Below are 144,179 nucleotides of genomic sequence, written 5' to 3' on the forward strand. Positions count from 1 at the left end.
TTAGGGGCTCAGTTGGTTGAGCATCCAACTCTTTTTTTTTTTTTTTTTTTTAATTTATGATAGTCACACAGAGAGAGAGAGAGAGGCAGAGACACAGGCAGAGGGAGAAGCAGGCTCCATGCACCGGGAGCCCGACATGGGAATCGATCCCGGGTCTCCAGGATCGCGCCCTGGGCCAAAGGCATGCGCCAAACCGCTGCACCACCCAGGGATCCCTCCCCCAAATTTCTTTATGCAAAAAAAGAAGCCACGACGTTCAAGTTGTGGAATGTAAATCTTTTATTAAACAGTTGTCTTTCCACAGTAGTAAAGCTTTGGCACATACAGTATAAAAAATAATCACCAACCATAATTATACCAAATTCCTCTTATCAACTGCATACTAAATGTCTTCAATACAATTTTTTCCATATAAAAATACTGGGAAAAATTGATAAATAACAGATAAGAGAAAGATATTTCTAGATCATTACTAGAATCTTTTGGAAAAGGTGGACACTGTGGATATTTTAAATATCACAGTAACAAGGATATGCCATTCTTACAATATTGCAGGCCAGTTAAGTGGAAGCAGAAGTGTTTGGGTAACTTTCCTACTTTAAATTCTGAGAAAATCACTTCAATACATTTTATACGTTGGTTGGTGCCTGTGCTTCCCTATCAATCCCAAACCAAATCACAAGTGAGAATCATTTCATTTAAAATACTGAGCGGTACTGAATACTTCGGAGCAAAACAGGAATGTACTGCCCTCCTTTATGAGAAAAGTCTCAAAACACTCCCAGGGTGATGCTTGGAGAAGCTGTGAGTTGAGCTGAAGCTGGAGAAGTTACTCCAGAGCAAAGGGCTTAAGAAAGAAACACTCTAAGATGGGGTCTGCTAACATCACTCCAGTTTGGATGGACCTTGGCGGAGATCCATGCTTGTTTCTCTGGGTTGAAAATATTACTCCCGGGAATCTTCTCTGTCAGCCTGTACATCTAAAGGCATGAAGCACTCAATTGGGCAGTTGACATTCTGTTAAAACAGAAAAAGGAAAAAAAAAAAAAAAAACAGCATTGTTAAAATAGAAGCAAAATTTACCAAAAAATCCCGTAAAGTGTACAGAACAAAAGCAGGGAGGTTTTTATGACAACTATTTACAGAGAGGAGAGTATCTCTAGCTTCAAGAACTTAGCAATGAACTAGGCAAGAGGAGATATTCAATCAAGAGTTTCATACATTTGAACCTTCATTATGTCACAGGGTACAGTCTCCTCCTCAAGGCATTTAAAAGACTTTTTTTTTAGAAAAGAATATTGGGTTCATTCAGAAGAGAGCTGCCTACAGAAAGAGACTCCCTACTAGGTATCTAACCGCGTTTAGGGTAGAAACACTCAAGGTGCAGGTGCACATACAGTGTTTGTTCTCTGATGGTATCTTTGCGAGTACTGATTGTAGTGGCCGGTGGAGCCTTCGTGACCGGGTTCGGCCCCTGGTCTGCGGCAGTTGTCACAGCGCCAGCCCTGAGGGAACACAGGCATGAAGTCAGACGGGGTTTACAGTAACCTGAGAACATCACAGTTAGGGCTTGTGTTAACCAAGAGTTTCAGGTCTTACCCAACTGGCAAAGTATGAGCAGTTGACCACTAGGGAAGCTCTGAGGATGATTTTATGCAGTTATAACTTATAGAATACATTTTGGCATATTATTCATATCTTATAATTGCCCCTGTCCACTTATGCTTTTCCTGCAATGTCCTCCTTTCTCTTCCTATTCAAACCCCACCCACCGGCTAAGTCTCGTTCCAGTCCTAATGTCCTAAGAAGCTTTCTGTACTAGAAGTCACAGAGAAGTTTTCTGAGAATCCTAGAGCTTTTTAAATGGGAGTTGAGATCACAGGGCCAAACACCCTCATTTTATAGGAGGAAACTCAGACCCGAAGAGTGACTTGTTCAGAGAGAGTGGGAGAGCCACACTGAACTGCTGGTGGATTTGGGGACTGTCCCACAGCTGAGCAACTCCTGGCCATGCTCCTTCTGTCGTCACTTCCTTCTTAAACTCCCATCGCTAGACATGGGATGAAAGAGGGGACCAGGACCGAGCTGGACCACTAAGACTTCTCTCTGAGATTTTTGTTCAAAGTGCGAGGAAACATGTTCTCTTTCACTGTTGCTCCGAGGCCTATAGGGGATAAACATGGGACTGACAGATTCATCTTTCTATCAGCAGGAGCCTTTGGAAAACAAAGCCAATACAAAGGAAGAAAGCACATGAGAGAGTGAGAGACTCAAGGCCACGACTGGGGCAGCCCTGCAGCGGGCAGATCCTGGACTCTTCAGTCATGTGAGTCTTTTTTTAAAAGTCTAAACCAACCTGAATCCAGCTTTCCTCTTACACCCAAAAGAACCTTAAATAATACAAGATATGAATCTTGCTTTCACATAAAAATGTAACAGTTTCCACTGCTGTCTTAAGTGTCTCATTTGGTACTTTCTTAGAACAGGTGTCACAAATGAAAGGTTCCATGTGCATAAATAATGAGGAGGTGCTAAAGTGAGACCATAGCCTACAAACTCACTTCTCATCACACACTTCTATGCCAGTCGCTTACCAGAAGTGTTCCACCATCACACTCTTTTATAAGTGTTAATGAGAGACAGAGAGCACCTCCATAGCTTCTCTCTATCAGAATAGGGGGCCTCTCCCTCTCCACCTAACCACTAGAGGTGGAACGAGATCAAAGTAGTTTCCTCCGGCTGTCCCAGTCCTCAGGTGGGGGCAGACCCAGACCCTTGAAGACCCTTCCCTGCTGCAAGATTACTTTTCCTAAAAATCATTTTCCATCATACTCCCTCCCTTTCTTCTTGGACACTTACAATTGGCTAATGCCAAAGGCATCAACCAGTGAATCCTACCCTGGGGTAAGGAGCATGGTCTTCATGTATCAGAATGTGAGGAGCTATCGGAGGGGACGTTTTCACTGAAAACAAAAGGCATGTTATGTTCCATTCTTTTGAGTTACAAGAGTCATTTAATTTTGAAATTTCAAATAATATTAGAGGAAAGCACAGCATTTTTTTATTATAGTGAAGGAGGGCACAGATTATAAGTGGTTGAGAACTTCTGGCTTAAACAGTAGGCTTCCAGGCCTTTTCATAAGTGGCCCACACTTCTTCCCATCTGATTTGTTACCACAAGCACTGAGCAGAGGGCTGGCTCACTAGAACCTACATATGCCCGCTCCTTCCCATCCCAGGTGGTATGCATAACTCTGGTCTTAGCCTATTTTAAACATCCTAAACCCCAGCCAGTGTATGTTTCTCTGTTCCATGAAATGTTTCTTGCTAATTCCAGCCTACCTGAAAACTCTTTGTCAGACCCACTAAGAAACTCACTTAATTAAGCCTGACTTCCAATGTATGCTAATTTAATGTCTCCAGTTTTATCATTAACAGCCAGGACCATTTCTCAATCCCTTTGTCTGTCCCATATTCCTCAAGCACAGTGTTAGACCTGTAGCAGGAACCTATTACTGGATTGACAGAAGGTATAAGGAAGTGGTATTTTCTTAGATCCAGGATGCTATTCAAAATATTTAACAACAATGCCACAGGGACACCTTATCTATCATCATGGATCTAGAGGCCCAACGCCACCCAGCATTTAACACTTCAGTTGCTGAAAAATAGAGACAGCCTCAGAATAGTAGATATGAGAGCAGCTGAGACATCCAAGGAGATGGGAAAACTGGGAAGGGGTATACAGTAGCCTCATGTTAGCAGCTACATGCTCACAGGAAATGAAGCATTTCAACTTTCCTAAGGGACACCACCACACCTTTGTGTACAGCATAAACACAGGAAGCTGACCCCTTAATCACCAGTGCAGGAGCCTCCCCTTTTAGTATCTAAATTGTGCAGGGAGGCTGGCCTTACCCGCTGGCCTCCAAAGCATGTGCAGGAGCAAATAGCACCGAGATATTCCTTCTGCCACTGTTCTCCCACATGGTATGTCTTCCCATCGTCGTAACATGTTGCCTCATCTACATGGAGACACAAATCAGAAGCTCATGTAAGGCTGAGAATAATACAGACTTCACCTTTATGTAGGGGTGGGTTCTGTTTCTCTCCAAAATACGTATCACCACAGCCAAAATCCCACATGTTTATGGGATACATTGGTAACAGAGCTACTGCTGGACAGATCTCAGGGCAGCACTTCCAAAAACTAAATCTGATCAGCTGGAAAAGGTTCATATTTTAAAAGTTGAATCTAAAGACCCATAAAGCTTTCTTGCAATATTTCACTGCAGATTATGGTCAAAACACTCAGGTCAGGAAAATGCTACTGTGTCCTGTAATAACATTAAATCACGGGCTCATTTTTGAAGCTTGTCTCCACTTTCCCAAATCAAAAGATTAACAAACCCAGTGTTCACTCCTCAAGGAGACCTAAAGTCTCCAATCATTTCTGTGAATGAGAGTTACAGCTCCGTAATAAAAGGGGGAGTGCTTAATAAGGCACTAAAAATGATCTGTGGCAATGCACGTACGAGGATCACACTTGAATTCTCCTTTTCCATTTCCAAGACATGTGCAGCTCATCATCTGGCCATTCTCCCCCTGACGATCCCACTTCTCGCCAATCTTGTAGTTCACACCGTTATCATGGCACCATTCTGTGGGGTGGGGAAAAGCAGAGGCAAAGAGTGATTGGTGTGTTCTGACTCAACAAGACCGCATGCTGGAACATGTCACGGGATTTTTAAAAGGCAGGTACCTGGAAGGAGTGGCAAGAAAAGTTGAGGGTCACGATCTCCATGACAGACCACTTTTTGGTTTGCTTTAAAAATATTATCTTTACCATTTAACATTCTCTAGGATATTTTAAGATGCAATTCATTCCACCACAATCATGTCACGAGAATTGTCAATTGTCAGTGACCTTCATTTGCATTCTCACTCTTAAGGATTAAGACTATTGAGAAAACCAAAGTAGGATTTAAATAGTCTTTTGGGAATGGATCATAAATGAAAAGTCACTTTTCGGATTTGCAGGGAACCTGGATACAAAGTAGTTCCATTAACCAAGAAACAAAGCTCAGCTGGTTTCTACATGCCACAATCTGTTTCTTGTAAATGGAAAGAGTAAAAGAATTAGCCTGTGTACCCAAAACAAAACAAAACAAAAACAAAATTATAAATCACTGGATATTAGGTAAGATAGGTTCTGAGGAATATCTAAAACTCACACTTACATATTTTTAACTGCTATCTATCCATAAAGGATGACTTTTAATCTCCAAGGTTTTAACTGAACAAAATGCACTTCAGAAGTTTGTAGAAGTCAGCCATCCCTTAAACTTCTTTCATTCCTAAACTTGAAAAATTATTCGACAATTATGAAATCTAAGCAAAGAATATATAAGTTGAGCCCAAGAATCACAGAAATCACTTTCTCTGTTCCCACAATTGTGCCTAAGTACTTACCTAGGTAATAAATACACAAACTTAAAATAGTTCAGTTTCAGAAATGAAAAACCATCCAACTGATGCCAAATGTTAAAACTTCCAACTCCTAAATGGCATAGGACACACCTGCTTGATATTTCCATGTTCAGATGGTTGAGCACAGTAGTCTGCATTGAAAAAATTACTCATCTTCATATTTTAGTCTGAACTAAACCATTTCATACTTTAGTGTGAAATCTTTAAAAAATCTATTATGTTGGATTTCCCCAAATATAATTTCTGGATATGTCTGTGGAGGCTTTTTTATAAGCTATAATGGTTAATGCCTATAAAAATAAAGCAACTGTTAATAATAATCACATCCCCAGGGCAGCCTCGGTGGCCCAGTGGTTCAGTGCCGCCTCCAGCCCAGGGCATGATCCTGGAGACCCGGGATCGGGTCCCACGTCGGGCTCCCTGCATGGAGCCTGCTTCTCTCTCTGCCTGTGTCTCTGCCAATCTCTCTCTGTGCCTCTCACGAATAAATGAATAAATAAAATCTTAAAATAATAATAATAATCACACCCCCTAAAAACAAAGATAAATGAAAGTTTTATAAATTCTAATGTTAAATCTCAAAGCAGAGTAAGTTAGCCCTGGATCATTTTAACTGAAAATATAATTTAAAATATTAAAATCTTTTTATAGTTTGAAAATCAAATATTGATTTGATTCTCAATTATCTACAGGTGATTATCAGTACTCTCTATCTCTTCAAGCTATCTGATGTGCCTATGTGTATGTGTGATATGAGTGTGTATATATGAAAGTATGTGTACAATGATATGTGTATGTTTGGTTTGTTTTGAAAGACAGTGTGAGTATAAATTCTCACCTCTGAGCTCATTCAACATTAAAGATTAAAAGAGATTTGGAATTCCTTTGTCTCTGATACTCTTCATTAGACTTGGCTCCAGAGAGTTTGACTTTATCATCTTAACAGAAAATTTTTAAAAATCCTATTACCATCACAAATTTATTTTTAATTAATAGTTGTACTGACACAGAACCCCTGAAGTGAAGCAATATTCAACAAGTAAAATTTCCCATCATTTTTCATGATGCAAAATGTTACTTTGAGTTAAGCAATCTCCCCTCGTCTGCTTCATGTTTGGAAGAGCCCGCATCTGCCAAACATGCTTCCTCGGCACCTTGTGCAAATGCATGGAACTAGAGGGGACGGACAAAGCAAGCTACTCACTAGATGAGTCACATCTGAAATGACCACTGCCAAAGCCTAAGCACTGGCATGAGAGCTTAAAGCCAGATTCAGACAACCGCTCCCACTCCTCTCCAATGGCATAATGGGAAACCGTGTAGGGGTCGAAGCACGAGTCATCTGTAGGCTGGTTTAGGCCTTGGTCCACTACATGAAGAAAAGGAAGAAAAAGAAAAAAAAAAAAAAAGACATCTTATTGGTGGTTTTGGACCAGAAGAAGAAAACGGAATTGTTATTCTAATGATTTAGTCTAAAACAGAAATCCCAGCAGCATTAAGATTCACCAATGCATTAGTTGCTTAATAAACAATGCTTAAGATGTTGCCCACGGACACTTGCCACAAACACCTCAAAAGGAGCCCATCTTATATTTTTTGCCACCAATATTAAGAAAAAGTCATCATTTCTGGTAAAACTAGTCTATAGCACATGGAACATATCTTAAGGCATTTTAAGCTAGTTAAGAACTCGAGGAGGCAAAGACTGGAATGTCACGTCATAAGTACCTGAGCGACCTTAAGCTAGTTATTTCTCATTTCTCTGCCTTCCTTCCCTCATCTGTAACATGGGATTAATAATAAAAATATATCTAACTGCTTAGGATCTTGTAAAGATTACAGGATATCATGAATTCAAAGCACTGGTCCATTTGGCCAACACACACACAAAAGCATCCTTTGCTTTTAATGCAAAAGTCTTGGCCATTTTTATACACCATGAAAATGCAATATTCACTTTTATTACTGCATTTTTTGCACCATAGTGCAAAGATCCTAGATTTTGTACATCAGTATGATAGTAGTAGGACAGCTTTACTTTGTCAATAAAATCAATTGTTCCAAGTATGAGAAAGCAAGGAATACAAATGACTAAGAATAAATAATGGAGTTTCTTCGTGTTGCCTAAGATACTGGTCTTTATGTTTTGAGAAAGCTTAAAGTAATCTGTGTAAACAAAGCATACTTCCAATGATTCTCTAAAAATTACATAAACTAACTTCTGTGACTTTGAATCCCACTGTGTATGTTTCTTTTTACGGTGCAAAAATCAAAAACTCCAAAGCAATAGACATTTGAGACATGTAATAGTGTAAAAGGTGTCGCCCTGGAAGAAAATAAGAGTGGGAAAAACTAACGTCTGACATGTCTGAAAGCCAGGAGCACCTGGCTAGAATGCAAAATACGGGCTGCTGGGGATATGGGTTTGGAAAGGAAAATGAAAGGAACCTAAAGTGTTACGAGGGGTTTCAGGAACCCTCCTAAAAATAGCCACCAGTTAAAATTCCACCTGACTTAAGTTATGGAGATGGAACCTATAAAAGAAAATGATGTGGAAAAAGCACAAATGTCTTTGAAAATTCCTTTCATGTGGCTTTCTACTAGTAAAATCACGCAAAGCAGAAGGCATGCATGACCATGGATACATAACCCAACAAGCACAAAATGATCCCCCACCAAAATGTCAACTGCTTAAATTCACACGTATTTATGCAGGTGAAATAGCACCATCATCTGCAACCCTGGATTCAGTAACTGGCCCTAGGATTAGAGCCCATCACTTGAGGGAGGCAGAATTTAGCACTCCCTGCTGCTGAGGAATAGAGAACCCTCTGGTGGGAAAAATGAAGACACATGGTTTTGATGATTCCCTATCTCCTGTTTCTTGGTGACTCTTCAGCTGACGCAGGTTGAAAAGCCAGGTGCTACAATGACTGGTTTAAAAGGACTTTGCAGGTGCTACAAAGAGGAGTCAGCGATCATTTAACCTCTATTTCGGCTCTGGGCTTATATAATCAGAAAAAGAAATTGAAATAACATTGGAAGAAGGGTAGCCCTTTGAACAGAAAGGGGCTGCGTTAGTAGCATTTGATAGCAGGAATAAAAACCAGCAGTTACTAGTGTCTGCAGATCGAGAATTTCCTTTACAGGTAATCGGTTTCTGTACTCAGCAATCACTCAAGAGGAGAGCAACCGGTGAGGAGCAGAGGGTCTGGGAAAAGCCGTCGGGAGACTTGTGCCCTGTATCAACTCAAGACACTCGCTAGCAGGGCGTCAGAGTGTTGGCCTGAGCCAGGTTTGAGGTCCCTTCCAGGTCTATCCTCATGTCACTCTGTGAGGCTCTATTTATTGAGATAAATAAAGATTTTACAATGAAACTAGCATACTATGAGGGAAAAGAAAATCACCGAATTTCAAGTTGCTCCTTTACTTCACGGCACCATGTGCCAAAGTTAAATGACAACAGCCACAAAGGAACAGTCGAGAGAAGTGTCCCTGGGGTAGTCCAGAGGGGAGCCCGCGCCTGAGGAACCAGGCATTCACATACCAGAGTTGCCCACGGTAACAACCTCCTCCCGAACCTTGTGCCTCTTCTGGTCTTTCAGTGCCTCGACTATGATGTTGTAGGTGGCCCCTCTGGTAAGGCCTGTCAGGGTGGCACTAGCAGAAGTGCCAGGAACTCGGAACTGCAATCATTGGCACATCCAAAGTGAGGGAGAAAGTGTTATCGTGAGGAATTGACACGACTCACCCTATTCTCTTATCAATAGCCTGTACTGTGTTCATAAAACGAAGGGAGACAAAGAAGGAGGGTGTGAAGGTCCCAAACCAGCCATGGGGAGAAACGGAACTTGGCTGGGGGCCATCTTCTCAATCTGCCAAAAATCTCCCGTCCATCACCTGGAGCCCTCAGTAATCCAACAGAGGGCCGCCTGTTCGTCCTGCCCTGCCTGTAGGTCTGCGCCAGCCCACTGGGGTCCCCCGGCCATGCCCTTGGCACATCACACGGGGACATGGTGCTGTGGGGGAGATACATTCATCATCTGCACGGTGGCATGTGACCCTCACATGGGGGCCCTTACAGCATTTGGGCAAATCCTCAAACTCATGTTTCTGAGCCCATAGATCTTTCACAGTGCAGTCAGTTTTTAAAGTTCTGCCACTTTCCAAAAACAAGAACGCACTAAAAATTGATACCAGCAGGCCAAACCAAAAAGTGCTTTTAGAGAATCAGTCACTTCTAACAGCTGATGTGCACAGCTTCATTTAAGTTCTTTTTCCTCGGACGTATTGTAGATAATGGGATTCTTCAAGGACGAACCATAAGGATGGCATTTTATTTTTTTAATTTATTTTTAAAGATGCCATTTTCAAGCAATCTCTACACCCAGCGTGAAGCTCTGAACTCACGACCCTGAGATCAAGAGTCACGTGCTCTTCCAACTGAGCCAGCCAGGCGCCCCGAGGATGGTGTTGTAGCCCTTCCTGGGCAAACGTAACTTCAGGCCGAATATTTATCTCCCTTTCCTCAGATCATTTCTTTGTCCATATTACTAAGGAGCCTCAAATGTGCGAGAATAACAGAAATGGTTTTATTTTCTCTACTAAACAAAAGCTGATGCTATTCTTTGGTACAGTACATCCCCCAAAGTACAGCCATACTGAGATTAAAAAAAAGAAATATCAGGGCTTAGGCATGCTACCTTTCTAAGAGGCCCTAAAAATGTAGCCACCTTATGTTAGAGCTCTGGTCACTTCAGTTACCTAGCTTACTTATTTCTAGGCTGCCCAGAAGTAGAGAGAAAATCAATTACCTGTAAAGGTTCTTCATCAATGCCAACTGGATGACATGAAATGATATACTCAGAGCTTTCTTGGAATGGAGTCCAAGAGATGGTTGTCTGAGAGAGAGCTTCTTGTCCTGTAGAGGCATTTGGATTGAGTCCCATAACGTGAGGGTAGAGGTGATGGTCTACGTCTCCCCTGGGGACATGACCAACTTGGATCTCCTCATTTACATTCGGCGGATATGGTCTTGGCCTATGCCTTACAGGGGTGGCCGTTGTGGGCGGTGTGGTGCGCCTAAAACCATGCTCCTCAAAGATCATTTGTTGCCCAACACTGGGCTGCTGACCAGAAGTGCCAGGAAGCTGAATACCGTTTCCAGTGTCATACCCAGGGTTGGTGATGAAAGGGGTCTTTTGAACTGTGGAGGGAACATCCAAGATCTCTGGTCCGTGAAGATTGGGGTGTGGAAGGGTTACCAGTTGGGGAAGCTCATCTAGCCAAGAGAGGTTAGAGCCAAAAAAGCAAAGCGTGTTAAGCTCCCAAAAGTAGCAGCAGTAGTCATTACCAATTCAGGCAACAATGACTGTTTATCAATCTGATCAAAGCCCCGAGAACATTAGCAGTTCTTAGATCACAAGACACTTTTTCCAAAAAAGAAATCTTTATGATTTTTCTCAAAGGTTTCTTTATAGTTTAGAATGAAAAAAGCGTTAGTATGAATTTATCATACCCACAAAGCTTTGAACCGCTAAGCCCCATAGAAGCTACTTCTGCTCAAATTAAGCCTAATGGAGCTGAAATGTGCAGACCTTTTTTCTTCTTTTCTTCACTCGAGAATCATATTACAGGGACTAGAATCCACACTAATTATTTGAATTCCAGAGGTTTTACTCAACAGTTTTTCATGAATTGAAATGGTAAAAATAGATAAAACCACATACATGTTTATTTCTAAAACTCTCCTATTGGTATAAATAGGGAATTTTCTTGAAATTAAACTGAAATTAGATGAAAATGTAAGATTATTTAGTTCAAGTTTCAGAAACCAAATAATAAATAAAGGTAATAGGAAGGATTATTTTCCCTATTTTTTTTTTTTTTTTTTTTTTAACATTAACTTCAACAGAAGGTATAGAAGAATAGCAATAATAGCAGCCTGGTTTCTACATTTTACTATCTGGCTTAGATTTTTTTTTTTTTTAAAGGTGAATAAAAGGCTTTATATTAACTGGCTAAGAAAAAGTAAAACCAAATGCTGCAGATTATGTCAGGTTATTTGTGCTATCAAAGAGCACAGCATACAAGCTAAGCTGTCTAAGAAAAAATTTCCGTGAGAAAAGTATCAAAATCTGAAGAAACTTTTCACCGCAAAATTGATGACTTCGAATTAGTTTTTTTTTTTTTTTTTTTGACTTCGAATTAGTTTTATCTTGATTACCTTCCTATTACCCAGAAAGCGCCCTTTACCTGTCTTTTTCCTTCCAATCAGAGGCTCACTCTTCTGGTTGTTCTTGAGGGCAATGACTTGGATGGTGTACTCGGTGCCTGGTTCCAGACCTGATGGAAGGACAGATCATCACATTATGTCCATGGGCTCAGCTAGTCAAGTGGGAGTTGATCTGATCAGGAGATGCTACTGGGAAGCAAGCATCCTCTCTCTAGTTAGCCTTTGGCCTCTTGACAGGTAAAATCGACTTCACGTTTTTTCCACAAAACCCCAGTACTCTGCATATCATGGCCACTTGGTAAATTAATAACTTTCCTCCCAAATCTAACAGCTAAGTGCTTCTATGCTAACTTTTTATGGGTATTCTTTTAACGTGTGTTCTTATTTGCCCTTTTGAATTCAAGAAAATGTCTCAGCATCATACACCACCGGCGGGATATACATTTGGGAGAGATCATTGCAGATTGTATACATGAATCTATTTAGGGCCTAATAACCAGATGGTCCTCAGTGGCGGGATCGATGAAAACTTAGACTATGGCGAAGTACTCTGTAGGAGAGAGTGGCCAATCTTTGTGTGGTCCCTGTAGGAAGTATCCAATGCTACTTCCTTCCATATCTCATTCTATTTTCCTCTCCCCAAAGTTTCTAAAAAAGCAGTGTCTCCTTCTGGTATCTCTGTGTTCTATTGGATTTTTAAGTCCAGATGCTATCCTATACAGAGTTTAAAATTTTAATCTCCTGGCCAAAAATAATACCAGAGGCTTGTGATCTTTCCCATTGAAATAGACCGTGTTATTCCCCATTCCAGGCATGCTGTCCAGTGTGGGTGGTTGGGAATCACTTTGCCTCAAAACCCATTCTGTGAAACTGGGTAATGAAGGTGGTGGCAGGTGGTACTCTGACAAGTCCTATAAGATCATCAGATCTTTAGGGAGCTGGTGGGAGGGCAGGATCACAATTCGCTAGTTTGTTTTGAGAAATGTCTTTTCCTAGGACAGGACTGACAAATATTTGGTAAACGTACAGCCAATAAAAAGATTCTAGTTATGCCATTATGACAGTATTAGAATTATTGTGTTTTCATGAATTCATGCCTTTTGAGATGTATTGAGACCTACAGCTTCTCCATAGAGGGTGCTTTTTGAAGTTAACAGAAATAGGGCTTCTTGTTTTCATGATACAGTGTCAAAGCACAATTGGAATCTGCTAAGCACTTCGTGCGTCCTAGGGAGTCTGCAGGGAAAAAGGCAACATGGAAGCAGCAATACCAGTGATAGTAGCCTCTGTGACGCCAGGGCGGGGACGAGGGACCACTTCTCTGGGAGGGGACCCGGGCTTCTCATACTTGATGATGTAACCAGTAATCCTGGCACGGGGTGGCTGCCATGATACCAGCAAGGAGTTAGGTGTGGTGGCCAGGAAACGCAGGTTGGATGGTGCATCAATGGCTGAAAGAAAACAAAAGTAAGTCTCTAAGAAAATGAATAACCAGGGAACTTATTTCCACACTTTCCCCACCCTTAGAAACTTTAGACTTTAGAGAATCTAAGAGTTCCATAACTATAAAAATGGTTCACTGTCAGCCTCATTTTTGTTTCTTAAGTTCACGTGACTGATCACACATAAGTCAGTGGCATTTCTTCAGAAAAAAGTAGTTACCAGTGGAAGCGTCAATGACCACAGGGGAGCTCCGGGCATTGTCATTCAGGGTGTACAAGTAGATCTTGTAGTCAGTGCCGGGTTGTAAACCTGCGATTTGTGAAGAGATAGATGCCTTTTATCTGATCTTAATTTATTAGGAAAATTTTCACACTCATCTGTAATTTTCACGGTTCCTCTATCATCCCCTATGTATACGGACCACAGAAGTGGTCCACATTTGAGCAATAAATTAGAGCCTGGCATGGGTGCTGTTAATGAAAAACATTATCTCAAAAGAAAATCACCGGTGCCTACAGAGATACTGGCTAAAGTAAATTTTTAAAATTAAAAAATGCTATGTTAGAAGTGGCCGTCATGGAGAGGGGTGCATAGGTGGCCAGTCAGTTGAACGTCTGGTTTTTGGTTTTGGCTCAGGTCATGATTTCAGGGTCATGAGATTGAGCCCCATGTGGGGCTCTGTGCTCAGCATGGAGTCTACCTGAGATTCTCTCTCCCTTTCTCTCTGCCTGTCCCACTTATGCTCTCAATCTCTTGCTCTCTCTCTCTCAAATAAATACATTTTTTTTAAAAGAATCTTCTTTTTTTTTAATTTATCTATTTATGAGAGAGAGAGAGAGAGAGAGAGAGAGAGAGGCAGAGACACAGGCAGAGGGAGAAGCAGGCTCCATGCCGGGAGCCCGATGTGGGACTCGATCCCGGGTCTCCAGGATCGTGCCCTGGGCCAAAGGCAGGTGCCAAACCGCTGAGCCACCCAGGGATCCCTCAAATAAATAAATCTTAAGAAAAAAAAATTAGTGGCTGTCTTAGAGAATGAGGGGCAAGCACCTGCTAAGTGTGTTTTCTCATTGTTGTAATGAGTCACTGATTGGTAACTGGAATCAGAATTTTAAATTTCAGAAAGACCTAAACTGAGCAAGATATTGAACATTCTCTGACTACAACTTGGATCTTTATGAAGTAGTATGGTTTGCTTTTTAAAATTGAATTATGTTTTATAATCAAAGAACTAAAGGCCACTATTAAGTTTTTCTTGGTTTTAAGCATTGTGTTACATTTTTTTTCTAGTAAGAAAGGGTGCATTGATGAAACCTTAAATTTCATAAATGGAACTTATGCCATTTCTCTGACAAACATTAGATAAAATCAAGCATTCACAGAACAGCTATTTCTAATCATAACATGAAAATAAGTTTTTAAAAATTATAGCTGAATTATTTAAAACACTGACAATAAATTTAATCTGTGTAAGTGGTAGAGTAACTGATAAGCTAATGTATGTTGTGAGTGGCAATCAATGAACAGGATGAGTAAGGTGAATTCCCTGACCTGTGATGGTGTAGCTTCTGACATCTGGCCTGATGGTTCTCTGAATCGGATTCTGGCCATTTGCTGGGATGGCATCAACTTGGAAGCCGGTAATTGTCTCGGTCTTGGTTCTCCAGCTAATGGTGATGGTGGTCTCGGTAGCATCTGTCACCCGGGCCCTTCTTGGAGGGCTGACATCTGCACAGATCAAAACTAGAGATTAGTGCCTGGCTAACTCACTTTGATAAGGTTTTGATATTCTAAGCATTTCTTTACTATAGACCAAATATATCCATTTCTACACATAACTAACCATGTATAGATTTTTCTCCTGTTGCATTCAGAGAGAGTGCTTGATGGGAATTAGAAAATACAAAAAGATTCACCTCACGTACCTTTTTTTTAAAACTTTTTTTTTTTTTTTTTTTTTTTTTTTTTAAACTAAAAACCTTTACAGATACTACCAGTGGTTCCCAAGTCCGGCTTTATGGCATCTACAAATACCTCAATAAGTGTGTTAAAGTTATTAATTTGTTATGATATAAAATATGTGTAGCTGGAGTTACAATGATATGGCCGGCCAGCAATAATATATGTATATGTTTTGTTGGTAAAGTGGTCTTTTTTATAGGGCTTCATTTTTTTTCTCTTAATGTATGCAATGGCATCCATATATTATAGATGAGGAAACTTTGATATTTTACGTGATTTCTGAAAGAGCATAGTATAAATTACTGATACGGCACAAAACTAGATTGCAGGCCCAATTTCGTCCAATACTTACTGCACTATTAAGGTACAGCAGAAGCCAGGGTGTCTTTCCCAAACATCATGAAAACAAGTTCCAACATGTAGAGCATAAACTAGGTGTCAGTCCTAGTTCCTAACACTAACATGATAACGTTTTGAAGTGATTCCATTTATGTACCAGTATGCCAGCTTCTGGAGGGGCGTAAAAGGTGACAGTAGTAAAAAGATGGGCAGGCAAAGCGGTTTCCAAACTGGGAATCCTATTAATTTTGTGACCTAGAAAATCATCTACCATTCTTTAGTTTTTGTTTATGGAGAATGTTTGTTGATTACTCACTCTCCAGAGTAGTGACAACTCCCTGAGCCGGTCTGCTTGTCAACGTGTCCTTAAGGGCATAGATGCTCACTTCATATTTGGTGGCCACCTAGAAAGAAGGACACGGTAAGCTTTAGCAACATGATCTTCGGAAGCCCAGGTATTTTCACTACAGCACCAGAAAAACACAATGGTTATAAAAGAAAAAAATAAACTGGCACAGCATTATGAATTCCTAGATGAATTTCATTCCTACACTGCAGATGATCAACAACACATGTAAATTCTAGGAATTTAAAAATGTGCTTAGGGGTTAACACCAAGTAAGCTATAACTTACATAGTTACACTGAGCTGATTTAAAATGGGGAAAATAGGTATTAGCCTGCTTTTCTCCTTTATGATCTGACAAGTGCCAATCATGAATCTGTCTGATCATGGAGAGGCAGAGAGAATATCCTATCTCTGAATACTCTTTCTGTCATTTCTTCTGGGGTTGGCCTTATGTTAAGAAGTACATCAATTTCCTAGATTCCGGGCTAGTTCTCCACATGCGTGTCTAAAAGGATTAAAAACGTTTCACTGGAGGGAGGGTCAGGTAAGTTGGTATAAACTGGAGAATACTCCTTGCCAAGGTAACAAAGCTCAGAAAATGCATAACCAAAGTGGATTTATGCATTCAGCCTATGGACATATGAATTGCCTCCCACCCCCACATACACTCATAAAACCATTTTAAAATATGTAACATGCATATACACTTAAAGAGCTGTGTAAAATCCAACGCGATTTATAAAAGTCCCACCCAGACAGTCATCTGGAAGAGCTTAGGTCAATACAGAGAATTCTACTTGATTATTTGATGGCAGAGGCAAAGAACACAATTAGATTTACTATATTTTGTCTCTGTGACTTTCACACTGTGAAAGAGGCACTACAGTAGATCCTTGCACAATGTGGGAGTAAGGAGTGCTGACCCCCTGCACAGCTGAAAATCTGCTTATCACTTTTGACTCCCCCCAAATTCAACTAGTAAAAGTTGTACTTTTACTAGATGTGGTCAACTAGTACTGCTGACCACAAGCCTTACTGATAAATATAGTTGATTACCACATACTTTGTATATTATTTATATTATATACTGTATTCTAACAATAAAGCAAGTTAGAGAAGAAAAATGTTATTAGTAAAATCTAAAAAAGAAAAAATTCATTTAGAGTCCTGTAGTATGAAAAAAAAAAATCAGTGTATATACGTGGATCCACCCATTCAAAATCTCGTTGTTCAAGGGTCAACTGTACTTGATTCCCATGGAAAAGGGCACTTCTTACCATGAGTCCTGACACAACCACAGAGGAGCTGTCAGGAGCAAGGTTGATTTCTTTCATCGGTCCTGTCTTCTCCTTGGGGGTCACCCGCACTCGATACCCAGTGAGCTGAACATTGGGGGCTGTCCACTGGGCGGTCAGGCTTGTTGGTGTAACCTGAGTGAACTTCAAGTCAGCTGGCGCAGGAATGGCTGTCGGGATGGTCATTGGTTAGAGGTTATCTTATAGGAACTGAGGAAAGGGAAAATAAAAGTGAATTCCAAGAAGTAGAATAAACTGTGCTTGTTTGGTTAGGTGGGTTCCCTGGTCAAGCGAAGATTCAGCATGAGAAAGTACAAGAGGGGATACAAAATAAAGAAAATGTTTGCTGAAAAACTGGGTTTTATATCCACCAATTCTCAGAATCACTGGAAGCACTTGGGTAAATGCCAGAAGTCTAAGTAAGACACTTTAGGGTTTAAAAGTCATTTTTTTGTTTTATTTTTGTTTTTTTTTTTTTCTTTTTTTTGCCTTCCCTTAAAAAATAAAAACAAAAAAAAATCAAAATGACTTATTGGCATTAGGGCTGATCTTCCATTTGTATGGAAAGATGAGCAATAGCCCTTTTCCTAGATAAATGATCTTTGTATGGAAAACCATTTCACAGTGTTCCAACCCCCAAAAGATAGAATTATGTTTTTATCCTCTTTATTTGAACCCCACAGCAGACAGTGCTGCTAAATCTGAAGTATTCTCTGTGGTGCAGCATAAGAAGAAAATTGGCTCACAACAGAAGCAGAAAAGAGAAGCAAAGAGCAATAATACAGATAGTCACCTCCAGGGTTTATGCTGTCACAAGGACACAAATTTAGCATTCCACTCTGCTTCAGAAACAAAGCACAAGCGGATAAAGTATTGTGGAAAGCATTTGCCCTAAACTCTTTCCTATGCGTCCGATTCTCAGTCCTTTAAGCAAACCACACACCCAGCACATGATATCTAACCAGAGAAGGAAGGTCTTACCTACGTGTTCTCAGAATCATGCTGCTAAGAAATGGCCCAGTTTGGATTCCTTTTTTAGAGTAAGCTCTAGGATGCCAAACTTCTTTCCTTTATGCACAGTGGGTGTAACCACAGGGAGTCAGGGTTCAGGAAACAATCCACAATTTTAGGATCATCTTTGAATATCTTGCTTTATGGCCTTAAACCAAACCACTCTAAAACTTCCCTTTATTAGACTGTATCTGAATATCACCTAAACTTTATTGTGCATGACTATTCCTTTCTAAAGAGGGTCTTTCCTAATAGAGGGACTGTTCTTTCTTTCTTTTTTTTTTTTTTTTTAACCCCCTTACAGGGACTCAATAGCCCGATATAATTAACTCATTCAGCAGGGCATAAAGCCACGGCGCCCGTGAATACCCAGCGGTGGCAGTGAACGATATACCTGTGGACTGGGTTCCAATCAGGGGCTGGCTCTCCATATCATCGTGCAAGGCAACCACACTGACTGTGTACTCAGAACCCGGCCTGAGGCCTTGCAGCTCTGCAGTGTCTTCTTCACCATCAGGTGCAGGGAATAGCTCATGGATTCCATCCTCAGGGCTTGAGTAGGTCACCCTGTACCTGGAAACTTGCCCCTGTGGGCTTTCCCAAGCAATTTTGATGGAATCGACATCCACATCAGTGAATGCCAGTCCTTTAGGGCGATCAATGTCTGTTAGGCAAATTAATGGTAAGAGGTTATGTGAAAAGCAAGTTGTGAAATAAGCATTTTTATAACGTGCAAAGCAGTTCTGCAGATATAATTTTCTTTGATGAATTAAATTCCAATTAACCCACTCTCAAATGGAAAATTACTTGACACCTGATTAAGTTTCTTTTGGTTTAGAGAAGATTTAATGTTACATCACTTACTAAAAAGTAGGTGTATGTGAGCCACACAGACACCCTGCAAAATGTCCCCACAATTTATTTGTATCAATTTTACGATATTCTACCAATATTTGTTTTGGCAGTGTGATGTTAGTCTCATAGACCTGGATTTTCTATACCTTGGAAGTGGTAAGGTTGATTTTCAATGTTAGATTCCGATCATTATAATCTTTCTTGAACTCTTCTCTCCCCCCTCTATTATTTACATTAAACGCTGCTCCAGACAGTTTTCCAAATGCTCCAATCATAATAGCTTCATGAAGCATGTTGCAATCAACTTTACCATCCAGTCGTAGAAAAGAAGGTCCAGGCAAAATATTTTGTGGATTTGCTATAGGCAAATAGATTCTGCTGAGGCCATATGAGCAAAAGAAATTTCAAGCACAGCAACCATGATAGCTCAGCTTCTTTCCCTGTATGTTCATTGCTTGGCACCAAGAAGGAAAATGTTTGTAAAGGGCTCAGCTCAAGATGATAAACTAACCAAGCTGGGTTTTCTCTAGGTGTACTTGCAAAAGACATGCAGAGGGCATTCAGATGCCTAAGAACAAAACTGACTTTAAAAATGAGAAATAAGCACTGGTTACGTACTGGTTACTGCAGTTTGGACCAGAGGCTGACTCTCTCCATTTCGATTCTGAGCATAGACACTGACCACATACTCCACTGTGGGCTGCAAACCTTCAATGGTCATTTCTGTTTGATCTGCAAAGGGAGTGAAAAGTAAATGCAGCGTCTGCGTCATCCACTGGAAGGCCTAGCTAAGTGACTTCCCGAGTTCGGTAAGAAATGCCTGGTGGCCTGGAATTTTCATGTGTAGAATTATCATGAAAACATGGAAGAGTCAGATATGGATTTCTCTTGGACAAATATGTTCATTGCTAATACAAACTGCCATACTGGAGTGAAGTCCACCCAAAGGATACACTCTAAAATTTAATATGATGTTTCCAACAACGAATGAGGCCGCTCTTGGGGGAAAAAAAAGAAAATTAGCTGGACTTTAAAGATACTGCCTTAGGATCTTAACTTTACCAGGATTTTTTATAAAAACAAAAACAAGAGCTAAAAGGATCTTAAAAAGGCCATCTCTCTCCTTTGTGTGCATGACTCAACAAAACCACAGAGAGAGAGCTAATAATGCAAGATGTCCATACCATCCAACAGAACTCTGCGTGTAAAATCAGAAAAGGACTTACCCTAAAAATTCTACTGTGGTGGGAGTCTGTAACAATCTCGAGCCCTGAATTTACAATCGTGAAAACTTGGACATATGATATGAAAATGGATAGCGCTCAGACCTAGGTGGCCATTCATTTTAAAAAGCATCCTGCGTGCCCCCCTTCTGTTTATCTTGATGTATGTGAGACACTGGCTATTCTTACCTGGACCTGCAGTCTTAGTTTTTGATAGTCCGGGGCCATTTTTGGGAGTAGTGGTCACTCTATAACCAGTGACGGGAGAACTGGAAGGCAACCACCTGACACTAATACTGTTGTCCTGAACATCAGTCACTTGCATCTGGGATGGCTTGTCAATTTCTACAAAGAAAAACAAGGAGAAACCAGTGAAGCCCCAGGCCAGGAGGCAAGAGTGGACAAAGCTTGTTTCTAGTCCTGGTAGGCACAGGGAGCTCTCTTATTACCATTAATTACCATTAATGACTCCCCGGTGTTTTTGTTTTGTTTTTTGCAGAAGCAGGGAGATTGCCTTGGAGAGGTGGGGCGTGCATTTAGATACCATTACCTATTTCCAGGTGCCTGTTTCTTTCACAAGGAAACTATATTCCAAGTAGGCATTTGTCTTCTTACCTTATCAACTCATTCATTCATTCACTAGCAAATATTATTGAACACCCTTTAGGCCTCTATGCCTATCTCTATTGTAGGCACAGACTATATCCAGTTACAAAACAGATGACATCTCAGCCCTTTGTGGTGCTTCTTTGTATATCTGGCTCAAAACTCTACAAGCTGCCTGTGCTGCTTCATCTTTTTTTAACAAAGGAAAGCGACTCCATCCACCATGAGGAAAATAAATTGGGAGAACACTGCAAGACTATCTGAGTAAATACTCGTCTGTCTACCCAGCGGAGGAGTCGGTACCTGTTCGGTAATCAATGGAAACTGGCTTGCTGCTTGCCGGGCTGTCTCCACGGCCAGTGACAGCATACACGGTGATAGTGTAGTCTGCTCCAGGTTTGAGGCCGCTGATGGTAGCTGTGGACTTGCTCCCAGGCACAGTGAACTCCTGGACAGGGCTATTTCCTCCTGTGTGAAAAGGGGTCATTTCCAAGTGTGAGGGGCTGAGGAATAGTGGGGGATTGCGGAGTGATGACGTTTCCATATTGAGACAGCATTTAGCCACACCTTTGATTATTCCCTTTAAAACAGTACTATTAACAGGAACTTCATGGAAACGTACTGATTTATGCAAGTAGTGAACCTTAGTAAGTGTGTAAAAATTGGGAGAAAATTGCAGTTTAATGCTATTTTAACATTCCAGATTTCAAATGTCACGGAGTCGTGACATTAACATTAGAGGGAGAAAGAAGGTAAGGCCTCGACCCAAGATGGCATATATTGTATTCCTTTTTCAAAATAGTAATGAAATATATTCAGTTTAGATAAAATTTCGAAAATACAGGAAAGTAAAAAAAAATACAAATCGCTTATCATTGCACCACTGATACTATGTTTGTGAATTTGTAACTCTTTCTCAGCTCCATTGTTCCTCCTTAAGTATTATACTAACAACTTTATACCTTGATTTTGCCACCAATTACAGCATACACATTTTTTTCACATATTCTTGAAAGAGACAAGGCTCCACTGAATGGACTTGCCAAAGTCTCTTTAAATATGTATCCGCCCTTGAGCTATCAGGTTACCCACAGCAGAATCTGACTTGATCAGAGTGACAGAGCATTTTACTAACACACCTGTTTCTCCATAGGTGATCCTGTAATATCTCACTGTGACAGCAGGAGCATCCCAGCTAATCAATAGGCTGGTGGGGGTTGCAGCGATGACCTCTAGGTCCCTTGGAACATCAGAAACTAGAAAAAAAAAAAAAGCAAAAGTTTCCACATCTGTAACTTTCAAACGACACCCAGATTCACTCTTTGCTCTTTTTTCCAAATAACTGCCTTTATAATTCCTGCGTATAAAAATGTAAATATTATACAAAATTAGCAGAATGAAAAATCATGAAGAGTTTAAAGGTAAAGCGTTAAGGAGGCAATTCAAATTGTGATAAAATGGTTATTGCAAATTTATTGAAGCACTTTTTTCCTTCTACTTTTTATTTTGAAATTTTTTAAAACAGGGGCACCTGGGTGGCTCAGTCAGTTAAGCATCCAACCCTTGATCTCAGCTCAGGTTTTGATCTCAGGGTTGTGAGTCTGAGCTCCATGCTGAGCATGGAGAACACTTAAAAAAAAATTAAAACAACACAGTAGTTACAAAAAGAATATATCCCCTTTTGGGCACTGGCTAATTGGTAACATTTGCCACATTTGCTTGTTTCTCTTCCTGTGTTTTTCTGTTAATCAATTTGAGACCGAGGTATAGGTATCATGATGCTCCTTCTCCCCTAAAGACTTCAGCATCTGTCTCCCAAAAATACTGACACCATTTCATTAAAATAATGCTTGTTTGTAAGGGAACTTTGAAATAGGGATTGTCTTATTTAATATCTTGAATAATAAAACTTTGGGTATTAGAAATGTATAAATACCTAAATCTGGTGAGACATTTTTGGTGATAAATTATCTGCAATATAGTCTAAGAAGATTTTCTTAGATATTAGATATGAGAAGATTTTCTCCACATATTCTCTCACTTCTCTCTCCATGCCCCCTAACTACAATCTTATTTTTTTAAGAGATGATGACTCAGACAACACAAAGCCATTTCACAGAAGAGCCCACCTGCACAGAAAGTCCTCTGAGTTTCTTGGCAGACCAGAAAACAAGTTACCTGTTGACTGTTGGCCAATCAAGGGAGGACTCTCTTCTCTGCCATTAAGAGCAATGATGCTGACCACATATTCTGTGCCCGGATTGAGGTTGGTGAGGGTGATGGAATTCCGAGAGGGAGGCACTCGATCCTCCCGAGGTCTTCCACTGGTATGCTCTGGATGATGGCGAATCCGATAGCCAGTGATTGTGGCTCGAGGAGCAATCCAATGGACAGTGAAAGAGTTGGCAGTGATATCAGAAAAGTCAATGCCAGAGGGGGAATCAAGACCTGTTTTTCCCACCCGAGGGAAGAAAAAGACATCACCAGGTTAGGAGCTGAGGAAGAATGTAGGGAAGGTAACACACAGGAAGAGTTTCTGTCCTTTCTCATTAGCATGACAAATTGCCGTAAACCTCAGGTCATGATGCACTGATTCTAAACCACACATAAATTTCAAAATCATAAACTGACCCAGTTAAAATGGCCAACTCAAGCTTTCTCTTTTCTTTTGCTAAGTAATACAAGTGATTTATATGTGTTGTTACCCAAGGTTTCTGCATCCCTTTTGAAGACAGGTGTCTTAAGATATTCTGGGAATTACTTTCAAATGCTTCAGTGTTCAAGTATTCTGTTTCTATCCTGTAAATGTTCTCTCAAAATAAGGCAAGATATGCTCACTCTCAAGTTAAGTGTTTGGTTCTCAAAGAAGCCTTTGCATTCAAGAGGGAATTGACAGGTCAACAGGGTAGTAATAATGCCAAACATAAAACTCTCAAAAACTAAAATAAGACATCATCCTAGACAAATCACAATGCAGGTAAGCCCTCATGAGTCGAAAACTTAGCGTACTGCAGAAAAATTAATAAGAACTGAGAGTTTATCTCAAATTCAAATCACTTAATTTCTCTGGGCCATCCAGAAAATTTTTATTGTAGTATCAATAAATTGAAATATCACAACTCCTTTTTGGAACCAAGTGGACAATGACAAATAAATTAATGGATATACCACATAGCATTTTTTTTAAAAAAGGGAAAAATTAATAGAATCCCTCATGTTAAAGAAGAAATGTAATATTACGGGATTTGATTGGACTTCCTTATATAGCAAATGGATATTTCATCAAGCAGAAAAAAAAAAGATAAACTTGTTGGCTTAACAAAAGAGGGACAAGACTTCCATGACAATGAGAGTGTTGGGTCAGGCTTGACCAGAGCCACCTAATAAGAAGGAGTGTTCACCATCTCTAAATGATAAAGATTATATTGTTCTTGGGAGATGTTTTACAAGGATAGACAACAAAGTTTCTGGACTATTTGGGGTCCTCTTTGGAAACAGAGAGTATAATCTTAGTGACTAAAAGTCAGGGTAATACTTGCAGAAGGGTCATTTCATTTTTAAGACCAGTGATCAGAAAGTAATGATAAGGCTATAAGCACACTGCCACCCCAAAAATGGAGATGTATTTTCAGAAGCAGCATTCCGTTTTGCTCTTGAAAATTGGCAGGTGAAGCTGTTTGATCAGCATCCTGCCAACATGACCCACCTGTTTTCTGCCTTCCTCTAAGGGGTGTGCTCTCATGCTGTTCGTACACACTGGAGACACTGACCAAATATTCCGTGCCAGGCAGGAGATCTGAAGAGGCAAAGGGGACTTATTTTTAAATCGTGCTCAAAAGCATGAAAAACCAAAGCACCTTTAGGACTATTTCAACTGATAAAATAAAATACACCAACGTTTGGTTCTGTAACCTACTTATACTGATGTGAATGTTGCTCCCTGGAGGTGGGCTGCAATGAGGTGATATGGAAAGGTCACCTTGCCCTCTGACATCTCTGAGCCCTGCCCTCAGATGCCCCCCTGAGAGGACGATTCAGCTGGTCTGCAATAAGATGGTTGCTGCCACACAGTATTATCTCTGTCATCCACTTAATAGTACATCTGTTGAGGGCACGTGATGATAGTGACCCGGGCTCTGTGGATTATCATTGACCCGTCACCAACAACCATAGGAAGCAGTTTGCTACTATTTCAAGCAGATTTGTGGCCATACAAGAAACTGCAAATATTTAAAGTGTACAGATTTGACAGGTTTTGGCATATGTGTGAATTGTGAAACTATTGCCACATTCACGACAATGTATGTGTCCTCACCTCCAAAAGTCTCGTTTTACATACCAGGGGACAGAGGCACAGAGAAGTTACCTTCTTTGACATACTTGCCTGAGATCATAAAGGATTTGACCCAGGCCAAGATGAGTGGTCTCAATAATTAACCTTGACTGAAAAAGAGTCATAGTCCACGTTTGCTTCTGCCACACTGAAGAAGAGGATCCTTTAAAACATTACCTATGCTTTCCCGAGTATCCTTTTCTCTTGTTTTCAAGTTCCCCAAAAAGTACAGAGTAAGGTTTTTAACCTTTGAATTCTTCCTCCATAGACCCCGCTCCCCTCCATACCATTTCTGTAGAGGTCGCCCCGCAAGGTTTGGATGCTTGGACTCCACTTTCCTTATTCTCCTGCTTGCCTAGGGGTGATTTACTGGAATCACTAGAGACCTTAGTTGCTTCATCTATAAAACTGGGTAATAATGGCTTCTCGGGGTGGTGGGAAATGTCTACTTTGCAATCTAGAGCAGGATCTAGAATAAAATCTTAGAACACATGACGAACATGTGACCAGTCAGCTGAGGTGGACAGTGGTCCTGGAGCAGGGGCTGTGTACTGAGTGATGCTTTGACTACTGACTCCAGAGTGCTCCAGAACAGAAACAACAGCCCCGATGATATGCGGATATAAGGATGTCCTCACCCTAAGTCATGAAATGAGAAGCCAAGACTATAAGACTATGGTCATGTTGAGCTACCTTTTCTGGTCTAAAATGTCTGCGACATAGAGGATGTTTCCAGACCATCCTTTGCTAATGGACCTAACTGTGAGCTCCTTCTTTCCTCATGGAGAAACCTATGCTGCTCTCATGTGTTTATTTTACTGTTTCAGTGAGAAGAACGAGAAGGGACATTGACAGGCAACACAGCACCGTGTCTCAGCCTCCTGTTTTCTTTAATCAACTATGTCTATTTCAAAAAGGTAGGATCTAGAAAGACACAGCTTCCATAAATGGTTGCTGTTTTTCTAGGTCCTCAGCCTTCAGAGAAATCCTGCCAACAGATTCTTTCTGAAGTACCAGTTACGCTTCTGGCTCCTTCTTCAAAAAAGCGTCCTGATCTATCCTGAGTAACAAGCCACTGTTTCCAGGCTTTCAAACGCTAGAGATTACCTGCTTGATGCTTTTTTAAAAAATGGGAATTAAACAGATATGGTGACACTATTTTCAATCCTCATTGTTTCTCTCTCCAAACATTTAGATTTAGTCAGACATTTCTCTCTTGACATTCGTTTATTTTTATGTGCTCATCTGGAAGCAAAATTTGTCTGAAGGCTTCGAAATTCACTGCTGGTGTTTTTCTACTATGATCTTTAAAAAGTTATAGATCTCAAAAATACGTACATGAAAATAGCAATAAACACGACATCTTTCAAAACGTTATAGAGCCTCACAGCAGATTGGGAGTTTAGCTCGCCATCTTGTAGCTGTCTTGATTTTAGCTGCTCCTACCTGAGAACTCGGAATTCTTTCCTCAGGCTCTCACTTAGTATTTATTGAACAGATACAGTTGACTGCTTACTTGTTAAGACCACTACGTTGTCTGAAGGAGAGATTGACAACTCTGCAACATCTTCCTCGTTTTTCACAGGCGAGTAGCGCACCAGGAAGTTGGTCAATTCAATGGATGGAGGTGGGGCCCAGGTGACACGCATAGTGTCTGGACCAATATTGGTGAATCGCAGGTCAGTAGGAGGCGGGACAGCTGGTTTCAAATGAGAAGGAAGACCGGGTTAAAGTAATTTTAAAATTAAAGCTAATAAAAATAGCTGGAAAGGTAAACACAATATTTCATGCATAAAGGAAATGAGTCATTATCATGCAAATAGTCTAATCTAAGTCTAATCTAAATCACAGTGAACTACTGTTAAAAATAAAACACTACTCACAGTACTGTTAGGCCCCTTTAACCTTTCTGCCATCAGTACATATCAAAGAATAATTTTAATCTACGTTCAAATATGTGGATTTTCAGTACATTATTAATACCACCAACAGTTATTTTATCCCAGGCTGAAGAGGCTTAAGTTGCCACACAGCAGAAACACAGCAGTACTTTCCAAAGAAACATGCACACAGACAAAAAGACAAGAGGGTCCTAAATTTCCCCCGACACGAGGTGACTACAGCTACTGGCATCGCTACAATCCCACTCCGTGAATTCTACCTACAAGTGAAAAGTTTCATGCAAATTGGTTCTCAGCATGTTTCTTACCATGCAGGGCAGAGAACCTTGGTGATGTTGCATGCTCGGCCCCAGACTGGTTAAACAGGAGTTTCTTTACCTGGCCGTGGCAAGGCAGTCCACTGTGCTCCAAAGTTTCTGTTTCTCCTATGTCAAACCAACCCCCTTCCAATCCACCCTAAATTTGATTGGGTTTTTAGTCAACTATGAAGCAGGAACACGGGAGGGTTTACCAAAGAGGAGAAGTAAGAGCATAATGGTACAATTTGGAACTACATTTCTTATGAACTGGTGGTGCTCATGACCCAATTTGGTATTCGTGTAAGATATGTTTAGAAAAAGCTCCAGGTCTGCAAATTCATTTAACCTTTGCTATTTTGGATGGAACAGATTCGATCTCTCTAGCTTTCTGCACACTTGTGGTTTAGATGAAAGTGTATCTTGCACATGCCTCTGACCACTCAGTTGAGCAGATACATCCAATTCCTTACCCCCAACCCCAACCCACCCTCCTCTCTTGATCGCTGGCAAATTGCTGGCTTTTCCAGTGAAACATCCATATTTAGCCAGAGTGACTGGTGGCAGCATGCAACACCCCATCCATGTCTCAAACACAGAAGTTTTCAAAATTCACCCGTTTGCTGTGTCAGTGTAGTAGGGGCACTCTCTCCGCCATTAATGAGAGTGATAACGCTGATGTCATAGTCAATGCCCGGTTCCAGCCCTGTAACTGTGTAGTATCCTACCGAGGAGTCCACAAAATCTTCAAAAATAGGGATACCTTCTCCTGCCGCAACTACTGTGATGCGGTACCCAATAATGGTGGAAGAGTTTAGCGGGGTCCACCTCAGGCCGATGCTTGAATCGGTTATATCAACAAAGCTTAGGTCAGTGAGTTGGGGCACCTCTATTGAGTTACAAAGTAAAGGGGGGGGGCAAAAGGAAGATAGAGGCAAAAAAAGGAAAAAATAAAGCAGTGTACATCAGGTTACTAGTGGCAAACTTGACAGAATGTTAAAGCAATGATGGTAATATGCGATCTTTGCCAAATTTTCTGAAAAGACGTTCTAAGCATCATGAATATAGTTTGCTTCCCTGGGAGGATAAAACAGGTTACAGTATTCTTAAGGGATTTTCTTACATTTGAGAAGTGTCTCTAAACAGTAGAGTGTGAACCTCTCAGGTTCTTAAAAATTACAGGCCTGTTTACGATGTCAAAACCATTCTTAGAACCTAGACATGATATCTGTAATAAGCATCTGCGATTTTTTTTTTAAAAAAAGCCAAAACTTTTTTAGTAAGAAAACAGAGCTTGCATGAAGAAGGCTAAAAAAAAAAAAAAAAAAAAATCGGCCGGTGAGTGACTTGTCTTTGTTTTCCCATAGAAAAAACTCATGACAACGTTATGGCCATACCGCTAACGCATTATGAATGCATCGTGTGAAATGTGCCGTTCAAAAGCACATTCAGGAGCAAGACAGATAGACCTGAGTCCAAGACCACTGCCAATATTTTGCTGTACTCATAATCAAAGTTATTTCATCAGCATTAGTAAAAGCATTCTAGCAAACAGTGCAGAGGAGAACACAATCTGTCCAATGCTTTCACTCTGTCTCAATCCAATTTTGGACAAATAACAAACCTATCCCTATAGGTCTTTTCAGGGTTGCCTTTCAGTCCACAAGAAAGAACAGCTGAAGGCGTAGCCTTTCTTGGTCTTTTTCAATTTTATAAAGAGAAAGGATTTGAAACTGCAAGACGAAGAACTGGACGTGTCAACCAACTGCTATTTTTCAATGCTCACATATGGAGACAGGTACGATTTTACAGACAGCTGTTGAAAATTGATATAGACTGTAAAATCAGGGACAAATGTACCGATGGGATGCATTTACCATGTTACTTTTAGCCTGTCAGTACCGAGGACGACACATGACATCATTTTAGTAATATTTCCACGTGAGCGGACAGTACAGAGTTAATGCCATGGTTGCCACTCCATTACATACCCATCGCAACAAACAGCATCCTGGTGAGGCACAGACAGTAAAGCAGTGTTAACAGCAAGCATTTGTCCAAACAGTTGCTTTGACTTCATGGTTTTGGAGAGTGTGGTTGGGAGGTCAGAACTAAATCCCAAATGTACTTGACACACTCAACCACCTGGGAATTAAGACATTAATCCCCACTCTCATCGAAACTGCCACTCGTAGGATAACAGTTTATTTTTCCATTACCTGGGATGATGGTATCAGAGATAGGGACACTTTCCTTGTCATCTTTAACAGTGTAAACACTGACATTGTACTCCAGGCCAGGACTCAGGTTTTCAAAAGTGCAAGAGCTCTGATCTGCATGGACCACTTCTTCCAAAGAATATCCCTGTTGGCCATTTGTAGGGGTGGTGGTAATTCTATAACCAGTAATGTCTAGAGAAAACAGAAAGGAGGAAGTTACTGCACCAAGCATTTGTGACTCAGGGCATATTAAGCTGGACTCCAATGATGGACCCACAAGGGGGAAAGAAGGAAGACTCAGCATTTATTGAGGGTTCTCCTGTTGTTCAGTGCTATGACAGCCTCCCCCCTTTTTTTAAAGATTTATTTGTTTATTCATGAGAGACACAGAGAAAGAGAGGCAGAGACATAGGCAGAGGGAGAAGCAGGCTCTCTGCAGGGAGCCTGATGTGGGACTGGATCCCAGGACTCCGGGATCACGACCTGAGCCAAAGGCAAACGCTCAACCACTGAGCCACCCAGGTGTCCTACAACAGCCCTTTGAGGCAAATAGTAATATCCTCAGTTTAAAGAAAATCTTGGGACAGGGGAGTGATTACCCAGGGCTTGCCCTCTGATACATCCCAGGCTTACCTGGAGTAGTGCTCCTCTCCCAGGAGACAGTGAGCACTCCAGTGTCAGGGTTTGCCTCCAGGTGCAAGTTTGTTGGTGGAGACAGTGCTATGCAGAAAAAAAAAAATTAAAAGTTAAAGCTAACACCAAGCACTTGACCTATGGAAAGGTTTTTTTTTTTTCTTTCTTCTTTTCCTTCCTTCCTTCCTTCCTTTCTCTCTCTCTTTCTTCCTTTCTTCCTCCCATCTTCCCCCCTCCTTCCCTTTTCTTTCTTTCTCTTCTTCCTTCCCCCCTCCCTCCCTTTCTTCAAGAATCAGTAAAAATAGAGAAGCTATACTATGAAACCAGAGTGAACAGCAATTCTCCAAGAGCATTTCCTTTTACAGTTAATGATTTTGCAATACTATCGAAATTCTTTCGTCTTGCCAGTTCATAAATATTCCTGACGTGGAAAGAACACTTCTGGTGGCAACGAGTATACAACATGAGTTGAACTTGCCACTTCAAATTTAGAAATAGCCAATAAGTTAAGTAGGGATGGGATCTTTCCCTCATGCCATTATCAGAAGCAAAAAGTGTTATTAATATCTAGCTATGTTAAAAATCAGAACAGTTTTAGAAACTAAAAGAGACAACTCCTCTTACGTGTCACCACTTTCTTTACAATTGGAGTATCTCTCTCTTGTCCGTCCCTCAGGACTGAGATGGTGTAAACGTATTCCACACCGGGAGTCAGGCCAGACACAACAATGCTTCCCGAGTCTGAAGTCACTTCTCGTGGTGCTTCCCCTCCCTGGCTTGGTCGTACACCCAGCTAGAAGAAGGAAAGCAAAATAAACACCAAGGACGAGTATTTCCATAGCTGGATTACTGCTGAGAGGTTGTGGTTATGCTTTGTATAATGTGAACTCCTGTGCACACTGCGACTTTAGTAGGGGATGAGTTGGAGCCTGCCTTTAGCTCTTTTAGAGATTTTAGCTGGAAATTCCTCGGACTGGGGGGCAAGGTGGAAGAGGTGTCTTCCAAAACCGCATTTCATTGGCTTGTCATGGAAGGTTCCAGAAAAATGTCATTACATGCTGTTTTGCTTGATAAATAATCTCCCAATATAAACCAGAAGTACATAGGGGCGTTGGGCCACAGGGCAGTTCATTTCTATTTTCTTTGCTGCTGGAAGAAATCCTCCAGCACTCTCTTTAATGAGTTATGAACATTCAATTTAAAGGTAGCAGCCCCTTTAACATTTTGTACTTCAGAAACATGCCTTTTGAAGAAGTATGTTCACAGCTTACACTGTAGGACAATATATTACAAAAGAAGAATTAAAATGAATGTGCCCATAATTTTCAATTTTTTGGTATTTTATTTCAAAACCTAGGTAATATTGTCTCATCAAACAGTATTCAACTCTAGAGATGTCCTTTGTAGGTTATTAGGCTTCTCTGAAAGTCAGAATGACACGATTAAGGGAAATTTAAAACGGCAATCTTCAAAAAGGCTCTCTCTATATTTAAGTAGCATAATCATCAATATGGCTATTTGCATATTTCAAAAAAGAAGTGACCTTTGGTGTATTTTTTTAAACATGCAATCATGGGGATTTGGTCTTGATTTCCAATTATAATAAATATTTCTCTCCCCATACTCTAAATGCCAAAGAAAGGAATTCTTTTAAGCATATTCATTTGTATTCATCACTTCCCTAATATCATGACTTTAAAGAACATGAATCCAGATATCTACAGGGAAGACCTTAATCTTAACTTCTATTAAGAGATTCACCCAAGGGGCTTTAAACAAGTGGAGATGAAACCGATTGGACTAAAATGTGATTTTTAAGTGACTCTGAGTTTAATTGGTCTCCCTAAATTGGTTTTCGTGAACTTGTTGACATCCATTTAGAACAACACCACAAATGGCATTTCCCTATATATTTTAAAATGCAGTCCCCTGGGGGAAAGGCTGGAGAAAATCACTTCACAGCAACCGTTCCATAATAATGTTCTATCCTTTGCAAAGCACTTCCACAGCCTCAGTCCAGCCCTCCAGCCACTGAAGCAACGGGCACGTTATATACCTGGACGGTGCGGGCCGAGAGGTGCAGACGGAGGCAGCTAACAAAATCCAGGTCTGCTGACTCCCAAACGTCCTATTTCCACCACATCCAGAAACACGAGGGTACTTTGGGGCTGTATCACAGGAGATGAGGAACATCCGCAACTTACCTTAAAACCAATCCTTGGAGCAGGGGTCCATGTGATCACAATGGTGGTCTCGGTGACCTCCGTGTTGTAAGGTGGAATGGAGCTGAGAGGTTGCACTGTGAACCAGAATCGATACACATGGTCAAACCTTGGAATCACAGATGATGCTACCGAACGTTCAGAGCAAGTATTTTCATGGAGAGCCTCTGTTTACCCAGCTAGGGGCTCCTGAATGTAATAGCCCTCACTGGGTAGGAATCTGGAGTAGGTCCGTGCTTCCCAGTCTTTGATGCGCCACACAAAGTATCTGACACCTGGCTAACACGCAGGTCCTGATTCTGTAGGACCGACGTGGGGCTAGAAGTTTGCATTTCTGTGATGCTGATGCCAGTGATGCCAGTCCATGAATAACTTGAGTAACAAGGTCTCAGTAGGACCTCAGAGGACACTTTCAAGTCCTTGGATTCTTTGATTTGTGTCTTTTCATCAAGTTTGGGATTTAAATTTAATGATGATAAATTTCCCTATGCAGTCAGTATAAAATCCCATTTGAAATGTAAAACTGGTCACCACAAATGGACTATCATTCTGCTTTTTCAATCATTAATTTATAAACAATTGTTAAATTATAGATGTGATCTGAAAAGAACTCTATGCTGTATTATTCCATAACAATAGTCAATTATTTTTGGCTGCAATGAGAAATACCATACAAAAGTTAAACAAAACCTGCCATGTGGACATACTTCTAATTTCAAAAGATTCCTTAAACATGTGATTATCCTAGACCACACTGCAAAAATTTAGTACTCTGCCACTGAAATTAAGAATTATAACAAGTTAATTTTGCATCTCCTAGCATCCTGACCTCGCTGTTATTTCAGTGAAAGTATCACTTTAAAAAAAAAACAAGAAAAGAAGAAAAATGAGTATGTGTACACAAAGTGAAGACAGACATTTGCAGCAGTTCTACAAACCTTATTACAGATTTAGAGTCTCTAAAATGTAATCGGCTGAACAGCTCTATCTTGTAATAAGGGGAATAAGCATTCCAATAACTGGCTGCTATGGGAAAAATGAGGTCTCAGAAGCCAAGACATTTGAACAGAGTGAGTCAAATTCAAGGGTTTCGAGTTGTGTTACCAGCCCAGGTCACATGTTTGGTGCCTTCATAATTCCTCCCTTTTTATGCCCCAACCAAATTCTGTGCCTACTGGGGCTGGGGGGTGGAAACTATTAAATGCACTCATGCTAAATTATGAATGGCCGGGGAGATAGTTATCTTCCAGAGGTACCCCATGGAGATGAAAAGTCTTGAGACCCCGCTCACGCCTCAGCTGCAGTCACTTGTTTTCCCTTTGACCATGTGGGGATTTGGGCACCACTGCAATTCTCCTATTTGTCTCCCGGCTAGACTTTACTGTGTGCTTTTAAAAGATTGATTTGAAAATACTGTGTGGAGAAAAATCAAGTATGTGTGTGGGCTGCTCTGTAATAACTGCTCTAACGACTGACCTAGAGTTCTACTGGTTTAGTGAGCTGTTTCCTAACTACGTTATTATTTCAATGGTGTCTTCAGGGTGAACCAGGATGGGTGACCCATGGTGCCTTGCCAGAGTTTCTGAAATCACACACCACTTGGCTGCTGCTGACTTTGCCGTAATGCCGTGGCTTTGCCTTATGGGACCATGTCAATGGCCACAAGAAACAATTCGGAGAACGAGCAGCTTCTTGCATGGAACGTCTGTAAAAGCCACAACCTTTTCACCAATTACATTCTCTCCAACTCTCTTGGACTTTAAGACTGGGTGTTTTCTATTGCTCGAGCCAGCCAGCTAGAATCTTCCCAAGTTTCTGATGATGCTCTCTGCCTGGGAAGACCATTACAGGAAAATCTCCAAACCACAAACCCACAAACTGATGTCAAACAAAGGATGTGACTGTAAGTATGAGTTATGAGTTCTGGAAGGTCTTGGTAGGTGAAGAACAGCCTGGCTGTTAAAGAAATAAAATTTGCCCTATTTATAAAAGAGTAAGCTGTATTTTCCCCAGAAACAGCAGCCCCCACCACCATTCCACCCTCACTTTTGCTTTTAAGAATTTAGCACAAGTTATAAAATCCAGAAAAGTTATTACCAGAATTAAGCATGGTAAGACAGTACAAAGCTACAGAAACTTAACAGCAATTGCAAAAATACGCAAGCTCTTCTGATGTTTACAGCCTCAGAGAGTACTTCAAGTTTAAATGAAGTTGTGGAACTGCCTACTTAAGTAGGTTTATTTAAATTGAAGCTTGGTTGAACTGCCTTCATTCTCATTCTTTCCTCAATCGCCTAGTCAGTGAATATTTTTGGAAGGTATGCTGTGTGCAAGGCACTAGGTTAACCTTTAGCCAATAAAATTAGTTTTGACAATCAGTGCCTTAACTCATATTTAATCATATTTTATATAAATACACTGTGCAGAGCATAAGGATAACATGTCCAATATATCAGTTTCCGAAAGTAATTGAAATAGTCGAAATTGAGCCACCATACTTAATTATTATTTCCTTAACAATACTTAATTATTATATCATTAAAATGCTTTTAATTTTCAAAAATTAAATTAGATTATTGTTAGTATCTCTAAAAATGCTTTTTTTTTAAAAAAAAAAAGATTTATTTATTTATTTATGATAGACCTAGAGAGAGAGAGAGAGAGGCAGAGACACAGGAGGAGGGAGAAGTAGGCTCCATGCAGGGAGCCTGACGCGGGACTCGATCCCGGGGCTCCAGGATCGTGCCCCGGGCCAAAGGCAGGCGCCAAACCGCTGAGCCACCCAGGGATCCCCAAAATGCTTTTATTCAACAACAGAAACTACATAAAACAGATCTCATGTTAATGAGTGAAAAAGTAAAAATGCTCATTCGTAGAATTATATGTGATCAGTAGAAGGATAAATCTACCGATTTAAATCCAACCCATGAAGCGCATCTCTAAGAAATAGGTATTTATAAGAAATACAAAGATACTGATTTAATATTAATAGATTTTAGAGTAACATAACATAACATAGCAAAATTCAAAGGTTAACTTACAAATGAAAAGCAGATTTTCCTTGCTGATAGTTAGCAACTACTTAAGAAAAAGACTTCCTTAGCCAAAAATCATACACCAAATTTAAGTAGAAATACATTTCTGGTAAATTATGAATTCTTACCAGGACAAGTTTGTAAAGAATTTTCTTTGGGAGGTAAATCCCATGGTTATTTACAGCAAAATTTATATTCACTTTTTGAAGGCTTCTTAACCTCTATATTTTTAAAGGCTTTTGGAAAAATGCAAACTAGTTCATAGTTGTAATATATGTTGAAAAGTATTGGGCACTTCTACAATTCAAAATGTCAAGTTAAAAATAATAACTGATGCTCAGCTAGAAATTAGGGGTCTCATAATTCATTGTAATGTAAATGAGAATATTTTTAATAGAAATCAGTTTATGAATATAGGCCTTTATTGTGATGTAGATGTGTAGGAGATTTAAGGCCACTTCCCATAAAGTGTCGTGACCAAAAACTGTCAGCATTCTTCCCTCTGTGGAACTTCAAGAGTAATTTAAGAAAGATGAAAAGAAAAGAAAAAACCTATTCTGTTCTGCAGAAATACTTTAATCTGCTGCTGTCTCATAAAGAAATCATTTCCTTAGCTTCTTGTTCTATTGGTTTCCATTCAGTTGGTCAATGTTTTCATTCTACACTTACTGCTACCACTCAAAACCCATAGTAGCAGGATGTAGACATAGGTGCTGATTTTTTTTCCTCACCTCAACTGGTATTTGGTATATTCATTTAATACAATAGCATTCGACTTTCAAATAACTGGGTGCTTTAAACCGTGTTACTCAAAGTGGTCCTGGAGGAGATAAGAAGCTTGGCAACATTTGAAATTTAACACACTGCTACCTTCATCAAGAAAACCTTGCTTCAAAAAATGACCAACTGAACTGAATATTGTGTTTCATGATTTATATGCTGCCACAAGCTCCTTACTGTCCAATAATAAATGGATCAAGGGGCTGGTCCGTGCACCACATTTTTGAGCAGCACTTAAATCTTCCTTTTTATTTTAACCTTGTATTAAGGTCTTTTAAGTTAACTTTTTTAAAATTTATATTCAATTTTCCAACATATAGTATAACACTCAGTACTCATCCCATCAAGTGCCTTTCTTAGTTAACTTTTTAAAAATTGGATGAAGCAGGGAGAGTGTAAATATAGGTAAGAATCTAGACATCACTAAGAAAAGACATGCAAACTTTGGCTTACGAGTGGTGAAGACTCCAGTGGCTTTGGGGCTCTGCTGGTTGCCTTTGACAGCCACAAGGGAGACAGTGTACTCAGTTGCAGGCTGCAGATTCCTCAAGGGGTACTGCGAGGCAGAGGGTCCCACGTTGTACTGCTTGGGGTGGCCTCCCCGGGTTGGACCCACGGTCAGTCGGTACCCAGCTATCCGGGCCCGAGGTGGAGTCCAGATCACTAAGACAGTTGAGTCAGTTTCGTTGACAAACCGGAGGTTAGTGGGAGCATCCAATTCTAGAAAAAAAGAGGAAACACATCAAGAAATATTTGACCCTCAGTAATGATCATACTGAAACTCAAAAAGCTTGACTGAATTTTCTAAAGTTTTCTTAAGGTTGAAGCTAAGTAAAACTCAAAACCTTGGAAATGTTGAGCCATTATGAAATGGAGTGCTACTTGAAACTTTGCAAAACTGTGTCAATCATGAGAAATTGCAGCCTTTTTTTTTTTTTTGCTTTGACTTTGATCCTGAGAAAGTGGAATGTTCCAGCATGATTTTCCCATCACCCTCTAAAATTATACTAACATTATAGAGATAGTGCTATAAAAACAAAAACAATAACAAAAAAAAAAACCCACTCATGAATGCCACAATGTGCTCTGAATCAAACAGGTTAAGAAAGGAGAGATAAGCCCAATAAAAGGAGGGCAAGATGAAGGGGAATCATCCTTGCCCCTTATGTTCCGCTAGAAGGAATATAAAGAATATTGTCTGCATTTATTGAACGGATAGTCCTTTGCTAGAGAAATAAAAATTTTCCCATGGTTCGTATTAGATAATACAAATTATTAGATAATAATTATAACATCTGTCAGAATCATGGTAGGACACTGGTAAGTGCACACTATCAGAAAAATCACACAAATTGTGAGTTTCCTTGAGTGTGATAACTAGCACTTTCTCTGCAGTAATTTAAAACCTTTATCCGATGAAGGAAATGCTGAAGAGGTAATCGAGTACAGAAGCTGAAAGAACAGGACTTGGAGTCAAAATGGCAGAAATCTATATGGATTCCGCTCAATTGCTTCCTAGCTCTGGGATTTCACAAGTTGCAGATTTTTGTGAGCTTCAACTTCTTCATGAATCCAATGCGGATAAGACCTCTCTCATTAGGTCAAAAGAGTATTAAATGTCAGGACAATACTTGTAAGGAACGGAGCAGAGGCCTGGTTCTTCACATGCAATTACTGTTTTAGCAACTACTATTCGTAAATAATTCTGCTATGAAAGGGTTAAGAGTGTACATTTGCAGTTTCATCTATATACTTTTAGTTACAAAAAAATAGACTCAAATTTAGAATCCACATCTCTGTTAGCAAAGAAAATTAGGTTCTCTTCAACCCTCCTCTCTTGGTGCCATTACAGGGCTACGTATTTGGGAAATGGTCACTGTTTAGCATCCATGGAGCTGGTCTCCGTTTGGTTTCAAAGTGTAATGTGATTTCTGCCTCCCCTTCCCCCTTAGCCACTGGGCATTTTCCTATTTCTAACTGTACACCTAGGAGTTCCTGGATTGCTGCACATTCACCATAGACTGGAAGTGAGGGTGGAGAATTGGGGGTGGAGATGGTCAGGAGCAGGACGTACTGGTCGTTTGTTCCGCTGTCAGAGGCCTGCTCTCCCTCCCTTGGTTCACGGCGAAGACTTTGAAGAGATAGGTGACCCCGGGGGACAGTCCGGTGACTTCCGCGAAGGTGTTCCTGTTGATGGGCAGCCTCTGCCCATGTTCTCCAGGCAGGTTGACGGGGATCACGTCTACGCGGTAACCAGTCACTGTGCTCTCAGGGGGGGTCCACATGATGGTGATCTTCACGTCTGTCACTTCTACAAACTGCAGGTCCCGGGGAGGGGGAACTTTATCTAATGGACAAGAGCCAACTGGTCATTCACAGTTCCTGCTGAAGGTGATTTTTTAAAAGCCAATTTCCCAGAGGCATGTAAGGAAATTCATGGTGCCTCTCATCCCAAAGCAATGCTAAGTTTTGTCTCTTAACCAGAGAATATGCATTTTTGGCTTATATTTCTATGGTTCAGTCATATTGCTTACATATAACATATGAAGCTTTTTATTTTATTTTATTTTACCTAAAATATGTAGGAAAGCAGATGAGTTTCCAATGTATAAAGTGTCCCATCAAGGAATTTAAAATAAACACACACAAAATAAAATTTTTAAAAAATACAAAAACAACCCTAATTGTGACCACTGAAAAAATGTGGTTTGCATTTTACTGAACCATTTTGTAGAACTTGAGAGTCACAGATGAACTGACACGGAAGTTTCTGGGGAAGACTATGAAGACTTTATGGTGACAATTTTTAATCAGGAGGGACAGCAGCCAGCTTCGATAAGTTACTTTATAGTATGGACATCTCAGCCAATTTTCTTAAGTTTAGGGATAAACTAATCTGTAAGATTACTTGCATATGGGAACTGTTGACAGACACAAAACAACCCTCCCATGGGAATAATTATTCTCTCATCTTACACTTCTGGTTCTCCCCAGCAGGCCCTCGAAACGAGGACAGTCCAAGGGCGGTTTTATTCCTCCAACAAAAGTGAGGTCAAACGTGTTACCCCTGTAAGCTCTAAGACATAGATACCATAGGAAGTGACTTTAAGTTACCTGAACGTGGGACGCCAGTGGTTTCTTGCTGGATGAAAACAGGGGTACTTTCTTGGTTTTCTTCCACCGCATAGATAGTGATGTTATACTGAACGCCAGGTTGCAAGTCACTGAGGGTGACGGAGTTGGCAGTTTCAGGAAGGTTGAGTTCTGTGCTGCTCCCTTCTACTGATGGCGAATACACTATTCTGTATCCTGCAGATTCAAGGGGAAAAAGTCAGCCACGCTGTTTCATGAAACAGAGGTTTGATGAGTCATAAATCCCTCTTTCCAGAAAATCCCTTAGCGTCTTGCTTGATTAGTTAAGAACTAGTGATTCTTTCTGACTCTTTAGATGTTGCCACTTCTTATAAGGACTATTCGGTACAAAGACAGAGTAAGAGCAGCCATGCAAACCTTTTTAATAATAAATATCATCCTTGAAGACCTGATATCCTTAATAAATGTCTATTAGAGACACCATGAGGTGAAAATATTCACGTTAAAACGATTTCTTGTCTTTGAGCTCTGGGCAATGAAAGCAATTAATGAATCACCTTGAGTGCAGGTTGTCTAGCGCTGTCTGTGTCTTTTAGAAACTTCAGAGGCAACTGAGTAACTTAATGAGCTAAGAAGGCAACTGAGCCACCTCTTTAAGAAGAAGTCTTAGAGTGAGGTTTTCAGAAAAATTACCCCTCTTCGACCTCAGAAATGCCTGGTTTAAAAAGTCAGTGGGCTGGCTTTAGAGGTTGTGCATGGTGTGTGTGTGTGTGTGTAGGCGGTCAATAAAACGGACATGACTAGAAATGATCTGTAAGAAAGTCCAGCTTGAAAAAAATCACATTCTGAATTACGATCCCTGTCCACAGCTCAGAACTGGCTCCCTCACCACCAGTGCCATCAGGATTAACATGGTAGCCAAGAGAAGGAGGCTAGCCTCACCTGTTATGGGCGCCTGGGGTCTGCTCCAGCGAACAACAATCGAGGTGTCATCAACTCTGTCCACAGCAGGGTCAGGAGGAGCATCAGGTGCTAAAAAAAAAAAAAAAGGAGCAAATGAGAAAAACAGGAAATATTGCTCGAGGCCTGTTCTACAGAAAAAAAGACTCTTTTCACAGCACGTCGTACACACGTACCTGTTGTCTGCGAAGTAGACAGGATCAGACTCTGCTCTCCCTCTTCAGATATCTGATAGACATTTACAATGTATTTTCGGCCAGGAAGCAGGTCAGGGATGTTCACAGAAGTGGCCGTGCTTGGAAGATCTTTAAGATAAAAAGGAAGGGTTACCAGTCAGAGCAAATCAATCCCTCAAATCACTCCAGAGCCCATAAGAGGGGTACTTTTAAAACTATACGTTCATAAGGGAAGGGGGCAAGTCTAGAAGGAAATGTACTAATGGATAATCAATAATTATCAATCCATTACTATCAATCCATTATGGCCTCATTTTTCTTTCGTTTGCCATTTTTCTAAATTTCTTCTCTATAGATACATAATTTTTATAATCCACCCCCATGTTGTAAAAATAGCTCTCTGTAGTTAGAAGTCAGGGTAGTGGTCATGGGCAAGGGATGATGGGATAGGACAGATGTTCTTTTTCTTAATCTGGGTGCTGGTCACATGGGTGTGTTCATTTTATAAAAATTCGTCAAGCTCTGTGCCCATGAATATGTTATGCTACAACGCAGTTTTTTAAGGGGCCCTAACCATGAGAATTAGAGAAGCACGAATGAGGGTACCGTGCACCCGCAAAGGCTAACATTTTCTGCCGTCGTCCTCAAACCCGCAACCCCTTCCCCAAAGAAAACACCAGGAGCTTCTAGGTGGCTTAGTCGGTTGAGCATCTGATGGATTTCAGCTCAGGTCACAATCTCAGGGTCCTGAGATCAAGCCCCACGTAGGGCTCCACGCTCAGTGAAGTCTGCTTGTTCCTCTCCCTCTGCTCCTCCCTTACCCCACCCCCAAATAAATATATAAAACCTTATAAAAAGTCATATAATAAAATACTATGGTTGTACAGACTTGTGCTGAGGCAAATGGGTAATGCAGCTCATACTGGGGACCAGGAAAAATGTGAGCATATGGCTCAGGAAATAGCGCGCTCAGTTCTAGAGAGGTCGGCCCTTTCCCTTCCTCACACCGGAAGCGTGTTCAGTCTGAGGTGTGGACCAGTCCCAAGGCTGTCATGACGGCACACGGAGCTTACCGAGATACTGTGGTTCATCTCCCTCCTCACTCAGCTCGTATTCCACACGGAACCCTGACACGGTGTCCGAAGCCGAGACCCACGAGACCACGAAGCTGCTGGCCGTGATTTCAGTCACAGACTCAGAAGTGGCCACGACGGGAGAAAGGGGCGTCGTCTCTCCCGTCACGGTGTTACCTAGAGAGAGTCACAGAAAGGGGAGAGGGAGCCTTCAGCCACGGAGAACATTCGCCGCTGTCGGAACACCATTTAAAAGTGGGTGCCCGCTGGGACCCCTGGGTGGCGCAGCGGTTTGGCGCCTGCCTTTGGCCCAGGGCGCGATCCTGGAGACCCGGGATCGAATCCCACGTCGGGCTCCCGGTACATGGAGCCTGCTTCTCCCTCTGCCTGTGTCTCTGCCTCTCCTCTCTCTCTCTCTCTCTCTGTGTGACTATCATAACTAAATAAAAATTAAAAAAAAAAAAAAAAGAAGTGGGTGCCTGCTGTGGAAGCACAGGACTTGAGAAGCGAAGCGCTTCTCTGAGGAACACAGGTACAGACATGAGGACCGGGGGTGAGGGGCGGGTAGGGGGGTGGGGGGTAGGGGTAGGGGGTGGGGTACGTACTGGTCACCGCCGGGCTGGTGCTGGTGGTGGTGAAGTCAAAGCGTGTCACCTCTCTGTGGCCGTAGTGCTGGACGCTGATGAGCTGGCCCTCATAGACCACGCCTGGCGTCAGGCCTTTGATGGTGTACGAATTCAGGTGGCCAGGAATGGTGGCTTCCTTCCAACGGCCTGGAGAGTTTTTCTAAAGATTTAAAAGGAAAAAAAAAAATCACCCAAGTATTCACAAGGATGAACATTCATAGATGATACTGAGGAATCGTCAAAGAAACGGAGACCTCTGCAGCTCCATTGTGGAGGAAAATCATGGAAAACTGGAATCAGAACAGGGACCTGCAGCAGTTTAATACCTATTATTATTTTAGCTAATATTTACCGGTAGCTCACTGTGTGCCATGCTCTGTGTTGTTTTACTTAATAGTATAATTGCCCTCATTTTATGGTAAAGAAACATAGTTATGTGACACGCCCAAGGTCACACAGTTGCAGGTGCTGGGCACCTTCCTTTTTTGTCAGAATAATTTATTTCAGATCAGCAAGAAAATATGATGAATCCAAGTTTTGCCTCTCCCATTTTTCAAAATTTCTACAATGAACAAAGAGACATTCTTCTCTGAAGTGGGAAAAGGCCACATATTCTATCTTTTACTTTGTAGGATGGAAATTTCTTGCCCTGCAGAAATAGTCAAAAGTAAAATATTGCTTTGTGACTCAGTTCCTGGGACGATCGCATAGAAGGTTCGACTGGTCTGGCTGTATGACTCATTCTTGGATATGAATTACCCCATCAAAAGCAGTTCCCAACTTTGGGCAAGACTGCAGAAGAATGTGATTTCGGTTTATTTAATCTTTGCTTCCAGTTTACATTTTCACATCCTGTCCAACTTCATTAACATGTCATGGATCACAAAACTCATTGCAATAAAATGTGTGGAAAAGAAACAGCCTTACTTCAAACAAGATGAGATCCTTTTAAGTGTAAATATTCTAAACTAAGTCAAAATACATTTTTAATGCCCAATGAGTTTTTTAAATTATCCAATCAACCAGTTCCTCAATAATTCAAATACTCCAGTGTCCATTTATATTTTTGAAATCAATGAGATGGATCCTAGTATATTTTAAATCTAAAATTTAACCCAAATACCCTGAAAAAAAAATCTGAAATTAGTCATTACAATTAGCTCAGATTTAATGATTAATCTTTCATTCAATGTGAACTTTTCTAGGCAGTTAGCTAATCAGAAGAAAACACTGAAGAACAAACTCTCAGGTAACTAACATCCATTGAGGAAAAACCTGAAAATTCTTAGTTGTTAAAAATCTCAAAGAAATTTATCACTGCGGTTTCAATGAAGATTTTTCCAATTCAATGTACATTTCAGACCTACCTGTAAATGTTCCTTATTACAGAGATCTCACATAACACTTCAGAGTTAGCTTTAAAGTAAATAAAATTGGTGATAAGATGAAAAGGTGAAAGACAAGGAAGTGTTGGAGGGGAAAATATGGTGATCCCATTGACTAACATCTACTAGATACAAAGTTCTGGAAATGGCTGCTCCACATACTGTGGACAAGAGCACTGAGTATACTACAAAAAAATAAATGACTTCACAGCTTGAATTTTCCCTTGAGAGTTTAAATACAGCTGCATGAGTCAAATTATTTATTTGTTTATTTGTTTATTTATTTATTTGAGAGCGAGAGAGAGAGAGAGCAGGAGCAGAAAGGAAGGGACAGGGCAGCCCGGGTGGCTCAGCAGTTTAGCACCACCTTCAGCCCAGGGCATGATCCTGGAGACCCCGGATCGAGTCCCACGTCGGGCTTCCTGCATGGAGCCTGCTTCTCCCTCTGCCTGTGTCTCTGCCTCTCTCTCTCTATGTCTCTCATGAATAAATAAATAAAATCTTAAAAAAAAAAAAAAGGAAGGGACAGAGGAGAAAAGTAGGCTCCTCACTGACCATGGAGCTGACACTGAACAAGAACCTGGGATCAGGACCCCAACCAAAGGCAGACACTCAACCAACTGAGCCACCCAGGTGCCCCTCGATTTGTTGCTAATTGCTAGAATGTAATAGCTGTGACTAAAAGTGGGCATTTTCTACCTGAGAGAAATAGTGTCTCTCAAGTTGTGAGTTACGAATTTCGAGGGAAAGCAGACAGGTTTAAAGGATAAGAAAAACTAAAGCTTACTGGACCTGTATCTTCCTCAGCATGGTTTTTTTCAATTTCCAGATGCTCCTTATTAGAAAATCACAAGGTTTACTTTTTAAACCAACTATCATCCCTCATGTGTTCTTCCCTTGCACCATCTCTTTTTCCCTTCAATCTAAATAACTTCAGAGGATCAAAAGTAATGTTTTAAGAAGTGCTCCCTTAGAAAAGTGAACACAAATCACTAAATGTTAATTTTTCAAATCATGGAAATGATGCCAGTAACTGTTTTCCTCTGATAGAGTTGAAAGACATATGATGCCTTTAGATTCTCTTCCCACATTGGGGAAGAATTGTTTCAGGGATTATCATTTCTAAGTCCTTGTTAAGAAGATCTTTCTAAATCCTTCTAAATATCAAAAAAGCTAAATCTGTATGTCCAGTCACAGACAGTTAATCAGACCTGTTGGCTCAAAAGCTGGAAAAAAAAAAACGTTTAGAATGTGTTAATTTTGGCAGCCTCAGTGTGACCAGTTTCTGAGTGGGATACTCACAGGCTTCCATCTGAGAATGTACTTGGAAATGTGAGATGGTTCTGGGGCATTCCACTGGATGGGGTGAGAATTGGGTTGACTGGGGGTCTCAGTGATGATTACTTGGACGGGGCCAGTTGTGCCTGAAAATGAAAATGTGAGATTTGGTGATCTTGGGTATTCACCTACTTTGGCTTAAACATTTAGTGCACATGGATGGCCATCATTAAAAGACAGTTTTGCTGATCAGTAAATGTGAGTAGAATAATAAAAAAAAAATTCTGGGATCAATTTTCTACATCCCGACCTTGGAAATCAATGCAACAAAATTCTTTCTTGGTCAATAGATCGTTGTCCTTCACATGAGAAATGCAAATAGAACTTGTTTATAGCAAATAAAATTTGAAAAATGCCTCTTAGTTTGCTTTTACTCTCCATTTTCAAAGTAAGAATTTTGAGAAAATTGCGAAACTACCCTAACCCAAATAAAGGGACACAGAATCCAAACTCTATTTATTTAGCATACTAAGCTTCTTTAAAGCAAATTCTCATTTGTGAACGTTCTTCATCATGAACAAACCTACCCAATAAAAGGAAACATTCCAAAGGCCATACGGCATGATGTAAAACGCAATTTCTAAATGGGATGGAGTCCTAGGTGAATAATTATAGGCTCAGTTTTCTTTCTTTCTTTCCTTTTTCAAATTTAACCAACATGGGGCTCTCCACACCCAACAGGGGGCTTGAACTCATGACCTCGGCCAAGATCAAGAGTTGCACACTCTTCTGACTCAGCCAGCCAGACGCCGCAAGACTCAGTTTTATTTATCAGCCTACGTATCCTATTAGAGGAAAAGTTTTAGTTCCAGTTTTACTAAATAACTGTATTCCAAAAACCTACTACAGAGTGCTCAAATTATTAAGAGATCAACTTTTTTCTTTTCAAAAGCAATTACCAAATGAAATGGCATTTTGAAGTATATACTAAATTCAGTATTTCCACAACTCAATACGTATGACTGTTTCCAACAAAATTTGAAGTATGGTTTTGGTTCTTCTTTAAAAAAAAAAAAACAAAAACATATAAGGGAAGCAGAATTAATTTCTTAATAGTGTAGATGCCATTTAAGATAATAATGAAAAAAGAGATAATAATGAAATAGCATTTAAGCTTGCAGAACAGAACAGCATCTTTTTCCTAAATACTGTCTTTTTTACAATGTCAATCAATGGTCTACTTATTAGAGATAAAATAAAGTTCCTTGTCATAACCTTCCCAAGAATTTCTAACTGCTACTCTATCAAAAAAAGCCACATTTTGCAAGTTTCATAAGGCATTTCACCAGACTGTTAACAGATTTAAGTTTTCTGAAAGCTCATAGGGAAAAAAAGGGGGATTTTCAAATGTATTATCTTTGCTGTTAAATTCTCTTTAAAAACAAGGCTTTCTATAGTAGAACAAATACCTAACTTGCATGTCTCTGTAGACTCAGAAGTTTTAAAATAATAAACTCGCTTCCACATTGGGAATAATTCAAAGTGGTTGAAGACTAACAAATATTCTCTGGATCTTAATTCCACTTAATGTACATATTTCAAAGCCACGTGAATACCAAAATCCACAGATAAAATTCTCAGTTTTCCATTCTAAAGCAGTGTATATTTCACAGAACATGGTTGGATGTTTGTTTTAATCAATTGGCATAAGTTAATTGCATGTGACTTTTTAACTTAGTCTTCTTGTTCATGAAGATCCTTACAAAGATAAATAAGTTTTTTAATAAATTTAAATAAATAAGACAAATAATGGAGTAAAATGTTGGAGATGTGACTTCTGTGAGCATCAATAAATTATTTATGATTACTGGCATAAAGTTGTTTAAATATTGATCCTCTAAAGAAGTCCTACTATAATTTCCGTAAGGAAGGAGCCTCGGTGTCCATCGAAAGATGAATGGATAAAGAAGCTGTGGTCTATGTATACAATGGAATATTCCTCAGCCATTTGAAACGACAAATACCCACCATTTGCTTCAACATGAATGGAACTGGAGGGTATTATGCGGAGTGAAGTAAGTCAATCAGAGAAGGACAAATATTATATGGTTTCATTCATTCAGGGAATATAAAAAATAGTGAAAGGGAACAAAGGGGAAAGGAGAGAAGATGAGTGGGATATCAGAGAGGGAGACAGAACATGAGAGACTCCTAACTCTGGGAAAATGAACAAGGGGTGGTGGAAAGGGAAGTGGACTGGGGGTTGGGGTGACTGGGGGATGGGCACTGAGGGAGGCACTTGACTGGATGAGCACTGGGTGATATGACATATTTTGGCAAATTGAAATCCAATTAAAAATTTTTTTTTCCTTAAGGAAAGAGACACCTGGTATGTATTTTACTTAGTTTGGCAATCATAATATTGAGGGAAGGAAAAGTTTACAATGCTACAGAATGTACAACAACGAGAGAGATCCTTAATGTCAAGCACAGACATTGGGTGAAGACGGTGTCGATGCAGGTTTTTCGATGGTGACACATGCACCAGTGTGGTGGGGAATGTGGGTTAACAGGGAGGCTCTGCATGTGTGGGAGCAGGAGCTCTATGGGAAAGCTCTGTACCTTCCTTTCAATTTTGCTGGGAACCCAAACTGCTCTAAAAACAACCCCCCAAAACAAAAAACCAGCGTGTAATTAAGAGCAAAAGGTTATGACGGTAAAATATCTATCAAGTTTCAGGAAGGCAATACAAATGTCCTCTACTGCCCATCTTTAGCCATAATCCTGTTCCCTTGGTCCACGAAGAGGAGGGTGGCAAAAGGAAAAGGCGACTCATTGGTTTTTACCTCCACGATGGAGCAAAACTACAGAAGTTTCTTTTCTTTCTAAAACTTTAAGCACTGGTTCAAAATTGTAGGTTTTGAAAGTCATGCTTGAACCGTAGCCCAGTTCCTTAAGGGAACTGCACAGAACAGTAGTGTGGATTTCATGCATTTAGTATATTTTTGTTCAGAAAGTAAAGCGACTGTGTCCATCATTTGTAAGGTCAACTAAATTCTGATTACCACTCTACCTTCATCTACATATGATCTGAAGACAGGAAATCTGAAAATTCTGACATCACTGACATCAATCGGATGTGATAAAACAAAAATGAACCCAACTGGTCTACGCTAGCAATTACCATTGTAAAAACCGGACTCCCTCTCTTATTCAGTATGGTCAGACTAACCATAAAACAGCTAAGTAGAAACATGACACAATGTGTATACTTTTAAAATCAGTCTAAAATAAGGCTGAAACGAATCATTTCCAGTACCGATGACCCTGGGGAAGTTAAATATTTATGAGTTTGCGACTCAGTCCTTTTTTTCTCTATTTTATTTGCTGAGATCTGTGCTTTCCTAGCTGTTTATTGACAAACCAAATGCCTCTTATCTACTCTCAGTTTGAACAACTCCACCAAATCCTCTGTAGGAGGAGCAAACAGGGCAAGGCTCAGAGGCAGTCTACCGGTAATCTGTGGCGCCTTCATTCTTTCCACACCCATAAAGCCCCATGTGCTAGGCATGAACCATTAAGCAAACCAGGCATGGAGATAAGCACCCAACCGCGTCCTGAGGGCAAACACCGGCCCCCTCTCCAAATCTCCTCCTCTATATTCACTGGGCATTCCGCTTACCCTTTCTAAATAGTAGGAACAAAGTCGACTTGTAAAACCCCAAAGCAGAAGGCTTCCTTTCCATCCAGATTTCACCCCATCATGTCCACCTAAACGCTTCCAGAGAGCCGCTTTGTGAAAAGGCTTGTGTTAAGAGTGAGAAAAAAAATTTCCCTCTAAATCATGGAGGATGATTTTCAACAAGTTGCCACACCAGTAACAATCATTAACATAGAAACTAGGGAGCATTCCTTTAGATGTTTCTATCATTTAGTTGCCTCACTAAAGAAAAATAACAATTATGTAATTTCTGAACTTAACATATTTCTGCAATCAGATTTTTAAAAAATTATTAAACAAAAAAAATTATATTAAGTGATTTCTCCACCCAAATCTGCCATGAAATACAACTTAAGAGCCAGGTGAATTTGTGCTGTGAGCCTGTTAAGGCAAAGTCACCTCTGACAGCCCTAACAGTACCTGAGGGTTGGGGAGAACCAGGTTTCTTCCAAGTTTGTTGAAAGGGTATATCTGGGTGGTTAGTATTTAGGATCAGAGATCGTTAGATTGTTAGTGCTAGAAAGACCTTCAAAGGCAATGGGCTTTCATCTCCTCATTTTACAAATGGGAACACGATGAGTGGAGCTTGACATGGATCTCTTTCACAGCACACGGACAACCCGGACCCACGTCTTGGCAAACTACCTTTGGCCAAATTGTTCCGTATCTGATTCTCTACGATAGTGAATCTCTGACTACACTATGGAGGGGTTTAGTTTACTTAATCTTAATTTGTGTCATAGGCAGATTCTGACATTCTGAAAACTTCTTTTGGTTTCTGAATGTGGGCCCTATTTCAAGCCTAAGGTTAACAGAAATCTAGGAGGCTCCGCACCTCGGTAGCTGCTCAAATAACCGGTACTAAAGATGAGAGCTTCCCAATTCACCATGTCTTATTATAATTAAATTTAAAAACTTGTTTTCTTTTTCTAAAATGAGTTAATCACACCTACAGCTAGGCATTCATTATGTCCTGTGACCTAAAAAAATCCCCAACAATAAACATTTGGGCATATTTGAACTGCGTGGGCAGAAAATTGACTAAATTACTCAACTCTTGACCCAGAATACTTTGTTCTAGACTCCAATTGATCAAACAAATGAAAATTTTGACACAAAGAGGCCCTGGATGAAATGTTGAGCGAACTCACAGCGAACCCACATACCCTATACTGTATTTCATATCATCCCCCTATGCAATCTCTCTGTTGAGAGTCATAACATAAAACCCCAACCCTTCACTCCCAGCGTAGCTCCCAGCATGGTTTCTATTTCCACGTGCAGACAGGAGATCAAATTAGTTGGAGCGTTTTAACTTAACGGAATGCTCTACAGTGTTCAGAAACAAATTGACACACCAGCACATTTTCACCGCCTTATACATATTTTACTTGACTGGGGAGAAAGGAAAATCATTTTAGTCAAATATCGGATTCTTAGATTGTGATAAGAGCAAAAGATGGGAAAGAGAGAGGAAGCCAATACAGGTGTCAGAGTGTTAAAAACACTGATGCTGCCCTGTTTTCACAACTCAGTTGGAAGTTCTCGGTTTGCACCAACTCAGCTACTTACCTGGATAGGTCTGCAAAGGCTGGCAATGCCACTCCCCAATGCCACGGCCATAGCAGTAGCACTGGTACCGGACACCATGCACATACTTCTCCCATGAGTCTCCAATTTGATAAAATGTTCGGGTTTCTGAATCCTGGCATTGGTCTAAAATATACACAAAGTAAAAGAAGCAGCATTGAAGACTCAGAGCTACAAACTGAATTTCAGTGTGCTGGGGCTAGCATATTCTTAGTTTATTGGAAACTTATAACTTATTTGTCCTTACAAATATATGTGGTTACTAAATATTTTGTTCATATCTTTTACCTTACAAGACAATTAGTAAAGAAAAAAAAATACGTTGGCAAATCGAACTCCAATAAAAAAATATACAAAAGAAAAAGAAAAAGCACCCAGTGGAAGAAATGCTTAGTTTTCTACAAAGACAGTTATTTCTAAACAAAAATCGTATGATTTAGATTTCAGTACATACTGACATTCTGAATGGCAGTTTGAGAAAACTAAATTAGATATTATTTTGCCTACATTAATGCAACTCGCCGTTTGAATAGTAAGAACAAAATATCACTTTAAACACCTCTTTAAATTTTGAAGGACTCCAGTTTACATGTAAATGGATGAACTAGATTTTGACTATGAATACTTGCTGAGCAGTTTCTGAAAAGAGCTCTCTGGCTTCTGTATCAGCTTTGATCATCTCAGGTCAAACAAACTCATCTGATGGGTTTGTTTTCTTAGTGAGCAACAGGTCTCCTTTGGTAAAGGAATATTAATGGGTTACCTTAAAGCTGGCCATGCAGCTCTGTCAAGGCTCAACCTTCGCTATTTGCTTAGACCTATTATAAAGGGCAGCCAAGAAAAATAAAGTATTTGGAAGGAGGTATTTACTGGCATGTGCATCTGCACAGTCAGCAAAGGAAAGTTCTCTTTCATAACACGGATTCTCTTTATGATTCAGAACCAAAGAACTAATTCTATTCCATTAAAATAAACCTGCATGGGTTACCAAACTGGGTGACAACATCAAGTTGATATACTGGGTCGTGATTAGGGAAAAGATTTTACCAAGCTCTCTGCAAGCCACTGATCAAAGTCAACTTCAGTGATGTAATATGAAATCGCTCTCCTTATCTGAAACTTGTTAACGAGTCCCAGCAACCAAAACCATCTAGACGCGAGAGTTAATTACCAATGGGATCGCACTTCCATCTGCCCCGGCCCTGACCAAAGCAGGTACAATTCAGCATGTGCCCCTCTTCATGACGCTTGTGGAATGTGTCGTTCACATTGTACGTGATGTCATCAACAATGCACTGATCTGTTTAGGAAACAGTGGGATGGTGGAGAACTTTCTTAAGTTTTGCAATGAAATTTAAAAATGCCATGCTTTTTTTTTTTTTTTTTAAGATTTATTAAGGGGGCCTGAGTGGCTCAGTCCATTAAGCATCTGCCTCTGGCTCAGGTTATGATCTTGGAGACCTGGGATTGAGCCCCACATTGGGCTCCCTGCCTAGCATGGAGTCTGCTCTTCCCTCTCCCTCCGTACCTTCCTCCACCTGGTGTGTGTGCTCTCTTTCTCAAATAAAGATTTATTTATTTATTAGAGAGAGAGGGAGAGAGCTTGTGCAAGCTGGGGGAGGGGCAGAGGGAGAAAGAGTGAATCTCAAGTGGACTCCACACTGAGGGTGGAACTGGGCTCGATCTCAGGACCCTGAGATTATGACCCGATTGGACACTTAACCAACTGAGCCACCCAGGCACCCCCAAAATACCAAGCTTCTCAAAGTGTACAGTTTTTTTCACCAAATTATCAACACCTCCCACTAAAATAACTTTTCTACCAGCATGGAATAAACACTTTTTCCAAAGTTTGGTCACGAATACAATTTTTGGAAAAAATAATCCTTTATCACAAAAGCTCTTTCTTACAAACTTAAATATCAGAGGCCAAAGTATATACAACTACCAGAATGTGGTAAAATATACCTTCCCGTGGAAAGGTAATTTTTTAATAAATGCATGTTTTACTTTTGGAAAAGTTCTTGCTTAGATGATAACGTCATTCAGATCTCTGCTTGCTCTGAGAAATAGGGAGAAAGATCAAATATACTTAGGAAGCACCCAGCACGGTGTCATGGTCTGATCTCCGTAACAGGTGGGATGGGGAGATACGTGGATTTGGGAAATAATATAACATCTATGGCATTTGTGAAATTAAAAAGAAAATTAGGCCAACTCTGCTCCTAACTCTCTGAGAGATCCTGAGAAATTACTTTCCCCATTTGGGTCTCAGTTCCTTCATTTGGAAAGTGAAGAGTTGATCTGTATGTCTTTCTAGGGTTCTTTTCACTTCTGCAATATCATGCGGAATTATGATTACTCCTGGAGTGTGTTACCCACAAAAGGAGAACGAGTTCAGGCCAATGTCAACATACCAGTTACACGAAATATTTATTAGCTCAGAGTTCTACCTAAATCTCGGTTTTCAAATCAAAGAAACAGAAGTACTAAAATGGTTTTAATAAATCGCCATCCCTCTATCATATGCCAGGATCCAAAGGAAAACATTTGAGTTGCGCAAAAGAAATAGGTCTCTCTGTCACCTTCAGTTTGGATCTGCAAGGATCTGATTTTAGAACAGCAAAGTGTCAGGGCACCTGGGTGGCTCAATGGGTTAAATGTCTGCCTTCAGCTCAGATCATGATCTCAGGGTCCTGGGATCCAGCTCAGCGGGGAGCCTGTTTCTTCCTCTCCCTCTGCCCTTCCCCCTACTAGTCTTCTCTCACTTTCTCAAATAAAATCTTTTAAAAAAGCCAGCAAAGTCTCTTTTCTTTACAGAAACTGTCCAATCTTTCCTCGACGTGACTCCCATGGCATATCTAGAAGCTAAAAGGATCAGATCCTTGTGCCTTTGGAGTCATCTTCTCAGCTCAGTGTAAGTACTCACATCCTGGGATGCTTCAGAATTCTAGAATTGCTCTGCCAGCTTTTCTCCACTGGCTGCCTAACATGAGAGGCTTATCCTGCACAGGAGACCGATGGTGTGGCCCCGCATAGTTCCTCTCCTGCTCTTGGTAAACTACAAGTTTCCACATACAAACTTGGTCCTCTCTGTGCTCCTGTTTCTATCAAATGTTCTCATTAATAAGCAAGCATACCTCGGAGCTGGGAGTAGGCAACACAAGTCCATTCTCCACGACCATTCCCAACGCATGTGCACCTCATCATGTGGCCCATATCGTGCTGTTTGTCCCACTGATCTCCAATGCGATACATGACCCCTTCATTGGTTGTGCAGATTTCCTCATGGGCTGGATAGAAATGGATGGGAAAATGATACAGGGTCTAAAAACATATGCTGTATCATCGGTCCAGCGTGGTTATCCTAAGAACTCTCACTGTGAAAGCAGTCTGGTGAGCCTCAAAGAAGTCTCAGTGCTATTCTGGGCCTGTGTAGAGCTTTGAGTCCCAGAGAGCAAACTCAATCCAAAGGGGAAGTATGCGGTAGGGAGTCATTGCAGGAAAGGTTGGGGGATGTTAAAGCACGATAATACCTACAGGTTCACACAACGGGTCTGCATTGTTCTAGAAGACTGATGTTGACTACTGCCCCATAACTTTTTCTAGTTCCAGTTTATTCTATCCCAGAGGGAAACTCTGTGTTCGGGTATAGAACACATAGCTAAAGCATGGTCTTCTTCTAAATCCAACCTTCTCTCTTGAGAATGAAATGTTGAAAGAAATGAAAGTGAGTGTAAGTAGTATTCTTGGGTTTCACTGCCTTATACGTACACCTGATGATGCATAGTTCGTGGTTCTTGGTTCTACAGGTCGAAGATCAAATGTAATCTATGGGGTTCTTGAAACTTGAAAACAAAAGGTATGGACTCCCCTTTCCCCACTTGTACCAACTTGATCTCTCTAAATGGGAAAAGATCCCATAATTGTCAGAAAACATAGTTTTGGCCATTTTGGTATTTCCTTAAGTGATAGAGCTGATTCTGAGTGAACCACAGTTGTGTGTGAATATTGCAGGTCCGTGTCTGCAGCAGTTGCACACGGAATATTTTAAGCTCAGTTGTGTGCTCCTTACAAATGACAAACCTGTGAAAAATTTGCATTTCCAGATGTTTTAAAAAGTATTCTTAATGTATTTACATATTTTTGGGTGTTAAATTATACCAAAAGGATTTTACAATCATATAAATAATTGTAGTTTTGTGCTGTCTGAAAATTAAACACTTAATGGGTGAAATGGGAGTAAACTGGACACTATTCTTTTGTCTAACTCCATAATTGGATGGACCACGGGGTTTCATCTTACCGGCCATGGGGCAAAATCCAAACTTCTGGTCAGCATCGTAGTTCGGCGTGGTTCCGCACCACTTCATGTTGTCTCTCCTGCCCTCAGAAGTACAGTCCGTATAGTTGCGGTTGTTGTACAGGAAGGGGAAGTGGCACAAGGCACCATTGGAATTTCCACCTCGAGTCTGAACCAAAACTGCCCAGGGTAGTACACAAATAGGAAGGAAAATATTACACAACTGAGCCTCTCAGCGTACAGCGGGGCATATCTACAGGAAAGTTCCAAGTGAGCCAGGTTTCTGAAGCTAATTCACAGGGAGTCTACCTCAGAATAAAGGAGGCCTGATAATAGAGTTGCAAGCTTCCTTGGCGTATTCACCTTCACCTTCAAAAGAGATTTAAATCCAATCTCACTCTCATTTTCCCAGCCAGGAAAGAAAAGATCAAATGGTTGCTTTGAATAAAACATAGTTTTAACCAGAAGAGAAGCAAAAGCACTCAGGCATCCACCCTGTGTGTTCTTTAGCCCTGCGGGATTGCCTACGGACTTTAATATACCCGTATCTTTAATCACATCGTGATCCCAACACGTCTAAAATAATTGAAGTGGAGGGCTTCCCCCTTGGTGTCACTTCTCAAGGGTCCTGGGGAACATGGAAGGATCTTGGGCGGCCAAGTCGGCTTCGTGCCTCTTGGGTCCAGGTCAAACAAAAGTGCTACTTCTTCTGCAGCCTCAAGATTAATGGCTAGAAGGCTGCCAATGAAAGTAGGGATGAGAAATGACTTTTTTTCTCTGCTGCGTGTTGCCCTTGGGAGACTCACCAGTATGGTCTGTACAGAAGGAGTACTTCTGGTCTTGCTCGTAATTGGAAGTAGTGCTGCACCACAGATGTCCATCCTGCCGCCCTTCTGTGGTGCAGGAGTAGAAAGTTCTGCCGTTGTAGGTGAATGGTAAGACACATGGCTCCCCGTTTGAATTGCCACCGTAAGTTTGGGTGACGGCTACAAGCAAAACCAAAAGGGTCTCGGTAAATAAGGCTGCACTTATCTCCTACCAGTAGCTGCTTATTTCTAGCTTGAGACTGAGCTTGTGCCCTCAAGCTGCCAGTAGAGATAATCACCTAGTTAATGTCAGTCAAAATGTGTCACTTCGGGGGGCACCTGAGTGGCTCAGTGGTTGAGTTGATCCCGCGGTCCTGGGATCGAGTCCCGCATTGGGCTTCCTGCATGGAGCCCGCTTCTCTCTCTGCCTATGTCTCTGCCTCTCTCCGTCTCTCATGAATAAATAAAATCTTTAAAAAATATGTGTTACTCAGGAAACTGGTCTTCTGCAGATGGAGGGATGCTTGAGTTCTGCCCATGTCTTTTGTTGCCATCTCTGCTGCCATGCCTCAGTTTCCCCATTTGTAAAGGTATATGAATACAGGTTGACTAACAATGCTGCTCAGAGTATACTGGAGGGGTGTATACGACTCTGTGGGTGCCTTCATCATTAATACACAAGGTTATTCTAGGGGAAAAGTTAAGTGCATCGATTGTTACTGCTATCGTTACTACCGCTTGGTAGCCCAGAGAAAAACGCATCAGGTTGTTGAGAGAAGCTTCCATCGAGAAGCTCCAGAAACGTGCGATTTACTGTCTAAACTAAGGCTGATTTGCTATTCAGAAAGCAACTCTCTTGTAACAACATTTTAGACAAATAAAGATAATACATAGCAGTTGAATCCCCAGTAGGGGAAAGAAAATACATAGATTAAAAAGATTGGAAGAAAATATATGAAATGCCAACCTGGTTGTTATCACAGGGTGGTAAGATTATAAGCTTTTCTATAGATTATAAGCTTGTTTTACTGTTTTACCTTTTTTTTTTTCCTGTAAATGAATGTATTGCCTTCCAAAAATTAATAAAAAGTTATCAGCACTGTTTTTTGAAAAGATAATGCAGACCTGTCTCTTGGCAGCTGACTCCATTGCCCAGGCAAGTGCAAAGCATTTGCTTATTTCCTTGTGTCTTCAGCCACTGCATCCCCACAGAGTAAACCACGCCACTGTCCGTGACGCAGTGACCATAGGGAGCCGGCTGCGGGTGAGGCTGGGGCTGGTAAATGGCCGTCCGGACATCTGTGAAGGGGCCAGATCCTGAGGGCATGAGAAGGGACAGTCACAATGCTGGATAAGAGACAACAACTACCTTCCAGACTTGGGATCTTCAGGGTCCCACACAGATCGCTCTGAAATCCACCGCGTTACTGACCTGCAACTGGAAGGAAATGCCCCTTCCTTTCTGCAGAAGCTTCTACATGCAGCCTAGGAAATACTCTGTAAGAATCCTCCAGATGGTCTCCATCTCCCAGCTTATCTGCAGCTACTGGGATTGCATTTCTACATCGCAGGCACTATCCCGCCACTCAACAGAGCAGATGCCCTCAATAATTCCTACTCACGCCAGGAAGCTCACGGTCCCCTTCCTCCCTTGCTCTAAGCCTCATCTCCTCATTCCCTCACGTAACCTGCGCTGTCTTCATGCCTCTCCCTTCTCCTGAGACGGTCTGCCTCACCCTTGCTCTCTTAGCAGCTTTCGTAAGTTCAATACCATTGGGCATTTCTCTTCCTGATGTTGTTTTTGAGAAGTCCCCCCCATGGTCATCGTGTGCCTCTGAGCTCATCAGAGAACACCTTGGGATTCTCTAGAAGTTGCCCCTCCTTCCACATTTTGTTTCTCTTCCGGATCATTTGGGGATTTGTGTGTGTGTGTGTGTGTCTGTGTGTGTGTTTCTAAAACCAATCCATCCTCTTAACAGAGCTTTCCTTTCAGAGTAAGACCACAGAATATGTTGTTCTTTTTTTTTAAAAAAAAAAAAAACCTTTGAGAAATCTGTTCTCCCAAACACCAGGGAGAACTGATGCCAGAATAACTGCAGACTGAAATCAGCGTCTCCCTAAGTGCTGCTCAACACTAGAACCCAAAGACATGTCAGACAGTGGGTCCCATGGTCACACACGCTAGGGAGACGTCATCTATATTTATATACTCCACTGAAGAGCCACAATGCAAAAGAACGTAAAGATCCTACAGAAAGAGGTTCCATTTTGTTCGGCCCAATGTTTCTCAAACTTTTTTGAACAGGACCTTTTCTCTATAATATTCATAATATTAATAAAAATAGACATTTATTGAATCTTTACCCCCATTAAATCCCAGCTACAGTCTTAATTTAAACTATTTCAGGAGATTGATCTTTGTAATTGGTTTTTCTTTCTTTTTTTTTTTTTTGTTTAACAGTAATTTCACTGATAATAATCACATAACTCAAAGATACCACCAAATCTAATCTTGTTCACCTTCAGAAGTGCTCAGAACAAGATGAAAACTCATCAAAAGGAGGAAAATCTAAACAAAGCATAAATATTTTTAGCCTAATGACTCACTGATAAAAGGCTAAGCAACAATGGCTAGTACGTTATTCAGTGAAAACTTGAGATATTATTAAGAATGTAACAAGCACACACCCTCAATCGTCGTATTTCTGTCTTTCAGACTCTTCCAAAGCAAGCTACAGTGCAAATATCTCATTCTCATACTAGAAGTAATGAAAACTTCTCTCTCTCTCTCTTTAAATCCTTAGACATTGTTTCATTTATTCTCATCTCTAGGCCTCTTGAATTTCTGGAATTGTGAATGCCAATACATGAAGAAAATGATTGTGCATTATTTTATGGAATGCAACAAAGTTTTGCTGGAGCATGGAAACCACATATAAAGGATTGTTTCTGCTACAAAGAAAGCTGAATGTCAGGACAAGGAAATATATTCCATTTTGAAAAAGAACAACTGTACTTTTTTTTCCCCTTGTCCTAGCAGAAGAATCAAATAGTCATGTAACTCATCGTAACTCTTTCGTTTCCATTAAAATGCACAGGCGTGGGGATGTGTATGGGTATATATATCTATACATCAGTTGTGTAGCTTTTATAATATTAGCATTTCCTTAAAGGTCAGTTTAATCTCTTGGGGCTAACACTGCTTTTCTCCCCCCACTAAGATTGTTATTTCATTTTTATTTATATTTCAAACCTGACATTAGACAAAGTCTTAATGACTAACAATCTGTAAACGAACTCAGATTATTAGCAGAAACCCTGCAACTCATCCTCAAATGGCACGTCAAAGGAAAGACAGAGTTGCTGAAATATTTTTTTGGAATGCCTTCCCGATTCGGGCCCTGCTGGTTCCATGCTCACCGGTGGAAGTGGTCTGCAGAGATGCGTGCCTTTCACACTTCCACTCCCCTCTGCCGTTGCCCGTACAAATGCACTGAAGCAGGTTCCCCCGGTTATCCTTCTTGCTCCAGGTATCTCCGATTCTGTAGGATGTCCTGGTGTCCTGATCATTGCATCTGTCTGTGTCAGAAAGGAAGCATTTAAATATGCAAATCAGGTCAACCTGAAAAAAAAGCTCCAGAGTCAACCCCCCAAAAAAGAGTGCAGTCACTGAAAGTTCAGTGAGCTAATCTTTGGTGATGAAATGTTTATACCCAGCTCTGGCGACCACTGGCATCGACCTCCTGAAAGATGGGATTTGGTTTGTTACAGCAGAAAGAGAGATGTGTGATTTTGCATGATTTAGTCTTGTTCTGCTTCCCTGTTTGCCAAAATACTTTTTCATCATCTCTCACTCATTAATTTTTTTTAAAAATTGTTTTCACATTGGTCCTTTGATCAAGTTCATTCTCTGGCTTTCTGTTCTTCCCTCTCTTTCCTTCCCAGGCTCTCTCTGCTTTCTCCCTGTAATTACTGTATATGACCAGCCTTCCAAGAGGGGACTTTCTTCAGAGATTAATAAACAATAGAGAGGAGAGTAAGGTTCAAAAGGTCTCCCCCACTTGCCCCAAAGAAGCTAAAAAGACAGCAGCATCTGCTTCTTCATTTGTTATGTAAGAAAGTTCAGGGGACTACCAACTTTGACTAAAATGTTCTTTCCCTCCTCCCCCAGCACACACGGATTTAAAATCACCAATCAAATGGTTTCTTTTGAATTGCTTGGCATTAACCCTCCATGGAAAAAATGGCATTTTGTAATTTGTGACTGAATTGCCATCAGCCTATGTGTTCAATCATCTGGTAAGTGGATTGTTTCAGTAATAATCCAGTTTTGCCCATATGCTATCCAGAGAGAAGAGAGGATCTTATTTGCATCAGAATCAGAAAGTCATCTCACTGGGTGAGAGAAAACAATCAGACGGTTGATATAAGTCCATACAAATACCCAGACACGTGGATCTACCACCAGAATGGAGGTCTGGATGAAGACGGGCTGGTTACATACAGCCTTTCCCCAAATCCCTGCTAAAAGGACTGTCTTCCCTAAAACCCCCATAGCACTATTCTCAGTATTTGTCTTGAAGTCCCTAATTTTGTGCTCTGTAGAAGATGAATATGTATAAGCCTTTCTCATCTCCCTGACCTACTTACTAAGTGCTCTTCGGAGGCTGGGCTACTGTCCAATTCAGTTTTGTGTTCCTATACCATTCTGTACAAAGTAGAGGACTTATAAAACTTCATGGAATAAACGGCTTTTCTTTGAGGAACTTATCCCAAACTTGTTATTAGAAGAGCTTTAAATAATAGATGAGGGTTTGAGTCATCGCCACCAAGGTCTTGAAAGTCTGACGATCATAATACCATTTTAAATGCAAAAGATCTAATGAACCAGCAAGTTTCTGGGAAAGACTGTCAGAATTATTATCACTTTCCGTCAAAGACTTATTTTTTATTAGCAAAGAATTCAAATTTGGGTGATGAGTATGTGAAGACGGTTAAATACTTTAAGCTAGATAAAGAAAGAAAATAGGTTCAATATATTTTAGATTTAAGATTTATTAATAACACCAACTGTTAATGGAGGTTTTGCTTCAATCAATTCTATGGTTGCTATTTGTTTGAAAGGTATAAAAAAAAGGAGCCTTGAATCCCCAAGGCAATCTCAGAAGGAGGAGTCGTGTGTGCCAGAGGCCAGCTTCTTTATGGCACTAAGAAGCCCACTTAGGAGCTTTGGGTAAGAAACACTGTCCTCAACCCCAGGTAGACACACAATTTTAACCTATAAGTACTTTTTATTTTCCTCAATTTTGCTGATGAATATGCCCTATTTAAACTTCAAACATAGAAAGAGGGGATCCCTGGGTGGCTCAGCAGTTTAGCGCCTGCCTTTGGCCCAGGGCGTGTCTCTGCCTCCCTCTCTCCCTCTCTCTCTCTCTCTCTGTGTCTCTCATGAATAAATAAAGAAAATCTTTAAAAAATAAATAAACTTCAAACATAGAAGGAAACCTAAAACTTTAGAACTTTCCTCCAGTCTAGGTCAATAGTATCTACATGCCCAAAGAGGTGTTTGCATGTTATTTTAACGATTTCTTTGCTCTTAATACTTGGAAAATATCTCAGTGATAATTTAAACACTTGCAACTGATCTTCAAGTCCACAGCACAGTTGGCATTTAAATGACCACTTGGGTTCCTTCTTAGTAGCTGATTGCCTAAGACCTTATTAAACTCTTTACTTTTCTTTGAAGAAGCAGAATAAGTTGACTGGGGACATCCAAATGTTACCAAAGCATCCTGGTGTATTGGGTGTGCTCCAAGTGACATCATATTACAATTCTCTCTAGGAATCCGAAAACAATACCTGGCCTCATCTTGAGCATAAAGAGTTAAAACATACTTCTAGAAGTACAGGTGATACGTCCATTGCCTTCTCCCAGACAAGTACAATCCACCATCATCCAGCCTTGATACGGCTTTTCCCAGGTCTCTCCAACAACGTAGGAAGTCCCAGCAGCGTGATCAAAACATTTCTCCGCTGTAGGGAAATTTGGATGAAAAACAGGGGGAAAAAAGGGTTATTTTGAATTGTGCAGTCTCCTTGTAATTTAAAGTATATTGTGTAAGCAAAAATCCAGCCACATTTTTTTTAAGTGGCACTCTGTTCAAAAAGAAGGGCACGCCCTGTAACTAAGCACATAGTAAGTAACCAAAGCGAAAGAAAGCTCAAGCCCAGCTGGCAGACAGAAATTCTGTTCTCCTAATAAGTACATGGACTGCATATACTCAGCTAGCACCACTGTTCACACCAGTATTTCAGTGAAAACGATCTAGATATGTGTTCATCTGTGGGAAACTATGCACAATTCCAATCTTAATTATGAATGGGTTAAAAAAAAAGGATGAGAAAGTTGTTTAAAATTTGATTCCTGCAAAAACAACTATAACACAAAGCAAAATAAAAGCCCTTGAATTCACGAATAAGAAGTAAACAGTGAAATTTATAGGCAGAAACTTAGATTTGTAATTATAGAGTTCAACTGAAGATTGAGGCCAAAAGACGCTCAAAAATGTTTATTTTGAAAAAAAAAAAACAAACAAACAAACAAACTACCAAGGTGTGATAGAGCACACACAATATTGTTTCAGCCCAGCCTGTTCCAACATAGGAATGTGTCAAAAGTGCCATTTTTTTCCTTTTAACTAATTTACATCTTGGCCAAGGAGAAATCTGAGACCAAATATTAAACCAAAGAAATGACTTTTTCCTAAACCTTTCAATTCTATCTTGTGCTTTTGAAACAAAATTAAGACTTTTATCAATGATTTGCACTTTCTCATCTGGCTCCTTCAGGACCACAGATTATAAAATATTTCAGTATTTGAAATGAAATTTCCATTTCATTCTTTTTTGAATTGACATTCAGATCCCGGGTCCCCATGGATTTTCATTTAACCCAACATTTTGACTCTGCCTCCCCACATCTCATTCATCCCTCAGAGTCACACACCTATGGGCTTGCAGGTCCATTCTCCTTTCCCATTACCGAGACAGACACACTCTAACATGTAACCACCAGTCTCATGTGGTCTCCTCCAGGTGTCACCGATCTTGTAGGACTGACCACCTTCATGGCACCGGTCTGTTCAAGACAAAAGGCAAATGTTAGAGAGAGAGAGAATATTAAAAGAAAGAGAGAAAAAGGAGAGGGAGGGGAGGGAGAGGGAGGGGAGGGGAGAGGAGAGGAGAGGAGAGGAGAGGAGAGGAGAGGAGAGGAGAGGAGAGGAGAGGAGAGGAGAGGAGAGGAGAAGATTTCATATTCCATTTGGGTAGGTATTTAGGTTAGCCAAAGTAAGGACACAGAGAACACCTTACCCATCAGAAGTAGGGGAAAACTTAACAGATCTGGCCACTTTGGGTTACTCAATAATTAAATGTCTTAATTTAAGCATGATGGGAAATCACACAGAAAACTGAATGGCAAGAAAAGAGGTCATAAATCCTGGTTCCTCAGAGAGATCACAGGAAATTGGTCCTAGAGCAGAAAAGAAAGGCTGGCAGGCATGACCTCCACACACACACAGCAGGGTGAGCCCGACTGAATGACAAAGCCACATCACATTGGCATAGCTTTCCAGCTTTCAGGAGTGGGAGAGCCCCCATTTTACCCGAAGACAAATATGTCATATTGGCACAAATCAAGTAGACGTATATACCTCGCAAGTAAGGCAATCTGGGTACCCTTCCAGGCTGTTAGGCATAGTGGCACATCCAAAGGCTGAATGTCCCCTCGACTATAAATGCTGTGGACCACTGAGTGTTAAGACTGCCAACAAACTTGAATAAACCCTAACATTAAATATGGGAAAAGCTGATTGGGTCTGTTCACAAGGGACTGCTTTGTTCTTTTGGAGAGAAGCCTTTCAAGCAACTTACACTTAAAGGATGGATTAAACAAACGAAATACTTTAATGGAGCCTGTTGGTAACCCGGTGAATCATAGTGGAAAGACTGCCTTGGCTAAACTAGAATCGATGAGAGTCAACACAGTCCCCAAAGGTCTTTGGAAACACTAGTAGGCTAATCACTCCATCCTACCTTTGGGAATAGAGATTTGCTTCCTGTGTAAAAACTATAGGTCACAAAGACACCAGACTGCATCTGTGAGATGCAAGAGGTCTCTGCCTCACAAGCAAGAAGAGCACACCCCACGGTGGCTAATTCACTCTTTGAGACCATCTTCCTCATCACTGAGGATGATCACTTCATCAGGCTGGCTTGAAGATGCCCAGGTAATATAAAATGGACAATTCCTTTAAGTATGTCTTAACTGAAATGGAACTCAAGAGATCCCGTTGGTACTCGTAACTCCACACAGGCTCAACACCATTTCCACCTGGGCACAGAGCCACCTTCCAGAAGCCCCGGAACCAGCCGGGTGACCACATCAGAGCAACTGGTCACGGGGGTGGGGTGGGGTGGGGGGTGGGGGGGTAAACCAGTCATGAGTAACAGAAAGCGACAATGATGGTACTGGAGAAATTCACATATATGATATTTGAGCATCTTTATGGAATGTCTTTCTCACTTGACATAAATGATATTTTAGCGTCATTTTACAGAATATCCTTCTTACTTGCAATGGTGCAGCTAATTCTTCCACGCCCAGCTCCGATGCACGTACAGTCCCAGATCATGGAGTCCTTAGGGCGCTCATAAGTGTCACCCACGCGGTAGGTGTTCCCCGTATACTTGTCAAAGCAAGTCTCTTCAGCTGAGGAGAGAAGGAAAGTCCACGTGGGCCTCACGTATGTAAAAGCATTTCTATTCCACTAATCCCATCCAGAGAAACACTCACTCTTCCATTCTGAGTAGCATGGTACAACCGAAGAATGTGAAAACATTTAAATGGGAGATCTAGATTGTACCCCAGGCTTTAATGAAGCCTCAGCGTTTCAATTTTGACCAGTCCTCCCAATTTTCCGTAAATTAACTTCTATTGTAGAGGCTTCTCAGGCCCTTAGGAAAAAGCTGCCGGATTGTGAAGGAAGGCTTCAGATTCCGATCTCTGACTCAGCCAGCCAACCCAAGGTCCACGGAAAAGCAAACAATGTGAAGAGCCCCACCTCCCACCAGGCACTGTCATTTCTTAATCCTACTATTTCCATGTCAGCCTCACCAGTGCTCCTCTGTAGGAGTTGCCATGATTAACAAGAAACAGGACAATGGTCATAAAAGAACGAGAACTTTGAAGCAAGTGGTTAGTGGTTTTTTGGTAGCTGGCAAATCACTTTATAATATAGTGAGTGCCCAGAGAGTTTCCTGGCCCATAACCTTACAGTTGAAAATCTGAAATTCCTTTCTAATAAATTAAAATTTTATAAGCATTTTTTTTTTTTGGACGGGGAACACAAAACCTTCCATTTTCTCATCAACAACTTTGGAAGAAAAAAAAAAAACAACTTTGGGAGAATAAAACAAAAAGAAGACTCTAGGGACTACTTTGGGATACACCGGTTCTTTGGTTTTAAAGGTAGAAGTAACACGTGAAAGGCAAATGGAAGCGGTTCTTAACACTTTTTAAAGAGGAAAAGACAGAAAATTGTACTGGGGAAAAGGTGTGTGTATTTTTATTACCAATGCTAAGTTTAATTAACAGGTACCAGTTCCCCATATACTAAAGGATTCCAACTGCCAGCCCCCCCCCCCCCACTTACGTTCAGGTTTACTCTCGCAGTTAAAGCCTCGGCTCCCTCCGTAGCAGGTACAAACCAAGGCATTTCCCAGGTAGGTGCGCTCCCATTGTTGGTTTATCTGATAGTGTTTCCCATTGTCGTAACAGCCAGCTATAAAGGATCGAAGAAAAAAAGTCATTCCATCTGCATCCCCCCTTTCTTCCAAAGTATGGAATTTTCTTGCACAACTAAATGGATGACACTGAGCAACAAACATAGAAAAACAACTCACTCATCAGAACATCAGAATTAGTATTCCGATAACAATATTCCACGAAAAAATATAAGAAATTAGCTCCCCGAAGAGTTAACCACAATCTGCACACGTAGATATTCAGGTATTCCTTCCCCCCACCCCACCCTCCCTCATCTTTTAACTTAGCTAAATGTTCTACAGTGATGTCATTTCCATCTGGCCAGGGGTCTACATCAAAGGAATGGAAAGATTTTGGAAAGCAGATACCTGCAACCTCCTTTTAAAATATGCAAGGACCTTCAATGCTTTTGGGGTGGGGTGGGGTGGGGTGGGGTGGAGAGTAAGTCAAGAAGGACTTTAAGCAGTTTCCGTTAGCCCAGGCTAGGGGAGGGTGTGTCTCTGAAAAGCTGGGACAGGAGTTCCCATCTGTGTTCTTGGAGAAGGGGCCTGAAGGGCCCCCAAAGCGCTCTCAAGTTGGTTGGCAGCCCCACAGCTATCTAGCAGCCCTCTCTCCCCCCCAACTCCCAGTTCAAAAATACTCAGTTACTTAGTAGCAAAGGGAGTCAGCAGCGCAAGGACCGCAGGGGTCCCGCAGGGAGCATGCAAAGGCGGGCCTCGGTCCCCCCACCCCGGCGGCCCGGGCTCCCACGCGCTCGCTCGCCCACGCGCGCTGCAAACTTCGGCGCGAGTCGGCGGGCGGCGCGCGGGCAGTACTCACGCTTGCTCTGGCCGCCGGCCGCGGGGCCCTGGGGCTGCACGATCTGCTGCGCCTGCCTCCGGCCCCGGGCGGCCCCCGCCGAGCGCAGCGCGGCCCCCAGGGCGGGCACCGCGAGCAGCAGCAGCAGCCGCAGCCGGGCCCCCGGAGCCCCGAGCATCGCGAGCGCCGCGCGGACACGCGCTCAGCAGCGGGCGAGAGGCCGCCGAGCCGGGCTCCCCGTGCAAGCCGCGGGGGGCGGGGGGCGGGGGGCTCCCTGCGGGGCCGCCGAGGGCGCAGGGGCCGGACGGGCCGAGGGCGAGCAGAGGGCGGGACGAGAGGCGGCGGCGCTGCCCTCCTCCCCCTGCAGAGCGCAGCCGGCGCGGGCGGCCGAGCCCGGGGCGCCCCGGCTTATATGGGACGGTCCCCTCCCGCCCCCCGCGAGGCCCGGGGCGCCGCGGAGGAGGGACGCCCGGCCCCCGCCCCCCGCCCCCCTCCCCCCTCCCCCCCCCGCCCCCCTCCCCCTCCCCCCCCCCCCGCCGCCGCCGCCGCCGCCGCCGCCGACCGCGCGCCCATTGGCCCGGGCCCCGGGTGACGTCAGGGGGGCTGTGGGTTCGCCGCGAACAAAAGAGATGCTGATCGCCCGCCAGGACCCGGCCGGACAACTTTTTTTTTCGGTTTCCTTTGCGGTCGTCAAACTTTCTCGGGGCTGGAGGGGGAGGGATGGGAAGCGGCTGGAAGGGGTAGACGGCGAGGAAGGGGAGGGGCCGGGGGCGCGCGGGGGCCCCGCTTTCCCCTCCTCTTTCCCTGGGGGCTGCAGCGGGGTGGGGGTGGGGGGGGATGGGGAGGAATCGCATCACCTCTGGAAAGGAAAAGGTGTGCTCGCCGGGGCGTACTTCGCGGGGAGGCGACCGTCCAGGGCCACCTCCGTGCAGCTGCGGGGACGGGGCTGGCCTTCCTCCGGTTCCCCGCTTCGGTCTAAAGTGCACGACTTGGGACTCCCTTTCCTCGCGGCCGCGGCGCCCCGTCCAGGACCCCCTGCACCCCTGCGCCCCCGCACCCTCTTCACCCCCGCGCCCCTGCATCCCCGCACCGCCTGCACCCCTGCACCCCCTGGACTCCTGCACCCCTACACCCGGCCGGCGGCTGGGGAGCGCAGGAGGAAGCCAGCGTTCAAGGAGCTTCCACTAAGCATCTTCCATGAGTTTCCACTAAGTTCTCCGGGGGAGCCGGGACGGTCTGGGAGAAATTCAGGAGAGGCTTTTTTTTTTTTTTTTTTTTGGAAAAAGACAAAGGAGCAGTTTGCTTTTCAAACTGTGCAGGGAAGCCCGTCCTGGCTGCGGCCGGGGCGCCTGTTTCCACTCGAAGTGCAGTCAGTCGTGGACGAGCTCAGCGCTGCCAAGTTGGACGGGCTGCGGGGGAGAAAGGGCTTCGAGTCGCTGCCCGCGTTCACCAGGCCCGTCACACCTGGAGCCTGGAGACAGATCTCGTTGGGCTCCCCCAAAGCTAAGGCCATTTACAGCCTTCCTTCCCGCAGTCCCTTCCTCGCTTTGATTTGGCATTTTTGGGGGGTAGACATCAGTTTCATCACAGAATGAATGCCCTTCCCCCGGGCCCTGCTGCCAATCCCCCCCCCCCACTTTATGTTTCAATTGTTATGTATTCCAAGAATGTGGAAGGTTCCCATTTAAGGTTTCTCCCTCTTTCCCTCTAAAGGCAGAGCTGAAAGACTCTAGCATTTAGCAACTCATCACATCAGACTGTTTTCAGACCAAGTCACACTTGCTTTAAAAGATCTTCAAAAAGAGGACTCTACAATTTTCTTCCCCAAGCCCCAAGAGACCCCAACTCAAAGCTCTGCCCTCCAGTCGTGTTAGTGGTACCGACCTCTTGTTTGCTTTGAGAACCTAGGAAAGCTACTGGCAAAATGTTTATTTCTGCAAGTACTTGTTTTCTCCAAAAGTTCCACCTCCAGTAACTGCCACGGGGTAAAGAACTCTATGGTCTATAAAATGCCCAACACATCAAAGACACAAAACTAACATTTGTTTTTGTTAACGCACAGATTAAAAAAAAAAAAGCCACGGCAAATATCAGTTCTTACAAACAGTGTAAAATAACTTCATGAGTAATCTTGGTGACCAACATTTCAAGTTGAGAGAGTGCCATGGATTTCCCCAAATTTAGAGTCCTGTCTGGGCTAGAGGTTTCTTTTTTTTTTTTTTTTAATTTCTCTCATCATCATTTGACAAAGGAGTTTTCTCTTTCAACTATAAAAAGGCCCCTTGTAAAATTCCTAGTAAAGTTCTGGGAAGCCAGAGGGAAGGATACCTGGAAATCAGGCTGTAAGCAAGATAAACCCAAAGCCAAAGCTTTCTTAAAATACGTAGATTCTGGGGGAAGGAAATAAGTGGTTAGACAAATATTTTGTCAACAAAAAGCATGATAGTTTGATATATTTACTGTACTCAAAATACATTAGAATAACATGCATATGAGAGCTTGGGGGGAAAAAGGACCGCCCTACATTTCAGAAGAAACTTTTATATTTCAATCTTACTGAAAAATAATTTGTTTGAGGAAATCGTGTATCTCTTAAAAATTATAAGCAAAAATATGAAAACATTTAACTGAATTTTGTGGGACTGTTTGGAAGTTTACCCTTTTACTTGAAATTTTTGGCTGTTTTTCTTTACTTTGCACACAGAGCCATTTCCTCAGTTAAGATAACAAGGCTTGCTTTGGTATTCTTTTATTATCAAAATCCCTGGTAACTCTGTAAGTCTATTATCTCCAACTGGAGAGATAATTAAATATTGAAGACCTCACTGACTCTGTTCTAACTCAACTGATAATGCCTGGGATCCCAGACGCCCTTGCATTTCTTAAGAATGCCGGGGACTCTTTTGACAGGGTGGGCTCTACAGTAGTAAGTAGCATCCTACCATATACTTGGGTTTAGTAGATAGATCCTTGGGTTTCTTTTTCTCCTCTAGGTTTGGAGAGGGAAGTGTGACAAGAGATAGAAAGTAAATTCATAGGGGGCTGGAGCTGGGCCCAGGAATTGACTGTAAATGGGCAGAAATCCTACTGGGGGGTGGGGTGGGGGGGATGAAAAATAAATGTTCTAAAACTAGATTGTGATGGTAACTGCACAAATTGGTAAAGTGACTAAAAATCATGGAGTTGTACACTTCACATGGGTGAAGTTTTATGGCACGTAAATTACACCTTGACAAAGTTGTGTTTTAAAAAAATTGATCAAAAAGTCTTTTTGCTTGCACCTCTTCTGATTTTGTTTCAAGGACACACTCCCAAGAGGCTGCAGCATGCCCAAGGCAGCCTCCTTTCTTCGTTTTTTTTTTTTTTTTTTTTTTTTTTTTAGAGGAAGCCTACCTTTAATAAGTAGCGGGTTCTTTCCTCTACCCCAGAAACCCCTTAGGAAACCCAGGATTTGTGGGATGGCATGTATGTTTCGAGACAGAACAAATCCTCACTTCGAACCGTGCCCTGTTTCTCCGTGGAAATGCCGTGGCGATGGGGCTCTCCCAGAATTTAGAACAACTCAAAATGTCAAGAACGAAAAGATGCACATGTCTGTGTGTGGGGAGGTGGGGAAGTTGTTATTTGGATGTTTCCTTAGGCAGGCGGTGATTGGGGATTATGAGCAATTATGAAATCTGAACTGAATTGACTTCATTAGCTGAAGATCATGGTTATGCACAAAAAGAATTTATCAGATCCAGTCATTTCAAGAGGATTGAAATCAAAACAATTTAAGGGCTAAATTTATTTTTTATTTATTTTTATTTTTTTTAATCTTTTTAAGGGCTACATTTTAAAAGGCAGGAGTTTTTTTTTCCAAGTGAAAATGAGTTTCCTTTAAGAGTAATACACACATTGCAGACAATACCCTTTCGAGTTGAAACCCCGGCCTATTGGGAAAAAAAAAAATCTATCCCTGATAAGAAATAACTTCTGACCCAAAGTTTACTTTAAAGGAAAGTAGGCTGTTTTTTTCTGAAAACCTTTGGCTTTTATCTTGTTCTTCATCTCTCTGGGTCTGGTTAGAAGGGAGGCCATTGACTAGTGACCTTTGGAACTTTCTGCCTTCAGAGCCCATAGTGTCTTTTTCTATTCCATGGCTTTCTACAGGAAGGAAGGCTGGATGGAGATAAATTGCAGCAGTTTTGTTTCTTTATCTTGATTGTATTTTTTTCCGCAGGAGATCCTTCCCATCTTCTTCCCTTGAAAGGGGCCAAGCTTGCAAAACTGCTACTGGTTAAACACAGGTGTGAGGAGGAAAAATAAACTGCCCCATGGGCCCTCATGGGCAGCCTGTCTGAGCACCTTGTCAGGGCACCTACAACCAGGGGGGAAAATATGTGATAAGGGCTTTAAATTATACCTTGAAAGCTAGCCAGTTTCCACTTAATAAGCATTTTGTTTATATTTTAAGTTACTCTATTATTTAATCAGCACTTTTAAAAGCCTTCATCTGTGCCCTTTGTTTTTTACCAGGAGCACTCTTTTCTCATTAAAGTAACTCCCAAAAGGCTTTTTTTTGCAAAGGAGTCTAATTCATCCTGGAACACTTCACCAAAACTATGACAAAGAACGCTCAGCTTCGCAAGGTAGGTAACAGTTTCTGGGAGAATTTTTATTTTTGTGCATTGCTCCTTTTTCCGGTTTTACTTTTATTTATATTATATTTTTTTATTTTATATTGGTGGCTTTAAAGATTTGTTTCGAAAGGCTGAATTTTTTTTGTTGTTGTTGTTTTGTTTTTACAAACTTAAAATATTTTTTAAGACACGTCAAGGATTTCCACTCTAAATTATTTTCTATCCTTTTACATTCATGTACTTCTGGTATCTCATATGCAGCTAATCCTGAAGGTTGTGTCAGATGCTTAAAAATAACTGTACCCATTATCTCTTAAATAAACTTTCAAACCAACAAGAGTATTGCAATAACAGGTGGTCAATAGGTGCTCATTCTATCGACTCTTTTTAGTTGATTGATTAGTTATAATAAAGAGATTCAACTGAATTATAAAAGTGAAAGTCTAAACACATCTCTAAATCTATGCTGACCATTTTCTAGATAATTTTAAGATACTCTGTTATTAACTCTGAACATGAGATGCAACAGATAGATACTTAAGATCATTACTAAATTGGGGCTCCTGGCTGGCTCAGTCAGAAGAGTAGGTGATTCTTGATCTCGGGCTTGCGAGTTCGAGACTCATGCTGGGTGTAGAGATTCCTTAAAAATAAAATCTCAAAAAAAGAAAAAAAAAAAAAAGGAAAGAAAATTTAAAAATCATTCCTGGGTCAAACATGGAAAACAAAGGCAAGCTCAAGTGCCAGCATCAGGTCATGGAGATTCCGGGCACCTGAAGAGAAATACATTTAGATTTCATTAAGTACTTACTCTGAGCCAGACTCAGACTCTATACTAAGTGCCTTTTTTTTTTTTTTTAATTCAACCATCAACAACCATCTGAAATAAATACTGTCCTCCACTCAGTCACAAAGTCTGAAGCTTGGAATGATGTTTTATGAATCACCAGCCTTGTTGAAATTATGATACCACCTAATGATCCTCCTCTGGAACACAGGTGTGGGCAAAGCAATGGGCTGGAGAATTTAGTGGCTGATTGCTTCAGCAGGGGACAGATTTATTCAGAAGATGTCACACAGGACTCCAACGTGATACGTTACCGTTTGTCACCTGTGGTATCCAGGGCCATTCTTTTTGTGAACCAGTTTCCTTCAAACCGTCCAACTATGTTTGGATGTTCTGAATCACACAAGGAGGACTGTTACCCCGGCCCCCCCAGCCTACAAGCATGCTGGAGCAGAGTCTCTGTCCTGTTTACTCTGTGTGCCCAGCACAAGGCACAAGGCACTATGGGGTAAGCACTTGGGATGATGAATGAAAGGAAGGAAGGCTAGATGATGAGTGCTCTCAAATTATTCACATTTGGGAATTATTTATCCAGCTGATCCCATTACTAAGTGCTCTGCATGTGTTATTTTAATTTATTGTCAAAGTAACTGCCAGAAATGGATATAAATAGCCCCAATTTTCTCTCTGAGGCTCAGAGAGTTTTGAAGCTGGTCCTTAAGCTTGTGCCATAAGGAGAGGGACAAAGCCGGGACTTCATTCAAGAGCTTCCTGACATAAAATCCATGCCCTTCACCATTCATCTCATTTAAGTTTTAAGAAATCTGGAAAAGTTCTTGGATGGTTACTTATTTTTCTGGTCCCCCCAGATCTCCATGCTGGCCCCCCTCCATCTCCTTCACGACCTTGTTCTGCCCCTGGGGGTTGACCCTTGGACTAGACGAAAGACTCCTCTGCTTCCTGGAGGCCTTCGTTTGAAACCTGCTCCCTCTCCAGGGCCACGGTTCTGATGGCCCCTGCCTCTCTCTAGAACATGCATTCTCGGAGGGTGAAAACTGGTTCTTGAGGTGTGGGTAGGGGTTAAATAAAACACAAAAAACCCAAACAACCCAACCCTACCTGATAAAATCTTATTTCTTCATTAGTAATTTTTATTTCATTAGGTAGAATTTGGATTAGATTTAATTTTTGGAGTGAGGGAGGTTGAGGTAGATGTAAGAACTATAAAGAAATGGCGGAGAACACTGGTCTGGAACCACATTGTCTGCCAGACTGATCTCTGAAGCTCCAGCCCTCACTGGCTCCTTCCTATGATGGCAGCGCTCGAAGTGACAAGACTTCACACCTTGCTGGGCCCTCGGGGTCTCAAACATCCCTTCATCCCTTGGCTATACCCTTGCCTTTTTACCAGAGCCTTCACCAACGTCTTTCAGGGGAAATTATTTGAATTCTGTTTCCTGATGAACTCTGACAATACAGATGCCAACAGTTTCTAATGATGACGAGAATAGTTCACATAAGCTATGGTTTAGGGGCACCTGGGTTGCTCAGTGGTGAGCGTCTGCCTTCGGCTCGGCTCAGGGCGTGATCTTGGGGTCCTGGGATCGAGTCCTGCATCAGGCTCCCCACAGGGAGCCTGCTTCTTCCTCTGCCTGTGTCCCTGCTTCTCTCTCTCTGTGTCTTTCATGAATAAATTAATAAAATCTTAAAAAAAGGTTTTTTTTTATATATATAAGTTGTAAATTATAGCCAAACAGATGTAGGGAACATGAATTCTTTTTCAAACTTAGCAAATAATATGACTCAGTGCTTTCTCCTTGTATTTCCCATGTCTTGGCTTTTTTTTTTTTTTCTGTTTCTCTCTCTGCTGAATACGTGCCCCTCAAATACTATATCTTTCCCAGAGCAAAATGCTCTGATGACTGGAACAAATGATCTAATGGCTATACAATTACAAAGAAAAGAAAACAAGATTTTATTTTTAGGTATGTCTGTTTTAACTTCTTGACTCCCTTGGAAATTATTTGACTTATCCACCAAGTAATTTGTTCATACAAAGAAGTTGGGATCAAGAGCCTTACCACCCCAGAAACAGAAACTGATCTTTAAAAGTCCCTCATGAATCTACAAATGTCATATATGTAAAAGCTAACAGTTTTTACACGTTTTCCATATATGTAAAGGTGAGTTTGGCTTTTGAATGCATTTAGATTCTGAAATAATTTAGCTGAGAGCTTGTAAAGTCAAGGAAAGTTTATTCGGATTGTTCTACTTTTGCAAGCAGTGAACTCCAAGGCCTTATCAATATTCAGTGTAGATTAATTCCTTACGCAGGAGCGAAACTTTCTTGGACAGATCTTATGGATCAGTAATCATTTATAGCCTTTCAGAGACTCTCCATCAAAAACACGCAATAGTCTGTTATACTTTTTATCTTAAAATACAACATGATATTTAGGAACACGATTTTTCATAAAACATTTTGAAACATCCCGTATCGTGTTCTGCTGATGTTTCAGTTTACTCATCTTTTAAAAACTGAAGAACCCATTTATGTTTAGGTTAATTTGGAAACTAAAAGCAATTGTAGTATCTTTGTCAGCTCTGTGTGATTCATTACAGCTCATCTTAAAGATACTTGATCATTTATCCTCTATTTTTTACAGCACAGTGGTCACATTTTTGTCAATATGTACAAAATTCTTGAAGGATTCCTGATAGTTTACTCACTTACAATTAATACACATTAATAGAATGTGTATTCTATTAATTTTCCCATTTTCTTTGTCCAATTCAATTCTGAAGCAAAATAACCCAAATGTATACAGGCCCATATTATAAATTCATTTCAGTTTGGAAGGGAGCAATACTAACCATGAATTCTAGTTAGAACATCACATTTGTTCTGATACTTTCTAACCTCTCCGAGGAAGTGAGTTTTTCAACTTAGGCACATGATATATCAAATTAGAAGATATTTTCCTTGATTTATGAAAATCTTTGTTTTTTTCATTATATATTTTTTTAAGACTGATTTATTTATTTGAAAGAGAGAGAGAAAGCTCAAGTGTGCAAATGAGGGGGGCGGGGCAGAGGGAGAGAGAATATCTGAGCAGACTGCTGAGGACGGAGCCCCAGGCGGTGGTGTTCCATCTCACAACCCATGAGATCAGGGCAAAACCAGGAGTCTGGATGCTTAACCGACTGAGCCACCCGGGCACTCCCATTCTCTGTTCGTTATTAAATTTGTTTTTTAATTGTGGGCTAATTAAAATCACCTGAAGTTATGACCTAGACAACTGATTCTAATATTTCAGCAAATTGATTTTGGTTATTCTTAAATAATAACATTATTTAGAGAGAGCTATAATGAGAGAATTTTTAAAAATTTATAAAAACACGGACAAACTGTTTTCTCTAAAATGTTCCTTTAAGATTTTTAACAGTTTAATGGTATAATTGACACATAATAAACTGCACATACTTAAGAGTACAATTTGATAAATGTTGGCCTGTGTGTACACTCAAGAAATGATCACCACAATTAAGATAGCGAACATATCCATCACCTTCAAAGGTTCCCCTATTCCCTTGGGCAATCCCATCCTCCTGCCTCATCTATCCTCAGGTGACCACTAATTTGTTTTCTGTCACTATGGATGAGTTTGCATATTCTAGAGTCTTATATAAACAGAGCCATACTGTGTGGAGATATATATACACATATATTCATTCTTTCTATTACTAAATAGTATTCAATTAAATAAACTATGATGTATTTGCCTATTCATCTGCTGATGGACATTTGAGTGGTTTTTGATTACTAGAAATAGAAACCATAAAAAATATTTGCATGTGAATGTTCTTCTTTTGGGTAAATGTTTAAGAGTGGAATGGCTGGATCATATCATAGGTATATTTTTTAACATCTTAAGAAAATCCCAAATGGTTTTCCAAACTAGTTGTACCATTTTTTTTTAATTTTTTTTTGATTTATTTATTTATGATAGTCACAGAGAGAGAGAGAGAGAGAGGCAGAGACATAGGCAGAGGGAGAAGCAGGCTCCATGCACCGGGAGCCCGATATGGGATTCGATCCCGGGTCTCCAGGATCGCGCCCTGAGCCAAAGGCAGGCGCCAAACCGCTGCGCCACCCAGGGATCCCTAGTTGTACCATTTTGCATTCCCACCAGCAATGTATGCAGACTGCAGTTTCTTAGCATTCTTGTCAACACTTACAATGGTCCATCTTTTACGTTTTAACCATTCTAATAAATATATAGTGACTTTATGATTTTAACTTGCATTTTCTTAATGACTAGTGATGTTAAGCATCTTTCAATGTGCTTAACTGCCATTTATATATCTTGTAAAATGGCTGTTCCAAATTTTTTCTCATTTTTATTTTATTTTATTTTTTTAATAAATTAATTTTTATTGGTGTTCAATTTACCAACATACAAAATAACACCCAGTGCTCATCCCGTCAAGTGTCCCCCTCAGTGCCCGTCACCCATTCACCCCCACCCCCCGCCCTCCTCCCCCTCCACCACCCCTAGTTCATTTCCCAGAGTTAGGAGTCTTTATGTTCTGTCTCCCTTTCTGATATTTCCCACACATTTCTTCTCCCTTCCCTTATATTCCCTTTCACTATTATTCATATTCCCCAAATGAATGAGAACATACACTGTTTGTCCTTCTCCGATTGACTTACTTCACTCAGCATAATACCCTCCAGTTCCATCCACGTTGAAGCAAATGGTGGATATTTGTCATTTCTAATGGCTGAGTAATATTCCATTGCATACATAAACCACATCTTCTTTATCCATTCATCTTTCGATGGGCACCGAGGCTCCTTCCACAGTTTGGCTATTGTGGACATGTTTTTCTCATTTTTAAGCTGTATTTTTTGTTGTTGAGTTTTGAGAACTTTCTATGTATTCTAAGATACAAGTTATCAGATACATGCTTTGAAAATATTGTCTTGTGGTGTATAACTTGTCTTTTTTTCTACAGTGGTATGTTTTAAATTGCAAAATTTTCCAATTTGATTAAGTACAGTTCATAGTTGTTGTCCTACCTCATTTGTTTGGGTTTCTTATAGTTTATTGTCCCTTGTTACCTGATGTCTTGCATCTTGAAGACTGTGGTTTCATATACTTTTTTTCTCTCTCCCTCTCTCTTGAGAGAGATCAAGCTCTCTCTTTCCCACATTTTTTAAGTTGTTTCAAATGAGATTGTAAATTTATTTCCTATAATCCTATCTTAGCTGAAAGTGGGAGTCCTCTTGAGTTTTCAGAGATCTTGAATATATTAATAAGTTGCAAAAAATGCTATGCCTTCCTTCAAATATAACTTGGAGTTCTATTATACATTTTTAGATATGTTTGTGTCTCTTTTATTTTGTGCCGAATAGAAGTATTACTTTTAGCAATTTTTTATTACATAGATTCTTTAACTACTGTCTTAATATTTCCTTTCAGCTTATAACACATTATTTCCTTTTCTACCAGTTTGCTTTTTGAAAACAAATTTTATTTCTCTTGGAACATGATGTCAAAGACTGAAATTGGAAGAAAGTGTAAGCTCAAATCCATGGAAAAGACAACACAGGAAACAAATGCTATAACCATGGCTACTCTAGATGCTGAATGAAATGGTTATTAAGCTAATTGGTAGATAATCCTGGCATCTATTATCATTTAATATAATTAGTGTATAAATAAGGTGATATAAATTGTGATCTGTGTGAAGTTGTTCCTGATGATTGTTGTCTCTGTGTGCAAGTGAGAAAACTAATAAGAAAATGATGATTATTAGTGGCAACAATAATAATAAATATAGGCCTTCTCTGGTTATTCTAGCCCAATCTGATATTTTTCCTCTTACATTGATTATACTTATATTCCTTTCCACATAGACTGGTGTATTGTTATGGCTCCTTAAAAAAATTTTTTATATGGATTCTTTTCTCCCCAGTAAGACTGTAAACTCTTTGATGGTAGGCATTGAATTCACTCCTACTAAAAAGACTTTTTATTTCTGTTAGTTGAGGTTCTGTAAGGAATATAATGGAGACTGGTCATATTCTCTTCTTCTACAGTTAGTCCCTTTATGCACAACTGGACTCCATTTTACAGCCTCCTCTGCAGTTAGGAATTGCAATGGAAATAGTTCTCACCAGTGGAATGAGAGAAGTGATGTGTCCCTACTGTGGGGTCTGGGACTTAATTCAAGGAGCATACCTCCTTCAGATTCTTGTATTTCTTCCCACCAGTTGAAAACCCAGTCCTGAGGGAGGATTGTTGACCAAGAGTTTACATGTTTACTCTTCATGTGGCAGATGAGAGAATTTCTCTCTGGACTGAGTCTCTTTGGAAAGAGTGATGGGTAGATACAATGAAATGGCCAGATGCCAACCCAGTCACTTCCAGTGATGCCAGGCCATCAATAAGCTCCACCATGTGCCCAGAGTTTCCAAACAGATCTTTGGTGCCTCAATTCTAAATCTAAATAGACAGCCAAAGGTCACCAAACATTTAAAGAAAACCTCTTATGTGAAAAGAAGATCATAATGGACAGAACAAAAAGATTTGGATGAGTGACAATGCAAGAAATGGAAGAAAACAAAAAACAAAATAAATGAAACCCAAAAATCCATGACTGTAGAGAGAGAAAATACTTATTGTATGAATTTTAAAAAAGTAGTTATGGATGTATGGGCATTCAGAAGGAAGAAATTACAATCAAATTAAAAAACTAGGGTAGCAGAAACTCTAAGTATTGATTTTATGAGGAATTATGGTGGAATCGGGAAGATAAAAGAAAGGGAAGTGTGTACAGGGAGTAAGGTGGCAGAGGAAGGAAAGATGGGGAGGGATGGGGTAAAACAGCTGTTTTTCATTATCAACTTTGTACTAGGGACAGCTGGGTGGCTCAGTGGTTGAGCGTCTACCTTCGGCTCAGGTAGTGATCCCAGGGTCCTGGGATCGAGTCCCATCTGGCTTCCCGTGGGGAGCCTGCTTCTCCCTCTGCCTGTGCCTCTGCCTCTCTCTCTGTTTCTCTCCTGAATAAATAAAATCTTAAAAAAAAAAACCAAAACTTTATACTAATTATCATTTGATAAAAATAGAATCAAATTATAAAAAAAGCAAAATAATAAGGAAAAAGAACTGTCAAGACACTTGATTTAAACTGAATGTTCTTAGTTGTTCTAGCACTGGAGATAGATATTGCAGTTTTCTCTAATTCAATAGCTTTCCAAGTTGGAAGGACAGTGAGAGGCCAGGACAAATGAGAGATTTCCACTACCCCAGCCACAAGCTATCTTTGGCAAACAAGATTTATTTATTTATTTCAGCTCCTTGGAGATGAATCAAAAGTCTTATTCCAGAGCTCAGATACTTCAACATGTCCTGACCAAGGGGACATTTGAAGAATAAGGGGATAGTAGACACTAGATCAGAAATCCTAGGGGAGGACTTGTGATTATTTCTAGGGTGTACTGATGATCTAATGTATAGCTATTAAAAATAGTCAAAATTATACCATAGCTATACTGTATGAAGTGAAATTAAATAACTGAAAATAAAAATGCATATGCCTTTCAATGCAGCAATCTCGAATTCATATCTTTTTTTTTTTTTTTTTTAGGATACCTAACAATGCACAGATCACCAGATCTAGGGGCCAAATCTAGCCCATCTTTTGTTTCTGTGCAGCCTGTGAGCTAATAACAGGTTTTAGATTTTCAAACAGTTAAAAAAAAAAAAAGATTTTCAAACAGTCGGGAAAACCAAGAGAATAATATTGTATAAGACAATTACATGAAATTCAAATTTCAGTGTTCATAAATGAAATTTTACTGGAATACCACCATGCCCATTTTTTAGACATATTGCCTATGGCTGCTTTCTAGCTACAGCGACAGAGTTATGCAGCAAGAGAGACCATGTGAACCACAAAACTGAAAATATTTACTATTTGTCGCTTTAGGAAAAAAAGTTTGCCGACTCTTGATGTAGACCAACTGAGTGAAGTATCTTTCCAGATTACTATCCTGTTTCTTCTAATCTTCTCAATTGTCTTGCCCACACCCAAGTCAAAATCAATATTTTAGATTCCCCACTTGATCACGTCTTTCCAAAGTAATTCAAATTAATTTTCAAGGAAAATGCGCTTTTCACACTTCTATTTCAAAGGTTCAAAAATAATTAAATTGCATGATTGTAAAGACAAGTACAGATGGGATAAACAGTTTGGTACCTGACAATTGACCCCTGTAAATATACAACCCAACTGATTGGAGCAGAAGGGCATTGGCATATTGGACAGGACCATGGGCTTTGAGCATGCCTGGTATCACTATTATGTTCTAAGGAGAGAAAACAGAGCGCAGGTTAACATGGTGCATGGATTGAGTTGTTTAAGACATTTTACATTGAAATTGTGATCTGATTATTTCAGCTATCTAGTTTCCTTGCCCCAACTAAAGTATAAAACCCCAAAGGGCAGAGGGTTATTCTCACACTCCTTTGTATCCTTTCCCCAAGCGTGGAGAGCTGAACACAGCACACAGCCAAGGTACAGTCAGAGTCTCCTGATGGGAGGTTATTTAATGAAGCTCCTGCAAACCAGAGGTGACAATTCCTGGGGTAAGTCGGTTCTCACAGCCACATGGAAAGGTCTGCTCAACCACTGATTTTAAGCCCTCAATCTGTTTTGATTTGCGATGCTGTATTTCTTTTTTGCCATTCTCCCAAATGACACTTCAGCTTTCCTGATTCATTTTTATGCTTTCTCGTCTACCACTTCAATATTGGACTCTTGCCTAAGCAGCAAAATTCAAAGAAAAGTCTCCTGTCAGAATTGCTGATGTGAAAGAAGACCATAAGGTTCAAATGACTTCATAGTGCATAAAACAATGTGAGTGAAAATGGGCACATTACTTATTGTTCCTGACCAAGATGGGGATGCAATGGAAAGCTTGCTCAGTTTTGGTGAGAAGGGAAAGCTTGCTGCCCGCTACCTAAGGCACAAGTTACAAGATGTCATTAATATTGACAACAACAGCAAAAAACTGTCTTGAAGGCCCGTTGTCATATAAAATTTGCATAATTCTTGCCTTAAATATTTTCATTTTTATTTACTTGGGAATACGATTAAGAATCTATAGTTGTGCAGCCTCATCTAAAGCTCCTCATTACCCTAAGAGGAAAATGCTTTTCTATTGAAAATTAACCCAACACTTTGTATATATACAAGGTATATATCTCAACCTATAATTACTGAATGTATAATTAACTGTCAAATGTTAAGTATGTGTAATCTCGTGTAGGAAGCACTGATAAAAATTAGGTTATTCATTTTATTCTTCATTTGCCTTATGAGTTCAGGAGAAGTGCGGATTTTTCAAAAAGATTTTTTATTTATTCAGGCAGTCTGGGTGGCTCAGCGGTTTAGTGCCTGCCTTCGGCCCAGGTTGTGATCCTGGAGACCCGGGATCGAGTCCTACATCAGGCACCCTGCATGGAGCCTGCTTCTCCCTCTGCCTGTGTCTCTGCCTCTCTCATGAATAAATAAATTTAAAAAATCTTTTTAAAAAAGATTTAAGATCTTTTTTAAAAAGATTTTATTTATTTATTCATGAGAGTTGCAGAGAGAGAGGCAGAGACACAGGCAGAAGGAGAAGCAGACTCCCTGTGGGGAACCTGATGTGGGACTCAATCCCAGGACCCCGGGATCACGACCTGAGCCAAATGCAGATGCTCAACCACTGAGCCACCCACGTGCTCCAGAAGTGCTGATTTTTATTACTTAATCACCCTCTTTTGTAAAAACTGGATAAAATAATATCTGTCTACATCATCAGTATATTGCAAAGATTTGTAAGAGTGGTCTGCAGCATAGCATTTAAGGTAGCTTTTGGTTTCATATTTATCAATTAGTTTTATACAGTTGGCACTCTGGTCCTTGATTTATCAGTACATCTATCTGTGTCCCTTTGATTACACTTTAGAAAAAAAAAATCTCTCTGTGCCTGTTTCCTTATATATAGAATGAGTCTGTTGAATTAGATTATTTCTTACTCCTGGGTTAAACAATTACATCATTATAAAACAGCTCTTATCAATTACAATTTTTTAACTTCACTTTCAATGATGGCTGAATATAAAATGAGGACACATTTATAGTCACTAAGTATTCATGTAACACTTTACATATACCTAGAAAATTGAAATTTATATTTTAGCAAGGAATATGGGCTTGTATCCCAACTTGCTTTGTTTCTAAGAGAAAAGGTGAAGAGATAAAGCTCTCTCTCTAGCTAGAGTAAAAACTTTGTTTCTCCCCTCTGCTTAAATCATCAGAAAAATATTTCTCACTCTGTTTCATGATTTCCTCTTCTTGCGGTCCCTGGAGGTGGGCAGTGTAGCTCATAAAACAGCCATCTCTTCCCTGCCTGCATCCTACAGAGATGGCCAGTGAGGGCTAGGATGGAGGAAATGATTCACAATGGGAGTGACATGGGCCTGCTAACTGTGCCTGGAATTAGGAAGGCTCATCTGCCCACTGAAGGCCCCACTAGACTGACCCACCGAGGGTATGTGACTGTCCCAGGAAGGCCAGATGCATGGAGGAACAGTGAAGCAATAAAGATCTCAATGACCAGGCTCCATACCTAGGGGTAAAAGGAGTGCAGAGTTCAGCTGGCTTGTCTGATTATTCCTTTTGTTTTTTTCTAAAGATTTTATTGATTTATTCATGAGAGACACAGAGAGAGACACAGAGACACAGGCAGAAGGAGAAGCAAGGCCCCATGCAGAGAGCCTGATGCAGGACTTGATCCCGGGTCCCCAGGATCAGGCCCTGGGCTGAAGGCAGATGCTCAACCGCTGAGGCACCCAGGTATCACATGGTTATTCTTTCCAAATTTACTTCAGTAAGTCATTTCACCTCTCCAGAGGAGAGACAAAACAAGAAAAAGGTCAACCAAAGCTACCAGGACTGTGCTAATGGAAAATCATCAGGAATAGGGTAAAGGTGCTTCTTTTCTAAATCTACAGTCATAGTCATTACCAGTTACCTTCTCTAGAAACAAACCTTGGTGATTTTCTTTTATCTTAGAGAATTTCAAGATATGGCATGTAGAGCAATTTAATAGAACTTTTCAGTTAGATTTGTCCATAATGAAACTACTCTTCGTTCTACATTTGCCAGTGCTCTTTACAAGGAAACGTGTGCACATGTTTAACATTTATCTTCAATATTAACTGTGTTAGCATTACTATTGCTTACTCTGACATTTTAGTTTTACTATTTCTATTTGGAGGAATTAAAACACCCTTGACTTTAAAGGCACTGTAACTCATTTTCACAATCTTAGTTCACGTGTCTCAGAAGGAACGTGAGAAATGGCTTTGCATGAATTTCAAGAATGAAATGGCTATGGAGATACTGTTTAAGACTATGCCACTTGGAAATTAAAATCCTACTTGTGGGAATTGCTTCTGTGGAAACATGTGTCAGGGTACAATGTAGAATGTGGTTTGATAGAATGAGTATGTTGGCCAGAATTTTCAGTGACTAGATAAAGACCTATAATGAAATAATAATTAGCAAGTTAAGAACAAAATAGCTACAATCTTAAGTACAGTTTGACTTCTGTGACAATGGATAGAAATTATAAGGAGGTGGAAATTTTATTTCAACATAATGATGACCCTCAATGGTAAGAGCTATCCAGGACTGAAATGGACTGTCGTAGTCACAAAAAGGCTACAATCAGTCACTGATGGCACTTGAAGGAGAGTATTGTATTGTGTTGGGTGACTTCCAGATTCTCTTCTAATATTCTGTAAGAGCTACTGAATATGTAATGATGTTAACTCAAAGCTTTTTCCCCCCTTTTAAATTTTTTTTTTTAATTTTTATTTATTTATGATAGTCACAGAGAGAGAGAGAGGCAGAGACACAGGCAGAGGGAGAAGCAGGCTCCATGCACCGGGAGCCTGACGTGGGATTCGATCTCGGGTCTCCAGGATCGCGCCCTGGGCCAAAGGCAGGCGCCAAACCGCTGCGCCACCCAGGGATCCCTTTCCCCCCTTTTATATTAGTTAATAGAATATACAAAAACTACCCATCATGCCTCTGCTTACAGAAAATAATCAGGAACATTTAAATCAGCTAGGGGAAGAAGAGGACCCCTGGAAATGAATTTTCACAAACTAAAGTATTGAGAACCATATCAATTTTCTAAGGATATTAAAAAAGATTCTTGCGAGTATGAAGTATCTTATTCTATTAGTTTTCCTTTGTTCTGAAAATAGTTTCTATGTATAATCCTTAAATAATATTGCAAATGATGGAAATTTTGTTGTTAAAATTACCTGGCAAATTCTAAAATATATAAGAGGAAACTCATGAACAAAAGTTGCCCAAAGAATGGACACTATTAATTTGGAAGTATGGTCCTGGGATTCGCTAAGTAGATGGATTCTACTGTAATGGCCATAAGTTTCAAAATTAGCCACAGCTTCTTTTTATCTAAATGGATGGAGCAACATTGATTTAGAGTCATGGAGGCAACAATGGTCAGAACACATGACTAATTTCTTTTTTGCATCTCAGAGTTAAGCTTCACCAGAAACACATTTCCTGATTTGATAATAAATGCCACACCCTCAGTGACAACTAGGAGGAGCTGTTTGGTCTTTACTCTTCTCAAAATCCTCACTGTGGCATCAAAACATTCTATCTACTTGCACTGAGTTCACCTTTTGAGTCTTTTGGTTTGCATATGTAAAGAGTAAAGAAAAATACATGTTTTGTGAAGAAAACATAATTGCTGGTACTCTTTCTGCCAATGAAGATTCTTCTGTCCCTTTCTGTTCTTTTTTTTTTTTTTCAGTTATTTATGATAGTCACACAGAGAGACAGAGAGAGAGAGAGAGAGACAGAGAGAGAGAGAGAGAGAGAGAGAGAGAGAGGCAGAGGGAGAAGCAGGCTCCATGCACCGGGAGCCCGACGTGGGATTCGATCCCGGGTCTCCAGGATCGCGCCCTGGGCCAAAGGCAGGCGCCAAACCGCTGTGCCACCCAGGGATCCCCCTTTCTGTTCTTAAAAGCTTTCATGAGCTATTTTGAAAGGATGGCTTGTTGAATTATCAGCTCAATTATCAGTTCTTGGAGTCCTGTTTCTGTGCATAGGAAATTACTACATTCCTCAACTCCTCTTTTACTTTGTAGAAAAGAATTTTAAGTTTCAATCTATGTTCTAAACTGTAAAATAGGGGATCCCTAGGTGGCTCAGTAGTTTAGCGCCTGCCTTGGGCCCGGGTTGTGATCCTGGAGTCCTGAGATCAACTCCCTGCATGGAGCCTGCTGCTCCCTCTGCTTGTGTCTTTGCCTCTCTCTCTCTCTTTTTATGTGTGTGTCTCTCATGAATAAATAAATAAAATCTTTAAAAATAAATAAATTGTAAAATATCTCCCCCCCTCAAGGTTATGCCAAAACAAAATCCCCCATATCACTCTACGTAACTGAGTCGTATACCCTTTGAATTTCAAAGGGTCATCATTGGAAGCCTAAATATTGCAATCTTCATTTATTAAGAGAGCATTATGTAAAAGAAATTATGTTGGAAATAAACCAGTTTCTGACCTCATATGCCTGAAGATTACATTTAAAAACAGACAAAAGCTATACTATGGCTCAAAATTGGTAATAGCAGTAGTTAGAAACAACATAATTAGAGGTAGATGATATTTTCTCTGGTGTATGAATGATGAAATGATCAACATATATGTGTTTTGATGTGTGCATATTGGAGAGTAGAGGATAGGGAGTTGGTAAAGTCTGTGTGTGCATATATATATATATATATATACACACACACACACACACACACACACACACACACACGGGGGTGGGGGGCTGTCTTCCCAAGATGTCAAGGCTCTAAGAACCCATTAGCCAAATAATATCAGATTGAACACATCCAAATAATATTAGTTTGAACCAAATCATATAATTATTTATGTAGGTGAATATTGGCAATTTTTTAAGTCAATAAAAATAATTTTTAAAAAGCCTGCCTTAGGGATCCCTGGGTGGTGCAGCGGTTTGGCGCCTGCCTTTGGCCCAGGGCACGACCCTGGAGACCCGGGATCGAATCCCACATCGGGCTCCCGGTGCATGGAGCCTGCTTCTCCCTCTGCCTGTGTCTCTGCCTCTCTCTCTCTCTCTCTCTCTCTGTGACTATCATAAATAAATAAATAAATAATTAAAAAAAAAAGAATGGTATTTTTTTTTTTTTAGAAAAAAAGCCTGCCTTAGTTTTATATTGCTGTATGCAAACTGCCACAATTTTAGCGACTTAAAATCACATTTATTATCTCACAGTTGAGTAGATCAGAAGTTTGGGTGTACTTGATTGTATTCTCCCATTAGGGTTTTACCAGCACCAAATCAAGGTGGGGCAGGGATCTTTTTTGGAGGCTCTAGAGAAGATTCTGCTTCCGAGCTCAGTGAGATTTTTGGTAGAATCCAGTGCTTGTGATTGTTGCCAGGTACTGGTCTCAGAAACAAGAAGCTGCTGTTTGGTCCTAGATGTGGACCTCTCCATCTTCATGCCAGCAATGGTGTGTTGAATCCTTGTACTTCGAATCTCTGACTTCTGCCACCAGCCTGAGAAAGCACTCTCTTTTAAAGGACTCATGTGATTGATTAGACCCACCCAGATAATCATTTTGATTAACCCAAAGTCAATTGATTAGTGATCTTGACGATACCCACAAAATCCCTTTTGCCATGTAACATAACTAATCGGGGCTTGATAGCTCATCATAATAGAATGGGAAATCTTCAGGGATCATTTTAGAATTTTGCCTACCATGCATATTAAACATGACCCCAAATGTCTTGGAGGTAAAATCTTCAATTGCCATAACTGTGTTATATGTGACCTGAGATCTTTCTCCATGTATAAGATGTCCACAAGAGGATAGGGTATATTTTCAAAAATGATAAACTTTGAAGGATTTTTCTACTGCTTTAAATGTAATCAGTATTTTCCTAACACAGTTCAATTTTAATCTTAGCTCTATTCTAAATTATAAAATAATACTCATTATTTCATGAATCAGTATTAAAAGTATTTGGAAAATGTTATGATAAAAATAAAATTAAGCTCAATAAAATAAAATAAATCCCATTTTGCAATATATACATATATCAAGTCATTACATTGTACTCCTGAAACTTACACACTGTTGTATGCCAATTATACCTCAATAAAGTTGGAAATAAAATAAAATTAATTAATAATAAATCTGATGGGAATCTGAGAATGTGTTCCAGAGAATCCATCCTGTATTTTTTACCTGGCACCACCTTAAAACAATAGCCAAGAATATTACCAAGCTATAAAGAAGAATGAAATCTTACCATTTGCAATGACATGGACAGAGCTAGAAAGTATTATGCTAAGCAAAATAAGTCAGAGAAAGACAAGTACCATATGATCTCATTCATATGTGGAATTTAAGAAACAAAACAAACAAGCAAAGGGAAAAAAAGAAAGGGTGAGAGAGACAAACCAAAAAACAGACTCTTAACTATAAAGAACAAACTGATGGTTACCAGAAGGGTGGTGGGTGGGGACGTGGGTTAAATAGGTGATGGGAATGAAGGAGTGCACTTGTGATGAGCACCAGGTGTTGTATGGAAGTGCTGAATCACTATGTTGTGCATGTGAAACTAATATTACACTGTATGTTAACTAACTGGAGTTTAAGTAAAACCCTTTAAAAAAGAACTGGAAGAGTTGAGGACAGGGGGGTATGCAATAATTAATAATAGCAATTCTTACAGTAAAAAAAAATAGCCAAGAGTTGAAGTAATTAGTACATTTATGAAACTGGAAGAAATTACAAAAGATCTCTGCTTTTTAAATTTGAAAAAAAGTGTGCATTACTCCTGCTAGTGGACATAATGATATTTTTAGCAGATTTCCACTTCTGGTCTATTTGATAGATTAAATTCAATAAGACATTAACTGTTATGCATGCTTCACAAGTTTTAGGGGGCTATGTTATGGGGAGAAGAAAATACAGGATTTTTTTTGAGAGCCTAATGTTGTAATGTAATTTAAAAAAACAATGACATTTATTGAGTGCTTACTATGTGCCAGGCACTGTACTATATAGATAAGTGGCACAGACTAAAGTGCTGTGATAGGTTGTGTGGGGAACTGGCAAAAGGTGTGGCCTCAGGAATCAGGCTGTCTTGGTTCAAAGCTATGCTTGATCACTAATTATATGGTGGACAAAGCTTTTTAGCCTCTATGTTACTGGGACATAAACATCATCTTCAATAACCAATAACCTATTCATTGAGTGGATTTAATTAGATACTCTATTTAATTAGATACTTTAATTTCTTCTTAGAGAAATATTTAGCACAGTGCCTGGCACATAACAATTGCTCAATGAGCAATATATATAATAATATTATTAGAGGAAAGGAAGATGGAAAAAAAAGAAGGAAATTGATACAGGTAGAGTGATCAGGAAAGGATTTATAACCAAGATTAAGCTTGACTTGAATGAAATTTAACTGAATTTTTATACAGTTCACCATGGAACACAAACGATGTATGTTTGAACTGTGTGGGTCCACTTATATGTGGATTTTTGGATTTGTTTCTCCAAAATATATAGTACAACACAGTACTATAAATATATTTTCTCTGCCTTATGATTTTCTTAATATATAAATATACATATAAATATAATATGTAATATAAATATATAAAATATGTATTATATATAAGTATATAATGTTATAAAATATATAAGATATATAAATATATTTTCTCTTCCTTATGATTTTATTTTCTCTAGCTAACTTTATTGTAAGAATACAGTATATATATATACCATACAACATATTTTGTAAATGACTATGTTATCAGTAAGCCTTCTGGTCAACAGTAGGATATTAGTAAAGTTTTGGGGGAATCAAAATTATATGTGGATTTTCAACTTTGTGGTGGGTGCTACCCCTAACTCCTATGTTGTTCAAGGGTCTATATTAATTCTAAATTATTTAAAATTTACCAAAAAGAGTTTTTATTTTGTAGAAATAAGAAACTGATTATATACTTTTCTTTGGACAGTGAATGATACTAGAGGAAACCCACACATTCTTCTTGTTGGCAAATACTAAGCCTGTATAACTTCATTTTCTTCAAAGATAAGTAAACAAGTGTCTACTCCATTCAGGCGGCTATAATAAAATACCACCAACTGGATGACTCATAAACAAAAGAATTTATTTCTCACAGTTTTGGAGCCTGGAAGTCTAAGATCAGGGTGCCAATGTGGTTGGATTTTGGTGAAAATCCTCTGCTGCATTGCAGACTACCAACTTCTTACTGTGTCCTCACACGATGGAAGGGACTAGGAATCTCTCTCTGTTCTCTTATAAGGAATTAGTCTCATTCATGAGGGTGGGGCCTAGTCACCTCCCAAAGGTCCCATCTCCTACTACCATTACATTGGGTGTTAGGGTTAAGCATATGAATTTTGGAAGGACACAAACATTCAGACCATAGTAACAAGCACACAAACCAATAAGGCCCACTGGATCAATAGGCCACCATGTCATATTGGATAAGCCAGCTTGTTCCCAATACATGAGACTTAACCCAGGAAATTGGAAAACCAAGTTTTGATATTTATCTAGACTAGGAAGGAGTGCTATGTATATTTTTCATCATTTGATTGGTCCAAATGCCTTAGTCATTCTCTTCCAACAAAATCCAAGCCAAGATGAACAATGACCAATGAGTAAGGCTCAACTTCCTTTCAGAAGATGGAGAAAGCATCACAGCCATTTAGCTCAGCCATCCAGTCCGTCCATTCTGCTAAGACCTTTTTGTTTATACATTTCCTATTCAAGAACTGGCTAATCCAAGACTGGCCCTAGATGACCAGTCCACAGACCAATTAACCAATATCCAATTAACCAATTAATAATCACCTCTTTTCCAATATATAATCCTATGATGAGATAAAGCACCTTGACTTTTCTCAAGGAAAAGTATAGGCTGACCTCAAGTGTAGGCTTTTGAGTTGTCTCTCAGTTTATTGAAATGCCTTAGCCTTTGCTCTTGGTTCATGGATTCACAATTCAAATTAGGCCATTAAAATCTTCCCTGAGAATTTTTGTAGAATTAACAATTGTGCTTTCTTTTAGGGTGCTAAAATGGTAGAGTATAGGTGTAAAGCTACTGATGGGTAACTTCTTTATAGGGGAAGTGAATGGGAATGAAGAGAACCCAAAGAAAACAAACTCAGAAATGGAGAGACTCAGTCCTGAAGATGTCATTTGAACACCTACATCCAGCCATGCAGTATACATCATCTCCCTGGATTTCTTTTCTTTCTTTTTTTTTTTTTTTTAAGATTTTATGTATTTATTTATGAGAGAGAGAGAGAGAGAGATACAAGCAGAGGGAGAAGCAGGCTCCATGCAGAAAGCCCGATGTGGGACTCGATCCTGGGGAGTCCAGGATCACGCCCTGGGCCAAAGGCAGGCGCTAAACCGCTGAGCCACCCAGGGATCCCATATCCCTGGATTTCTAAGTTTATGAGCCAATAAGTTATTTATATGTTGTTTAAGTACATCTGAATTTTCATTTCTGTTACTATCATCCAAACATGTTCTAATTCAGATTTAATATTGCTACATTACCCATCCAGATTGATTAATTTCAGTCCCAATTATAGAATCCTAGTGGACAGAATCTCTATCTTCTGGTCCAATCAATTGTTAGTATCAGACGAGCTCACAGAGCACAAATATGCCTTTTGTTAGTACTTAACCCAGTGAGTGGGTAAGGAAAGGTACTTTTCATCAAAGAGGGACAGAGATATATACCAAAAGTCCTTTGGTTCATTTTATAAGAACATTTTGAAAAAGAGCAATCATTAAAGTGAATTTTTCCCTAATTATCGTAAAACTATAACAAGTAAAATGTTGTGACTTTTATAATCAGGGAATAAGAACATTTATTTAAAAAAGGGGGAAAAAATCTTGTTCTTTTGCTAAATTCAGTGCCTGTTAAGAGTTTTTATTCTCCAAATAATTGTAGTTAACATTTGATGATGGAAATTTATGCAGCAAAAATGTTTCCTCTAGGTCATTTGAAACAAGGGGAATAGTCCTGAGATGATATGTGGGGAGCTCAAGTCAGGTGAGACATTCTTCCTTTCTGTGCTTCATGTAGTCTCATGCTCTTGAGCCGAATTCCTATAGCCAGTCCCTAGGATCCATTCTATCTCTAACTACTTATCTCTCTAAGGCACACTCATTCCATGAAATCACCTGACCTACTGCTAAGTAGACTTTAGAGACTATTTAAAACAGTTTTCATTTGGGTTATGTTTCTAAGAAGTTACTTATTATGAAATATAAGAAAGGGGGGGGGGACATAATTTGATCAAAAGTCCCCAACCACCTTATCAGTGCTTATCAGTCCCAACGCAGACTGTGGCTGGTTGTGTCCTCAGTCCTTTACTTCTAAGTCAATCCTTTTTCTTTAGTAGTGAATGGTCAACCAAGCTCATTCATCACAGAGTGGAAGAGCTGTTTGAAGTTAATCTGTTCTAACACCATCATTTTACAGAAGAGGGGACCCAGGCTCAGAAAATGAAGTCTAATAAGTGAAGCTAAGAGAGAAGAGCATTCCAGGAAGGAAAAACTACTTGAACAAAGGCACCACGCTGAGAAAAGTTTATGCCCAGGGATAACACTTTTGACAATGAATTTGGATGTGAGAAGTGGACTGTAAACTGAGGAAAGGTAAAATTATTAGGTCCAAATCACAGAGAAATTTGCAAGTCAATCTAAAGAATCTTTTCTTTCTTTCTTTCTTTCTTTCTTTCTTTCTTTCTTTCTTTCTTTCTTCTTTCTTTCTCTTTCTTTCTTTCTTTCTTTCTTTCTTTCTTTCTTTCTTTCTCTCTTTTGTTCGTTCGTTCTCTTCTTTCCTTTTTAAGATTTTATTTACTTGACAGAGAGAGAGAGAGAGAGAGAGAGAGACCAAGTGAGTACAAGCAGGGGGAGCAGCAAGCAGAGCAAGAGGGCGAAGCAGGTTCCCTTCAGTGCAGGGAGCCTAATGTGGGGCTCAATCCCAGGACCCTGGAATCATGATCTGAGCCAAAGGCAGACACTTAACTGATGGAGCCACCCAGGCATGCCCTTTTCTTTCTTTTAAAAAAACAAAACAAAACAAAAAAAAACTTTTTTTTTTTTTTTAAGATTTTATTTAATCATGAGAGACACACACAGAGAGAGAGCGTGGCAGAGATACAGGCAGAGGGAGAAGCGAGCTCCATGCTGGGAGCCCGACATGGGATTTGATTCCAGGTCTCCAGGATCACACCCTGGGCTGAAGGCAGCGCTAAACTGCTGAACCACCCAGGCTACCCTATAAAAAACTTTATAAAACATGCAAAAGTGAATAAAATCCAATAATAGACCCTGTGTAGTTATGACACATCTTCCATAATGATCAACTCTTAACTAATTTTGCTCCATCTGTGTCTCCACCTCCTCCCTTCTTCCAATAACCCAGATTGTTTTGAAGCAAATCTCAGCTAGAGCATCAATTTATCTATAAATATTTCAGTATATGTTTCCAAATGAAAGAAAGGTTTTTCGCTATTCTATAGGTAGGAGGAAGCCCTTGAGTATTTGTAACCTGGGAAGCAACATGTTCAGAACTGTGCTTTTTAGAAAGGCTCTTCTGACAATTTAAGTATTGGACGGGCTAGGAAGGAGCAGGGCATGGTAAGCACTTCATATTCCCTGTTGCTATCTTCACATGCTACTTTAAAATTAGTTCCTATTTTCCAAACTTAAAATATGCGGTATGGTTTTCTATGCTGGTATTGAAAGTAGAAATAATTTATACATTCTTGGCCAATGGAGCTATTTCCCTTTTGGAGGTTTTGTCATCTTGACATTTCAGTTTCATGGTTTGTAATTCTTTTATTCATTGAGGTATATAGCAATAATGTAAGGATGAATTTTTCTATTTCTACTTATATATTAAATATTCATCTTTTATTTTATTATATTGCTCATAAGGACATTCTGAGTACAGGCTTGATGTTTATGGGAGAAAAAAGCTTTCTTAGCTCTAAAAAATTGCCTTTGAGTTCCTCGTCTCTATAAGTAGCAAAATATATCACATAAATTATTCAGGTGATATGAAAATAAAATAAATACATTTCAAATGGCCATATAAGAGATCATTTCTCTGTGTATCGAGTCCTCTTTCATATAGACACTGCCAAACCATGAAAGATTGAAATATTTTCTGAATGAGAAAACTTTCAGCATGAAGCACCTCACAGGTCATTGTGAACAGAAACTAAAATAAACACTGTCTGGCCCTAGGGTTTGTGTTGAATATTTAGAAGTTGGAAATTCTCATTTCAGGGTACATTTTTCTTTAACCCCATCATCTCAACATGCAACAACAATAGTATAGAATAGATAAGACTGTCTGTCTGGCCAGCTGGGTAAGCTGTCCTTTCAAATCGCTGAACGATTTCCAGAGTACAGTAGAGGCTCTTAGATCCTAAATCCATACAGTACATCTTCTGCTTTTAATTTATCCTTTGAAGATAAACACAAATGGAAAGACCAAATAACTCACTTTCCAGTTAAAGTGCTTACATTTTCCATGTGACATATTGTTACGCATTACATAACAGCACATTTTTCATACCGGTGCTCGTCTGCCATATATTTATAATCAGAAATGTCACATGATCCATTGAAAAGATATCAGAATTACACATGATTGCTACCTATACCTCCCTGTATTTCTTACTGGAAGCTTTCCCGTACTGGTTGCTACTATAAATTGTGAGGAATCATTAGAGGAAGGCCCTGGTGGAGAGCCAGTAATTTCATAAAAGTGTAAAAAAAAATTTTTTTATTTGTCTATCACACAGCTTATTTTTGAAACTCTTATCTTTTTCAATATATTTTTCCCATTTTTATTCAATCAGTTAATTATTTTAAAAGAATTTTGACTATCACATTTATTTATTTTTTAATTTCAGCTTTATTGAAGGACAAGTGATAAATAAAATTATAAGATATTTAAGTGTACATCATAGCAATTTGATATGCATATTCATGGCAAAGAGATTCCCCCATCTAGTTAAGGAACACATTTTTTAGATGCATTTTTAAATCAAAACCCAAGATTTATAGATGACAGATAATCAAGAATTTTCATAACCAAATCTCTCCTAAACTCTTGAAATTTCAGACAGACCAGCAGGAAGTGATATGAGCATGTGGTGACTGGTATAATTTGCAGGCCAATAAATATATCATGCTACCAAAAGTCTGTTTTTGACTGTGGGAGTCATGTGTGTTTTCTGAAAAAGGAATTCTAGTTGCTGTTCAGGATTTCAGGCTTAAAAAGTCAGAGATGTCCCCAAAACGTTCCCAAACTTCTAATTAATGCCCAAGAAAGGCAGGAAACCCAAATTCTCACTCCTGATCACCCCCTGGTGGGTTACACTTGGGCAAGTCGCTCCTTTTTTGTTTTCAGTGCTTCGCCTTTTTTTTTTTTTTCAAATAAGCTAGGACTTTGATCCTAAAAACAATTTTAAAAGAGCACACACACACACACACACACACACACACACACACACACAGTAGATGGGAATTGCTGTTCTTTTAATTTACCTAAATCTGGGAAATCAAGATTGCCAACAATCATTCAGCCACAAAATTTATTGGCTGTCCATTCAATAAATCGTTCTTGCTGCTGGGGATTTAGTAGTGAACTGGATTGCCTCTCTGCTGTACTGGGTAGAGAGGGGGAAGTCAGACACCGAGGAAAGAAATTTCTTGTTTTCAGTGCCACAAATATTTCAAAAGGCGGAGGAAAGGCTCTGCGGGACTGAATGATAGGGTGTGCTAACCAAATGTGGGCAGTCAGGCGAGGCCTCCTAGAAGAACTGATGCAAAAGTGAGTGAAGAGTTGGGGAATAGGAAAAGCCCTGAGGTGGAGGAGAGGCTGGTGCATTTGTGGAATTGAAAGGAGATCTGCATAGCTGGAGTACAGCAGTGTTGACGGGTATTTTTTTACACCATTGCAAGTGTAAATGGGCCAAGTTCGTGCCTCTGGCAGCCCAAAAGCTCACATCTTGGCATATCTGCAATCCATTTGCAGAAGTGCTTTGGGCTTTGGCAAATCAGATGGGAAGTTTTAGCTGGGCATTCAACACAGGACTTGGCATGGAAGGATGCTGATGAAGTAGAGACGGGCCGGGCAGGAGAGGGCTGGGTGGCAGATGGGAGGTGAGAAGGGGAAGTTAGTGCAGGCAACACATTCAAGGTCAACTAAGGTCAGAGAGCCCTGCCTTGTGGAGGATATCCACCTCTACTGGGGGCAATGGAGAACCATGGAAGGGTTGTAAGCAGGAGAGAAATTTGTCTGGAAAGGGGAGGAAGTTATCCAGAGATGTCTTTCAAGAAATCCACTTGTAGGAGGTACAGGTCTGGAGCTCAAAGAAGAGTCTGACCCCAAACCCAGTTCTTCAGTTTCATGCTGATTCCAGAAAACACTGATATTCTGTGAATACATTCCTTTTTTGCTTACAATAGCCCAGGTTGTTTTCTGCTACTTGAAATGGAAAAACCCGAGCTAATGTGATCGTATACAAGTAACAGTGAAGATGGTATCAAGTCACACAAGATAGTTATTCAACTTTATTTACTGAATAAAGAAATGCAGCAAAATGGTCAAAGTTTACAACTGAAAGTGTGTTGAGCCGCCTGGGCCTGAGAGGCTTTTGTGCCCAATTGAAAGAATATATGTGCTATTCTTCAGGAGAAAATGAAGTATAAAAGATTCTCTTTAAAATGGATCATATTCATGGGACACTTGAGAGGCTCAGCTTAGGATGTGATCCCGGAGTCCTGGGATTGAGTCCCACGTCGAGCTCCCTGCATGGAGCCTACTTCTCCCTCTGCCTGTGTCTCTGCCTCTCTCTCTCTGTCTCTCAGGAATAAATAAATAAAATCTTAAAAAATAAAATAAAATGGATCATATTCACTGTCATTAAGAATAATAGCTGGGGATCCCTGGGTGGCACAGCGGTTTGGCGCCTGCCTTTGGCCCAGGGCGCGATCCTGGAGACCCAGGATCGAATCCCACGTCGGGGTCCCGGTGCATGGAGCCTGCTTCTCCCTCTGCCTGTGTCTCTGCCCCCCCCCCTCTCTCTGTGACTATCGTGAATAAATAAAAAAAATTAAAAAAAAAAAGAATAATAGCTGCAAAAAATACAGATTATGTAGACAAAAATGACAGTGTTAACACTGTGCATGAACTTTATTAAAGAACTATCTAGGGGTGCCTGGGTGGCTCAGTTGGTTAAACGTCTGCCTTCAGCTTAGGTCATGAACCCAGGATCCTGGGATCAAGCCCTGCACTGGGTTCCCTGCTCTGAGGGGAGTCTGCTTCTCTCTCTTCCTCTGTCAAATAAATAAATAAAATCTAAATTAGCTAGATTTTTCTCCCAGGGTAAATAATATCACTTTACTGGGCTTCTTTTCTTTTCTTTTCTTTTCTTTTCTTTTCTTTTCTTTTCTTTTCTTTTATGGCTTACACAATTTTATTTTATTTTTTTATAAAAGATTTTATTTATTTATTCATGAGAGACACGCAGAGAGAGAGAGAGAGACAGAGACACAGGCAGAGGGAGAAGCAGTTTCCATGCAGGGAGCCCGATGTGGGCCTCGATCCCAGGACCCCAGGATCAAGCCCTGAGCCAAAGGCAGATGCTTAACCATTGAGCCACCCAGGTGTCCCACACGATTTTATTTTTAACAATTTTTAACTAAAACCTTTTTATTATTGGAGTAGAGTGGACATACAATGTTATATTAGTTTCAGGCGCACAACATCATGCTTCTTTTTTGTCTTACCTAATTTTTTTCCAGTTTCTGTGATGAGGAATAAAAAAAATCAATTTCTTATCAACTTGTGTTACTTCAGAAGATTAATTTTCCGTTTTATCCACTTCATGACTGAAATGGCAGCACCTTTAAGAAAAATCTCTTACTGCACAGATTCATGAAGAGATTTGACTAAAATTAACGAAGTGGAGTCATTCAATTTTGACAGTGACTTTCAGAGGTAAGATCAACAATGTGTAAATAGCCTTAAGAATCCATCGCATTTAAAAGGAAAGCAAGAGAACCCACAAAAGCACATAAAAATTTATGAACTCTAGGGGTTATCTGATTTACACATGATTTCTTTTTACAATTTCGGGCATCAGGGTAGCCTATTTCTCACCCCCATCTTTTATTTATTCTTGACATTCCTATGCATGGTGACGTGTGGATTCAGTCTAGACACACCAACCATTAAGTAACCAATTTCACAGTTAAGTGAGTTGTCTGTGTTTAGATTTCCTCTTGGTCTCTTAAGCCCTATTGTCTTCTTCCCTTGTGATCACCAGTTCTGTACCCCGGTGGGTGTGCCATTTCAGAGATATGACCCAGTGGCTCTGATGCTGGCGGAGAACATTTCTAGTAGAATCCCCATCCTCTGCAGTTCCACGTGGTTTTCTTTTGCTCAGAGCAAAATTCTGTCTCAGTTTTACAATTGAGTCTTGATAAGGCAGTCATTAGGAACCTTTTCTATGATGAGAGGCATAGTGGTACTCCTAAAATGTTAATGAGACAAACACGAAATCAGTTTTACACTCTTAGCGCTGTTAATTTCTAATTAATGTGCCTTTTCTTCTGACATCTTCTTGAATGAAGCATATTTAATTTTTCTATCACATTTCTTCCGGTTCCCATTAACCTCTTAGGCTCGTGCTAATGGTTTGCAACTTTTTAGTTTACATTTTATCTAATTCAGAGACAAATTGAAAAGCAGATGTTTTCATGACTGCGATTCAAGGAAAACAGCTCATCCTTAAACAGTATTGGTCATGTCTCTTGCGATGCAATGGTCCAAGATCCAAAGGGCCTGAGCAAAAGAGACAATGTGTTGGCTCCTACTGGAAAAGCGCACAGACATCAGACCCAGCTGGATACAGATAGTTAATATGTGGCATCAGGATCCCTCTCCAATATTCCTGATTCTGTCTTCTTCTAAGAGGCTTATTTTTGGGAAGGACTTCCCTCATCTCCAAATACAGTGATGAGCTGCCTTTTAGCAGCTCCAATTTTCTCATCTGCTAATTTAGTGACTCCAGCAGAAAGAACGCCTCTTTCCCATTGATGGGATCTTTTGAGGGCTCAGTAAATAGCATCGTTCTTTCATGCCTAGGTTCTGACTTAATGGAGAAATAAGACAAACACTAAGTGACCCAAATATCACCTTTATTACTGGCAAAGGCTATCAGGTGGCATTAAAGCCCCATGGACTTCTTAATATGAACCATAAATTTGGGTACACGTTCCTACACAGTCCTGGGTCCAAACAGTGCTGCACTGGGCTGCGCCTCCCAAAGGGGCCTTGGTAAACAGGCTCGTCTGATGAAGGTACATAATTTATTCTTCTCAAGCTTACCAATTAGGTAAGTAACTTTTCTCTGAAAACTTGGATAGGGCTTGGGGAGGGGGAAAAAAGGCCAGCACTGCTCCACTAGCAGGAAGGCAACGTCATGGACATGGAGAATGTTCCTTCCTGGTCTTTCCTGGGTCTTGGTTCTCTCAACGCACTGGTACATTCACCATTGAACCCATGGGCAGCCCAGAGTATGGCTGTCCCCCTCCAGGGACAGTCCTGCTTCCTCCTTTATGTGGCTACTCCTAATACTAAGCACCCCTCTGTTGAGAATTCCTCAGAGACCTCCAGTGGGCAAGGGTAGTTTTGATGCCAGAAAGCTCTGTAGTGGGTCAGAGAAATAGATTAATTCAACTACCTCCAGAGCCGGTTTGTATCCAAGGCTTAGTGTTCACTTCCTATTCTATTTTCCAGCCCACATGATGTCCCAGGTCATTTCAGAGATCAAATGCTATCCTAAAGACATTCCAATAATGAAATGTATAGAAATTGCATTAATATAGTTTCAACAATTTGGAGATTTCACAAATATAACATTTTTCAAAGTTCATAGTCCTAGGAAGAAATTGTGAAATCCATAAACAAAGTCTCCCCCCCTTTTTTTTGAGATTTTATTTATTTATTCATGAGAGACACAGAGAGAGAGGCAGAGACACAGGCAGAGGGAGAAGCAGGCTCCATGTAGGGAGCCTGACGTGGGACTCGATTCTGGGACTCCAGGATCATGCCGTGGGCTGAAGGTGGCGCTAAACTGCTGAGCCACCTGGGCTACCCAACCTCCCTTTTAATTTAAAATCAGCAGAGGGTGCCTGCATGGTTCAGTCAGTTAAGTGTCTGACTCTTGATTTTGGCTCAGGTCCTGATCTCAGGGTCTTGAAATAGAGCCTCTCAACATGCTTCCCGCTCAGTGGGGAGTCTGCTTGAGATTCTCTCTCCCTCTCCCTCTGCCCCTTTCTCGCTGCACGATTCTCTCTCTCTCTCAAATAAATAAATCTTTAAATAAATAAATTAAAATCCATAGATACTAAGATCTAGCAAAATTAAATTCTATAAATAAATGTCCTTATCCTTGTGAGTTAAAAGGAAGTTCAAAATTCTTAACATTAAAATTAAAGCTCAAAAGCTATTCTCTCCAAATTACTATTCAGTTTGTTACTCTGGAGGGGAGGGGGAGCTCTGGGTATCCTGGGAGAGGTGAGGTTCCCTGAACATGTGCATGTATGTACAGGCCTGGGCTATTTTTTCAGGCAGGGGTATGATTCTTTAGGTCCCTCAGAAGTTGCATTAGTTTATGGTCAAATCTCTAATTTTCTGAGGAACCCGAAGAGTTAATAGAATGCACAAGATTTCCATGGCACTGGCTTCACATTTATCACTTGTAGGAAACAAGATAATACACAACTCCCTAAAGCAGTCATCCCCAGCAAAACGATGTACCCAGAACTATTTTAGTGTTGCCAGAGAGCATTACAGAGACTTAGAGATGTCTGAAGAAAACAGAGTAGATGAAAATCTTGGTTTTAGCTCTGCCAAATGCAAGGCAGTCAATACTGGGTACCTGGAGTCCACAGCCTGATAAGAATTTTATATTGAAGAGATAGATGATCCTAGATTATCTGGGTGAGCCCAAAGTAGGCACGAAGGTTCTCCTAAGAGGGAGGCAGGCGGGTGAGAGTCTGAGAAGGTTAAGTGATAGAAGCAGAGGTGGGAGCGATGCAGTTGCTGGAAGACGGCCAGGAGCTAAGGAATGTGGGCGGCCTCCAGATGCTGGAAAAAGCCAGGAAACAGATTCTCCCCTTGAGCCTTCAGAAGGAGCACAATCCAGCCAACAACTTGACTTTAGCCTGGTGAAACTCTTTTTGGACTTCTGACCTCCAGAATTGTAAGATAATACATTTGTGTTATTTTCAGCCACCTTGTAATTTGTTATGGCAGCAACAGGAAGCTTATACAATCCCCCACCTCTGTACTCTTTCCCTCACCTGTACTTATCACCGTATAACAGGAAATACTAACTTATTTTATTTACTTTCTGTCTCTATCCACTGGAATATTATTCCATGAGGGTAGGGAATTTGTTATTAATTCCCAACATCTAGAACAGTACCTGATGTATACTAGATCCTCATTAATGATTTGCCAAAGGGAAGGATTAGTTGTCTTCAAAAATCTTACCACATCTTATCATTATTAGGTTTTTTTTTTCAAAACAGCTTTCTGACTTTTTTAAGTTTTTCATAAGAATTGTATTTTCTTCTTATAGTAAAGAATTCCTTTTCACATTTTTAGCTCTTTCAAATGTAAGACAATTGGCAATACTCTGCTACTAATTCTTACAGTTACTTTAGGTGAATATTATTAGTTTCATTTACAAGGGCTCCTAGGTGGCTCAGTTGGTTAAGCATCTGCCTTCAACTCAGGTCATAATCCTGGGATCCTGGGATCCGGCCCCATATCGGGCCCCCACTCAGTGGGGAGTCTGCTTCCCCCCCCCCCCCCCCCTGCTCCCTCTGCCCCTCCCCCTGGATTATGCTCTCTCTCTTGCTCTCTCATAAATAAATTTTTAAAAAATCTTTAAAAAAATAGTTTCATTTATAAAGTTTACCCCTACATTTTAAATGTTTTGAAATAGAATTTTTTTCCTACATCTTAGACTTTTAAAAAGGAACTCACGTTCCAAAAGCATTAGTAAATTCAGAAATTATGTTCTTACCTAATAAAGAAAGCAGTCTTTAAATTCCTGGCCAAGTATCAATTTCCTGAACTCATACAGCTTTAAATCTAAGGATCTCAGTCTTCTAGTGAGAATTCCAAAATATGTTTCTCATGGATTTAGGGGAAGCAAGTCATTTTAGAAGAAATACTTCCCACCCACCCTCCCTCCTTACTATTACATAGGCTTTTATACATTCCAGGTAGAGGAAAATGACAAAGTGTGTTATATTCTGATTTTTATGAAATCTGCCATAATGTATTTTATCATTATGGCTCTGAGTCTCAGGTTGGGTCAATGGTATTGCACTTCCTGCCTCTGCGATTGAAAAATATTACTTTTTTCCCCTACCTTTGGAAAGGACATAAGTAGCACTGTGTGTGATCATTCTGCTCCAATGTTTCTTGAGTTTTCAGTGACTCTGCATGCCACCCACGCCATGTTAAAGAAACAGTTATCTGCATGGCTATTTCTTCTGTCAATTTAAGAATATTTATTAAGCACCCTTTCTTAGGGGAGGTGCTAGCAGTACAGAAACCATGGTCTCTAATCACCTTGAATTCTCAATCCAGTGAATATCTTCCACTCTGTTTTCAGGGCGTTGGACCTTGTTGGTGTGTAATGAATTCCAACAGGTAAGGAGAGAAATATAGGAGAAAACTAAAGAGAACAACTGCTTACTAGGGAATCTTTATTTTTCAGGTAATAATTTTTGAGCATATTATTTAGGCCTGTTTCACAGAACAGTATACAATGCATCTGCTTCCAGATGGCAATCAGCACATATGTTTGGATCCTCCTTTCCCCCCAATTCCCATGAAAATGCAGAGGAAAATCTGGAGCATTGCTGAGGCCAGGAAAGGACACCATGGCTTGTTCAAATTGAATGGAATTTATGAGAGATATTATGCAGTTGAATTGGGTTGAGTGATGGGCCAAACAACCAATGGTTGGTTTACTGCATAAGAAGGCAGATGTACAAGTAGGTGGAAGTATCTCCCACCTCAGAGGAATAGGATCTAAAGGAAAGGCAGTAAGGTGAGGGTGTGTGTGCTTTGAGGGGTCTTTGAAGTACAAATATCTGTGATAGTGATCATAGACCACACAGAGCATGATACCTACCATGACTGCTTTTTTTTTTTTTTTTTTTAGGATTTTATATATTTATTTGAGAGAGAGAAAGAGAGCATGTGCTGGGGGAGGAGCACAGGGAGAGGGAGAAGCAGACACCCCACTGAGCAGGGAGCCTGATGTAGGGCTTGATCCCAGAATCCTGGAATCATGACCTGAGCCAAAGGGAGATGCTTAACAGACTGAGCCACCCAGGCACCCACCTTCCACAATTTTTAAATAGTTTGAATTCACACTTGCTGTAGATGGCCATTTCTAGGCAAAAAGCCAGGGCTCCCTTAGCAGACTCCTAATTAGGGCAGTACAGTCAAAGCCTTGTGCGAGGCTGGGAGGCAAAAGTGGGCATTAACAATGATAAGCAGATAAATATTGGAAAATTATGAACCAAAATAATTAATGGGCAAAAAATTAATACATATGCTATAATGTGATTAAGATGATTTTATAATCTTCTTTTTGATGATTGATAGTTTTAAATTTTTGATAAAATCATAAATGGTCATATTTTTCCTGTGTAATTATAAAAAGTAAATACTGTTCTTTGGAAAGCATACTTCCAAAAAAATTGTTGGACTGAGACAATTTTATAGATGAATTCTTAACACTTAACAGAAATTAATAATATTCATTTTATTTAAAATACTCTACAAATGCAGGAAAAGATAAAAAGTGTATGATTCATTTTATGCAATTATCATATACCTGTATATCAAAATGTAACAAACTGCTGAAAAATATCAACCATGGGCCAATTTCACTTATGAATATGAAGCAATCTTTCAAAATCGCTAAAAAATTTAAAATAATCATTGCAATTTGTTTTCAGTAGTATGCTAGAAGAATAATATGCCATAGCCAAGTGGGGTTTATTCTAAAGATGCAAACATGTTTTAATACCAGCAAGTTTGTTAATAAAATTTTTGAATGAACAAATAAGTTATTTGACTTTGAGGTATCAGTGGAGTTTGAAATGCATCTGATGACATTTAATGTCCAATTTGTTAAAGACAAATAAAAACAAAACCAAAAATACTAAACTCTTAGCTTGGACTAGAAGGACAGTTATTAAACATGATAGAGACTATCTTATAAATACCCAACATTCCTTAAAACAATGAAATAGCAAAGACATTCCTGTTAAGAGAAAATTATCATTATTTGTAGAGATAATATATAAAAGCCAAAAGATATGAACTGAAAAATTTACACGAGTAAGGTTTAGGCAGTTGGCTGGTAAGAAAGTAGAATATATAGAAAGATTGGATAGAATAGTAGGTTGGACCTGAATTAATAGAGAAACTTGACTCCATTTACACATTTTCAATACTTAAGTCTTTATGGTTGTTTGATTTGTTACTCCTCTTAGACAAGTAACTTTCTTCCTACTCGGTTTCTTTTTCTTTCTTTTTTTTTTTCCTACTCAGTTTCTTTTATTAAATCACACTGAGGTAATTGGCCTTCCCAAGTCTGCAGTGGCAGGAGTTGGAGGCCAACGTAAGCGTTGATGTGCTTAAAGAAATGCATGTGGAAGTTTAAGCTAAGACCCTGAAGAAGAATGATCTTGTGACACATAGAATAATAGAAAATGGCTTTTGTCCCAATTGTGCACTTTTCTGGCAAGATATGTTGTTAGGTTTTTTTTTTTCCTTCTGGCATCAACAAGCTCTGACACCCACTGGGGGGCCGGCCTACAATTCGATTCAATTCTGACACTAAATACCCTGAGTTACCATCAGATTCCATGGACTTAAGGACTCACTCTCACAAGATTGCCCTCAATTTAGATGTCAGTCAAAAGTATTGGGTCTAGAGCTGCTCCCACTTCTGACTGATGCGGCTACAAATTGGAGGTCCCCCTCCTGCCCTGTTTAGGTTTGATAATTTACTAGAATAGTTCACAAAACATGGGGAAATGTTTAACTTAGGTTTACCAGTTTAATGGTGTGTGTGTGTGGCAGGGGTGCTATACAGGGACAGGGATATAAAGAGACAAGAGATATAAATGCTAGATGAAGAGGTACACAGGATGAAATCTGGAAGAATCCTGAACACCGAACTGCAGTGGGATGTACCTCCTTACAGGTATGTGAGTATATTTGACAACCTGGAAGCTCCCAGAAACCCATTGTTTAAGGGGTTCTCATGGAGGTTTCATTACATAGGTACGATTGATTAAGTCATTGACCATTGGGTATTTAATGCAACCTAGAGACCCACTTCCCTTCCTGGAAGTTAGAGGATGGGGCTGAAAGTTCCAACCCTTCTATCACACCTTGGCCATTGTGATAGTATGAGGGTTTCTAGGGTTCCCCAGCCACCAGTCATCTCATTAGCATATAAAAGACACTTTTATCACTGGGACAAAGACCAAATATTTATTTTGTATTATACCACATACATTCAAAGGAGGGGGAGGAGGACTCTGTCTTAGCTAATCCCAAATAGGGATTGTGTTGCCAATCAGACAATGGGGCAATGGTCGACTGCCACCGCTACCAATGAGAAGAGACTCCAGCTCAAGGGTGATGCCTTCAAATGTTGTGCATACTTTCTATTTCCCTCAGATCAGTCCCCTAAAACAACTAAATAAAGCAACAATAACTGCAAAAATCTAAGTTTTACCCTGGTACCCTCTCCTGACTCTGAAAGACTCATGCAGGGATTTCCAGAGCCTCTGACAAAATCCCCTATAAATAGACACTGCGAGAAACAAAAGATAATTTTAGAAAATATGTGAATAATTTACTTACTAGAAATTGTGAGGACGTTTGATTTATATAGCAAGACATGAGGTCAGGAATCATGTCCTGGAGGTGAGACGTGATGGTGAAGGAAGCAGTAAATGGCAGATTTAAATGGCGGACATAAAAACCAGTGAATTGGAAGACAACTCAGGAATTCTCCCATTACTGAAAGAAGATTAAAGAAATAAATATGAAGAGAGAAGAGGTAATAGATTTGGAAAGGAGATTTGAGCAGTTCAGGATATGCACGAGGACTTTCAAGAGTTGATGATAGAAACTCACAAACCTCAGTCAATAAGGGATTGATTTTTGTAATAGAAGGGCTGAAAAAAAGTACAAGTACATTAGCAAACTTCACATATAGTCATAAACATAGAATTTTGAATTTCAAAGACAAAGGAAGTTCGTTAAGCACATAGTTAAAGGTATCTGATGTCAAGATGCAGAGGCAGAGATTGTATCTCCATGGGAAAAACCCCAATGCCCGAGGGGAGTGGTTGGTGGAGGTGAAGCAGTTTGAAATGTATAAAGCTGAAGTGAGTCTGTGAATATTTCAACTGTGCCACTCTATGTGAAAAAAAATTAATGATTTTCTCAGATACAACAAGGATCCAAAAGAATTATGTCACTTTACCAATAACAAGTTGTGAAATTAAAAGTACTTTTGAAGCTATCAGTAATAGGAAACAAATTTAGATCGACTATGCCATTGGGATTCTCTTATGCTTCTCTGTATAGAAAAATGTTAATTTTTTTTGAAAAATGTTATTATATAGTTGTCATGAAGAGGTGAATGAAAAAGATGCAATAAAAAATGGAGACAAAATTTAGTACATTATAGAAGTATACCGGCTATTAATTAATATAAATGCTATATTATTTTCTGGATTTTGTGACATTTGTAGTATTTGCTCATATTTTAAGATTTTGTAATTTGTTATTTCTCATCCTGAATAAAAATTTGTTTTCATACCTAATTTTTTATTAAGCTATAATTTACATACAGTAAAATGAGCAATCACAACTGTGTATTCTTTTTCTTGAATAGAATTCCTAAAATCAGGGACGCCTAGGTGACTCAGTGGTTGAGCGTCTGCTTTTGTCTCAGGGCATGATCCTGGAGTTTCAGGATCAAGTCCCTCATTGGGCTCCCTGTGGGGAGCCTGCTTCTCCCTCTGCCTATGTCTCTGTCTCTCATGAATAAATAAATAAAAACCTTAAAAAAAAAAAAAGAACTCAAATTATATGTTTCAAGTCCCCTCCCAAACCTAGATACCTCCCTTGTATACCTCTCAAGTAACCTTCCTGTATTTCTCTATCCAATCAAGAATTGAATCAATGTGAAGACACAAAATGGTACTTTAAAAGAGGAGAAGAATAAGAATTAAAAACATTCTGGGTAACATCAGGACCAGAAAACATATTTACTGTCAAAATAATTATTAACATACTTATCAAACCTAGCATATGTGAAAAAATTATTCTTGAAAGAAAAAATAATATACAAAAAGGTTATCATAAAGATCATAAAAACTGGATCATTTCCACAAAATGTGTGTACGGAGTGGGAGGAGATATGAAAGGAGGGCTGGCTACATTTCTCATCTTCTAGAAGCTTTACATTTAGATTCTATTCACAATGTTAGGTGGTTTTGTTTGCTACAAAACTGGTGTGTTATGAGAATATACCAATCAGATCAGATACAAGTTGTAACAACTCCTCCGCTCACCTGGTGCATTGTAGAAGCAATACTACCTTGGCTATAAATGATCATCAGCGGTGGAAAAGGTAGGCATTTGCAATTTCCAAATCATCAGATTTTTTTAAAAAGTGGATTTCTTTGCCTTCAGTTAACATCCAGTCATTCTTCAGTAAGAACAGTGGCTTTGGGGAAATAGTAAGTATTCGGTGGATTAAAAAGTTCCTATCTTTGATTTGCTATCTTTAGGCCCAGGCAAACATACAGATAGAGACTCATTATCGACTATGCTAGATTGTTAGAATGCCAGTGCTCAAAACATAGTAAATACAAAGCCTCTGGTGCCTTCAGCACTGGCTTCAAAGAGAGGGCTTGCAGTAAATTTCTGTGAACTGTTGAAGGGCTGATTTCACTGTACAGTCACTTTCTTCTCTTCCAGGAATGAAAGCAAAGCTTTTTTTTTTTTTTGAAGAAAAAAAAAAAAGAATCATACATCTATCACAGCCTTGACTTTGTTCTTTTTATTACAAGTTCATTGGTTTAAGAAAAAAGTATTTGCTAAATTCGGCAAAACCCAATAAACAAAATTCCCAAGCCCCAAACAGCACTATTTCTTGGTTACTGTTAACTAATTTATGCATTTGTTTTATAGAAAATGTTGGAATTGTAATGGGAAAAGTCGTGAGCCTCAGACTTGGAACTTGGAAACCGTCATTCTTTCCTATGCAAGATATAAATTTTAGTATTTAGGACCTTGAGGTTCTATATTATATTTCTTTATTTGTTAGTGGTTATAGGAAACAGAACTCTAGAAATACATCCTGCCTTCCACTTAACTTGGAATCTCATTTCAGTGCTTTATTCCTTGTAGGTTGTTGGCATAGAGCTGACATCCCAATTATTTGTTTTCCTGAGCCTGACAATGGTATTCTTTCCTTTCTTTTTCACTTAATTATGAACTGGGTAGCTACTGGGCACCAATTAGCTTGCTGGTTATAAGGGTGTATATGTGTGTGTTTGTGTATCCTGGGTCTGCTCCGTGTACAAAATTTTCAAGTAACTTAAGAGTGTGATAACCAAGGCAAATGTTCCAGCTTCCAAAATAACTTTTTCATGGGCCTGTCATTTTTTTGGCTTTTGCTTAGAATAGTTTAGTTCAATTGCTTGGGTACAGTTGATTGAATACAGTTGCAACAACTAATAAAAATCTGTTCTAAGTTAGAGGCACTTTACATTTGTACTCCATTGTCTCCAATACGATGCGATATTTTCAACCCAGAATTTAGTGCCTGTACAAATCTTCTCTCCCTCTGAGGCCTTGACTAAAGATGGAGAAGAGGAGGAAAGCATTAGCTCACTTTGAACTGAAGAATAATTTATTTAAAATATAATAGTCTATAAAAAGTTGACAGAAACAGATTCTTTCTGTTGCCGCATTTGGAGGAGGTCAGGCTCCCTTGGTCTAACCGGGACTTCCTGTTGATGGTGGGGTCGGGTGGATGGAAGGTGGGGGTGAGGAGGAGTGTGAGGGCAGGCGTTTCTGTCTCCTGTCTGCCAGCTTGCTGAGGAATAGCTTTATTCCTCTACCAAAGGCCGTGACCCCTGTGAGGACACCTCTCCATCCAGTTCTGAACCTGGCCTCTCGGACTCTCCCTTGCCTTTGCATTTTCAGACACAGGGCTGATAACAATCCCCTCGTGATGCTGGTCTCTGGGTACCGAATCCATGTCTTCTTGTTTCTCCAAAACCCTGTGCACATCTTTGGGAAAAGTGGTTTTAATTAAAGTCTCCTCAAACATTCTGGTGTCAGTGTACCTTCTAGTTTTTTGCCAGGTCCTTGAGTGAGGCAGTATTTATTTTTTTTAAATAAAAAGAGGCACTTTGACCAATATTAATGATGAGCGAGAAAGAATAGAGGAGCCGTGGAGTATTGACTGAAGTTTCTTTCTTTTTTGTTTTTGTTTTAAAGATTTATTTATTTATTCATGAGAGACAGAGGGGGAGGCAGAGACACAGGCTGAAGGGAAGCAGGCTCCCTGCGGGGAACCCGATGCGGGACTCGATCCCAAATCCTGGGATCATGACCTCAGCTGAAGGCAGATGTTCAACCTCTGAGCCACCCAGGTGTCCCCTAACTCAAGTGTCTACACAGCTTCGCCCTTCCTCTCATCTCCACTTGCTCATCCTGATCCTCTGTTTCTTCTCCCAGCGCCTGATGTCTTCATGGCTGACCAAAGCCTTTTATTTCCAATCTGTAAGGACTCATCTCTACTGGATTTAAGTCCAATACTCTAAGTATATAGTACTTTCCCATTTCCTGAACTTCTTATCAATTTTCACCTCCTATGCCTCACTTTCTCAAAACATCAATGTCAATGGACTTTGATTAAAGAGGGGAAAATTGGCCATACTAATTTATGCTGAGATACAATGTCTAATAATGCCCTAATCATGGATGGCACTCCATGGAGTTCTGACTTTCAACAGAGACTTCTAAAGATAAAAAGTCTTGAGGCACCTGGATGGCTCTGTGGTTGAGCATCTGCCTTTGGCTCAGGTCATGATCCCCAGGTCCTGGAATTGAGTCCCACATTGGGCTCCTTGCAGGGAGCCTGCTTCTCCCTCTGCCTATGTCTCTGCCTCTCTCTGTATGTGTCTCTCATGAATAAATAAATAAATCTTTAAAAAAAGATAAAAAATCTTATCTCAGATTAGATAGCATAAACAAGTGAGTGACTCTCTAAAGGTGAGTATTTATCAGCCACAAAGGCAGGAGTTCCTTTGGAAAACTATTACAAGCCGACCAGTGCAACTCCTGGGTCACATAATAGGAGTTGTTAGCTCTATTTTGGTGTAAGGTTTGCACTGAGAAGTTGAGCAGTAGGTTTAATGTAAGTGGGTTTAATGTAAGGTTTGCAATCAAGAAGTTGAGAAGTAGGGGATCCCTGGGTGGCGCAGCGGTTTGGCGCCTGCCTTTGGCCCAGGGCGTGATCCTGGAGACCCGGGATCGAGTCCCACGTCGGGCTCCCGGTACATGGAGCCTGCTTCTCCCTCTGCCTGTGTCTCTGCCTCTCTCTCTCTCTCTCTCTGTGACTATCATAAATAAATAAAAAATTAAAAAAATGTTTTTTAAAAAAAAGAAGTTGAGAAGTAGGTTTAAACAAACAAACAAAAAAAATAAACAAGATTTCTCTTCCTTGTAAAATGGAAAAAAAAGTAAAGTGAAAATGGATATTAGCAACTTTGATGTAAGGAATAAGCAGATATTGTAATAATTCTTTCTGTACATACATAAGGAATCTCCACTTAGGTATGGTTTTGGGCATGATTTAATGTGTTAAAACTTAAGCAGACGTCTTAAGAGTATGGAATTTGATGTGCTTTGGATGAAGTTAAGAACTTCTGAATGATTTGGACCATTTTCAGAGCCACATTTCATTTTATTCCCCTGATATGAAAAGTTTGGGTGTCATTAAGACCTATAGCCCAATTTCTGTGGTTTGCACTATTATAGATTTGAGGTCATTAATTCAGCACCCAGAAGTGTTTTCTTTCTTTAATATAACATTGTGACCCCAATGACATTGTGGGTCAACTATACTTCAAGTCTACATGTTGTGTCGTGCTCACCGTAAGTGTAGCCCACCAGCTGTCACCAGACAACACTATTACAGCACCGTTCACTGTATTCCCTAAGCTGTACTTTTCATCCCTGTGACTTACTTGTTCCATTATTGGAAGTTTGGATCTCCCACTCCCCTTCACCTATTTTTCCCGTATCCCCCCCGCCCTCCCCACTGGCAACCATCAGATTGTTCTCTGTATTTATGAGTGTGTTTCTGCTCTTTGTTTGTCTTACATACCATTTCTTGAGAACTTCTGCTGCTGATGACTTTCAATTCAAACCCAGAGATTAATGGACAGACCTCACTTTGTCAGACTTTAATCCAGTTAAATGAAGGCATATGTGCAAACTGTATCTCAGAAAGGTTTTGTTGAGATGCTGCATATCAATTCATTTTCATGGAGGAGGCTCAATAATAGTCTTCCAGTGTCAACATCTGATCTCTGGAATCCCAACTCCTAAATCTCTTAGCTGGTCTAGAAGTAAAATGTAGAGAACAAATAACCAGGTCTCAACATGGGAGGTGAGGAGGCCTGGGGGATAGATCTGCGTGTGGGGTGGAGGGAGACTTGCCAGGAGAGAAGCTTAAAGAAAGCACCATCCTTTGACAACCTTATCTAAAGTCTTCAAATGCTGGCCATTGATATTTAAATAGAAAATTTTGCAGTGTGTCTTTTAACATTTACCATTCATTTATTCAGCAGATGTATATATTTTTAAAATTTTCTGCCAAGTACCAGGCATTACCCTCTGTGCTAGGGATACATCAGTGAGAAAAAACAGATACAATAGTTATACCACATGGAGGGCAGGGAGAAAGACCATGAACAATAAATATAATCATCACATAAGCTATGTAGTAAGCTAGACAACAGTAACTGAAAAGAAAGAGAACTAGGTAAGGAGGTTGGGAATTTGAGGAATTGTAATTTTCATTGAGAGACTTTGTTGAGTAGGTGACATTTGAGCAAAGACTTGAAGGAGGTGAGGGAAGAGGCCATGGGGGCTACTCCTTGAACCCAGATCTAACAACTGTTACTTCAGCATGTTAGAGCAGCTCTGTCCACTTGAAATATAATGCAGACCACACAGGTGATTTTAGATTTTGTAGAATTAACACTTTAAAAAATAAAAGGGGATCCCTGGGTGGTTCAGGGGTTGAGTGCCTGCCTTTGGCCCAAGGTATGATCCTGGAGACCGGGGATCGAGTCCCATGTTGGGCTCCCTGTCTGGAGCCTGATTCTCCCTCTGCCTGTGTCTCTGCCTCTCTCTCTCTCTGTGTGTGTCTCTCATAAATAAAATCTTAAAAATAAATAAAAATAAAAAAATAAAAAATAAAAGGAAATAGGTGAAATTAAAAAACAAAGTTTGTCTAACTAAATACATCCCAAATATCATTTCAGCATATAATTGAGATCTAGAAAAAATATTAGATATAGTGCATTCTTCTTTTTTTTTTTTTGTTTTGCAGTAAGTGTTTAACATCGGGTGTGTATTTTATAATTATAGCACATCTCAATTCGGACTGGGCACAGTCAAGTGTTCAATAACCACTTAGTCATCGAATCAGATGCTGGAGACTTACAGAGTATGAAAAATTGCTACTTCTGAAGAAAACACTTGAGTGAGTAGTTCCTCTGTTTTCCCATCTCTTCAAGTCAGGCTCCTGAGCAATGGGGGAGATGAAAGCTTAATTTGGAGTGGGGGAGAAAATTATTTTCAACAAAGCACTGCGCAACTTTATTTCTATTTTAGCTCAATAGGGATAATCCTTACCATTCCCTTTGGGTTGGTAACTTGGCATAAAGGGTTGCATTTATCCTCAGACATTTTTAAAAAAGATTTTATTTATTTATTCACGAGAGACAACCAGAGGGAGGCAGAGACATAAGCAGAGGGAGAAGCAGGCTCCCTGCTGGGAGCCTGATGCTAGAATCGATCCTAAGACCCCGGGATCATGGACCTGAGCCAAAGGCAGATGCTCAACCACTGAGCCATCCAGGTGCCCCTATCCTCAGACATTTTTATACATCCTTCACCAAACCTTTTCTTTTAGGAATTGTCTTACTGAGAGACTGGTTTTGCTGGATTATCCACTCAAGGTCAAGCCTTCATGGTATTTTGTATTTGCTGGAAATGTGGATGATCACCTTGCACTAGAAGCTAAGGATATAAATAGGAATTTTAAGAATGCAATTGTATTCTGAATGCCTGAGTTCTGCTTATAAGCTATCCAAGCTATCTTGTTCAGCAAGAACAAGGAAGAGGTAAACCATACATTAATGCCATTTTTGTAGTTACTAGTAAGATGAAGAACTGCTGCTACGAATTTTTCCCTCTGCAGCCAGATTGTAAGTCCCAGGCGATCAGAGCCAGGTCTTCATGATTTTCTCTGTTCTTTCGTGTTCTCCATAGAGGGTGGTGCTGAGCACATGGATGATATTTCATAAATATTTATAGATTACTCCAGGGGTTGGCAAACTTTTGCTGTAAGGTCCAAATCATAAATATTTTAGTCTTTGAGGGCCATACAGTCTTTCTCACAGTTACTCTACTCCTCTATTGCAGCACTAAAGCAACCCTAAGCAACATGTAACAAATAGACATCGGTGTGTTTCAATAAAACTTTAAGGACACAAGTTTTTATGTAACTAATAAAACTTTATTTATAGACATACAACTTTAAATGTCACAGAATACTGTTCTTTTCATTTTTTCCCAACCAATTAAAAATGTACAAAGCATTCTTCTACGGCTGCACACCAACAGACAACAGGCTGGGTTTAGTCAATGAACCTACCTGGTCAGCCTCTGGCTTACAGGATCCTCCTTTATTTGCTTCTGCCTTTTTCCTTCCTTTTATTTCCTTTCTTCCTTGTTTCCTAATTCATTCTCTTCTCTTTCTTTGGCTTTCTGTCATCTCACTGCCGATTCTCCTATATCCTTCTTTCTTCTTGTTCTTTTTTTCCCTCCCTTTTTTCAAACATCACAGACACTTTCCTCTCTTAGTTATAAGCACTGTCATCTTAGGTTGAAAGATTTCCTGAAATACTGATTCAATAACAGGGGAAAAAAAAGATAGGTGGGATTGAAATCATATTTAAATCATGGAGTTCTAAAATGATTATATTATGACCTCCCCTTCTGCTTCTTCTTCTCTTCATTTTTATGCTTCTCCATACACAAGTGTAAAAGAATAAAAGTGACTTATGTGTACGTATTGACAGGAGGCTCATTACTAATATGTGCAAGTATGTGGGTGGGTAATGGTTATTCCAGTTGTGCTATTTATTTTGCATTAACCTGTAATAATTGGGCCTCTCAGCTATTTATTCTTTCACTCCTTCCTGCAAATTCAGACACCTATTTAAGAAAATTATCTTGACTCACTAACAATTTTGCCTTTGCTGAAAGTAAGGAGGTTTTTTTTTTTTTAAATTTCCAGCCACTCCAATTCATAGCTTCTAATTTTAAAGATGGTCTTATTCAAGTTTTTTTTTTAATTTTTACAACGCTTTCATAAACAATTTGCCTCAAATCTACCGAGTTTGAGCAATAGTCTTAAAATTCAGTTACCAGGGCAATTTTAGGAAGTACAGACACTACAAAGACAAATACAAACAAAACAACCTCCACCAAAAACCCTCTTTGGTTCTTGTCCACAAATGTTCAGAGCATTTGTAAACAACACTGGTGAAAACAACACTGTTTCAACACTTTTTTCCTAAAACAAAAGCAGCATATTTTCCTCTCTTGCCTTTTCTCTCTTTATAAAATTACCAATTTAACAAATATGATCAAATTTTACTCTTCTCAGTAGTTATGCAGAACTACTTTGCCCATAAATCTAAGATGCTTTTGCCTTTATTTCTTTTTTCAGCTAGTCTGATTAGGTGTTAGAATCAAAACTTTCCTTCTTTGATAGCATTCTTTTCTTTCACTAAGTAATATCCTCTGAATTAAGGGTAGGCCAGTCAGTTGCTTCAGCTGTATTTACCATTGTGTTAGTCACAGAAATCCATCTTTTTAAGATATTCTATTATTTTCTCCCTTAATTCAGAATATTTGATAGAATGTGATATACCACAATTAGCAAAATCTAGACCAAAGCAAAATGTTTATAGAGGATTTGAAAGCTTCATAGTCAATCATCCCATCCTTAAATGTACACACAATATGATTTGAAATATTATTACAGCTCTTATCCTCTTTGGGAATAGATTGCCAATTCACCGAATCTCACAAAACCATCTCAATCACACCAAAAAATCTTGACTATGATCAAATATGATTTGTTACCTACAAATTCAAAGGTAAAATGATTATCCTTTGGTTGCATAGCTTTCTTTTTGCATTGCAAACAAATCATATTCATTAACTTGATAATATTTATAATATCCCAAAAGTGTGAGGAAAATACTAACGTCAATATTTTCAAAGAAGAAAGCACAGGCATCCAGGAATAGTGTTATGTAATATCATTTACACAGCATTATAAAGCTAATCACAATTGTCAAAATTTAATCCATATACTCTATATATTTCCCCTTTAGTTCATTACAAAAATATTTCTAAAGACCACAGACATAAAAAAGAGATACTGTCTGTAATACACATAACTTTGCCGGTCATGTGTCTTGCAGTCTTTCACGTACTTTATCTGGTGTTGCCAATGTTGGAGTAAGAGAAAAAGACTTAATCTTCTTTGAAACCAGAAAGGAGAAAGAAAAGTACTTTCATGGGCATCCTCCAAGAAATAGAGGCTGAAAGGCAAGCCTTCCTAAAAGTGACATTGCTCTGTTTGGGAAAATTAAAGAAATTTAATTCAAAGAAACTAGTAGACCTTTGTGGCTGATTGTGTTTTTTGAAGATTGCTTCACCAACATGTGTCCCATTTCACAAGTTCTCCACAGAGTTGCCCTGACCTGTCTCCATTTAGAGGTGAGGTCTGTTCCCTATCTTGAACCTGGATACATCTTTCCAACTGCTTTAAGAAATAGGATGTGATGGATAAGACGTTGCATGATTTCCAAGGCTGGGGCATAGAAAGAAATCCAATCTCTGCCTGGTTCTCTCTTTCTCAGGGTACCTGCCCTTCAGAATCCGTCATCATGTTGTAAGGAAGTCCAGATCATATGAAGAGGCCACAGGTAAGTGTTTTGGCTTAAAGTCCTGGCTAATAACTTGGCGGACGTCAACATCAACCACAATTAATATAAATGAATGAGTCCTAGCCTTTGAGCCATGCTGGCTGATAGCAAGTGGAGTAAAAATGAGCTACCCTCAAGGTATCCTAAATTTCAGATTTATGAGCAAAATAAGTGTTGTCGTTTTAAGCCTCTAAGTTTTGGAGGAATTTAAAGATTTCATGTATTTATTTATTAGGGGGAGGGGTAGAGAGGGGCAGGGGGAGCAGGAGAAAGAGAATCTCCAGTAGACTCCCCGCTGAGCATGGAGCCCAAGGCAGGGCTCCATCCCACAACGCTGAGATCATGACCTGAGCCAAAACTAAGAGCCACACACTTTATTGACTGAGCCACCCAGGTACCCCTGGAATAATTTAACATGTAGGTGTACATAACTATAGCAGCATTCAACAAGACACTTCTGTGATGTTGTAAAAATTACATTGCTTGTGTAATTTGAGTCTATTCCATCTCAGAACTAATGCTGAACCATATACCCTTGGCATACTTCAGATATCTCCCCTTTTAAGGAATATACAGTTTGCTTTTTGTGATTTCTTGGAAACAGAAATAAGCAAGACCACTTCAGAACAGGAAGTGGCCAGAGAATTATTGCTTTATGGTTTTTGTGAGTCCTCAGAATTACAAAAAATCTTAACTGGTTTGCAGTAAAACGCTTCCATTAGTTCAGCTCTTGGAGGAAAGCTTTCCCAACTAGCAACATTATGATGCCAGCCTTGTGTATCTATTATGAAACAAGAATGATTCGATCATACTTGATCTATATCTGTAATTCTAACAAAAATAATTTTGAGGGTGCAGATGCATAAGTAATGTGTACAAACAGAGCAGTAACTCAGTTATGTTCCTGTTTATTGTGTGAGTCCTCAGGTAAGCTGGAAGCATATGGCTGCAGCAAGTTTTTAAAGTTATTTCCCCAATAAAAATTAATTTATAAAAAAAAAAAATAAAGTTATTTCCCCATTTGTAACTCAGTAGGGTGGCTCCTGTGGTTGACCTTAGAGTCACAGAATGAGCTAGAGAAATCTGTCAAGATGTGTTGGCCAGCTCCTCAGATAAACACTTAGGTTAACTTAAAGATCAACATCATTTCAACCTGACTCTCCAATTTTGGCAGCTTGGATAAGAGTCCTGTCCGCAGAACTTTTATACTTGATTGGGGTAAATTGTTTACAGCAATCTATAACAACTACATAATATGGATGAAAACTTATTTCCAGGTGTTTTCACAAGTCTATGTTAATAACATGGTTCTTCCTATGATGTGGTCGTGAAAATTCCATATGAACCTGAACAGACATACTCTTCATAGAATAGAGGGGGCTCATGTGCCGCAATATAATCTACGATTGTAACATCTAACTCAATTTTGGATCACTAGGCAAAGCTTCAAGTCGAAACTTTCACACAAGATGCTCTCTGAAAGTGCCAGAGAATGAAAGATGGTCAAGACAGTGTAATAACCATCTAGAAGAAAAAGGCGGGGAGCAGAGTATTTAATAATATGGACTCTGGAGCCAGTCTGTCTGGGTTCACATTCTGCCTCTGACCCTGATTGTGTGATTCTAGGGCAAGTTCTAATTTTCTAGCATTAGAAAAATAATCTTTCATTGTCTCGGTTCCCTCATTTTCAGAATGAAAACGATAACACTGTAATGTTTAAAGGAGTTAGTAGCTGTGCAGTGCTTACAACAGTGCTTGGTATGCCGTAAGTGCTTACTAAATGTTAACTATTACTATTACGTTGTGAGTGAACAATTGAATGTCTTGAATTACTCAGGAATTACTCTTTCACCATTATAAAGTATTTTAGGGCTCTAGGCAGTTAATCATACAATTTGTTCAGATGGAAGATAAACTTCAAGCACATTTTTTAACATCAACACTTTTTCTGGAAGTGTCGTAATCTCTTCAGGAATCTTTGTGACAGTCAACTCTGGACGTCAAGATCGTGTATGATTCTTTCCATTACACTCTAGGCAAGTAGAAAGCACATGGTGACCACTGAGTTTGTGACTTCGATGCTGCATAGATCATGATTGTGATAATTAAGATAAAAGCCTGCTGTTAGAGTTTCCAATAAAGTTTGTATTATATTGGCAAACATGGAGGAGTGGGGAGATTTTTGACTTCCAAGAGAACTCATAATGTAGATAATATTCTTCGAAGCACTTCTCAGAGCCAGCTACCACCAGTGTTTGGACTGTGTATATAGCTCCGTCACCATTGGTGACGGAATTCTGGTTTATCCTCAACATAAGAAACTGACTCTGACTGGGAAGTGAATGATGACATAACATCCCAGAAGGTAAAATTTTGCTGAAACCAACTCCACAGAGTGGTATTTCCGATAAGTAGTGAAGTGACCGAGGAATGGCAGACTTTTGAGGAAGAAACATAATAGAAAGCACAGAGCCCCACGAAATGCTAGTTAGCCTTGTTTAGCTTTAGATCACATCTGATACTGTGCATACTTGTCTCAGTTGGCTAAATGCTGAAAGCAGGGATAGAATAATCCAGGAAGGTGTCAGTGGAAGGCTTTGTTCCAAAACTTCCTTTTTGATGTGGATGCCCACTATGTCCTCCTTTTATGAGATTATCAGCACTCTTTTCATCCTCGAAGAACCATGAGTATTTTACCATTATCAGTACTTATGGGAAACTATTTGTGAAGCCAAGATTATTATTCTCAATATATGTCTAGGTTTTTCCGTGGAACTCAGCTTTCTTATTGAGCCCATGACTAACATATTGTTTAAGTATTAGCAACTTTTGCTAACCATGTGTCTGTTTTGCTGTCAGATGCATTCCTCGACCTTCTCCGTGTTGAGGAAGCTCCGTTTCCCAGGTTCCCTTGCACTCTGGCATTTGGATAGGTTTGGCCAATAAGAGGCCCACGCAAGAGACTGGAAATCAGGAGGAAGGGAGAGAATAAGATACTTCTCCTCTCTCTTTCCTCTGAGCAATATCTTTAACAAGGTATGTCTCCTAACAGGGTGTGTCTCCTCCTCCTCCCATTGAGTTGTCTACCATGATTCCACTTGGCATTGGGCCTTTGCTTTGGAACTTTAGTAACATTAATTCTCCCTTCCTCCTCCTCCTCCTCTTGCTAATCTCTGGTTTCCTTACCATCCCCTGCTTGCCTTCTCAGATCTTCCATTACCAGTGTAAAGAATTTCCTGTGTTAAACTCCTCTTATGGAAACAGCTAATTTTTGTTTTCTGACTAGACTCTGACTGACAGGCACGTGTAGAACTTCATAAGAAGCCTGAAAGACGCTCTAGAATGCTAGAAAATTCAAGGATTTGAAGGGTAACGGAAAGTCTAGATGATATAACTGAAACCATTTGTGAATCACTGATCGCTTGGGCATCTGCAGTCATTCCATTAATGATCAAGTATTAATAGTCATAGACAAGGCCAAGTTTTGCAAACACTATAATGTAGGTTTGCACTATAATGTAGGCCATGTATAAATACTACATTTGGAGTCTTCTTAAGGTCTTTCTTCAAAGTCTTTGTATAGTCTCTATAGAGTTTAACATAAAACATTAGTAACTAATCTAGTAATATTAGATTAGTCCATAGTATGCACAATGTATTGAAAGATGCGTTAGTTGCCTAGAACCTCAAATATCTCCTCTATATTTTACTTAAAACAGAAGGTTCATTTCTGACTTGGAGTAAATTATTGCAGAGGCTGACTGTAGATAGAATGCCATGCTTTTTAGTGCAATTTTTCAGGGACTTCATGAGAAATCTGTTACCATCTTGTTGAAGCTGGCACTTCCCTAGGGTGTTGAGTATCTTGAAAATTAATTCCTAATATTATGAGAAAGTTTCTTCCCTAGAGTATATTTTGTTGACAAACAGAAAGATGTATATGACTCCAACACAGTTTCTGGCAATATCAATTGCTGGAATATAATAGCCTTGAAGAATTATGATGAGTAGGCATAGCAGTGGTGTGAAATGGCTTGGGGGAAAATCTTACAGAATGGTCTCAACCATACCTTTAAACCTAATTCCTATAAGATCATGTCTCATTTAGTCTGGAAGCCACTGAAATCCAGCTCCGATCCCTTAAACTCCAATCTATCTTCCATCTCCCTAGCTGCCAAGTTAAATCTAGTCGCTTTTTCTTAAAAATGTCTTTCCTTTGGTCTTGGCTTTTTGAATCCCACTTTATTCTAGAGATACTTAATTAAGGATCTCATTTTCTCTTCCCCAAACAATACAATGGCCTTCTAATATATGACTCCTTGCTTCTACTGTGTTTTCTTTCCAACTTGTCTTCCACATTGTCATAGCATGGAAAGCAACATAGCACAATGAAAAGATCACAGGCTTGAAGCCAGAAAGACCTATGTTCAAATCTCAGTTCTTCCATTTAAGTGACTTGATGCTGATTTCAATTTTGACATATCTTGTAAATATGGTCCTAGAACTTACCTCGTGGATTTGTTTTCATAATCAAAAACAATAATGTCTATAAAGTGGCTTGTACATAATACAAAGTCACTTTGATTTCTTAAAAATCAACACAGTTATTCACATATCTCCCTTCTCTTAGTTATAGAATAAATCTCAGCCTCCTTAGCCTGACATGCATAGCCCTTCATGAGCTGTAGCTTCTTTTCGGTCTTCGCTTCTATGCCATTATCCCATGTTCTGAAAATACAGATGGGCTTGCTCTTTTCCACACTTGGCCTCTCATTTACGGCTCCACATATTTGCATATTTGTTTCTCCATCTGTATTGTCCTTTGCCCTCTTGTCTGAATGGCAGGTTCCCAATTTATTCCTCAGAGCTGTATTCAAATATTATCTCTCAGTCCTTTGCCCTCATTCTAATAGATTTCAAACAGTTTATGCTATCAAAGTGGTCTCTTATTCTTGACGATTCCATCCTTCCTATGCTGGAATTTGCAAACACAGTGAGTCTGTGGCTTCACTAATTTAAGAAGTAGATAATCTGTAAAATGCAGCAGATATCATGGAACTTACTTTCCATATAGTCTGTTAACCCTGTTGGCAAGGGGATGCTATTTCCATGCATTATAATAATTCTTGATACTGGTGAAGATATGACAGCTATTCCCATATCACCTATGATGGGAATGCAAATTTTAGGGAATACAGTTTGCCAATCTATATCAGAACTGATACTTAATATATTCACCCAGTGATTTTATTTCTAAAACTCTACTTAAGGAAAATAAAAAGATATGTGTACACAAATTTACACATAAACATGTTCATCATATAGTCACAGTGAAAAACTAGATAGATCTCAATCACCCTAAAAGAGGTTTTAGTTATATAAATATAATGTACATATACAACAGAATACTATGTAGTCATTAAAAGTTACACTTATGAAGTATTTATAATAAAACAGAAAATTCTATGAAATAATCTTAAATTTTTAAAAAGTAAGAATACAGAGGCATACTTTCATATGACTACAATTATATTGAATATACACGTAGAAAAAGGACTTGAAAAAAATGCTGAATGTTAGTGATTACCTGCATTAGTCAGATTGGGCTACCTGTTGTAATTGACAACCCCTAAGTCTCTGTTGATTAATGATAAAAATTTATTTCTTGTTATATCATAGTACAAAGCATAGTACAATGTAGAGCAACTCTTCTCTCTGTAATTATATGAAGGTCCAGGGTCTACCTATCTTCTAGGGAAAATGCATTCATTAGACAGGTAAAGGAAGGTGGTGTCAGAGGTATGGCCTGAAATTGAGGCACATCACTCTTTCCACATACTGGCCAGAGCTCAGTCATATGACCCCCACTATGTTCCTAAAGTTTTAGGAAACATATTCCCAAGAGGAAGAAAAGGAACTTCTAACATTGCTTTTCTCATCTCTGAGAGTAAATCTAACAAATAATTTCTATTTCTTTACATTTTTCTATATTTTCCAATTTTTCTCCAGTAACTATGTATTGCAAGAGAAAAATATATAGTTAGAAGGCCTCAGAGTTTTTTTTTTTAATTTTTATTTATTTATGATAGTCACACACACAGAGAGAGAGAGAGAGAGAGAGGCAGAGACACAGGCAGAGGGAGAAGCAGGCTCCATGCACCGGGAGCCCGACATGGGATTCGATCCCGGGTCTCCAGGATCGCGCCCTGGGCCAAAGGCAGGTGCCAAACCACTGCACCACCCAGGGATCCCAGCCTCAGCATTTTAAAAGAAGCGACTCTTTTAATTTCTATGACATGAATTAATACTGTCTAAAATACTTCCTTTTTTAAAAAAAGATATTATGTATTTATTTGAGAGAGAGCAAGGGAGAGAGCACAAGCAGAAGGGGGATGGGGGGAGAAGCTGACTCCCTACTGAGCAGAGAGCCTGATGTGGGGATTGATCCCAGGACCCTGGGATCATGACCTGAGCTGAAGGCAGACACTTTACTAACTGAGCCACCCAGGGTCCCTAAAGTACTTTCTTTGACACTCAAAAGGTTGAATTTGGTTCAGGCAAGAATTACCATTGCAAAATTTCACTACTGGCACCATAATAAGAAATGCATGCAATGTGAACAATTCTTTGAACTAATGAAATTTAAATATCTAAATAGCTTTGAGAAAGACATTGATTATTTCACAAATTCATCTAATATTGTTTAGAGAAAATGGAGAGTTAAGAAATCTAACTTTCTTTCTTTCTTTCATCTTTCTTTCTTTATTTAGAGAGTGAGGGGGGTGGGGCAGAGGGAAAGAGAGGATCTTAAGCAGGCTCCACACCCAGTGTAGAGCCCAGTGCAGGGCTCAATCTCACAACTCAGATCATGACCCGAGCCGAAATCAAGAGTCAGATGTTTAACCTACTGACCCACTCAGGCGCCCCAATAAATCTAACTTTAAGTCACGTCTTTGGTAGAAAGAGATGGAGAGGTAGAAATATCTGAGACCCGAATCCTTGAACCTCAAGCCCTCTGTTGTCTGCACTCTTCCAATAGTTCTGTGTTCCCAAGAATGTCCTTATCCCTAACCCATCCACATCAGCTCTCTTCTTATTTGGGAGCAGAAAAGAAGTAGAGAGAGAGGATGTTGGGTAAATTCTCTCTCCTTTAACTTCTCCCTTTAATGTCCAGAGACCAAAATATATCCTGGCTAGTATTGAAAATGTTGACTCCCTAACTGTTGAGGTGATGGCTATCTTCTGTCTCTTTCCTTCCTTCACAGTCTCCCTCCCTTCCTCCCGTCCATCCATCCATCCATCCATCCATCCATCCAACCATCCATCCAAGAAATATTGATGAGCCTCTACAAGTAGCTAGGCACTATGCAATGTAACTCCATTCTTGGTCTTTTATATTTATTTGCCACATGATGAATGAAAGTCTTTCTCAATGTGCCTACAGGAGAGCAGGCACACTGACAGAAATTCTATTTCCTCTAGAACAGCCATTTTAAACACAGGATCTGCTCAGATCCCAGAGTGGAGGTAACATTTGCTTACTATTTTGTAGCACCTGGGAATGGATTTACACTGCCTATTGGCCATCTTTCTTTTTCTTTTTCTTTTTCTTTTTGTACACATTGGCCCAAAACCTCTGTTAAAAACAACCAAAAAAACCACACAGCCCCAAAATGGTGTCACTTAGCTTTATTTCCCAAAACTTTTTCAGGAAAATCATACATAATCTAATTGCATAATACATAATTTAATTGCAGTCTTAAATTCCTCCAGAAATGTAGTCTTAACTGCTCAGTCTGAAATTTTCAATCAGTCCGCTACATGGCCTCTCTCCATTGCCCAAAGGAAGATGAGGTCATCTGCATGGTAAGACCCCTGGCTTTTTCCCATAGAAAGCCCTGGGAAAATTTTTTTTTAAAGATTTTATTTATTTATTTATTTATTTGTTTGTTTGTTTGTTTATTTATTTATTTATTTATTTATTTATTTATTTATTTATGAGAGACAGAGAGAGAGAGAGACAGAGACAGAGACACAGGCAGAGGGAGAAGCAGGCTCCATGCAGGGAGCCTGACGTGGGACTCGATCCCGGGTCTCCAGGATCACACCCTGGGCTGAAGGCAGCACTAAACCGCTGAGCCACCAGGGCTGACCCAATTTTTTTTTCTAATAACTTTCTTTCCCCCACTGTCTTTTTTTTTTTTTTTTTTTTTTTTTTTTGAGAGAGAGACAGCACATGCAGGCAGGTGAGTGGGAGGGGTGGCTCGGGCAGGGGGAGAGAGAGAATCTTAAGCAGGTTCCCTGCCTAGCACAGAATCCAATACAGGTCTTGATCTCATGACCCTGAGATCATGATCTGAGCCCAAATCAAGAGTTGTACGCTTAACTGACTGAGCCACTCAGGCTATAACAACCTTCCATTTTGCACAAGTCCTTGGAGTGTCTCTCTACGCACTGGATGTGGTGCTGCCCAATTCATGAATCATTTAATAGCGTCAATTAGATCTTCAAATTTATTTGGTTGAATTTTGCTATTTAACACCACTTATTCTCAAGTTCTGAAAAATGTGGCATAGCAGTTAAAAACAACAACAACACACAAACAGCAAAACCCCAGCAGGTCTACTGCAAGGCAATGACCATTCAAAACAAAACATAGCTTGCAACCAAGAAGTCTCAGAAAGACTCTCCAGCCCGTAACCTAGTACATGTGGGAGTATATGTTGAGCCTCAGTGAATGAGTGTGTGAACCATTGATTTTGCCACCACAAGCCTATCAGCCTGGTGCACTATTGGCACAGAGCAGCCGCTGCAGTGACATTGCTACACTACATGTGGGTCTCCTCTCATTGTGGTGGCTGAGAGACCAAGCACACTCTTTCCACATTCTTTCATGTAGTTCATGGACACCCTTTATTTCTGTGGTATTTAAGGAAATCATGTCTAGAATAAAAGTCCTAAAGAAGAAGTGGGATTAACACTTGTTTTATTCTATAATACTCTACTTAAAATTAGAAAAGTCACATTCATTGTCCTTCTCAGTTTATCAGATTGAACGACGCAGATTTTATTACATGTGACCTCTTGGGTCATTAGCATTTCACAATCATTAACTTTTCATTACTCTTCTTTTTCAGAGCAGAAAATGTCACTAGAAGCATATGTGACATGTTTAAGAATATTGCATAAAATATATGAACATGAAAAACATCAGGTTTTATATTTAAAAGAAAAAATCTGGGATCCCTGGGTGGCGCAGCGGTTTAGCGCCTGCCTTTGGCCCAGGGCGCGATCCTGGAGACCCGGGATCGAATCCCACGTCGGGCTCCTGGTGCATGGAGCCTGCTTCTCCCTCTGCCTGTGTCTCTGCCTCTCTCTCTCTCTCACTGTGTGCCTATCATAAATAAATAAAAATTAAAAAAAAATTTAAAAAAATAAAAAAATAAAAGAAAAAATCTCTTAAAATGTCTTAATTTCCAATTAAAATTTAAACTGTTGATTAAATGTTTAAGAGTGTCATGTCTGACTGAATGACAGCTGCCGTCTCTCCATCCCTGTTCAGTCTTCTTTTTCTCCTATTTAAATCATTATATTTATGTGGTTGGTTATGTCTGCAGGGCCAGGGGAACTGGGACATCGGATTTTATTATATGTTTGGGATTATTTGATCAACCACCCCACATTATATTAAAGCAGAGAACATTGGATTTTCTAAATTGCCTGGTAAAAATGGGCCAAATCCTCTAAGTGTTTTATTATTATTATTATTATTATTATTATTATTTTATTTTTTACCACACTCTCTTATTTCCAGGAGTCTAACTCAGGGTTTATTCACTCTATAGGTATGCTGATGGCTTTATTGAGTATACAGGGTAAGTTGTGCACTGTACAAAAAATTCACTTTAGATTCAGTCTCTGACCGGCAGGTTTATAGCTTTTTTTTTTTTAGCACTGGCAGTTACAAGGAAACAGAAATAACTGCATTTTTACTGAAACTTCATTGCTAGTGTATCCTGGAAAAGAAATTGAGATTGTTTTTTTTTCTTTCAGTGAGCATTTCCTGGCGATGATTTTTTTTTTTTTTTAGTTTGATTGATTTATTTGAGAGAGAGAGAGAGAGAGCGCGCACGTGTGCACCCACGTGTGTAGGGTGGGAGGGGGAGGAGGGGAAAAGGGAGAGGGAGAGAGAATCTCAAGCAAGACTCCCCAATGAGCCTGGAGCCCAATGCAGGGGCTTGATCCCACCACCCTGAGATCACAACCTGAGCTGGAATCAAAAGTTCATGCTTCACCGACTGAGCCACCCAGGCACCGTCCTGGTGGTGATAATTCTGAGCACATAGTAAAAGAAATGAAAGCTTCCTCATTTCACAAAAACATTTTTAATAATACAGATATGTTCATTTTAAGTGAGTATGCTTTGAGCCTAGAATTATCTTGGTGATACTGAGGCAAGCATTCGTGCCTCCGACTTGAGATCAGTGTTTTTCAGTGCGGCTCAGTTATGTGAGAGAGCAATGCCTAATTTATCCTCAAAGAAACAGTCTGATTTGCCTCATAAGATTGTTTTCTAAAAACAACGAGTGAACTGTATTTATAAACTGTTCTGGAAACTCCCTGCTGAAGCTGAGAGACCAGAATATATAAATAATTGGTGTTTTCTGGCAATGGGTTGGATTATCAAAGGCAGTATTAATTCTCTTTTTAAATCGGATACAGGATGGGGATCCCTGGGTGGCTCAGCGGTTTAGTGCTGCCTTCAGCCCAGGGTGTGATCCTGGAGACCCGGGATCGAGTCCCACGTCAGGCTCCCTGCACAGAGCCTGCTTCTGCCTCTGCCTGTGTCTCTGCCTCTCTCTGTCTCTGTCTCTGTGTCTCTCATGAATAAATAAACAAAATCTTAAAAAAAAATCGGATACAGGAACGCCTGGGTGGCTCAGTGGTTGAACATCTGCCTTCAGCTCAGGTCATGATCCGGGGGTTCTGGGTTCGAGTCCCACATCGGACTCCCTGCATGGAGCCTGCTTCTCCCTCTGCCTGTGCCTCTGCCTCTCTCTCATGAATAAATAAATAAAATCTTAAAAAAATAAATCAGATCATTTTCTGATTACCTCCTTGTTCCCCTGAGAGGAGACGAGGGGTGTAGGCATGAGAAGACCCGGATTCATCTCTCTCTTTTCCCTCTGGCTGGTTTCGGAACAACAACAAAAGTCTTCGCAGTTCTCCTCAGAACCAAGCTGGCTTACTTTGGCTTATGTTTTTATTTGCTCTTTTCTCCTAGGCTTTGCCTTCTTTGTGCCTGTTTTTCCCTTTCCGCCTCTTCTGAGTCATATGTTGACATAACTCAGTGCGAAGCCTGGGGTTTGAAGACACTTGGACACGGTGTCCAGGTACACAGAGATTTTTGTCTGATAACGCCACAAACACTCCGCCTGTGGACTTCCTACACTCGAGACATAATATTTTCAGACACCAATTTGCCAGGCAGGTTGGCCGTGAAGACGTCAGCCTGCCAGCGGTTTGCCGGGGCTGCGAGGCCTCTCTCTACTCCTCTGACTTTGAGGCCTAGTTCTCACGTTGGCCACACGAATTCTTTATTTTACAGCTTCTTTTTGAAGTGCAGGGTCTGGGAGATCTTTTTCTCCCTCCAGGCTGTGGAGAGAATAATAAAAACGACTGCTTTATCCCAAACTCTATTTTTGATGAAACAACAACTCACAACTGATCTTAGGAATAAAAGCTTCTCAAATTTTGAGCTATTGGAGTCTGAGGTGTCGTGGCACCTTCTTGATCACTCGAGCACTTTATTTCCTGGCTGCTCTGTGGCTTCATGTTTTGGAAGCGGTGTGTACCGACTACCACCGTTCCTATCTGATGTTTTCAGATGTGGCCCGTGGTGACTCTTCTGTCTTTGATTAAGTCACTTCGCTCCCCCCTCCTCACATTTTTAGTAATGTTTTTCCTGCTCCATGCAGATGAGGAATGTAGATATAAGATAATATGAGTGAAGGAAGGAAGCAGAACAGAGAGAACAGAGGGCAAGAAAAGGGGCAACAAAATAAATGAGTAGAAAAGACAAAAGGGAAGTGGGACAAGATTTCTGCTTTAAAATATGGGCAAGTTTCACCAGGCGTCATTAGACAATTTGGCTTCTTTTAAGAAACGGTTGTATAAAACTGCTAAGTTTCCATAAGGGAATTATCTGCATTTGAAGGCTGGCAAACAGATATGTGATAAGAAGGAGCTGCAACTGCGTCTCTCCTCTCTCTCTCTCTCTCAAGCACACACACACTCATACCCCCACAGTGGGATTTGGTGATCAACACTTAACCGTGTAAGAACAAGTGGCTTCACGGGGCACCTGGGTGGCTCAGTTGGTTTAGCGTCTGCCCTCTACTCAGGTCAGGATCCCAGGGGATGGAGCCCCATGTGGGGCTCCCCACTCACTGGGAAGCTGACTTCTCTCTCTCTCCCCCTTTTCCCCTCCTCACTACTTGTGCTCTCTCTCCCTATCTCTCTTTCTCAAATAAATAAATAAAATCTTAAAAAAAAAAAAAGAACAAATGGTTTCAAAGATAGTGATTCTGAGTCAGCAGAATTCTTGTGTCTTTGATTTAGACCAAATGCTGTCTGCTATTTGACTTTAGACGTGCCTTAGGGTCCCTTCTATGTCCCTTCTTGCTGAAGCCAAGAGCTTAAGGCAAAAACAAAACATGCTTTTGATGTTCATGCTACTTTAGCACCAAAATACCCCCAATATCTATGATCTATGGGAGCAGTCCCTCCCTGATCACTTAACTTTAAATAGATGGATTATTAAATAGATGGGACTTTCTCTTAGCACAGGCCAGATTTTTACAAGAAAGTGCTCTCCAGTTTGGGCTGGAGATCTTAAGAGAACTCTGAAATTTGGAGAGGATTCAGAAGAGACTATGAATGTTGACGAGAGGGTTGGAAAATGGAACTTGTAAGAAAGAGTTAAAGACGTTGGAATTGCTTATCTTGGAGGAGAGAAGAAAGGTAACCTAATAACAGTCTTGCACTGTTTGAAGGTATATAATACACATAATGGTTACCAGCTGTTTTCCTTCTCCAGCAAAGAGAACCAGAGGCCAAATTCTCACACTGCACAGATCAAATGTAGGGAAATGCTTCTCAGTAGTGGTAGTAGTTGGTGGTGTTAAAAAGATAAACGCGTAACTATTGAATTTGTAAAAGAAAAAAAAAAAACAAAAGAAAACTTTCCTGGAGTTATTTAAATACTGAATGGATTTTAAGTCTCCTATTTTCTGGGAATTGGAAAATAAAATTTATGTCATGGTTCTTAATGTTGCATCATAATTTATAAGTCTGTAAGAACAGAAACCTATTTTAAGGGAATATGTATAGATAATGGCCAAGAATCTATGAATTAGTTTCCACAGAACACATGAATTCAAGACAAAGAGACGTGATTTCCGTAAGGACATTAGATGTCAACTGTTAAGAGTGATGCTCGGCTTTCTCAGAAAAAATACTGCTGCTAATTGACATAAGAAAAGGAAAAATCAAGAAAGGGCAGAGGTGGACAAAGCATACAATAGATACTAAAATCATGTAGGCACCAAGACCTCAGTTAAAATGGCACGAAAAATAATCTTAGAATTTTTTTTCTTTTTTCTTTTTTATTACAATGGACTGAGCTAATTCTAGTTGATCCACAAGTAGGTCTGCTTCCATGCAGAAATCTGTGTGTGAAATGATGATTGATTGATTGATTATTTCTGTCAAACTAGACAGCCAGACACAAAAGAATGAAACTGGATCACTTTCTTACACATTACACAAAAATAAATTCAAAATGGATTAAATACCTAAATGCGAAACCAACATGATCCTAGAGAAAAACATAGGTAGCAACCTCTCTGACAATGGCCATAGCAACTTCTTACTAGAAATGCCTCCGGAGGCAAGGGAAACAAAAGAAAAAATAATCTATTGGGACTTCATCAAAATTAAAAGCTTTTGCACAGCAAAGGAAACAGTCAACAAAACTAACAGGCAACCTGTGGACAGGGAGAAGATATTTGAAAAATGACATATCTGATAAAGGATTACTATCCAGAATATATAAGGAATTTATACAACTCAACACCCACAAAACAAATAACCCAGTTAAAAAATGAGCAAAGGACATTTATTCTGGCTTCACCAGTTTATCACTGGGAGCATTTTCTTTTTTTCTTTTCCAACCTTATTGAGAAGTAGTTGACATACATCACGGTGTATGTTTAAGGTGTACAGCATGATCCTTTGACTTACATTGTGAAATGATGACAACAGGTTCAGCTCATATTCACCATCGCCTATAAATAAAAAGAGAGAAAAAAGAAAAAAATTGTGACAACTCATAGGATTTAGTCTCTCAACAACTTCTCTACATATCATACAGCAGTGTCAGCTATAGTCATCATGTTGTACATTATGCCCCTGGCATTCATTTATCTTATACCTGGAGGTTTGTACCTTTTGATCACTTCCTCTAATTCTTTCTCCTTCCACCACCCCCCTTCACGTTAGCACAAGTCTAATCTCTCTCTCTCTCTTTTTAAAAGAATTTTATTTATTTATTCATGAGAGGCACAGAAAGAGAGAGGCAGAGACACAGAGGGAGAAGCAGGGAGTCTTAAGCGGGACTTGATCCAGGACCCTGGGATTATGACCTGAGCCAAAGGCTCGACCGCTGGGCCACCCAGGTGCCCCTAATCTCTTTTTCTCTTAGTTTTGTTTTGTTTAAAAATCTCACATACAAGTGAGATCATACAGTATTTGTCTTTGTCTGGCTTATTTCACTTAGCATAATGTCCTCAAGGTCCATCCACATTTTTGCAAATGGTAGGATTGATTCCCTTTTTTATGGCCAAATAATATTCTTCAATGTATATATTTTCCACAGCTTTGGATAAACCATTCATCCATTGATGAACAGTTAGGTTGTTCTCATGCCTTGGCTATTGTAATAAAGCTGCTATGAGCATGGGAGTGCAGGTATCTTTTTGAATTGGTGTTTCCATTCCCTTTAGATGTATTCCCAGAAATGGAATTGCTGGATCATATGATAGTTCTATTTTTTGAAGATCTTCCATACTGTTTTCCATAGTGGCTGCACCAATATATAATCCCACCAACAGTGCACAAAGGTTTCCTTTTCTTCACATCTGTGCCAGCATTTGTTATCTCTTGGCTATTTGATGATGGCCATGCTGACGGACATGAGGTGGTATCTCATTGTGGTTTTCATTTGCAGTTCCCTACCGACTAGTGATGTTGAGCATCTTTTTGTGTACTTGTTGGCCTTTTGCATGTTTTCTTTGAAAAAATGTCTATTCAGATCCTTTACCCATTTTTAAAAATTGGGTTATTGTTTCTTTGCTATTGGGTTGTATGAATTACGTATTTTGGATAACAAGCCCTTATCATAAATATGATTTGCTAATATCATATGGATTCTCATATTCATACGGATTGCTAATATCATATGTGGATTTCCCATTCCACAAATTGTTTTTTGACTTTGTTGATGGTTTCCTTTGCTGTGCAGAAGCTTTTTAGTTTGATGTCATCCCACTTGTTTATTTTTGTTGTTTGTGCTTTAAGTATTCTATCCAAAAATACTTACCAAGACCATGTCAAAGAGGTTTCTTTCTATGTTTTCTTCTAGGTATTTCATGGTTTCTAGTCCTAAATTTAAGTGTTTAATCCACTTCAAATTAATTTTTGTGAGTGATGTAAGATAGTCCAGTTTCATTCTTTTAAATGTGAATCTCAAGTTTTTCCAGCACTGTTAATTGAAGAGATTTTCTATTCTCCACTGAGTATTCTTGACTCCCTGGTCAAATATTGGCGGACTGTATATGCTTGGGTTTATTGGTTTATTAAATATGGGTTTATTCCTGGGCTCTCTCTTCTGTTCCTTTAGTCCATTTGTCTGTTTTTATGCTAGTTCCTTCCTATTTTTTCGTTACTTTTTTTTTTTCATTACTATAGCTTTATACTACAGCTTGAAATCAGAAAGTGTGATGTCTCCTGAATTGGTCTTCTTTCTCAGGATGTTTTTGGCTACTTGGGGCCTCTTGTTGGTCCATATAAATTTTACAAGTATTTTTTTTATTTCTGTGAAAATGCCATTGCAATCTCAATAGGGATGGCATTAAATCTACAGATGGCTTTAGTAATATTCATGTTTTAACAATTAAATCTTCTGATCCATGATACAAGATACCCTTCCGTTTATTTGTGTCTTTTTAATTTCTTCCTTCAGTGGCTTGTAGTTTTCAGAGAAGAGATCTTTCACCTCCTTGATTACATTTATTGCTAAGTATTTCATTGTTTTTGATGCTATTGTAAATTGCATTGATTTCTTTTTCAGAAAATTCAGTTACTAGGAGCCTTTCTTTATGTTGAGTAGAATCAAAAATGTTCACATAATTCTCTGTGAGTAGGCACAGAGAGCTTTGTATTTCAGACTTAGGCAGAAAGCAAATCATCTGCAATGAAAATATGGTATTAATAATCTCCAGTGGAAATATACCAGTGCCAAAGGCTTTGGATTAAATCATAAGAGGAAAGGTTTAGATTTTTGTCTTTAGATTTCATTCGAGGAGGAAAAAAAATGCAGAGAATTTGTTTATATAGTAGTGGCTTTGCTTGAAGTGTCCCTTTTGCAAAATAGTTAATTAAGGAGATTAAAATATTTTTAAATTTTGTTATGGACATTTTCCAACATTCAGAAGCAGATAGGATGGTATAATGAATCCTATGTACCCATCACTAGTCATTCAACAATTCTTAATGAGCTATATTCCTTTTTCATCTACTCCCATTCATCCCCTCCATTGTTGTTGTTTCTTTTTTTTTTTTTTTTTTTTTTTTTTTTTTTTAGTTTTTTCTTTAATAGCTTTTAAATGCACTTAAAATTCCTTTGGGAATTTCTGATACTTTCTATTTTCGTAGATAACTAAAATATAAATATCTTTATTAGTCAATATACCCAGACTTTCACACTGATTAATATTTTGTTTCAGAATACTAGCTGTGTTAGTTTCCTATTGCTGCTGTAACAAATGCTGTGGCTTAAAACAACACATATGTATTATAGCTCTGGAGGAGGGATGTCTGAAATGGGTCTTGCTGGGCTAAAAACACAATGTCAGCAGAGCTCTATTGCCTTCTGCACATTCTAGGGAAAATTCATTTTTGTTTTTGTTTTTGTCCCCCCCTCCTCCCCAAAGCTTTTAGTGGCTGCTCACATTCCTTGGCTCAGGACTCCCTTCCATCTTCAAAGCCAGGATTGTCAATTGAGTCTTTCTGATATTGAATCACTCTGGTACTCTCTTCTGTCCCCCTTTTGCTCAGACCCTTGTGATTAGTTCGGGCCCACCTGGATAATCTCCCCAATTCAAGGTCAACTAATTAGCAACCTTAATTCTATCTGCAACCTTAATTCCCCCTTGCCTCATAACCTAATGTATTCACTAGTTGTGGACTTGAATGGACATATTTTACATTGACTCACAAATACACATTTAAACCTTTCATGTTAAATATATAATGTATATTTAACAGCTATGGAAAAATAGTCAAAAGGCATTTTGCTAAATGCAATGTGTTGAGTCTATTCTCTAATTTGGTGGACTGGTTTATTAACTCACCATGAAATCTGACAAAACACAGTAGTAATTACTTCACAGTTTGTAAAGTAAAAAAGACAAAAACCAGCAGCAAAAACAACCATTTGATAGCCAATAGATCAAGTATAGGTAGAACAGTTTGTATTGGACCTTCTTAGAATCTTAACATCACTAACATTACCATCCATAAAGTTATTTATCCCAGAATATTTCTACAGCTCTGTTGCCTTGGATACCTCAACCATCTGAAATATTAGGTACTTTCTATCTGGATTCTTAATTTTTTCTTCTATAAACTGCCTTAGGCCCCCAAGCCATATCCAAACACTTCTTTTTTTTTTCTTTTTAAAAATATTTTATTTATTTATTCATGAGAGACAGACAGAGAGAGACAGAGACAGAGACAGAGACATAGGCAGAAGAGAAGCAGGCTCCATGCAGGGAGCCTGATGTGGGATTCAATCCTGGGTCTCCAGGATCACAACCTGAGCCAAAGGCAGATGCTCAACCACTGAGCCACCTGGGTGTCCCGAAACATTTTTTTTTCTTCCATTTTGTTCCCTTCCATGCTCATACAACAATTAGAGAAGTGCCTTACAGTAGACAGAGAGTGTGATTTCACTGCTGCCCCCCAGCAGAAAGACTACAGATGTGGCACAGATGTGTATAACAATTATGTGAAAAATTCTGTGTGGTGCTTTTATAAGAAAGTGACAGTGATAAATATTTGTATGTTTGGTGTTCATATTATTTATTTATTTTTGGTGTTCGTATCATTTAAACAAAACCATCAACTTACTGTGTCTTACAATCTTTCTTACAGATTTCACTGAAAGCAATTTATTACTATACATATACATTTTTTTCTCTTGAGCTTGGGAGAATGAGAGCTTTGCCCTGCCTCCAGATTCAGGATGAACTGGTTTATCTCTTTCCTTTTTCTGTTCTAGATGGAAATGTTTTGAAAGGGAAGGGAAATACCTTCCCTGCAGAGGCCATGCTCCACTGAGGCAGCATGAGCATTAGAATCTGATGAAATCCCAGCTCAGCCACTTGAGCTACTTGATATCTTTGAGCCTTTGTTTCTCAAATGCAAAATGAGGCTAACAATATAATTCATTAGATTGCTGTGAGGAAATATGGGATGATATATAGAAAGCAGCTAATACAGTATCTGGTGCACCAAAGACCTCTTCTCTCTACCCCTTCCTGTGGAAAAGGAGGCTGTACCATGAGAAAAACACTTTGGGGACCACACAAATTTGTTTTGCAATAAAATTAATTAGTTAATTAATCAGAAAAATTAATTTTTCTATTCATGAGTATCATGTGAAAAATGCCAAATAGGACTTCCACAAAATTTGTAGGGTATTGTTCAGAAAGGTCTGATTTAAAACTTAGGTTATATGGTATATCATAAAAATCATTTAGAGGGTCCTGGGGTACCTCAGAAAAGTAAGCAGTCATCACCCAGGATTTAATGAGGGATCTGAATAAATATCATTTAAGAGGAAACTCTATCATATGTAGTAATATACCACAGATGAAATATAATAAAATACTGATTTCAAATAGTCCTCCCAAATGGCAACCCACATGGACAGGTGCTCTGCAAGGCAGGTATGATTTGTGACCAGACTACTTTTCATATGGGAAGCTCTTTTGTGGATTTCTCTGGACAGAAGTAAAGCATAAACCTGTTCTTTAATGAATGATGGTTAATGAGTCTTTCAAACATCTGAAGATAGCCAACATGAGATGTGTGATCTCTTTTCAATTTCTTCACCATCTGTGAGTTACAAATTCTGTGGTTCTTCTGCATGGGCCCAAGGCCCCTCCTCTGCTTATGGAAAGAAATGTCTTCTGGGGAAAGAGGACACCCAGAAACAGAAACTATCCAAGAAAAAAAATCTGCTGAGTCAACCAGAAGACAGAGCAGAAAACATTTTTGGTGAAGGTAAAGGACAACAACGTGGTAAGAATTGCATAATCAGCTAAACAGTTGTTTCCAAGGAAATGACAGGCATTCTGTATGTTGGGTGGGAATGGGAGTTTCAGATTTATCAACACAGTTTTATGTTTAGGATTATTTGTGTTTGTTGGTAAAGAGCTCAGACTAGAAGAAGTCTTTGTTTACTGCCTGAAGATTTAATAAGCCAATTTGTTTCCTGTCTTCCATCTCATCCACAGACAGTATCCTTCTAAATAGGATACTAGGTTGTATGCATGAAGTTAAGCAAATATGGAGTGGGAAAATCACCTCATTGAAATAGATCATGGGAATGGCCTTAATTTACAGGAACATTAGGAAATTCTCAGAGTGGCCTCACCTACTGAGGAGATAAATGCTTAAGGCAATATTCTATCCTAAGAAAACTTCTGTGGCTGGAATACATGTTTTGTATTTGACGGCAAGTTCAGTAGAACATCACCTCCCAACTCAGATCTGTACTGAATGCTGGGAAAAGAAAAAAGGTTGAATGAACCAAATAGGGCTTGCGGCAAAAATATCCTCATGTATAATCAAAATCTAGAAAGTGGGTGGTTCTGAATTTGGCGTGGCTTTACATAAAATACAGAACAGGGCAGGATGGGAGGACTGTTTTCAGAAGTTAGATTCTACAATTTCACGGATAAGATAATTTCACAAGCAAAGGTTTTGAAAGCATACATGAGAAGAAATTGCAATCATCAAAGAGGAAGCAATTAAAGCATTTCACAAGAATTTCAGAGGAACAGGGTCAAGATACTGTCACAATCTGACAGCCTTCAGGAGGAGGCGGAAAGCAGATGGGAGGATAAAGTGGTGGGAAGAGAGACGGGAGTGTGAGGTTCCTCTAGGACTTCTGCTGAGTCAGCAAACCTTCCCAGATTAAAAAAAATCCTGGATTCTTTTGACTAAATCTTCCATCGATGAAAGCACTCCTGCTAGGGACCCAGAAGTGGGTGCACCTGTGTATAAAGGGCTTTGATGTCTGATATCAAAAGCTGGATTTCTGATATAACTCACATCTGAGAGAATTCAGATAGAAAACAAAAAGTGGCAATAATTCGTTGACCTCAGTTTAACCCTGTTTCGAAAATAAAATCCTCTATTTGTTAGTGTTTTATACTTATGAAAACTTCTTACGACCTTTATATCCTTGATTCCTATGTATCAGTGATACATTCAAACTAGTCATGAATGTGACAGGAAGGGAGAGGAGAGAAGGAGAAGGAATATTCCTAGGACGCGGTTCTTTGTGCATCAAGGTTGGATGCTGTCCTTACTATGGAGCAAGAGCATCTGGGTCTGAGTCTGGTGGGCAAGGCCAAAAGGGAGGTTGGACTGGGGCAATTTTTTCTGGAAAGTTATGACCATTGGTTGTCTACTCATATACTACCTGTTTGTTACCTGTTCAATGCTGGCATGAGGTAGGTGCTAACTCCTATTAGGGGTGAGGAGACATGAAGTAACTTGCCAGATGACCACTAGGGGTGAAGCTAGACTTCGATTTAGTTCCATCTGAATTCAAAATTCCAACTGTGTACCCTCCACCACATTTTCATCATTTTTGGAGTGGTGCACATTGTTGAATGTTTACTTCACCCAAATGAAGTGTGGAATGAAAATATATTTCAGTGCTATTTTTAGTTTATCTACCATTTCACATTGCTTATCACACTGCTCCCTTCTACATGCAAAACATATAGGGGTGCCTGGGTGGCTCAGTCGGTTAAGTGTCTGCCTTTGGCTCAGGTCACGATCCAGGGGTCCTGGGATCGAGTCCCACATGGGGCTCCCTGCTCAGCGGAGAGTCTGCTTCTCCTTCTCCCTCTGCCATTCTGCCCCCAGCTCATGCAGTCTCTCTTTCACTCACTTGCTGTGGCTCAAATAAATAAAATCTTTAAAAATATATTTGTAATAATATATTTATATATAAATTATACATAATTATATATAACTTATTTAATACATAAGTACATAAAAATAATAAGTACATATTAATAAAATAATTAAGTATAAGTCAGCTCAATGTATTTTGGTGTCTTGGGTCAGTTCTGCAATGCTATTAGTGTATCCATATACCACTCTTTCACAGAGTTTGAAGGAGAAGAGCAGAAGTAGGGGAAATCCTGCATTGCAGGGAATCCCTGCCTCTTACTAACCCCTCAAAAATCACTTACCCATGTCTTCTAGAAATTGGCTATGTACTCCCTTTCTGCCTATTCCTGGATATAATCCTATACTGGAAGACTTACATGATGGAGCAAACTTTGAAAAACCAGAATGTTTTAAAAAATCAAAGAATAAAACCTGCTGAGGCAGTGATAGACCAGTTCATAGGATGTGGTTTAGCCACCCGTGTTGCTGGCTGGCACAGACTTTTAGCCCTTTCTACATTCTTGACTTTAATCAGTTTGCTGTCAGGGTCCATGTGATTTAAATTCAGTGGTCATCCCCCAGCTTTTCCTACGGTAAGTCAGTTTCTCAAATTCATTGGGTGAATGGTGCCAAGTCTTGGTTTCAGACAATTGCAACACCTTACTAAAAGACCATGGGAACTAAATAGAAGAGGGAAAATCTCCATTATGTGTTTTTATCCTGTTTGATTAATTTCCCATTCAGTGCTTAAAAACCATTTTGATATGTCACGAGAAATTTGGACAAAAAGAGGTGAGAGGCTGGGGTAATATTTGTACTCTACTGAAATATGCATGACCAGCACTAGGATCAAGAGAAAGAGGTTTGTCCTTTGCACCTTCATCAGACTTCTTATCCATCTTTCCCTCGTCTCCTTGCTGTTCAGAGCTTCCTGGAAAATATATTATTGTGGCAGTTTAATGAGCATGTTCTAATTATAAGGAAATACATTTTTTCTTCTGTATTAAAATTCATGAGAGATAATTTTTTTGAAATTTCTGGCTTTGAAGCAGTCTCCAATTTGCATGAAAATTGTTAAGTACAGTAACAAGAATTCTTCTCTCTCTCTCTGTCTCTCTCTCTCTCTCCCAATCTCTCCCTCTCTCTTCTTCTGCCCTGCACCATTTGAGAATAAGTTGGTGGTAGGATTCTCTATCATACCCAAAAACTTTATCATGTATTTCCGACAAACAAGAACATTCCCTGACATAAATGCAAAGTCTTCACCAAAATTAGGAAACTAACATTGCTTTATAATGATGCTCTAATTCTCAAACTCCATTCAAGCGTTGCCAAATGTCCTAGTAACATTCTGTATAGAAAAACCATCTCAGGATCCCATGTTGCATTTAACTGTCATCTCCAGAGACTATGTCAAATCAGAACAGTTCCTTGGTCTTTCCTTGACTTTCATCACCTAGGCACTTTTTTCTCCCAGACTTATTGATATATAAATGACATATAACATTCTGTAAGTTTAAAGTGTTCAAAGTGGTGATTTGGTGCATAACTATTGTGAAAGGATTACCACAATCAAGGACACTACAGGAAAAGAAAACTGTAGGCCAATATCTCTGATGAATATAGAGATTCTCAAATGTTCTCAACAAAATCCTAGCCAAGTGAATTCAACATCACCCCCCCCAATACACACACACACACACACACACACACACACACACTCCCCATATGGATACCCTCCTCCTCACCTGTTTGGATTCCGATACCCTGTGATGGGCTACCCGGGACACAAACTCAGAATTTTTTTTCTTCTAACATTTTATTTATTTAAGAGAGAGAGAGAAAGAGAGAGAGCATGAGCAGGAGGAGGGGCAGAAAAAGAGGGAGAAGCAGACTCCCTACTGAGCAGGGAGTTCAATACAGGGCTCCAAGCAGGGCTCCATCCCAGGACTCTGGGATCACCACTTGAGCCTAAGGCAGATGCTTAACCGACTGAGGCACCCAGGTGCCCTCAAACTCAGACTTTGATACGGTAAACCAGGCCAATGCTCCACCTTCCTCAAATGGACGCTAGTTCCAACTTGTCCAGGCTCCAAATTGTATAGACACTCTCCTCATTTGACGTTCCATATTGGGCTGACTCCTGCATGGATGTCCTTCTGACTCAGCTCGGGGTTCACTACCCCCTCTCTGGGCCACCATTCCCCATGAGGATGATCCACTGACACTGCTCCGGCTCTAACTCTCCATGGAGGGTGCTGCATTTTCACAGGAGCCCTTCACCGGACTCAGGCTCTGACATCCCATTGTGGGTGACTGTACGCATGGATATCCTCCTTACCTTTTCCGGCGTTAGCACTCTGCTCTGGGCCATTATTGGGTGCCAGCTGTGTTTAAAACACAAAACTGATTTGTTCAGCCTCACCTAACAGCATTCAAATAGAATTGTCAGGGAATGAAACAGGAGAAAGGAGGGAGAGGAAGGGGAAGAGAGAGTTTTGAAAAAAAAAAAAAAAGTTGTTCTGAAGCTGAGTAACATCACACAAGAAAGACAATTTAAAAAATCACCTCATATAACAACCAAATCGAGGTTACAATACTTTCAAAATGGTGTAGCTGAAGAGTACCAGGATTTTACTGAAAAAAGGCTCTACAATTAAAACAAAATTTGGAGAAAGCATACTTAATCCTTTCAATTACACTTTAAGAGATTTTGCATAATTTTTAAAACACAATTTACAAACTTTTTCAAACCTGAGTATTAAGCATTGAATATCTTTATTTTCCAAATAATGTGTTATGGTTTTAAGAAAAAGTAGAAACACTTTTGGAATGCTTGCCTTTTTTCCAAAGGAAATCTTAGAGGAAAATAAATGTCAGTCTGATATAAAAACTAAGTAGTTCGGGTAACTGTTATGGAGAAAAACAGTAATACCAAAAAAAACCCCACAAAAAAAACAAAAAAACAAAAAAACCCCCACCAATACCTATTACCTATTACTTGTACTCCCAATAAAATGAAATTTCACTTTTAGAATTAGAATTTTTCTCCCTGTCAGTGTAAATACCACTGTTTTCTTTGCCATGTGCTTTGTGATTGTGCAAAGCCATTTATAAAAGCAGAAAGTGTCACTACCAACTATTCCAACAGTATGAGGGACAAGCCTAACAAGATATATTTAAGAAAAGAATTTCTCTCTGTATTCCAGAGTTTCCTTTCACTCAATGAAATAGTTAAGATTTGGGAAATGACTGATGTGGGAAAGTGAGGAAGAGAAAGAATATCACAGTTTGGAAACTATTTTCAAGTTGGCATAAAAAAGAGTTATACTAATACTTGTTACTTGGAAAATTCTTGTGTAGTAATTAAACTCATATTTTTCAGGTCTTTTAGGCTCTGAAATTTAAAAAAAAAAAAAAAAAAAAAAAAAGCTTTGGGGCACCGGGTGGCTCAATTAGTGAAGCATCCAACTCTTGATTTTGGTTCAGGTTATGATCTCAGGGTTATAAGATGGCGTCACTCATCTGGGTCTGTGCTGGGTATGGAGCCCGCTGAAGGTTCTCTCTCTTCTCCTCCTTCTGCCCCTCTCCCTCTTAAAAAAAAGCTTACTGTATATAAAGTGTTACTGTCAATTTCTAAAGGTTATGATTTCAGATCTACATAAGCTATATGAAATAGAGAACTTAAGTGATTTAAATGATTTGATTTGAAAATACATCCACCTTTTTCTTTGGTATTAAGTTGGAATACATTCAGGCTCCTGGATAATTAGCTTAACCACATTCTTCATTTTGCTTGCAACAGGAGTAACTGTTCCTATAGCTTTAGAGGCCTTCAGGGCCTTCAAAATATGCAGATGCCTCGGGACTCATGGGGAAAAAAATGCTCTATGACAATAAGGTGGGCCACTCTTTCCTCTAGATGCTCCTGAGATCATACTCTCGACAAAATGGCATAATTCCCTTAAGGTGTTATCTGGAAGAGGGGAAGTTTTAATATAGTATCAGGGAAACGGACAATAATTTAGAGTAGAATGTTGTCTTCTGATAACCTAGGAAAAAAAGCCTGAGATGAGGATCCTTGTGCAGGAAAAATCTATAGAAGACCCGAAATCCTCCTTCCTGAGGGTCCTGAGCCTCTGAGTACCAGGCCTGTGTTAGGTCATGGGCATGGTGCAGGCCACAGTAAGACAACCTGAAAGTAACCAAGAGATGACCCAGTGACTCCCCTAAGTACTATACACATTCCTCCTCTCCCTCCTTAAGTAGAAATAGTCCTACCTTCTTGCAACAATCGGGAGCAAATTCCCTCACCAGTGTAGGAAGTCCTTTCTTTGTCTGTTAATCTGGCACAAAAAAATACCCAGATAGCAACCAAAGCTTTAGGTTTAGAGTGACTTTCACTGTGTTCTCCTGGTGGAAGCATTTCCCCTCCCAGAACCAGAAACGAAAATTCCTCAAGTTGATCATGGGTGAAGTAGGTGATGTTGAATTACTAGCTCCACTCCTTGGGTACCAGATCCATACTTTCTAGTTATAGGGCACACAAGACCAATACAATCACCATCAGTTAAAATTCTTTGCTGCATGCTAAAGAGTAATGCCTTAGCTGTGTGTCTTAAACTGACTGAGCCACTCAGGTGTCCCTAGCTATATGTCTTTAAAAGGTCATTCCACTGCTATGTCATACCAGTTGCTTCTGGATGCTGTGATATGTGACATGATTCATAGAGCCCGTGGTCACGTGCTCACCATTGAACTTCTTTGGTTGTAAGGTGGGTCCCTTGTTCCAAAGTAATGCTATGTAAGCTGCTAAGCCAATGAACCAGACCAGTGTGTAGTAAAGGCCAGCTCATCTCTGGAAGACATTTTGTCCTGATTGGGAGAAACAATTGCTCCTTCCAAGATAGGGTATCCAGCTTAGAATGTATAGCTGGTCTTGTCTTGGGGAAAGAGACAAATTCCTAGGAACTCCCAAGCAAAGCAGTTTCAATCACCCAGGGACAATGTTCCAGGAAGGTTGCAAGTGTGAGCTGTTACCAGCAACAGCTACAACAGCCAGTATAGAAATTTCCAAGCATCTGGACTTTTGAGCCCTTCCCATCATCTCATGAGGAATAGGGATCATGTTCTCAGATGGCCACAGAAGCCAGCCTGGTAAAGTAATAGAGTGGAGTATGCCAAGCGGGAGCTGTGGCCAACTTGAGAGCTAACGCCCAGTCTAAAGGGAGATGCCAGTTCATCATTGCCAGCATTGTTGCCAAATCTTTTCATTCTTCATGACTACCTGACAATCTAGATTTATTTTCATGCAAAATCTCTCAATTTTTAAAATGTCGACAATCATATCATCAGTTTTTCTAAAAGAAAACAGATGAAATACCCCAATTAGTGTAAATGGAGGAGTGGGAATGGTGGAGAATAGATTTGTAGGAGCAAATGGAAAATACCCAGCACAACAACCAACTCAGAGTATTTTTTTGAAGACCTTCTTCTTCTTCTTCTTTTTTTTTACTCATTTACGAGTGAGAGAGGCAGAGAAAGCAGAAGAGGAAGAGACAGAGGCAAAGGGAGAAGCAGACTCCCCACTGAGCAGGGCACCCCACTTGGGGCTCAATCCCAGGACCTGGAGATCATGGTCTGAGCCAAAGGTAGATGCTTAACCATCTGAGCCACCCAGGCACCCTCAATTCAGAATTTTTGAAAGCATTCTGGATTAACATGTAAACCTTGTAGTAGTCTGCTTGGACTGCCATAACAAAATACCAGAGACCAGGTGGTTTAAACAACAGAAATTTATTTTCTCACAGTTCTGGAGGCTGGAAGTCTGAGATCAGGGTTTCAGCATGGTTGGTTTCTGATGAGATACCTCTTCCTGGTTTGCATCTGGCCACCTTCTCACTGTGTCCTTACAGAGCCTTTTCTTGGTATGTGCATGAGGAGAGACACACTCATGGTGCCCCCCACCCCACCCCTGAGAGGAGAGAGAGAGAGAGAGAGAGAGAGAGAGAAAGATCTTTATCATGCTTTATTGTGTCTCATTTTATAAGGACATTAATCCTATAGAATCAGTGCCCCACCCTTATGACCTCATTTAACCTTGATTACAACCATGGAGGCCCCATTTCCAAATACAGCCATACTGTGGGTTAGGGTTTTTAATATATAAATTTGGGGGAAGGAAGACACACTCAGTCTATGATAGGCATCAAATAAGATACTTAGGTAAAACAAAACAAATGAAACATGTCCTCAAGCTAGCACTGGAACACCGGTGTTTGATCTCTGATACAAACACAACAAAGTGCCTACACATACAAGGTTGGCCCTAAATCCACTGCATTTTTTGTGTCCCAAGCTGTGATGAGTTAGACAGTATTTGAATCATAGTATTTGATTTACTGTTTAATTGATTACCCCAAGTTTTCACCTGTAAAAAGAAATAATGAGAAATCTGGGAAAATTATAGAACTGGAAAATATGTTCCATGCTTTTCACTTGAGATGGATTATTCGGTTCAACGAGTATTGACCTAGCAATTGTCTTGTTCTTTTTGATTTCAAACTGAGCTCTGCATTCAAAGGCAGTATGCAGAGGAACAGAGAACTAAAAACAATGTAGAACTGAGAATAGAAATCAGGTGTGTTGTCACTCTTGGTAGCAGAGCAAGTTGAGATGTTTCAGCTGGGGTATCTTAATAGCGCTTTCAATCAGAAACCATAAAGGAGCCCAAAGAGCTGAAGACTTTGCCATCCAGTACCCAAAAGTAATTGCCCTATATCTACATTGACATCAAAAGTGTCCTACTGTAGACCCATTGAATCAGAAACTCTGGGGATGGCGCTCAGTAATCTGTTTTACCAAGTCCTCCAGTCCATACAGCAGCTTGGGAGCCACTGCTGTATATTAATGGAAAGGTAATTCTGGTGCATGCGTCAGTTTGAAAACCATGGCTCTGTATTAACATGCTGATGGAAAGAGGTAGAGCCAGGAACAGAAGGGCTAGAAACTGACATTTCATGAAGCTTCTACAATGTCCCAGGCACCTTAGTAGGAGGTCCAGCGGTGCATCAGATATGAGCCAAGTATATCCAATTCCAAAGACCATGTGTTCAACCCCTTTAATCAAACTCCCTCCTTAAATATATTAAGTATCTTTATTGGTCCAAATCTTTCATATGTGTTGTCTTATTTAATCTTTACAAGAGCTCTTGAGAGGTAGGCGCTATTATCCCCATTTTACAGATTAAGCAAATCGGGCCAAAAAAAGGCATTTTCTCACTGTGGCATGGATGGGATTTACACTCAGTTCGGATTGTCACAAAGTCAGTGTTCTCACCTTGTCTCCCTACACCAAGTTGATTCCTTCGTTTGTTAAATCTTTACTTCTGGTTGCCATTACCTGCCTGCTGCTCATCTGTTTTCTGTGTCAGAGGATTCAATCTTTCTCAATTGGCATGTCTCAGCTGAACCACAGAACACAGGAAATGGTTCAAGTGGCTTTTTTCTCACTTCTCCCAAGGTTGGTCTTTAGTGCGAGGCTACCTGCATAGGTGGGGCTGGGGAGAACCAATTCATTACCCATAATGGAAGTCTTAGACATAAGGACTCCATTCTTTCACAGAAACCCCTGAAGAAAGCCTAGAAGACATATGGAAAACCATTCTTATTAACTCATCTGCCA

General features: G+C 39.9%; 1 protein-coding gene across 12 annotated transcripts; it reads right to left on the reverse strand.

The window, feature by feature from the left end:
• Window positions 1-255: 255 nt before the first annotated feature.
• On the reverse strand, window positions 256-66,245 carry FN1 (fibronectin 1). 12 transcript variants are annotated; one of them, XM_055345026.1, is made up of 46 exons: window positions 65,880-66,245; window positions 64,948-65,076; window positions 63,867-64,004; window positions 62,241-62,372; window positions 61,130-61,267; window positions 58,655-58,813; window positions 56,360-56,551; window positions 55,235-55,414; window positions 54,432-54,608; window positions 53,266-53,418; window positions 51,297-51,425; window positions 50,108-50,251; window positions 44,839-44,960; window positions 42,131-42,311; window positions 41,526-41,702; window positions 40,453-40,581; window positions 40,259-40,348; window positions 39,338-39,532; window positions 38,298-38,570; window positions 36,677-36,943; window positions 32,391-32,485; window positions 30,811-30,979; window positions 30,187-30,273; window positions 29,554-29,745; window positions 27,951-28,223; window positions 26,654-26,836; window positions 24,511-24,600; window positions 22,983-23,252; window positions 21,944-22,060; window positions 21,108-21,272; window positions 20,388-20,543; window positions 19,594-19,707; window positions 18,515-18,784; window positions 17,092-17,279; window positions 15,783-15,870; window positions 14,717-14,893; window positions 13,388-13,477; window positions 12,997-13,176; window positions 11,746-11,835; window positions 10,305-10,696; window positions 9,038-9,176; window positions 6,695-6,859; window positions 4,536-4,661; window positions 3,919-4,025; window positions 1,398-1,505; window positions 256-1,017 (listed from the first exon to the last, which is right to left on the reverse strand). In XM_055345026.1, exons 1-46 carry the CDS (start codon window positions 66,034-66,036, stop codon window positions 946-948), a joined length of 7,365 nt encoding a protein of 2,454 aa, XP_055201001.1. In that variant the 5' UTR covers window positions 66,037-66,245; the 3' UTR covers window positions 256-945. The 12 variants fall into 12 exon arrangements, with proteins under 12 accessions (XP_055201001.1, XP_055201000.1, XP_055201007.1 ...); XM_055345025.1 differs by having other exon boundaries at window positions 10,305-10,771; XM_055345032.1 differs by having other exon boundaries at window positions 10,305-10,411; window positions 65,880-66,244.
• Between the last annotated feature and the right edge of the window lie 77,934 nt (window positions 66,246-144,179).

The sequence above is a fragment of the Nyctereutes procyonoides genome, unplaced genomic scaffold (assembly GCF_905146905.1).
Source record: "Nyctereutes procyonoides isolate TBG_1078 unplaced genomic scaffold, NYPRO_anot_genome, whole genome shotgun sequence".
Taxonomy (NCBI): Eukaryota; Metazoa; Chordata; class Mammalia; order Carnivora; family Canidae; genus Nyctereutes; species Nyctereutes procyonoides.

Coding starts and splice junctions, on each gene's coding strand:
- FN1 (XM_055345025.1), bottom strand. CDS start 66,036: ATGCTCGGGGCTCCGGGGGCCCGGCTGCGGCTGCTGCTGCTGCTCGCG. Junction 51,426..53,265: donor TGCCTACTCCCAGCTCCGAG/GTATGCTTGCTT, acceptor TTTCCTAAACAG/ATCAGTGCATTGTTGATGAC. Junction 9,177..10,304: donor TTGATGAAGAACCTTTACAG/GTAATTGATTTT, acceptor CAATGATTGCAG/TTCCGAGTTCCTGGCACTTC.